Below are 144179 nucleotides of genomic sequence, written 5' to 3'. Positions count from 1 at the left end.
GGTACATGTAGATAGGATGCTTTGTATAGTAGATCTCTTTAAATTGGGGTCAAATGGAAATGTGCTAAATCTTTCAGAATTGGGTTTATTATCACTGGCATGTGAAATTTATTGACACAGCAGCAGTTCAATGCAATACATAATACAAAGGAGAAAAAATGAAAATATAAGTAAATTAATTACAGTATACATTGAATAGATTTTAAAAAGTTGCAAAAACAAATACAGTATATTTAAAAAGTGAGGTGTTTGTGGATTCAATGTCTTTGGGAATCAGATGGCAGAGGGGAAGAAGCTGTTCCTAAATCACTGAGTGTGTGCCTTCAGGCTTCTGTATCTCCTACCTGATGGTAACAGTGAGAAAAGGGCATGGCCTGGGTGCTGGAGGTCCTTAATAATGGACGCTGCCTTTCTGAGACACCGCTCCTTGAAGATGTTCCTGGGTACTTTGTAGGCTAGTGCCCAAGATGGAGCCAACTAAATTTGTAATCCTCCGCAGCTTCTTTCAGTCCTGTGCAGTAGCGCCCCCCCCCCCCATACCAGATAGTGATGCAGCCTGTCAGAATGCTCTCCACAGTACAACTATGGAAGTTTTTGAGTGCATTTGTTTACATGCCAAATGTCTTCAAACTCCTAATGAAGTATAGCTGATGTCTTGCCTTTATAACTGCATCGACATGTTGGAACCAGGTTAGATCCTCAGATCTTGACACCCAGGAACTTGAAACTGCTCACTCTCTCCACTTCTGATCCTCCCTGAGGAAGTAGATGTTGCTGAGCCTCCTTGACTGATGTCAACATAATTGTATCAGATGTTCATTGTAAGGAATTTGCCGTTTTAAACCCTCAAACTCCTCCATTGATAAACAGCTCCTGTTTTGCTGGTAAAGGAAACCTTTGTCACACTGTTACTAGGCTCATCTCCTTCCTGTACACTGTACACCAGCCCACTTGTGGTATCTGCAAAATACCATTCATGTGCCATGTTATTTGATGTAGATGGTGGTAGTCTTTCTATGACCATGATTGTTCTTAGCAATATTTTCTACAGAACTGGTTTTCCATTGCCTTCTGGGCAGTGCCTTTCCAAGATGGGTGACCCCAGCCATTACCAATACTCTTCAGAGATCATCTGCCTGGAGTCAGTGGTCGCATAACCAGGACTTCTGATGTCCATCAGCTGCTCATATAACCATCTACCATTTACTCCCAGGGCTTCATGCAATCCTGATTAGGGGGAGGGGAGGCAAAGTAGGTGCTACTCCTTGCCCAGGGGTGATCTGAAGGCTAGCAGAAGGAAGGAGTGCCTTTGACCTTTGATAGAGACATTTCTACCTCACCACCCAATGTAGCTGGATTGGAGAGTCTGGGCATGCAGTTGAGTGTATAATCAACTTTGTCTCAAAGTTGAAACCTGCACTGCATAATTTAAACCAGGTTTATTTTGTGGGTTGAGGAAATTCAAGCTTGTAGCAGTTTTAATTTTCAAAATGGAAGATGGGTCTAGGTGGATGAGAATATTTGTATTGTTTCAACCCCCCTCTAGTGATTGGAAGTCTCTAAATGTCAATGTTTTGTGCTTGTCCATAGTTGACAACAGCAATTTGAGTAGTTAGTAATGTTGCTGCATAATCAAAATGAATACTTGCTGATTTAGGCTACAAATTGTCTACTAGGTTTATTAGAATACTGGAGAGACTGAATGTAGTGACTGAATATTCCTCTTGTTACATAACTGGCAACAATGAATATCAATTGAGTCTGGTGATATTTAAAAAAAAAACAACCAAACATTTATTAAACAGGGATAAATAATAAAAAGCAAATGAAAACCTTAACTGGAAGTTAACTGCTATGTGGCCATTCAACAAATCGTCACTCGGTACGGGTTCTTAAAGTGATAAATGCGAAAAGAGTTCTTAAAGCGGTAAAGTCAAACAGTTCTTAAAATGGTAAATTTGAAAGTCCAACAGATTTATACATTCAATTGGGAGAGACTTCTCCGGAGAAGGATTTCTTCATAGACGCGACTTTCCTGCTGGTTCTGTCCAAAGGATTCACGATGAAGGAAATAAACGGCTTAAAACAACTGACCTTAATTTCTAGAGCGCAAATCCTGCATGAACTACCTTGCTCTTTCGGCAGGAGTTATCTTCGATGCTGGTTGCTACTTCAACGAAGACTCAATAAGGTCGATTCTTTATTAAACTGCGGAACATTCCCGACTTCTCTTAATCCTTCATATCCTGTACTTTGATGAAGCCTTCATGCTCGAATACTAAAAAGGTACATTAACAAATCTGGCAAAAAGAGTAAACTGCCAATCCAGCACTATTGTACCTTACAATAGAACATAATGCTCCATTTTAAAAATGAATCTGCGTCATGAAGCAAATATGCAACAGAACGGAGACTTTGACTAACGTTCTAGCTGGAAAACTGCGTCACCAGAGGTCTTCTCTTTTATACCCGTGGTGAACGTGTCATCACGTGACCTCACATCGGTGGGAAAACAACATCAAGTGACCTCCAAAAGACCATTACATCATTCTCACGAAGACACAAGGTCTCCTTGAGATATGTAACACTCTGGAAGAAGTTCCAGCCAATCTACAAAGGATCTGGAGGTCCTGGGGAGAGGCTTGAACCTACAGTTGGAATTGAGAATATTGCCAAATGAAGCTGGATGACATCAGAAGTGACATTTAACAAGTATGTTGAAGTGCAAATGTCTGGTGTTGGAAGAGATGGTTTACTGTATCCAATGATGTTTGGATTGAAACAAAATAAGATTAAGATATTGATCTTCAATGTCAGTAAACATGCATGTTGTTCAAATATATTTAAAAACCATACAATACAAACTTGCTTAAATTGACTTGGGTACTTGGTTGCTATTGTCTTTAATAGAAATTGGGTGTGATGAAGTGGATGATTGATCAGATTCATTTTCCTGCTGGACAGGTTTGAATTCAACTTTTTCACAACAGTGAAGCATAGAATACAATTAAAACTTGTCAGGCAGTGCAGGATTCAGCCTAAAGACTGGGTTAATTCAATGGGCTAAATAGTTGTCAACTGGAAAGCTGCAAACATTTGTAGATTTCTCTCTACATGTTAATATATTCTCTTTGCAGAGACTAGCAAAGACTAGCACATTTGTAAAGTGACTAGTAATCAATGTGGTTTAGTGAGTGTTCTGATGTGGGTAAGATTTGGATTAGATTATGTAAAGGTATCCAGTGAAATGGCCAATTAAAATCTGACCCTTCAGCCCCTATTATCTGGGGACTTGGGAATCATTAGATGGACTCAAGATGAAACAAAATGGCTTGGGTGACTGCCACAACAGAGGAGTGGGGTATGGACTATATCTGTGCCAAGCACATCAACACAGAACCTCCAACCTGATGCCCAGGCTCTTGCTTCTAAGAAGCACTGTTTCCACATTAATTTCTTTTAATCTTGTCTAATAATTCCAGCCAATTCTGGTTAAATGTCTAAGTTAGTAACTTTGAGCTTCACCCAGTTCAATTCTATTTTCTGTAAGTAACCTTACCTGCAAGTGCCAATGAGGTATTATTTTTCAGCTGTCTTTGCATAGTTTTGGTTTTCTAATGTTTAACATTAACCTCTTTATCACAAGGCCTAACAAGTGAGTGAAGAAATGTGGTGTGGATTGTCTGAGAATGTAAACTCCACTGAGAAGTGCAGGACTAGTAGCTCAATGTTCAGGATGTAATGCTTCAGGCATGACAGGGATGAAGTAAGAGTGTGTGTTGCCTTGCTGATAACAGCAGTTCAGGAGATATTCTTGGGATTGTCCAGAGGCCATAGGGGTAGAATGTAAAAGGTCACTCCGTAGACCCCCTGCCCCTCCCCAATAGGCTACTGGAAGAAGCATGTGTAGAGAAATTGCACATAATTAAAAGAATAATTTGCATTGGGGGAGGTTTAACTTCCTGAATATTGACTGTACTACCAAAGGCTAAGGGCCTGGAGGGATTGGAATTTGTGAATTACTAAAGTTCCTTGTGTCGTGAATGTGCAAGGATGAAGGAAGGAAAATAACTGAAGTGACAATCAGAAAGCACTTTTGCTGTAGTGACCATGATTCTGTTTGTTTTCAGAATTGGGGTGGGAATGTTGTGAGGAAGATAGGAGAGGTCCATGAATTAATGTCCTGAAGTAGATTCTAATTATGGGAGTTGGACAAGATCTAGCAGAGGTTGATGGGGTGAGTGTTTGAAGAGAACAAAACATTTTTTGAGATGGAGTCCTGGAGCGGAATGTTCCTGTTGGGGTGAAGGGTAAACCTGACAATTCTAAGTCAACTTGGTAGTGAGATCTCAAATCTATGGTCAAGAAAATAAAGATGCATATGTTGTTTAGGACATTAGGACTGGGTAAATCCCTTTCCTACAAAAAATGGGGATATTCTTCCAGAAATCAGAAGGGCAGAGGTGTGAGGGAAATTCCCAAGGGGTTCCACACCCAAATTGAAGTGTAGCTAGGCAGAAAGCCCCCTTGAATAGCTTCTGAAGCTCAAGGTGATGGGTGAGATTTTTGAACATTTGCTTACTGAGGACAGAAGTGTGGGTTCTCTAATAGGAGGGAAAACATGGAGTGTTTATATTGGCAGGGAGGAGGTATCTGCATTAAGATGGGTAAATCCCCAGGGCCTTGGTGGAATACTAGGTGAAGACATTTCAGAAGCCATTGTAGAGATTCTTTAGTTGTCTAATGTTCTTAAAGATGAGGACAAGCCAGGGAACTGCAGGTCAGTCAGCCTGGAGAAGTTGTGTGAAGGGATTCTGAAGGACAGGATCTACCAGCACTTAGTCTGATTAGGAAGGCTGTGCATTGTCATGTCATGCTTGAAGAACCTTTTGATGTTCAGTGATCGATATGGCTGCACAGGTTCATTAGACTTCAAGGCCTTAACAAAATCCTGTTTAATAGGTTGGTCTTGAAGGTTGGGTCCCATGGAATCCAAAGAGAACTAGTTACAGAATTGGCTCCAAACACCAATAGCAAGCGGAGGGTAGTTAAAGGTTCTTTGGAGGAAGGTGGTGAGTGGTGTATGGCAGGTGTCAGGACTCTTGCCATATTTATAAATGATTTGGATGCAAATGCACAAAGCTTTGTTAGTAAGTTGTCCAATGACAGGAAATTGGGTGTTGGTCACGAAGGTTGTGGAAGATTACAAGGGGATTTTCAATTAGAAGTGGACAGAGAAATAGCAAACTCGTGAAGGATGTGTAACTCTGAATGGTAGTGTAACGAAACGGGGACCTCGAGTACAAAAACAGTTTATTGAAAGCAGCATTGCAAGTAGATGGGGTGGTGGAAAAAGCATTTAACAAGTGGCTCTTCAATTAAGGCATTGTGTATAAAAGTTGCAACATTATTTCGCAGTTGTACAAGTCAATGAGCCCTCAAACACTTGGGTACTATGCAGGTTTGGTGCTGTTTAGGAAAGATGTAGTAAAACTAATTCTAAAAGATTAAAGGATGTTGCCTGGAATAGAGGGCCTGAGTTACCAGGCAAGGTAGTCAGGCTAGTCTTAGAAGATGGGAGAATGAAGGTGACTTTACAGAAATGGTTAATCCCAAGGGCATAGAAAAGGTGAATGTTAAGCCTTTCTCCACATGAGGGAGTCTGAAACTAGGAGGCATAAATTTGGGACAGGAGGGTAAAGATTTTAAAGAACCTGAGGGGGACAATTGTTCACGTAGAGCAGGGGTCCCCAACCTTTTTCACACCACAGACCAGTTTAATATTGACGATATTCTTGTGGACCGACCGACTGGGGGGAGGAATTCAAGTTCAACAGTGTGTGACGGGGAATGAGGAGAGGTGCAGCTGACACGTATCGTTTCATATCACCAAATCCTATCGTTTCCTCGCGGCCTGGTAGCACATCTTTGCGGCCCAGTGGTTGGGGACCACTGATGTAGAGGATGCTGAGTATCTGGAATGAGCTCCCAGAGTAAGTATTGAAGAATATAAAATCATTTAAAGCACTTGGATGGGTACATTAAGATAGAGCTGAGGGATACCAGCCAAGCCAATGAAACTTGGACTGTTCAGGTGCGTTCGCTGGTTGGCATGGACTTGTTGAGTAAAGGGGTCTGTATCTGACTCTAATGTATTTGTTATTTTAAATCATTTATTTGGAGTCTCAGCTAGCAAGTTTTTATAATTTCTATAATTGTGATATGATTTAACCTACTACATGGAAACAACATGTCCCTTTGCACCTTTTCCTTTAGCTTGGCAAGGCTGCCTCTGTGGTTGACCACAATTCGCTATCCTAATTAAAATTGGCCTCTGTTTTTGCCTTAATACCACCTATTTTCTGTCTGCTTTATGCTTGACTTGCCATGGGTACTTTACTGAACACATCAACTCTTTGATATAAAACATCAGAGATGGATCTTGTGCCAGTTGAGCAAGGAAGTCTGAATACATACTAGTCTTTCCTCATTTTCCCTTCTGCCCAAAGCACTTTGCTCCAGTTTTATTCCTTTTTGGGATTTTTTGAAGACTTCTACACTCCTTTTGGCTGTTTTTTTTTCTATCTCTTGTATTCCATACACCTATAAATCAGAAGTATTAATTCATCTTATTGGCTGGACTACTAGAATCATGTTTGATAAAACTTCACTCCGAATGTTTTCTATTGGTAGAATCTAAAAATACCTCAAGTAAAGAACATTGCGAACTATTTGTTCTATCCAAGGAAAAGTACTATCTCCAAATATTTACCCCACACATTGCAGTTGAAGACGGGTTTGGTGTTCTTAAATGCAAATTCCTTCATTATAAAATGTGACTTTTAACCTTGTCACTATTAGAATCTCCTGTTTCCAATATTGCAACCATAGTTTTGTTCTTAACACAATTGCTGTTCAGTTTGTTTCTCTTTGCTTGCTATCAATGAGTACCATTGTCAAGTTGCCAGCAGAAAGACCTTCATTAGTTGTCTTGGCTTCATTTCCATAGCTTATTGCTTAAACTGTTCCCACCCCCTCTCTGGCTTAACATTTTACTTCACCCTTGTATCAATTGGACAGAATACAAGAATTTAAAGATGCATTTGCTTTCATCCTTGGCCTTCAAGTTTATCTCAACCTTTCATTTAGACATTCATTCTGATGGTTAATGCTTTGGCTTCATTGCTTCAGCTACGTGTGATGCTATGTGCATCCACTTCATATGTTCCTGATTTTTGCTGTCAGTTGAATATTCTGGCATGGTCTCCTTGCTCATTTGGGCTAAATCTGTCTATTAATTTCAAAATGATTTTAAGGACACTTCTAAAATGACATTGCTATTTAAATTTCATTCACTGACTATTGCATAAACTTCCTACACTAAATTTGCTTCATTTGTATAAGATGACAACAAAGATAATTGTCACAGGGTGGGACTTTCAAATCTAAATATGCAGTGGTAAAACCTACTGAACTTCTCACCTTGGATTGCCACCTAATCTTCCTATAACAGTGGTTACCTGGTCCAGACAGGACAATTCTGGCTCAAAACATCTTGATCTCCTGTGCTATTGTCTTTGGAAAGTCTTCTCATGGGAAATTTCACTTGGAAGTTCTGATTCTTGTTGGGTCCCACTGGCTCAACCAGCTGTGAGAATTGAGCTGATTTTTCTGGCAAAGATTATGAAAAAGGTTCATGCCACTGTGAAAGTATACAATCTAGGGAAAGGCAGCATGATTATCAACCCCCAAGTCCCTCCTTCCACACAAACTAACAAAACCAATCACCACATTAACCCTCCCAACCCCCAAAAAAAAATCCTCCCTCCTGCACAAAAGACAAGACCAGGTGGGGGAAAACACTGAATATAAAGTATAAGATTGAATTAAAAAATAGACCCAAGTCCACATCCAAAAGGGAATTGGCCATACTGGATTGGGTGTTGTGTAATGAACCAAAGGTGATTAGGGAGCAAAAGGTAAAAGAACTCTTTCGAGGCAGTGATCACTATGATTGAGTTCAACCTGAAATATGATGGGGAGAAAGTAAAGTCTGGTGTAGCAGTGTTTCAGTGAAGTAAACTAGTGGTATGATGGGAGTTGGCCAGAGTAAATTGGAGGGAGATGCTGGCAGGGATGACTGCAGAGTTTCTGGGGAAAATAAGGAAGGTACAAGATAAATGTATTCCAAAAACAAATACTTAAATGGCAAAACAGTGGCTGATAAGGGAAGTCAAAGCTAATGTAAAAACCAAGAGGGCACATCAAATCAAAAATTAGTAGAAGGCAGGATTGGGAAGCTTTTTAAAAACCCTATGGAGCAACTAAAATCTTTAGGAGGGGAAAAGATAAAACATGCAAGTGAGCAAAGAGTATCAGTAGGTAGTAAAAGCTTCAAGTATGTTTTTTTTTAAAAAGTGGATATAGGACTGCTAGAAACTGCGGTTAGAGAAATAATAATGGGGGGCCAAGGAGATGGCAGATGAAGTAAGTGAGTATTTTGCATCAGTCTTCACTGGAAGACACTAGCAGTGCACAAGGTGTGGAAGGGTGAGGGAGGAGAAAGTAAGATTGGTAAGAGGCAGTGAGTGGGAATAAAAGGATCCTTTTCTGGTTGGCTGCCAGTGACTAGTGGTGTTCCACAGGGGTCAGTGTAGAGTTTGCTTTTTATGTTCTATCATTGATTTAGATGATGGAATAGGTGGCGTTGTTGCCAAGCTTGCAGATGATATGAAGGTTGGTGGAGAAGCAGATAGTGTTGAGGAAATAGGTAGACTGCAGAAGGACTTGGACAGATTTAGGACAATAGACAAGAAAGGCAGATGAAATGCGATGTTGGAAAATGGTCATGCACTTAGGTAGTGGAAATAAATGTGTAGATTATTTTCTAAACAGGGAGAAAATCAGGAATCTGAGATACGGAAGCACTTGGGAGTCCTCTTGCAAACACCCTGAAGGTTAATGTGCAGGTTGAGTCGGTGGAGAAGAAGGCAAATGCCATGTTAGCATTCATTTCAAGAGGTCCAGAATACAAGAGCAAGGATGTGATGCTGAGGCTTTATAAGGCACTGGTGAGGCCTCACCTCGAGTATTGTGAACAGTTTTGAGATCCTCATCTAAGAAAAGATGTGCTGGCATTGGAGAGGGTTCAGATGAGGTTCACAACAATGATTCTGGGAATCAAACGGTTATCATATGAAGAATGTTTGAGTCTATAATCACTGAAATTTAGAAGGATGGGTGGGGGAATCTCAAACCTTTTTGAATGTTGAAAGTCCTTGACAGGTGTGGAAAGGATATTTCCCATGGTGGGGGAGTCTAGGATAAGAGGCATGGCCTCTGGATAGAAGAGTGTTCATTTAAAATGGGTGCAGAGAAGTTTCTTTAGCCAGGGGTTGGTGAATTTGGGGAATGTGTTACCACAGACGGCCATGATCGACTGGTTGAGCTGACTCAATGGGCTAAGTGGCCTAATTCTGCTTGGGGAAAACCTGGGCAACTCCCTGCAGTGGCATGCTTTATACCTCGTAGCGTAGCAGTGATCAAGACAGGCAGCTGGTGTTCACCTTGAGCACTCGCTTCTATTGCTGTCATTGCTTTAGTTGGTAAACAATGGAAGCTTTAACTGGCAGAATGGAGCTAAACGAATTCTTGCACCCCATCCTCCTGCCTACCTGCAGTGAGGTTCCAACATGCTGTCTCTGCCTCAGGCTGTAGAGCGCTGGAACACCCAAATGATTTTTGAACTTTCACACTTGCCTTGATGTTTCAATTGCCCTCGTTGTTATAATTGGTGAAATGGTGTCAAGATTGGTGTAAAACAATTGCCTGTAAAACACCATGGTTATTAAACTTTGTACGGTCTAATTAATAGGTTCTGATATGTGCTGGTGTTAGGATTGCATTACTGGATCAAGTAAAGTCTGGGATCTATACATTTGTCAGGGCATGTGAGTTCTAGACTTAGAACCAATTAGTCAGGTAAATGTCACCAGTTCATTTAATATAGTAAACGTTGCCCAGTAGGATTTATTTTATCTGAATTTAATCAAGTAATTCAACTTGTTGATGGGCAACTATTGCACAAAATTGTAGTATTAGACTTTTACCTCAAAGCTCAGTATAATGAGGTGATGTGACTGTTCAGTCCGAATAACCTGATTCCAAATTAAAACAATTTCTTTCTATCCATCCTCTGATTGCTTTATGTTTTGACAAGCTTCCTTGAATGAACATCTCCAACAGAAACTGACCAGGTGGGTGGAACCCAATGGCAGTGAATTAAATTTTTAACATCAGTGGAAAGATTGTAGCTCAGTGTGAATTCAAGCCATAAATCACTTCTGATATTTACACTTCAGACTTGTGTTTAGAAATGTGGCCCTTATCATGATGTTTAAAATGTGCCTTTTGTTAGGAATTTCATATCCTTGCGGTCAAACCAAAGGTAATTTGAATGCTATTTAAACAATTTTCGTTAACCAGATTAGAGGTGAGAAGCCAGTGTGGGTAATGGCAACCTCTATTTGCACAGCCACAGCAAGATTCATCAATTGATGGAGTGATGCATATTGCTGCCGTGGACATTACTACCTGTAATCCTCACTTCTGCAATACTGAAGCAGCAAAAAAAAAGCCTTTAATCAAGAATCTTATCTCCACTATTTGCAGACACTAGGAGAGGGTCTGCTAAATCTATAACCAGGTCTCTGGGTACTTATTTGCTCTTACTATCTTGCAAAGAATCCCTCTACTTGGGTTTAGTATACCAGCTAGTAAAGTCAGCTACTTGATAATTTTAGCCATGTGGTGCTCTCCAAATTACAATAATTATTTTTATGGGTTAGGGTAGCAGTACATGGGCTTGTTTGCTGTTTGAGTGCAAAGTCCAATCTGTCAAGCGCATGCAGGAATCCACAACATAAGCACAAGATTCTATAGGTGCTGGAAATACAGAAGTGCAATGCTGGAAAACCCAGCAAAATCAGGTAGTATCTGTGCAACAGTTGGCATTTTTAACCAATTCCTGATGAAAGGTCTTGACCTGAAATGTCAACTGTGCATTCATGTCCAAAGATGCTGTCTGGCCTGTGTTCCTCCAGCATTGTGGTCGGCAATAGACAGACTGCTTTTAGTTGAAGAGCCAAAGCAAATTTCCAAAATAAATATACATTTTTTTTAAAAAAAAATTGCAAATGCTACAAATGCTCAGGTCATTTGTGGAAATACAAACTGAAAAGAATGTTAGAGTGTAAAGCTCATGAAGTAGGATCCCAGCCAGAATCTCCCTTTTTGCCCTAAAGTTGCAAGGAACTGCTCATGCGCTGATGGTCTGGCTTTGAAAGCTCAACATTTAAAGTAATTCTGGAGGTCAATTATTTAAGTTTTTAAAAACTAAATATCAGATTGTAGATAAAAACATCTACAATTAAGGAAAATGATTGACTAAGCTCCAAGTACAATAGGTTACAAATAAGGTGCATTTCATACTCTAGCCAATAGAGCAGTGGCAGGTCAAAGGCACTTGTATCTGACCTTTCAGCTATTCCACATTTCATTGCATAACCATGGAAGTTTGTGCTGACAAGAAAGGATGACTTTGGCCAGAAGCAAGTCATTGACATTTGCTTAATTATCTGAAGCAGAACAAGTTTTTCTAACCTTGGCATCTCCCTAGTTGTGTTTTGGACTCCATGACACTCTTTCCACGTTTCTGGATTCTGCCCTGCCTGAGCTCCAGTGACTCTTCATCACTTCTGTCTCTTAGAATTAATTATTTTAGTATTCTTGGCTGTCCTTGTTTGTTTTGTGCTAAACTTGATTATCTAGTTGCATCACCTATATTCCTGACATGCCTGACCTGTGATTAGATAAAACCATGGACAAATGTTCAATCGAAGGCATTATCACTACTTTTAAGTTCCTTCAGCTCTATCAAAAACATTCTCATTTGTATGTTGCCTAACGAGTACCCTTGAATTTATCACTTTATCTCTGACTTCCTCCAGTTATCAATACCCAAGCGTAGAATTTGTTCCCCTCTTCAGGGTTTTACTTGTTCATTTGGTTAATGAACAAGCTGTGGTTTATGGCTTGGCACTTTCAAGGTGGCTTTGAATTACTTCAGAATCTTAACTTTGAGCATACTATATGAAAGGGAATGTCGTCGGTGATCAGTTATGTCCAAAGCAACTTCCAGCTGCCTGTTGCATTATTGTGATTTACAAACTTCAAGTTCAGAAGTGCAGTGTTGTTTACTTAGTCTAGTTTAATAGCTTGGTATTTGGTTAGCTTATTCCTTGGAAATTTTAACCATCCTGGATAAACTTAGATTTCTTGTCCTGTTTCTTAGTCTTTTGGAGCCTAACCCTAACATCTGTTTTGGGAAACTTTGACTTTAATAGCTCTTAATGATAAATCTCCTTTAATCATTGAAACTTGAGACTGTCCAAGCATTTTCTCCTGATGCCTTTCATTCTGGGATGCTAAATAGAAAAGCAGAAATCAGTTGTGTTAAACTGTGGCAAGTTTTCAAGTAGCTATATTAATCTTCCTATCATTCTGAAACAGAGTTCATGTTGAGGTATAGTAAAATATTCTACATATAGGAATGCACATGACATTTACTTCAGTACTGAACGGTGGGATGACATTTCTTTTGAATTCAGATCCTCAGGCACATAATTGCTTGTTGAGCCTGTAGGTTAACTTTGTGTAAACACTGTATTGCCATGCTTCAGTATTTAAATACTAGAATCCCTGTCGGAGCAGTTGATCGCTGAGTCTTTGCAGGAGTACAGTGATTCTTCCCCTCCACCATCTAACTCCTAAACAGACATGGAACCCTTGGACACCACCTCAGTTTTTAAATATATAGTATTTCTGTTTTTACATTATTTTTAATCAATATGCATACTATAATTGATTTAGTTATTATTTTCTTTATTATATTGCATTCTGCTGCTGCTAAATGAGTAAATTTCACGTCGGATGCCGGTGATGATAAATCTGATTCTGATTAGTTGACTGGACTAACAGCGATTAATCTTGGTTATTAAAGAGCAGTAAAGGTTGGCCTTTAGCAGTGACTGTATCACATTGAGGTCTCGTCTTTCATTTCATCTGTATCTATTGTCTTATTCTTGATCCCTGCTTCCCTTGTATTCCCTTGCTGTTGTCTTCAGTCTCAGTAGTATAGGATAACAATTGTAAATTGGCCATAAGCACAACCAGTCCAAAATTTCAGTCATAGGACATAGAAATTTACGGCACGTTACAGGCCCTTCAGCCAACAATATTGTGCTGGCCATGTAACCTACTCAAGAGACTACCTAGAATTTCCCTCGTGCAGTCCATGGCTTGTGTCAAGATGAGGCCACTGAGATGGAGGAGCAACATCTTTTTATTCCATCTGGCACCCCTCCAAACCATGGCATGAATATAGATTGCTCCTTCCTGTGAACAATTCCCTTTCTCTATTCTCCACTGACTTTTCAATTCTTCTCACCTACCTATTAATTCCCCTGGGTCCCCTTATTCCCTTTCTCCTGTGGTCCCCTCTCCCCTCTTATCACATTCTTTATTCTCCACTCACTGGCGTCGCCTACTGTTTTCCAGCTGGCCTCTCCCTTTCCCCACCTTTTATTCTGGCATCTTCCCCTTCTTGGTCCTGAAGAAGGGTCACAGGGCAAAAAGTCAACTGTTTACTCTCTTCCATAGATGGTGCCTAACCTGAGCATTTTGTGTTGCTTTGGATTTCCAGCATCTGCAGAATCTCATGTTTTCAGTCTACCATAAACATATTAATGAAGCCCAAATCAACCATATTAGAATGTACTGAAAATCAATTTCTCTAAGTCTATTTTTGCCCAAATGTCTATTTTCCATGTTTTCCTCACATTATGTATGTCAACTTTGTATGCAGTCTTTAACCTTTAAAATGGTAAACAATGCATTATATAATTATAGTTGAAATAATAGTTTCTACCAGATTAGTTAAAATTGCTGTTTTCAAAATTTGAAGTTTTGGCTAAATATTGTAGAGCTATCTAAATAGCAAAGTTTTTTAAGCCCATTAAATGTCAAGCATTTTAGCAAGTAGGCTTTGTGGGAAAATAAGACCTTGTGGATAAAAATCAAGATTTAAAATGAAAACAAGCAAATAGTTATTCTTGGATAAAATTATGTTCCTAATTTTATGACACAAAATTAATTCTGAGAAAATGTAAATTGCCTTGGGCTGCACTAGTTTGCAGCAGCTGTTGATCTGTCCTTAACACCAAAACATGAGTATTGGCTCAGAACAAGTACACCCTTCATGTGTGGGTACAAAGATAGACTGGACTGCCTTTCCGCAGCCTGTGATTGAGTGAACTGACCTTGGAATCTAATGGTAAAATCCAAAATTTATTTTAAATGAGATTGGGGAATGTAGGTATTTAAAGAGACCTGATATATTTGTGCACCAGCTGAGAGATAGTAATTGAAAAGAAATAGTGTATTAGTCTCTTATAGTTGCAATTTTAATTCAGAAGTCTTACTCCAATGTTGTAATCATACCTTTACTGACAAAGTAGCATATTCTTGAATGTTCAAAGGCCAGGTGGCCCGATAATTATGACAGCTACCTCATGCTTCAATTCTGGGTTCAATCCTGACTTGTGCTGTATGAAGTTTTCTTGCGGGATAGGTCTTCTGCTTTCCTACAAAATAAAGACATGGGTCAGTAGTTTAATTAGCAACGTTGCAAGTGTTGGTAAGCATGTGAGATGACAGGATGCCCCAAAATAACCTTGAGCTGGAAAGGAAAGTTATTTGATGGCCCAGTCTTGAAACAACTGCCTCACCAGAGAATTGTAAAATTGAATAGGATTTACTGGATTGATTGCTGGATTTTGGTAGAGATCATAAAAGGATTTTTAAAAATTCTTGCAGGCTGGGAACAAGTGATGAGACCAGTATCTATTACCCTCAGGTGATTGAGATGTTGCTTTGTACAGTTGTAATCCTTTAAAGTTCCTCCAAAATGCTCTTGAGGAAAGATCCAGGATTTGTATCTGATAACAATGAAGGAGAAAGTGAAGGCTCCAAGCAGATGTGATGCTGGTTTGAAGAATCTACATGTGGTGGTCTTGGGTTCAGCAGGTATTAGCTGAAACTTGTGTCCATGTTTGATTATTGTTTAAGCTATTCTAGAGCAAGAATCAATTCATAAAGCAATTCAGAAAATTGGGGCTACAAGGACAGTCTCTCAAAATGGACCCCTCCATTCCTGTTCACTGATTTTTCTTTTTTCATTCTGACCAAGGAGCCACATACATCAGTGGAAATTGATACTTGTGGTCCTGGATTATGCACAAATCAAGTGGGCTGCGTTGTCTTAGATATCAACATTCGTGTGTATTGCAGTGAGACCTCTCCAATGTATGGAGAGCATTGCCTGCCTTGATTTGTTCTCGGGTGCTGGGAAGGTTTTGAGGTGTCAAGAGGTGAGTAATGCACTGCAAGATGCCCAGCCTCTGACCTTGTAGCACAGTAGTTCTGGTAGATTAAGTTGAGCTTCTGATCAATGGTGATTTCCTATGGCCTCTTTCCAGGCTTTTGATAAGGGACCTGATGTTGAATGTTAAAGCTGGAAGATGCAATTTTTTTTTCTTTTGTTTGGCCAATGTCAATTGACTCTATGCTGGCTTTTGTTTTGCATGCAGTAGGAACAAGACAGACTTGCACTTAGAGTTGTTGTGAATAGAATTGAACTTTTATTCTTGGTGAGTGTCTCTACTTGTGATTGAAGTCGTAGATGAAACTACTGCAGGTGGTAAGTTGGAGTTCCTGCAGAACGCTGGAGCTTGGGTGGTTGTACTGCAGTAATCACAATCGTGTTTGAGGAGCAGATCAGCAGGCAGATCTCCAGAAAGTGCAAAAATAACAGGAGTGATATTGCTGACTTCGACTTCCCTAATAAATGGCACCTCCTTTATTACAAGGGAGTTGGATGGGAGAATTTGTTTAGTCTGCCCAGGAAGGATTCCTGACATGTGTGAACAGACTAACTGGAGGAAAGGTCATACTGGATCTAGTACTAAGCAATGTGGCTGGCCTCTCTGTGGCTACCTGTACCACAGCTTTGGCTAAGAAAAGGAACCATGATTGACAAGAGGTTGAGCATTTGATCAAGAGCAGGAAGAAAGCATACTTGAGATTTCATAAGGATCAGATGTGGTTTGGTTATGATGCCAGTAGATTTATTTGTGATCAAGACACATTAGCTGTAGTGAACTACCTTGGGAGGAAATCGGTCAGCAATCCTGTAGCTTTAAGATTGATTGTGGTAAGCCATCATATCATTTGTGGGTTTTCTCGGAAGTTAAACTTGTAAGCTGGGAAAGCAGTAGCTCTACAATAAACTTGTGCAATGCGACTTGTCTGTGAGCACCTCAGTTGTTCATCTCACTATCTGTGGACAAGACTAAATCTGACTTGAACTTTTAACTGTGGAAAGCAGTCTACTTTGGGCAGAAGTTGGAGTGCAGACCCTTGTAATGTCATGAACAAATCACTTAAAATAATCATTTCTAATTTTCATAACTCTTGTACTTAAGGACTGCAACCTGTCCATGTTTCTGATTGCTCTCCTGCATGCTTTTCAGGTTTGATAATATGCCTGACATCTCCTGGTAGCCCAAAAGTATTCCATTGAAGCTGACTGTCTAAAACTGTCTCCTTCCAAGAAGCAGAATGACTTGTTTATTCAGTCAAGATTTGTTTTATGGCAATGAAGTATTTGATTTTCCATGATTACCTCATAACCAAAGTAATCCAGTCATTTGGTGGCTGGCAGCTTTTAGGTCGTACAAGAGAATGTTTGCCTTGTTTCTGTGGAAGTGACACTACGGCCATACTTTAAAATTTCCTAATGACTAGGAGACCACTTAATGTATAACCTGTATGAAGATAACTTTGTGATTTCCCTCTTGGGTGACTGACTTGGGAGTGCTTGGCCCCCAGTGGCGCACAGGCCATTAATGACCTCCTGTCTCTATTGTCCTCTGAAGTTGATAGTATGGTTAGAGTACGTCATTTACTTCTGCAATCCATTGCATTCACTGTACAGCATCACCAGAGGCCTGTTGGCCAGCCTGGCTGGTTTCCACCTCAATAGGATCATGGGGTTGTCTATGCCCGCAAGTGAAGACAGACTCCAGCGGATTGAGCAGACGAGACTAATAGAAGGTCCAACAGTCAAGTAGGCGGTCTCTGCAAGTGTCATGGAACGTGTAGAGCAGGACTAGACACAGAAGACATCCTGGTCATCCACTGTGCCTAGTCCCATCTCTAGCCACCTCGAATCTGTCTTGCCACTGGATCCAGATGGGAATTGGGAAGAGAGTGAGGCTGACGCTGTGCACTCTCCCTCACGTAAATCCAAATCACGTGCTAGTCTCGACATCATCATAATGGTGTCGAAGGCCTCATCGACATTGATGGGCGAACATAATGTTTAAGTTGGAACAATTAAAGCATCAGTGACCTGATTTTAAACTTGGTTTCAAAATTTACCTGTATCATTAGGTGTCATATAGGCTAGTTTATTCAGAACACTTAATGATATGCTTAAGCTTTGTGGGTACATAGTTTTCCTTTGAAGAATTTAATGTACAAATAAAGTGCTTGATCACATTTTGTCCATATTTAATATTCCATTGGATCTAAATTGGCCACCTAATTTCTGCCTTAAAGTATACAATATTTCACTTCTCATTGATGGAAAACACTCTTTGCAGATTACTATGCTGAGGAAATGTTTGAGCACAATTCCTTTGTATCTGAGATTTAAAGATGTAATACTTGTATATTTCTCTCCGATAATGGAGGCCGCCATTAGTTGAGGTTGAGCATGTGATATGCAGGCCAGTGTGTGGAGAGCAAGTAGCACGCTCACCCTCTCCATGCAGCTGAATCCCAAAGTATAGCTTAGTTTGATGGTTTGGCACTAGTGGCATCAGAAGAGTCGCCAGTCTTGTTGAACTCAATATGGGGCTGCCTCAAGGACTCGAGCGCCAGTTTCTTTTTTCCCCCCCCCCACTCCTGAAGCCTTCCCTATGAATGGGTATAGCTGCAAGGTGATGGAGTTTTGATATTAGATTTCCTTCCTTTGCCAACCGCAGCTGATGAGACCCATTTGCCTGAAGTGTCCAGTTTTGAGGTACCAGTAACCCACTTTTGCTGAGCCACAAGTGAAGGCCAGGAGCTGGACTTCATCAGAGCCTCTTCGAGGTGTAGCCGTTAGGAGCATTTAATAGATAGAGGGAGATTATCCCTACTGCCCCTCCGCCATTAAAACTAAGACTGCCTTATTCTGGGCAGAACACTTCACTGCCAGGATTTCATCACTTTAAAGCTTGCAGCACGTCCATTGAGATGACTGTACACTTTTCAGTACGTATTATCAGGCAGTGGTCAGGTCAGAGTGGTTTTGACTGGTGACATCTGCAAATCTCTAGTATTAACATAATTTTTCTGTTTTAGGAGAGGCAAGTTGGGTCTTTTGAAGTAGACAAGCTTAAAATGGAAGTTTCTATCTGTATCATATGCTGAATGCATTTATGGTATCTACCAATATGTAGGTGGCATTTTTTTTAAAAAAGCAAACATTTAAATCTTGCTGATTGCATAGTTACTGAAAAGTGAATAGCGGACAGCTTTTTGTGAATTTCCGTATTTGCAAAGTCACTTTTGGAACTGAGTGCTTTGTGGGAGAAATGTATTTAACCGTTTGGCACAATATTAGAGGTAATGTACTGAGGCTTAGTTAATCATAGTGAGGGGTGGGAGTGAAAATTCACCTCGCAACTAAATGGATTGATATTAGTCTGTAAGGCAATGTAGTATCTATCTGAATTTGCTGCTCATGAAAAGTTTTGTGTCCTGAGGGAAGAATTCAAAATGCTTAAAGGGAAGCTAAAGAATGTAGAAAAGTGTGAAATTATTTACCTGAATGGCAAAATTAAAGCAGTACAAACAGTGAATTTGTGTTCTACTTGTATAGAAAGCAACCAGAAGGCACAGTTAGTGGTCACTTTTAGGTACCTCCTGTTTAAGGTGGTCACTGAGATTATGTTCATGGTTCTTGGGTAGTCCATCCACCTGGTAGTTTGAAGAGATGTTGTTCTGGACACAACTATTGTAACATGTTGAGTTGCTGTCAGCTTGAACCAGTCGGGTCATTCTCCTCTGATCGCTCATTAAGAGGGTGTTTTCATCCACAGGATGGCTGCTTTCTGGATGTTTTTCTTTACACTATACTATGTGTAACCCCCCCCCCCCCCCGATTCAGCGGGCTGCGTTAGTCTGAGGGAAGAGTGGCTGCCCCTGTCAAACTAGTGAAATCTCTTTTGGGTGGATGCTGCGTGATATGTTCCCTTGTACAAATCACTACCAAAAAAATAACATAGTACACCATATGAAATTAAACAATTTAGCTTTATAATTAATTTGCCTAGAGAGTTAGTAAAGAAAACAAAAGGGCCATTTTAATGAAACAGTCTAATGTGCGGGTTGGAGCTCATGATTTTCCTGTCTGTTCATTCTCCATTGGTTTCCCCTGGGTGACCCTGACCCCATTCATGTCCACTCAGTCCTGCAGTCTGTGACCTCTCCATTCTCGTATCTTCTCTCTCCATCTTCTGCCGAACAAAAGCCCGCAAATCCCTTGCAGTCAGGCACACGAAAGAAAAACTTGGCCTCATTGGACACCACACATTCCAAAGCCCCCGTTATCCCTAGTCATAACCCGAACACTGCTGCTACAGAGAAACCATTACATTAGCAGTTAAACCTTTCCCAGAGCATTATGTATGTAAAGTCTTGAGACTGTGGGGAAAACCCCAGGAGATCTTCAATTTCTGATGTAATCAAATCGCCCTGTGTGGCACCAACAATCATTTCATGGTCAGTCACTTCGATTATATTTCTTTCCCATTCTGAACAACTGAACCCCTTGACCAAAATTAAATGCTTTGGATGGATTGAGTTGGCTGCCATGTGATTGGTGATGAGCCATTTGATTTAATGAACAGGTGTTCCTAAAGTGGCCATTGAATGTATATTGGCTTTACTGATAGTAGGAGTGACATTGTCCTAAAGTTGTATAGTATTTCTGTATATTAAAATTGTATAGTGGAATAGAATCTGTGATGCTGTGATCAATTTATTTAAACCTTGTGGAGGGAGTGCAACAAACTGACTCTTGCAGTGGTTGTCATGTTGAAGATGTAGTTCACTTAGTTTCTAGAATGTAGGGGAGAAATGGGCAATCGCATTAAAATGTACAAATGTTTTTCTTTCATCTGGAGATGTATTATGAAGCAGGTCCTTCTGGCCCCCTGAGCTACACCACTCAGCAACCAATTTGTGTAACCTAGCCCAGTCACGGGGAAAAATTACAATGACCACCTAACTGGTATGTTTTTGGAATGTGGGTGGAAACTGGCAAACCTAGAGGAAACTCGCAGGAAGGATCTACAAACTTGCAGAGGACACCAGAATTGAACTGAATTTGGATGCTCCTGAGCTGCAATAACATCAACTGCTACACAACTATGACTGTTATGCTGTGCTTCATTCGCCTGTGATGTCCAAATACGGCATTCTGTTTGAAAAGGGCTCATCACTGAGCACATGAGTAAACAAAAACTTTCAGGTTTCAATCTTTCAAATTCTCTACTGGAGGTGATGGTTGTGATGCAGCTGGTGGTATCTAAATAACTCAAAATAAATTTCTAGATAGCCAAAAAATCCATCAATAGTCATAGTACAGAAACAAGCCATTTAGCCTAACTGGTCCATGCTTAACAATACTCCCATTTGAGCCAGTCCCACTTGCCCCATATCCTCTAAACCTTTCCTATTTAGTTCCTGTGTCTTTCAAACATTAATGTACCTCCCTCAACCACCCAAGTTTTCTTATTCCAAAGGACCACCCTGGGTGGGAAATTGTCACCTCAGTTCTGAGTAAACCTGTCCACTTTTGTGTGTGTGTGGTGTTTGTACAGTGCTCTTTGTCAACTACAGCTTGAGACTCTGTGGGTCAGGTAATGTCTTACAAGGAAATTGACATTTAACTTTTCATGTCAGCTGTCCATTCTATTTATTTTGTCATTGAAGGAAATCCTTGGGTTAGTATTAGTGTTTTGTTCAGATCCCACCTTTCCCATCCCTTTTATCCTTTAGCTATCTTTGCCTGTATCTCAGAAGTTTGCATCACATGCTACACTAGTTTACGTGGAACCTTGAGTTCATACGCTGTTTACAGCTATGCCCTATTTGAGTTTCTTTGGAGTAACTTGGAAAACAAAACCAAAATCTGTCTGAAGATGGTATTCTGCAGGAATGTGAATGGCAGGGGCAGCCTCAGTACTTCAATTTGGAGAGTGTACTATTGACAGTTGCTACTAGGAAAGTTGGTTTGACCCTTGCTTTAAAGGGTTTTTAAAAGTGAACTCCTGCTGGGTTGTAATAGCTGGTGAGGATGTGAAACCAGTGATGGTAGACATGAGGACTGGGAGCAGCAAGTCTTTAAACTTCTACTGCAAGCTTTGAAGTGCTTTCTCATCCTTTAATAACTGGAGAGATTTCTTATTTGATTCTTTCTTAACAAATTACTAATGTTCAGTACAAATGCTTTATTGTTGCTACTGTTACCTCAGTCAGCATGTACAACTCAGCCACAGCATGGCCAATACTCCATCCTGGTGAAATATAAAGTATTTGAAGATGGCTAGTCAATTTTTATACAGGAGATTACTGAGTGATAAAATAATATTACACTAATGTGCACCCTGTGAACTTGCCACTGTTTAAATTGAGCAAGTGTTTTTGGGACAATACTTCATCTAATTGTCAGACTGCTTTATAAGAGAAGTGGAATAATCGCATTGCCTAGCCTAATTATGCTATACTGATGGGAGGTGTATTAGCTGCACCAGTACTGATTGCTGCTGCTCAGGCTGCCAGTGTGATGTGTAGATGGTGTTTTTTTAACAAAGAGTGATTTTAATAGTCCAACTGAATTTTAGATAAAATTTGGATTCTCACTTAAATCAGCTTGGTTTGTACATTTAATCAACAATATTCTCAAGTGCTATCAAAGTGTTGAAACTGGTACCAAAGATGACCTTAAATCTTTAAGGTTTCTGGTGCATATAGCAAAACTGGAGATTAAATGATCTAAATCCCTGTGGTTTGCTTTAATTTATTGGGGCTGTGCATGTAATTGAATACAACCATAATGTGTCAATGAATTAAAAAAAATACCATTTCTTGTTAGAGCAAAAGAACATCATTCTGACACTTGCTGTAAACTATCACCAAGGTGACACTGAGGTAATCCTAATGTTGTGGTAGCATTGCACATGCTCTTAAAATTTGAGGTTCCCAACTTGGGGGTCCACAGACCCCGCAGTTCACGGTAGGGGTCCATGGCATAAAGTTGGGAACCCAGTGTTGGGGTTTGGCATAAGGTATGTGGCTTATTTCAATCAGTTGTTTTTTTTTCTCCTTTGGGTTGCATCAATGTAAAACTAGAATAAATCAAATGTCCATTTGGGACCTTGAGGTTTGTCTTGGACAAAATTCTGCAGGTACTGTAAACCTTGAGCAAGGCACAAAAAGCTGAAGGAACAGCAGGTCAGGAGGCATCTATGGAAGAGAAAGAACAGCTTGAAATGTCAACTGAGATCCTTAATCATTTTTTTTTTGCTGAGAAGAGATGTGGACTGATGAATTAACATGCATCTTCTTTAGTACCAAGTCAATTACTTGATATAAATTTGTTACAAGTTCTTGCCATAATTGTGTAAATTGTGAAGATGCTCAAATTTAGAAATTGTGAAGATTCTCCAATTTGGCATATTTTACCATGACATTATCTAACTTTGGTTTGCATAGATTTGCACCATGTATGATGGGAAATCCTGGTCTTTCCTGACCCATGATTGTTGGCAAATGATCTCCAGAAGTAGTTTGCTAATTGCCTTTTGGGCAATGTCTTTACAAGACGTGTGGCAAAGATGTGGATGTGACAAAGTTGTTTCCCATGATGGGGGAGTCTAGTACGAGAGGGCATGACTTAAGGATTGAAGGGTGCCCATTCAGAACAGAAATGTGAAGAAATTTTTTTTAGGGTGGTGAATCTATGGAATTTGTTGCCACGGGCAGCAGTGGAGGCCAAGTCATTGGGTGTACTTAAGGCAGAGATTGATAGGTATCTGAGTAGCCGGGGCATCAAAGGTTATGGTGAGAAGGTGGGGGAGTGGGACTAAATGGGAGAATGGATCAGCTCTTGATAAAAATGGTGGAGCAGACTCGATGAGCTGAATGGCCTACTTCTGCTCCTTTGTCTTGTGGACCCCAGCCATTATTAATACTCTTCAGAGATTTGCTGCATAACCAGGACTTGTGATGTACACCAGCTGCTCGTATGACCATCCACCTCCTGCTCCCATGGCTTCATGTGACCTGATTGCTGGTGTTTTGAGGTGGGGGGGGGGGGAGAGCCTAAGCAGGTGCTACACCTTGCCCAAAAGAGACCTGCAGGCCAGTAGAAATAAGCACCTTAAATCTCCTTTGGTAGAGACATGTCTCTACCCCAGAGTTGGCATGGATATACAAGAATTTTTGATACTAGCTCATACCACAGTAGGAATTTATGGAAGTTCCTTTTAGTCATTCTCTCATGGTTCTTGGTAGATATGTCGAGTCTCATAGGTGCTAATCTGATGAACTACTAAAGTAACCCATCCTGCTGTAGAGTTGATGGTTCCTGTTGGTAGCTAATGTCTCAGATGCTATTTAAGAACTCTTTATAATGTCATTGAACTTTAATCTTGCAGTGAACTATTCCTGTAGATTTCATACTGCAAAATCATTGAAGTGACATTGAATACCTTGAGGTAGTGTATGCATTTGTGTTCCTAGAACTGTGCTGAAAAATACAGTAGTTCTAGGCAGATGTCTATTATTGGGCTGGCTACAATGTTGGGCTCCTCATGGGATTTGGCAATTAACTTGGTACAAGTTATTATCGGACCAATAGTCACAATTGCAAGCGCTTTAGTATTTTAATTTTTCATTGGCTTTGAACGTTCACGATCTGGCCAAGGTTTTTAAACTCGTGTGCCATGTAGTATGACATAGGCAATCATAGTCTTCCATCTGTCTTTGATCTGAAGTTCTGAGCTCTTCAAAACTTGCCTGTACTACCTTGTGCAAATCTCAGTCATTATGTGGTACCAAATTAAGACACTGGATTTTCTGTTCACTTGACTAGAATGAACAAATTTAATAGTGGTGTTTTCTAAGATAAGGTAAAATGCATACTTAGTTTTGTGGCTGTAATGTACAAAAGTATAGAGTTAGTGCATATAATCCAATCAAAACATTGGTTAAGTACTGAGCCTCCTTTACTTTGAAAGGTCTAAAATTCTTGACAGCAGGTGCTGTATGACAAGAGTCTGCAAACCTGAAGCTGATTTCTCTCATCTGTGGGCACAACTCTTGGTGGAACATTTAAGTGCATCTTTATACCAATTCTGGAACTATCTGCATTGTATGAAGTGTTAATTGCTTTTCTGTTCCATTTGACTTTTTGAAAATATTTTTGGATGTGACTTAGCAACTAATTCTGTTTGCATGTCTCCTGCTGGCATCTAGATTTTTGAACTGCCTTTCATGACAGCAATAGGGAGAAAGACTTGTACATTCTATTGAAAACACATTGGTATAGATTTTTGTCCACCATACGCTTGTTTCAGTTTCAGAATCAGCCTTTGGAATCAATTAAGTGCAGAAGTGTATTCTTCAGTCCACCCAACCAATGTTGACATTTGTCCATTTACATAAATCCAATTTGCCTGCATATTGAGTCTATCATTTTGTGCTATGCTGACTTTTGTTTAAGCCTCTTACATATGCAGATTGTCAAGATTCCTCCATTGACTCTGACTGAGTTCCAGATATTGAATCTTAAATGTTGCTGGATAGAAATTAGTTTTCTGCCCCCCCCCCACCCCCATGTCCTCCTGTTTTATACCCCTAGTATGGGAAGAGATTGACAATCTTCATCAAAGCATCTTCTCCAGTCTTCTATATACCATATGTTCATCCATCGTCAATGTCGATGAGGACCTCGACAGCATTTGATGGTGTTAAGACTAGCACGTGATTTGGATTTAAGTGAGGGAGATTTGTACAGCATCTGCCTCACTCTCTTCTCAATTCCCATCTGGATCCAGTGGCAAGACAGTCGAGACAGCTGGAGATGGGACTAGGTGCAGTGGATGATGAGGACATCTTCTGTGTCTTGTCGTGCTCTACACGTTCCACGACGCTTGCAGAGACCGCCTTCTTGACTGTTGGACCTTCCATTGGTCTCGTCCGCTCAATCTGCTGGAGTCTGTCTTCACATGCTGGGATAGACAACTCTCTATCTCACAGGGTTTGAGACCCGTCGGCTACCCTCACCTGGTGTAGCTGGCTTGTTGAAGCCGTTACCCAGGGTGTGGCCACTGTCACATGCAAACAGCTACAGGGAGCCACAGGTGAGGGCTGAGTGCCAGGTGGGGACCAAAGGTGGACAAACTGCCTGAAAAGGACGTGACATGTTCCCCCACCAGAGACGCTAACCCCTCCCTGACACCCTGTACACCCTAGTCTTCTGTACTATAGTCTTCTATACTATTACCTGGAGTGAAAGGAGATGAGGAACGATTTAAAAGAACCCAGTCTATCCAATCTTTCCATAACTCTGGTCTTCCATCCTCTCAAATCCCAGTGAATCTGCTCTCTGGTTCAGTGCTGCCACGTTCTTCCTATAGTGTAGACATGAGCTGCACAATACAAAGCCAGGTATATGGCATTTTTTGTAAAGGTGCAAAGATCTTGAATTTTATGTATACTGATCTAGATGCCATGGTGCATATGCCACTTAATACTGCTTTCAGCAAATTGTGCTTGAGCAAAGGTCCCCATTACAGACATTCACTAGCAACCCACCATTTACTGTGCATGTATAACTAGGTTTGGACTACACATTGTGCAACAGAATCCTAAAGTGTATCACTGGTAATTTGTTGGGATTAAAATTCTAACTGCATTCAATTCTCCATTTCTAATCCCCATTAACAGGTATACCCTTCACAATTCTCCACTTCTAATGTGCTCAGCCAAAATAAAAGTGGGGGGGGGGGGGGTATTGCTGACAGGTCTCGAGCTCCCAAACTAATGTATTGAAATTGTCAGTCAACTGAAGTGCTAATACTGTGTAATGTTCTGATTGACTATAGTCTGCATGGAGTCCTGATGGAAGGTAAGGTGCTGTTCCTAAAGTTTTCACTGGGGCTACCTTCAGCAACAATACCTAGACTGTTCCAGGTGATAAATGATAAACAGTCTGCAGATGCTTGGAATCCAAAGCAGCACAAAATACTGGAGGAACTCGGCATCTATGAACTAATCAGAATGGTTTAGCAAACCAGTCAACCAACTAGTTTTTAGCCTATCCAAAGCAGCTGTCCAATTTCAAAGTTGTGTTGTGATGCAAGAATGTTTTCCATATTGGAAAGAGGTCTAATGATGGTCTTGCCTCCTAATGAAGCATGAAGCAGACCTGTTTGGGAGATTTTAGTAACATTGTGGTTGGGGAATTGGTGGGAAGTAGAAGAGATTTTATCCTCTACCTTTTGTTGCCATCACCAGAGCCTTAATTTCATGCAAATTATGAAACTGCTAGATAACAGTGGACTTCCAGCTTAAAAATTGAAATTGCCACGTTTCCTCGGCTGTCACTTCCAAAACTCAGCATAGAAAGTTACCTTTGCTGCTTGCTCATTGCTGTTCTAATTGAATCACTTGTTATTACCATTACTATCTGTAAAGGCTGAGCAAGACTTGGAAAGGAATATAGATAGCACAATGGTGTAGCTAGTAGAGCTGCTGTTTCATGGCTCTAGTGGTCCAGATGAGATCCATGATACCAAATGTACTTGGATTCTGAGTTTGCTTTGACTAGGTGCACTGATTTTACTGCAAAGGCACAGAAATTGGTGGGTTAGTTGGCCACTAAATTCTGATTATTAATGGCAGTTACGCTAATGAGCTGGCATCCACACTGGACTTTGAGGCAGATGATTTGGAGCTTGAATCCAACCAGGTCCCAAGCTGGACAGCAGTATCAGCGCAGAAGGGCCTGGCAATCTATTTCCATATCTGTCCACGAAAACCCTAAGGACATCTACTCTAATCATAGGGCTGCAGTAACTCGACGGCACTGAACAACAGCAGTAATGTAGGATTAGTTGGTTCACGTGGACTTAGAGCAAATGACCTATCTGTACTCCATGGCAATGGAACTGGGGGTAAGCTTCCCTAATGTACTTCTAACAATTGCTGGTTATCATCACCTTGAGCAGGCTTGTGAAATGTCAGGCTTAATCAGTAGATGGCACCTAGAGATGGGATGTCAACCTGACAAAGGCTCAACGCAAACTAGGTTATTAGACCAAGGTGATTCGACAGCCAGACTATCAGATTTATACAGCAGCACCATTGAGTGTCCTGGCCAGATTCATCACCATCTGGTCCAAGAGTTGCAAGGCATGTGACCGCAAGACCTGACCAAAGTATTGATCCTCTTGGCAATCCTCGTCAGTCCCCCTTCCACCCATTACAGATATTTATCAGGAGTACTGCACATGCAGGTCCGTTAGCATTGTCAGTGACCACTGTCTGTCCAATCTTTAACCACCCTTACAATTGGGCAAGAGGTACAGTAGCATTAGGAGAAGGACCCTTAGGATGGGAGAGGGCTTCTTCCCCACCAGGCTGTGAGACTACTGAACTCCCTGGCACCATCCATGTCTCCATTTGTGGTAAGATTACCTTGTGTGTGAGTTGTGTACTGGAGCATCTTGTGCTGGAGGAACATTGTCACTCATGCATTTACACACATACTGCCAAATAAAATAAACTTGGACTGAGACATTAAACTGCAGATGCTGGAATCTTGAGTAGCAGTTTGTTGGAACCTGGTTCTGATGCAGGGTTTTGGCCTGAATAATCAGTTCCTTTCCTTCCACTACCGTGCTTGGTCGTGAAAGGTGATTGAGAAACTCGCAAGTTGAAGATGTACTGGATATTCTAAGTGGTGAGTACCTCAAATTCACTACTCGGAGTAGTGACTGAGGAAGGTTTGATGGAAGCACTTGTAAGTAAGACTTGGAAAGGAATATAGATAGCAGAATGGCTTCCAAGCACTTGGAAGTACACAAGTGAAGAGAATGGAGGTGTTTGGACCGTGTGTAGTCAGATGAATTGGTTTAATTTGGTCATATTAGGAACAACATTATGGAATAAAGGACTTGTTGTGTCTGTTCCATTTCCATAAACAGTGAACAGAACTTGAGTATATACCTGTGTGTCAGTGAGGCTGAAGAATTCCTGTTGACAGGTGGCGGTTATGCGGAAAGGCATGGGGACTCTATCCCTATCAGCAATACACGAGGAGATGGTAGAGTGCAGCATTGACAAATTGGAAGATAAGAATGATTTTTGTCATGACGAGGGATTTCAGAAGCTTGTGACATTTTCTGACTTTCAGTAATACTGATGCTAATTTCTCCATTTCTCTTTATGGGGATGTCAGTTTAATGTCAGCTCTCAGCTGACATTTTCCTGGCTTGTTACTTGGCATACTTGCGCTCAAATGGAAATGGCACCTATTCCAGGCCAGCTTCTCCTGCCTTATCAAGTTAAATAATTTGCAACTGCGTGTTACCAAATTCCTCTGCCATTTTAAGTTGCTGCTCTGCTATAAACTGTTGCTAGCTGGGTCTATTTTTAAAAAAAAAAAAAAAAAAAAAAAAATTGTTTCATTTTGGCTTGCTATTATAGCAGAAACTTAAGTTTAAATCATGAAACTTGGAAGTTCTATTTTTGCAGCTGGTTGTGGTGTAGGTAATATTTTGGGGAGACTTTTATGAATAGGGACACTTCTATCTATTCTACTGGAAACAAAGTACATTGTTCACTTTAAATTGTATGCAAATATGGATTGTGCTTTAGTTGTAAGTAATGTGCCTATTTTCTGCAGGGAGAGCGTGTTGGAGGAAATTAAATCACTTCATTGTTTCCAGAAAGTGTTTTGGCTCTTTAAGCATGGTGATAGAACCACGTACTCATTGTTAAATGCCAAATTTTGAGTAATGGAAATTTGTAGGCAGCTATAAAATTGAATGTACTTTGCCATTTGAAGATATCTTAAAAACTTCTGCTTTGAAAATTCTCAATTGTTCTGCATCTTTGTTCAATACTTTATGAAATCTAAGAACCTTTGTGCAGAATAATTTCAAACAATTGCCAAAATGACAGGAAGTTCAGATATTAAATGCTCGTGTATTTACTACTGTATTTGAAGGAGCTAAAACTGGAATTTCCTGACAAGCAACTGACTTGTTCTCTTTAGCAGACAGGAAATTTGTGTTCTTGCTTTGAAAGCATAAACAGTTCAAATTTGTTTTCAAGGGCAAAGGAGGATCTTTGTGGTGACTTTGATTGGCTGCTGATTTGTCCAGTCCTATGCTGGTCGAAATTAGAAGATGTATTCACAAGTGGGATGATATTTGATAATCCTTGGTGCTTCGATTACTGCCTCTGCAATGACAGAATATAGTGTTCAGTGTTTTGCAAGCAGCCATGTCAAGAGTTTTCAGATGGGCTTTCTGTGATTAAGATTTGTTTTCCGAAGAGTAGAGATGAGCTTGTATGCACGGCGAGTGACATTGCCTGCAATCACTCCACTTGTCCTGCAAAAACGGGTAAGATATTTTGGTATTTGTTCAATATCCTTGTTCTAATCTACCAGGCTCCAGTGCTTAAATACAGTATTCAGAAGTGTACCCTTGAGCTAACTCCTTAACTATTTGAAGACCGAGAGCTTTGCAATTTGTGGAATTTTAAGTTTAATTCTCAATTTTGTTGCAACTCAAGAACAAAAGTAATATCAGATTTTATGAAGTGTTTAACTTCAGTTTTTAGTGTTCAGTTACAACATCAGAGAAGCTGAGTTCCAGTGCATGAGAAACATTTGTAAGGACTGGGATGAATTTTCTGATCTGACCTAAGTTTGAAGACTTTATGCTTAGTTGTTCTGGAGAATTTGAAGCCTGTGCAAATCAGCAGCACAGATATCAAATCAATGCACAATTGACAATGCTTCATTGAGGGAGACAGTGGGTAAATGTACTTTTGGCTACTGAATGCAGGTAAGAGATTAAGTAAATCAGTTATTGGTAGCCACGCAGTATATGGTCAGGCTGCTTCTATTTTAAGGCACTAATATGACACCACTTTCATTGTTGGCAAGATTGAGCACCCCCTATTGGTCAAAGATAGAAATGCCAGATTCTAATACAAACTTTTCCTGTTATTTATCACTACTTTCATGAAAAATTGACATCTATTTACACTTTTGATCAAAAGCTTTGAATTTTTGGTGCAATGTACCATAGAATGTTCTGCTAGCCTGTCTGTTAATTTTGATGTATTTCAAGATTTCACTTCATGGAAAAGTTGTGTAAATGCTAGAGCAACTGACAGAATTGTAATTTGCTATACTCAAATCTAGTTTTGCTGTGAGATAGCTATTGTATCTGACACCAGACCATGACAAGATCCTAACTATTTGTCAATGTGAACAAATTTACTATGGTTTGTGACTAAGTGAGATTTGTTGTGGTAGATTTGCTACAAAAAGTATTTGCTGTTACTTTTTTGGGTTGAATTGGTTAAATGTTAATTTGTGAACAAGATTTCTAAACTAAAATTGTGCAAGTTATGAAGATGTGGGATTAATAAGGTTAGATTTACTTCCCACAAGTGACCAATGCAGAGTTACAATTTCAGGACAAACACGAGGAAATCTGCAGATGCTGGAATTACAAGCAACACATAAAATTGACGAAGGGTCTTGGCCCAAAACGTCGACTGTACCTCTTCCTATAGATACTGCCTGGCCTGCTGCGTTCACCAGCAATTTTTGTGTTGCTTGTTATTTCAGGACAATGTCCTTTTCATCAGACTTCACAAACTTCCTGCATGTATCCATTGTGTAATATATAGTATTAAGTGCTGCATCAGGCATGTGTTGATCCAAGAACAAGATCTATTGATGCCAATGAAGCTAATTTTAGTAACAATTACTAGAAAATGCTGGAGGGGGAAACTTGATGAACAAATCAGGTTAAGATTCTGCAGATGCTGCGAATTCGAAGCAACACACAATGCTAGAGGAACTCAGCAAGTCAGGCAGCATCTATGGAAATGAATAAACAATCAAAGACATGGCCTGAAATGTTGACTGTTTATTAATTTCCATAATTGTTGAATGACCCCAGTTCCTCTTGCATTTATTACTTTGAATTGAGCAGCCCTGGAGATCAGTGGCTATTAGGAATATTTAAGCCCTAACAAATGATGGAAAAGAGTTGGTAGGCAAAACTGGCCCATCTTGATGCAGATAGTTATCTAAAGTTCTCATTGTTCCAGATGTCTGGTCTGCTTGTTGTTCAAGCCTGTCTTGTATGATTTCAATTGAGAATCCAATCTAAATTTAGCAGCTATTAACAGATGACTTGTGTTTCGGTTGGGTGTGGGCAAGATGAGTAGCAGAATACTTCTATTTTGTTCCCCCTCTCTCTTGTGGTGTGCACTAGTGATGCAAGAATAAAGTTTGTGGAATCCACGAGTTTGAGACTGAGAACAAGTTACTTTTGTTCCTTTTGATTTTTACAGTTGTGCTTTGTCTTGTCATGTAGACATAATAAATGAAAATTAGTGTATAGATGTGTTGAAATAGGTGGATATGCAGTAAAGTTTGGCTCCATATACCTTGAGTCTTTTGCGCTAGTACTCATTGTTTCCACTCCACAATGATTTCCACGTTCAGCTGAGATTTTTCACATTACCAGGGGAAGTCTGCACAGTGAGTCAACTGATTTTGCCTTTTAGGCATTCTGAAACAGCTGCCTGGAGCAGTGATTTCCAATCATTAGTTTCCCAAATGACTGGTTTTGGCTCAAATGGAAATGAGATTTTAAATTGCTGCAGGCCTATTTACTAGTGGGTGAAATTGGAATTGGTTTTGGACGGGTGTAAATGAAAAATCAGGTCTTGTGTGTAAGCATTCTCGCTTCTTTTCCAAAGAATATTTTTGAAATTTCACACTTGACACTGTGACGGGGTCCTGAATTACGTCCATGAACTGTGTTGGATTACCCTTATTAACTGTGCTTTTGAAAACGGAGAGAGAGTTATTCAACACCAACTTGTTTGTAAAAGAGAGACGAAGACTAACTGTTGGGCTGTCACTTTAAAGCACTGGAAGTAACTTTTGGATTTCTGCTGAGTTGGAGACAGCACTGTGCAGTTCATAAGTTGCTATGGTGACCGAGGGCGTTATTTAATGGACAATTGATGTTATGATTTTCGGCAGGTTGTTGATACTTCTCAAGGACTTTTGCCTGCTTGAATTTCTTGCACAGAGGAAGGAGGAGTTATTTGAGAGATAGTTGATGCTCAGCACCGGAAGATAAAATAGGTCAGATGATATAGACCTCAGACACATGTTTTGGACACTGAGCATTGTTGTGCCTGCAGGAAAAAGTGGGTTTTGGAGGATCGATCAGGTGGATCGATCCATCGCTCTTGCAGTGGAAGGAGGAAAAGGGTTGACTGGTGGGGAGTTGTCCATGTGTCCACCCTCGCCTGGGGGATAGCTCCATCACAGAAAACCAGTCCCCTTTGTTAAAGTCACAATCGGTGACTTTTAAAGGATTTTGAAGGACAACGAGAAGATCAGCGTCAGCTCACCTGAAGACTCAAATCTCTCCCTCTCACTGTCTCTCTTCCCATCACTACTCAACTCAATACCACGAACTGAACTTTACTCATCATTGTAAGACTGCATCTTTTTACCCCTAGACTTAAAGAAGCTTGGTTTTTCATACATGTATTTCCACACTTACTGATATACTTGTGTGTGTATATATAAAATCATTGCTAACCTGTTTGATTTAACTACATTTATATTACTGTATTGCATAGTTACTAATAAATATTAGTTTATAGCAATACTGGACTCAAGTGTTTTCTATTTCTGCTGGTTCTTTATTCCTGTCACGGGGTACATAACAACATGCACACATTTACCTGTGATGTACCGGCAAGCATTGGAACTTGGTTTTACTGTTGGCTCCCAAATCAGTTTTTGCACAAGTTGCCCTGCAATGCAGTCCTCTTAAGAAACGATGAAAATGTTCCTATCAACTTTTCTCCAAAGAATGGGAGTTAATTTCATGACATAAGACCATAAGACAAAGGAGCAGAAGTAGGCCATTCGGCCCATCGAGTCTGCTCCACCATTTTATCATAAGCTGATCCATTCTCCTATTTAGTCCCACTCCCCTGCCTTCTCACCATAACCTTTGATGCCCTGGCTACTCAGATACCTATCAATCTCTGCCTTAAATACACCCAATGACTTGGCCTCCACTGCTGCCCGTGGCAACAAATTCCATAGATTCACCACCCTCTGACTAAAAAAATTTCTTCGCATTTCTGTTCTGAAAGGGCGCCCTTCAATCCTTAAGTCATGCCCCCTCGTACTAGACTCCCCCATCATGGGAAACAACTTTGCCACATCCACTCTGTCCATGCCTTTCAACATTTGAAATGTTTCTGAGGTCTCCCCTCATTCTTCTAAACTCCAAGGAATACAGTCCAAGAGCGGACAAATGTTCCTCATATGTTAACCCTCTCATTCCCTGAATTATTCTAGTGAATCTTCTCTGTACCCTCTCCAACATCAGCACATCCTTTCTTAAATAAGGAGACCAAAACTGCCCACAGTACTCCAAGTGAGGTCTCACCAGTGCCTTATAGAGCCTCAACATCACATCCCTGCTCCTATGCTCTATTCCTCTAGAAATGAATGCCAACATTGCATTCGCTGCCTTCACTACTGACTCAACCTGGAGGTTAACTTTAAGGGTATCCTGTACGAGGACTCCCAAGTCCCGTTGCATCTCAGAACTTTGAATTCTTTCCCCATTTAAATAATAGTCTGCCCGTTTATTTTTTTTCTGTCAAAGTGCATAACCATACACTTTCCAACATTGTACTTCATTTGCCGCTTCTCTGTCCATTCTTCCAATCTATCCAAGTCTCTCTGCAGACTCTCTGTTAATAGGTTGTTCAAATGTTAATCCTCTGCAGGATGGTCAAATCCATAATTGCACAATTTAAAAATGAATTACCAGCCAGTTTCACATGTCATACCGAGTCTCCTGTGCAAACAATTGTGATATCTGGATAGTTGTACTATTACTATAGTGAATGCTATACAAGACCATAAATGCATTTTCTGACAGTTCTTGCCTTCAGGAAGTCTCAGCATATAATAATAAAAAAAAAAAAAAATTCAGTTTTCCATTTTGAAGGATTCCCTGAGCCCTTCAACACTATGACATGACTACTTGACTGTTCTGTAAGAGGGTTATTATGTGATGGGTTGAAATTGAGGATGTGCTGGTGTAATATGCTGGATTAAAAATAATGAAATTCAGCATTAAATTGCTATTTTGTCAAGTTTCAAATAACCATATAACATATAACCATATAACAATTACAGCATGGAAACAGGCCATCTCAGCCCTTCTAGTCTGTGCCGACCTCTTACTCTCACCTAGTCCCACCAACCTGCACTCGGCCCATAACCCTCCATTCCATCCCTGTCCATATATCTATCCAATTTAACTTTAAATGGCATCGAACTTGCTTCAACCATTTCTGCTGGAAGCTCATTCCACACAGCTTCCACTCTGAGTAGAGAAGTTACCCCTACATTGTTGTCCTTTAACTCTCAACTCATGTCCTCTTGTTTGAATCTTTCCCCCACTCTCAATGGGAAAAGCCTATCCATGTCAATTCTATCTACCCCCCCCCCCCCCCCCAACCTTCTATGCTTCAAAGAATAATGACCCAACTTGTTCAACCTTTCTCTGTAACTTAGGAGATGAAATTCAGGCAACATTTCTAGTAAATCTCCTCTGTACTCTCTCAATTTTATTGAGATGTTTCCTATAATTTGGTGACCAGAACTGTACACAATACTCCAAATTTGGCCTTATATAATTTCAACATTACATCCCAACTCCTATACTCAATGCTCTGATTTATAAAGGCCAGCAAACCAAAAGCTTTCACCACTCTATCCACATGAGATTCCACCTTCAGGGAACTATGCACCATTATTCCTAGATCCCTCTGCATTCTCCAATTTCCTGCCATTTGCCATGTATGTCCTATTTTGATTAGTCCTACCAAAATGTAACACCTCATTTTTCAGCATTAAACTCCATCTGCCATCTTTCATCCCACTCTTCTAACTGGACTAAATATCTCTGCAAGCTTTGAAAACCTACTTCATTATCCACAACTCCACCTATCTTAGTATCATCTGCATACTTACTCATCCAATTATCATCCATTAATGTATATAACAAACAACATTAGACCCAGTACAGATCCCTGAGGCACACCACTCGACACTGTCCTCCAATCTGGCACACAGTTATCCACCACTACTCTCTGGAGTCTTCCATCCAGCTACTGCTGAATCCATTTTACTACTTCAATATTAATACCTAACGATTGAACCTTCCTAACTAACCTTCCATGTGGAACCTTTTCAAAGGCCTTACTGAAGTCCATATAGACAATATCCACTGCTTTACCCTTGTTAACTTTCCTAGTAACCTCTTCAAAAAAATTCAGTAAGATTTGTCAAAAATAACCTTCCATGCATAAATCCATGTTGATAGTTACTAATCAGACCCTGTCTCTCCAGATAATTATATATACCATCTCTAAGAATACTTTCCATCAATTTACCCACTACTGACGTCAAACTCACAGGCTGATAATTGCTAGGTTTACTGTTAGAACCCTTTTTAAACAATGGAAGAACATGAGCAATACGCTAATCCTCCGGCACCATCCCAGTTTCTAATGACATTTGAAATATTTCTGTCCGAGCCCCTGCTATTTCCACATTTCCACAAATAAGTGACATTTCTGAGGTACCATAGCTAATTTTTTACCCCACTTGACTGAATATCAAAGTGTGCAATTAAAGTGTTAACCTTTCTATGGGTTAATATTTTAACTTGGCATGTTTGACAGGTTTGGTGCATGGAGTTATTGTGGCTCATCTGTAAGTGTTCAATTTAAGATCTAATGATCAGCTTTGCTTATGGATTGATAAACTGAGGCTGCTTTCCCTTTTTCCTCTTGCTTACAATCCTTGCACTTGATATTTCCCAACGTCTCTCCTCAAACATCCAATTGCCTACTGAGAATTGATCCTTCTAGTCTTTGGACTGGGCTCCAGATCAGAAATGCTGCTTCCACCTAATACACAGTTAAAACATGCTACCAAGAGGCCCAAGGTGAAATGTTTTTGGTCTGTTAGTAAGGGGCCACTGGATTACTAATTTACCTTGAACCCCTTATTCACATTAATGCCCACAGCTGAAAGTTGGCACTTTTTTTTTTTTTTTTTGCTGGTATCTAGAAGCTAATGCATGCAGTGCAGAAATATTTCTCTATAAAGAAGTCATTCCAATTACATAGCATTATTTCAAACAGAAGATTTTCAAAAGTTTAGGTGTCACTTATGTTATTTTTGATTCATTCCTGTAAAATTAAGGAATGTAAAACCACTAAATCTATCAGAAGCAACTAGATTGCAAACACCGCGGAACTCGGTTTTGATCTTAAATCTTTGGTTGGGAAATTTAACCTTGACATAATTTAATCCACTGAGCATTAACCCAAATTTGGAATTAAAATCTGACCAGCTAGAAAGAAAACAAATGTCAAATGGTGATTTGACTTCAGGTGGCTCCTTGTGGAAATTATTTTGCTGTTAATATTGCCAATGAGCAACTGCAAATTTAAATTTGGGGCTTCTAGCAGCAAATACACTGGAACACTGAGCAGAAACCTGCAGCGGGTCTCTGTTTGAATCATAAAGATTGTAGCTCCCTTAACATTAAATCAGCCAGGCCATTCTGAATACCTGCCCTTCAGTCTTCAGGCAAGTTTAAGCTTTTGTGGTTGAGTTCTGAAGAAGTCATGACCAGAAATATAGACTCCATAGTCTTGTTTCCCTAGATGCTGCCTGACCTAAGTCCCTGCAGCATCTTGTTAATTTTTGGATTTCTAGCATCCACCAAATTTCTTGGGTTAAGACTCGCCTGTCTAATGTCTTAAGATCTAATTCCAGTGTTTTGCTGCTGTACTTCATCAGTTTTTTTAATGGTGATATTAGAGAAACTGATCCCTGAATTTTAAAGTACAATAGAAACCATAGAAAAACTACAGCACAGAAACAGGCCTTTTGGCCCTTCTTGGCTGTGCCGAACCATTTTCTGCCTAGTCCCACTGACCTGCACACAGACCATATCCCTCCATACACCTCCCATCCATGTATCTGTCCAATTTATTCTTAAATGTTAAAAAAGAACACACATTTACCACCACGTCTGGCAGCTCATTCCACACTCCCACCACTCTGTGTGAAGAAGCTTCCCCTAATGTTCCCTTTACACTTTTCCCCCTTCACCCTTAACCCATGTCCTCTGGGTTTTTTTTTTCTCTCCTAGCCTCATTGGAAAAAGCCTGCTTGCATTCACTCTATATATACCCATCATAATTTTATATACCTCTATCAAATCTCCCCTCATTCTTCTACGCTCCAGGGAATGAAGTCCTAACCTATTCAACCTTTCTCTGCAACTCAGTTTCTCAAGTCCCGGCAACATCCTTGTAAACCTTCTCTGCACTCTTTCAACCTTATTTATATCCTTCCTGTAATTTGGTGATCAAGAACTGAACACAATATTCCAGATTCGGCCTCACCAATGCCTTATACAACCTCATCATAACATTCCAGCTCTTATACTCAATACTTTGATTAATAAAGGCCAAAGTACCAAAAGCTCTCTTTACGACCCTATCTACCTGTGACACCACTTCTAGGGAATTTTGTCTCTGTATTCCCAGATTCCTCTGTTCTACTGCACTCCTCAGTGCCTTACCATTTACCCTGTATGTTCTACCTTGGTTTGTCCTTCCAAAGTGCAATACCTCACACTTGTTATTAAACTCCATCTGCCATTTTTCAGCCCATTTTTCCAGCTGGTCCAAATCCCTCTGCAAGTTTTGAAAACCTTCCTCACTGTCCACTACACCTCCAATCTTTGTATCATCAGCAAATTTGCTGATCCAATTTACCACATTATCATCCAGATCATTGATATAGATGACAAATAACAATGGACCCAGCACTGATCCCTGTGGCACATCACTAGTCACAGGCCTCCACTCTGAGAAGCAATTCTCTACTACCACTCTTTGGCTTCTTCCATTGAGCCAATGTCTAATCCAATTTACCACCTTTCCATGTACACCTAGCGACTGAATTTTCCTAACTAACCTCCCATGCGGGACCTTAGTTTGGGCCTCTGTTTTCCTTATTCATAATTGTATGGCATGAAAATGAGCTCTTATCAGTTCAACTCGTGTATGCTAACCAAGATTACTATCTAAGCTAGTCTCATTTGCTGGTATTCTACCCATATCCCTCTAATTGTTTTTGTAAATAAGAGATTCTGCAGATGCTGGAAATCTAGAGCAGCACACACACATACTGAAAATTCAGTCAGCCATGTGCCTGTCCTGGTGTGGTTTTAACTGTGTAATTGTATCCACATCTACCTCTGGTTCTCTTCAATACTCCTACAGTGTGGGGGGGGCGGAATCTTGCCTTTTACAATCTTACAGGGACCCCATTTGTATGTGAAGTGATATTGAAAAGTGAAATAACCCATACAACTCCAAGTTGCTTCATTCAATTGGTTCATAGTGGATTTGCACCTGTTTATTGACTTAACTAAATATTAGCAGTCTTAACGGCTACCTCCTGGATACGTACTAGGACCCAAAGTGATCATGCTTTTGAAGTTTGTGCAGTGGCTTTCTCTAAATTGTATTGTGGAAATTGGCTTTGCAAAGTTGATTTTATTTTTGTATGCATATTTGCATGACTGCACAGATGCAACAAAGCTCTAGTAGTAGCGTTCACAAGGGGGGAGAAAACAAGAGAATTAAAACGTTAATTTTAGTGGCAACTTTGGTAGGACCAACCAGGGTAGGTCTTGCACAGTGAACGGTAAGGCACTAAGGAGTGCAGTAGAATAAAGGGACCTGGAAATACAGGTCCATAATTTGAAGGTGTTATCACAGGTAGATGGGATTATCAAGTTTTTGGCATATTGGCCTTTGTAAATGTATTGAGTACAGGAGCTGGGATTGAAGCTGCATACGTTGGTGAGGCCTAATTTGGAGTATTGTCTGCGGGTTTGGTCACCTACCTGCTAGAAAGATGTAACAGGTTGTACGAACAGAAAATTGTAAGGAATTTGCCAGGTCTGGGGGACAGTTGTAAGGAAAGACTGGTTAGGTTATGACAGTGTTCTTTAGATTGTAGAGGGGTATAGATAGGGTAAGTGCAGGCTTTTACCAAGGAGGTTGGGTGGGGACTACAACCAGAGATCATGGGTTAAGGGTGAAGATTGAGAAGTTTAAGGGGAACATGAGGGGGAAACTTCACTTGAAACCACGAGTGTGGAATGAGCTGCCAGCACAAGTAGTCCATTTGAGCTAATTTCGGTATTTAAGAGAAGTTTGGATAGGTACGTAGATAGTGGAGGTATAGATGGTCCACCAGTGCCAATGAAGGGTCTTGGCCTGAAATGTCAACTATACACTCTTTCATAGATGCTGTCTTGCTTGCTGAGTTCCAGCATTGTTGGTGCAGTGGTATGGAGGGCTGTGGTCCCAGTGCAGGTATATGGAGAGCTAGAGGATGGGTCATGTGAGAATAGGACCGTTTGGGTGCAATAGTGGAAATGTGCATGGGGCCGGAGGAGGTAGTTGAGGTACTTGATAATACTTTGCTTCAGTATTCACGAGTGAAAAAGCCTTGGCAATTGTGGGGATAACTTGCAGTGGCCTGAAATGCTTGAGAGTATAGACATTAAGAAAGAGGATGTGCTGGAGCTGTTGAAAGGTATTGGGTGAAGTTGCTGGGACCAGACGAGATGTACCCCAGGTTGCTGTGGAAAGTGAGGGGAGAGATTGCTAAGCCTCTGGCAATGGTCTTTGCATCATCAATAGGGACGGGAGAAGCACCCGAGGATTGGCAGGTTGCAAATTTTTCCTTCAAGAAAGGGAGTAGGGATGACCCAGGTGAGTCCGTACTTCAAGTTGTTGAAGATCCTGAGGAAGGATTGCAGATGATGCGTGTTCTTCATGGAGGACTTTGACCAGTGGTGTTCTGCAGTGATCTGTTCTGGGACCCCTCTGCTTTGTGCTTTTTTTTTTTTTAAAATAAATTACCTGGCTGAGGAAGTAGAAGGGCGGATTAGTAAGTTGCTGATGATGCAGAAGTTGGGGGTGTTGTGGATAGTATGGAGGGCTGTCAGAGGTTACAATGGGCTATTGGTTTGATGCAGAACATGAGAAGTGATAGATGGAGTTCAATCCAGATGAGTGAAGTAGTTCATTTTGAAGACCGAATATAAGACTCTTGGTAGTGCGGAGCATCAACAATCTTTGGGTTGTGTCCATAGGACACTCAAAGCTGCTGCACAGGTTGACAGTGAGGTGTATGGTGTGATGGCTTTCATCAACTGTGACTGGAGTTCGAGAGCCATGAGATGATAAAGCTATACAAGACCCTGGTCAGACCCCACTTGGAGTACTAGGTTCATTTCTGGTCACCTCACTACAGGAAGGATGTAGATACTATAGAGTGCAGAGGAGATTTATAAGGATGTTGTCTGGATTGGGGAGCATGCCTTATGAGAATAGGTTGAGTGAACTCGGCCTTTTCTCCTTGGAGTGATGGAGGATGAGAGGTGACCTGATAGAGGTGTATAAGATGAGAGGCATTGATCATGTGGATAGCCAGAGGCTTTTGCCCAGGGCTGAAATGGGTAATGTGAGGGGGCATAGTTTTAAGGTGCTTGGAAGTAAGTATGGGGGGGGATGTCAGATCTAAGTATTTTAGAGTGGTGGGTGTGTGGAATGCCCTGCCAGCAATAGTGGTAGAGGCAGATGCAAAAGGGTCTCTTAAGGGACTCTTAAATAGGTACATGGAGCGTAAATAAGAGGGCTACACAGTACAGTTATTCTAGGCAGTTTCTAGAGTGGGTTACGTGATCAGCACCACATTATGGGCTGAAAGGTAGATTTTTATGAAGGAGTAGGCAGTTTAAATGGTTCTGGCAAGGACTAGATGGGCTGAAGGGCCTGTTTCTGTACTGTGCTTTAGAGCAGAGGTTAGTGTTGCTAAACAGTGATTGGGGTTATGCCACATTGTTAAAGGAAAATCACTATTCTTGAACCTAGTGGTGTGGGATGTCAGGCTAGGCTGGCTTTCCATGGGGCAAACACCTTGCAACTCATAATTTAATATTCATTTACATTATGACTGAATTTTTATTTACATTTTTTGAGTATTTGTGGTCACAGCATCCTAAGTTTTGGGTGGGGGATGATCTGCCAGTAAATGTATGCACTTTGGTTTGGGTGGAGCATATTTGAACCAACTTGCAAAGTAGGCTCCATCGTTTGAGTACCCGAGTCAGGTCGGCACTTCATTGGAAGTGCATCACTTCATTGGAGTACCTTTCATTCTGCCTGAGGTACCTTGTCCTGCGCTTTTTTTTTGCAACCTGATGTTCTAATTTGTAAGTTGTGGGTTGCCTACTTGGCCCAAGAATGAGGGCAAAGTAACAGCTTTAAAGAAGAGATCTTGCAGAAAATTAGTTTTAAATTATTCCCAGTATTTTAAATAAAACTGAAGCTCTTCGCACTAATCAAATGGGTATTTTAAAAAAAGAACATCACTTCCATCAAACAACAGCATTAATTTGGAGCCGGAGTTCTAACCTTTATGCCATGGACCCTTGCTGTTAACTGAGGGGTCCATGGGCAGCAGGTTGGGAACCCCAATTTAGAGCCTGGCCTTTGGCAGATTGCTATGCTGTGAGCTTAACACTGAGCACTCTGGCAAAATTACAGAAGCTCAGGCAGCAAACTGAAATGTCATACTGTGAATGGTCAACAATTCTTGTCAGCCGCTAGTGACTGGGCCATTGAAGGCTTGATCATCACAGGCAAACTTTCTGGGCTAGTCAGGGCACATGTAATAAAATTGTAGCTGCTTTTTGTATTTAACATGACAAAGTGCATTCATTTCAGTTGGTCATTTAAAACTGAATTTAAATTTACCTTTACCTTTTGCCATGGTTTGTGTCCTTCATTCAGAGCAGCACAGTACAGGCCTTTCAGCCACAATTTTGTGCTAGTCTACACTTAACTACATTTAAGATTAATCTTTCTCTACTTCATACAGTAGCCCTCCATTTTTTTTTCTAGCATCCATATGCGTATTGAAGAGTTTCTTAAATGCCCATAATTTATCTCCCTCTCCTGCCACCCCTGGTAGGGTGTTCTATGCACCCAACGCTGTAAAGAACTTGCCTCCGACACTGTCCTAATACTGAATCACCTTAAAATTATGGCTTGGCAGCTTGTATTAGCCATTTCCACCCTGGGAGAATGTCTTTGGTTCTCCACTCTATCTTTGCCTCTTATCTGTTTAAGTAAAGTTAATGCACCCTGACTGGCAAATTTAATATGTAAGCTTTCTAGCCAGAGGGCCAGGGGACCTGTGGAAAACTGTACCATCCTAATGGTTGTGCTGTTACTTCGGATTTCAATGTATCATGAAGTATAAGGACTGGTTTGGGGATCTGTCCCAATAAATTATTCTTTGCAGTGCTGCCGAGCAAGTGTTGGTAAGCCACATCTGATATTGGGATAGTTTTTTTTTTTAGTATAATTTTTATTGAGTTTTCAAAGTGAATACATGAGAAGATGATATCTACCCTCCCCTCCCCCTCCCCCCCCCCCGATATATACTCCTACCTAAAAAGAAAAGAAAGAAGAAGAAAAAAAAGAACCACCTGGATATTGGAAGGTTTCCACATGCTCCATGGGATTCAAAATAAATTAATATATTTATTTGTTACTTTCCCCAAGGGACCAAGATCTTTGTCATCGGAGCAACTAAATACGCCATCCAATCTTTTGTAAATAAGGGCGCCAAATATTCAAAAATGTTTCATATTTATCTCTTAAATTATAAGTAATTTTTTTGAGTGGAATAGAACTAGCCATTTCATTGTTCCAATGACTCATACTTAATTATGAATCAGATTTCCAAGTAACTGCTATAGCCTTCTTAGCTACTGCCAATGCAATTTTTATGAATTCTTTCTGATATTTATTCAAGTTAAGTTTCGGTTTTATCCCTTCAATATCTCCTAATAGAAATAATACAGGGTTATGTGGAAATTGAGTTCCAGTAATTTGTTCCAATAAGACTCTTAAATTTATCCAAAAAGGTTGAATTTTAGAACAAGACCAAGTAGAATGTAAGAAAGTACCAATTTCTTGATTACACCGAAAGCATTTATCAGATAGATTTGAATTTAATCTATTTATTTTTTGTGGTGTAATATATAATTGGTGTAAAAAAAATATATATTTGGATATTGGGATGGTTGATTAAAGATTAAAATGTAGATTCAAAACCATGTCTGAGGAATGAGGTAAAATGTATTGGGGAGGGAGTTCAAGAAGTTTGGGGAGGTTCACTTGAAAGCAGGTAACCAAATGTATTGATGAATGTAATCAAAATGTTGAAAGAGCCTTGGGATGTAATGACAAAATGCTTTACGTTAATTGAGAATGAGGTTTTGGAAGCAAGAATTGTTTAAAGTCTACCAATTTATTAACCGACTTCATTGTGAAGATGCCCATAACCAGGAACACAGCTACAATGTTCCCAAGACTCAATGAGTATATAAGTGCTGCTTGATTATAGAAAATTTCCTGTGTAATTCTGATCAGTGTTTCAGATTGTAAATGGATTCCCTATTCATTGTTCTATATTTTGTAACCAAGAATTTGTTATTGTGAATATTCATTAATTAGCAATAAATCAGTTGAAAAGTAAGAATAACTCGTGGTTGATTTAACATCAGATGAAGACCTGCTCAAAGATTTCTTTTGCAGCTTGGAAAATGATGGAGCTTTTGTCACTAAATTTTTAACCACTCATTTTTGAATTTAAGTGTTCTGCACAACTTCAACCCAGTGCTGTAGCAGTAGTAACGTGCTGTCTGCAATGAATGTGGAGACACTTGTATTTTTTTTTAAAAAAGTACTCTTCCCATTTCAGCAAACATTGCTAAATATATAATTGTCAGTATGTAATTTTGGAACAAGAAATTGGGATTTTGATCTCCTATACTTTGGCTCTTTATTCTGTGTATGTTTAGTCTAGGCCATGTACATAGCTCAGTAGCTAAAAATATTTCTCGTGTCTTGTTAAATCTGGGTAGCTCATTTGAAGTGACCTGAGTGAAGGCCAGTCCTAGTTTGAAGGAAAAATTGCCACAAAAGGTCAATATTTATGTCTGGTCTGATCTTGTTGCAATTAACTCTTCTGCTTTTCAAAGCTAGATAGTGGAAGTTGTAATTAAATGCTGACCTTTTTTTTAACAGCAAACAGGAGAAAATCCGCAGATGCTGGGAATTCAAGCAACACACACAAAGTGCTGGTGGAACGCAGCAGGCCAGGTAGCATCTATAGGAAGAGGTACAGTTGACGTTTTGGGCCAAGACCCTTCGTCAGGACTCACTGAAAGAAGAGATAGTAAGAGATTTGAGAGGGGGAGGAGGAGATCCAGAATGATAGGAAGAGGGGGAGGGAAGAAGCTAAGAGCTGGAAAGTTGATTGGCAAAGGGGATACAGAGTTGGAGAAGGGGGAGGATCATGGGACAGGAGGCCTAGGGAGAAAGAGGGGGAGGGGAGCCCAGAGGAAGTTAATGCCCCTCCTCCCCTTCTTGCCCCATCCCTTATTTTTATTCCCCCCTTTTTCTTCTCTGTCCCTCTCACAATCACTCCTTGCCTGCTCTCCATCTTCCTCTGGGCTCCCCTTTCCCTTTATTTCTCCCTAGGCCTCCTATCCCATGATCCTCTCCCTTCAACTCTGTATCCCTTTTGCCAATCAACTTTCCAGCTCTTAGCTTCTTCCCTCCCTGTCTTCTCCTATCATTTCAGATCTCCCCCTCCCCCATCTCAAATCTCTTACTATCTCTTCTTTCACTTAGTCCTGACGAAGGGTCTCAGCCCGAAACGTTGACTGTACTTCCTATAGATGCTGCCTGGCCTGCTGCGTTCCACCAGAATTGGTTGTTGCCTGACTTTTAAACTTGTTTTCATGGCATCGGTAGTAGCTGTGCTGTTCTACTTACTGATCCTTGTTATTCTGCTACATGCTGTCATTTTCAGTAGATTTTAATGCCCTTTGGTTTAGGCAGGGAACTTTGTCAAAATCTTGAATTGTACATCACAGGCCATTTGGCCCAGTGAGTCTGTATTGCTATTGGTCCTCATTCTGAATTTAACATGCAAGCAGTGCCTCTGGTATTGCTTGGGCTCATCAGTAGCATAGTTTGATCTTCAGGAAGAGTTAAGACTGGAGCTTGTAGGGAATGTGTAAATTAGGGTACAGTATGTGTATATGCCCTCTAAATGTGTACATAGTCTTGTGTATTTAGTGATTTAATGTTGCCCTGTTCCCATTTAGTTTCCTTTCAGCAAATGGGACACAAAGTCTTGGCTCTTGCTGGTACATTTGAGCCTATCTCAAGCTTGCTTTGTCACTCTATCAGGTCGTTATGTGATGTGTCATAGCATGTGGGTGATCATGGTCTTTGATCGTGATTGTTCTTGGCAAATTTTTCTACAGATGTGTTTTGCCATTGCCACTTTCTGGGCAGTGTCCTTACAAGACGGGTGACCCCAGGCATTATAAATACTCTTCAGAGATTGTCAGATAACCAGGACTTGTGATGTGTACCAGCTGCTCATAAGTCCATCCACCACCTGCTCCCATGGTTTCACATCTCCCTGATTGGGGAGGGTGGGGGAGATGAGTGTAGCCATGTAAGAGTTTTGTGTGAATCTGTTTAAGCTTGGTAAGGTTGACTGAGAGGATGGAAAGTAATATTTGCAAAATTGTATTGTTACAAAATTAACATGAAGATGGAGGCACAAGTTATCAACATCCTTGAATCTCGCCCTTGATCCATCGAATTGTTGGGAATCTCATTTGGAATTTGGTGCTCTGGAGTTTTAAAATGATCTTTGACAGTAATATTATGTGAATAGCTATCATTTGCAGGATTAGTTTTAAGGTAATGGTCAACAAATCTAATGTTGACAATTAAGCAAGACTTGTGCCCATATAACAGTACTATCAATAATTCGCATTAATGGCTTTGTGGAGGAAGGGAAATAAAATCAAGAACCTTTTTAACTGAAAGTTTTAGCTATGTAAATTCATTGTACTTTGGGAGCTTGACTTTGGACTGGTGCTAGATGTGTAGTCTGGAAGGTTTAAGGCTTGGAGCAGGGTTTCCCTTTAATGGTATTGGTCCAAGTCATAAAGGCTGGAAACCCCTGGCTTAATTGTCTTTTTTTTTTCCTAAGACAACTAAATACATTAAGCTTTTAATATGAAGCTTAGCCCATATTTGACCTGGTGGATCAGACTAGATGTTTTAATTTGCGTTGAGAGGAAAGGCTGCGGGGGGGTGGGGATTGTAGCAAGCATTTGTACTCTGCACTGCATCCAAGTCCGTTTTCTTGAACAACATGGAGACCCCTACTTGGGAAGGAGTGATTATGGGATATTGGGGAACAAAGATGGTCAAGTCGTTGGAGAAACAGTTGGGAACACCCTAGGTCCAGTGACCACAATTTCTATTAGTTTTAATATCAGTAGGGTTAAAATTTTGGGATGAATTGTAAATATTCATTTCAGGGAGTACTGTCTGAGAGGTTCTAAGGAAAAGGTTTGATCACTTTTAGGCTGCTGGGTATGAATTATTGTTACAAGAGTTACCCCTTGTATTCACTGAGGCACAGAATCTGTATTTACTGAGAAGTAACTTTTATTGTCTCAACTAAAAGCACGTGGTTTCACGAACGAACTATCTGTGTGTACCTTGCGAGAGTCCCTGAAAAGAATGTATTACCCAGGAAAGGAGACTCTGCTGGCCAGGTGTTCCTCACAGCCCTGATCTCCATGTGTTTGTGGTTGGTCTCTGGTTGCTGGAGACTTAGCATCCCTGCATAGTTAGAATTCCTTACTCTTGTGTTCCTCGACAGTTGACCTGGTGCATCTCCGTCCCATTGGCTCAAGTTCACCTGATCAACCTGGGTCACCTTAGTGGGTCATGTACAGGGCTGCAATCAACAGTGTTTTATGGCTCTCCACACCCCAGCCTTATGTACGTCTTTCAACTCTGGTCCAAACCAGTTAAATGAAGTGACCCAGACAGAGTATAAACGAGATACAGATTGCTCCTTTGGTAGGTCTGGCATTTTACATAAGTAGCTACTCACTTGAGAATGGTCTTGGGTTATTACCTGAATTGAATTGACTTTATTTCTTGCATCCTTCACATAGATGAGTAAACATTCTTACATTACATCTGTCTAAATGTGCAATCATAGCAATTTATAATAGAACAGTCAATATAACATAGAAATACACTCAAATCAGCACGAGTTAATCAGTCTGATGGTCTGGTAGAATAAGCTGTCCTGGAGTCTGTTGGCCCACCATTCAATTGCTTTGATCAGATTATTCCAGAGTAGGAATCGGTTCAGAGTCCACAAAAGATGAGGGAAACCGACAATTGCTTTCGCTGTCCCCAATTCATCAAATCCAAGTGTAAACTGCAGTTTCTTCTGGCCATCAGAATGAATCCTTTCAATGTGAAAAGTTTAAGAACAGGTTAAGGAAAACGGGAGGACTAAAAGGCATGAGATTGATGGGCATGGTTAAAGATGATCCTAAGAGGTGGTTCAGTTATTAACAGTAAAAGGATGGCTAGGGAGAGACTAGGTCCTCTTGAGACCATCAGGGCAGCCTATGCATAAAGCTGCAGGAGATGGCTAAGATTCACTGTCTTGGTGTTTACAAAGGAGAATATCCAATGAAATGAGGATAATAGTGAGGTCTGAATATTTTGCCAGGAAAGATTCGCAGCTGTGCAATCCCAGTGTCTGACCAAATATATTCCTGGACTTTATGGGAGGCCATAGAAGAAACCAGACCTTTCCAGAGACGGTGCTTCATTGATCTTTGCCAGTTGCTAACAAAACTAGAGTGTACATAATGAACCGCTGTTTGAGAGTAGTGAGGATAGTCTGTAAGCCTGCTCCCTTTGTAGGAATGCTACTAGATGGAACTGGGGGAACAAGATCTACCATTGCTTTGGTATTCGGTCTAATCAAGAATGGTTTTGTAAGCTAGGATGTCATGTCTGTTGAATTGATTTTTTTGTGGGGGGGAAGAGTTTCAGAGCTAACTAAAGAAATGAAGGAAGGGTAGGGGTTATTGCCTGTGAGAGTTCTAAGGTAGGCTGATCTGAAGGGTTGGGTTGTATGGGATTTGGAAATAGACTTCCATTCAGAGAACTCTACCTTTGCTTCCCATCAAATCTTGGACTAATGGTGTATCCCAAGGCTTCATGTAGGACCTCTATTCATTATTTGCATAAATTATTTGGATATGGATGTACATGGCATGATTAGAAAGTCTGAGACTATAATGATTGCAAAATCTTGATTTCTTAGGAAGATGGGTGGAGGAACAGCAAATGAATTTTGACTTCAAGTATAATGTGGTGCATTCTGTACATTCAGACAAGGGTAGGATCTACACGTGGCAAGTGTTTTGGAACAGAGGGACTTGGGAGTACAGGTGCACATCTTGCTGAAAGTGGCCACATGCAGGGTGGTGAAGGTGTTCAGCGTACTGGCCTTCAGTCAGCGTATCAAGTTTAAGGATAGGAATATAATATTGCACTTGTATAAGTTGTGGTGAGCCCACGCTTGGTGTATTGTGTACACTTTTGGTCACCCTGCTATAGGAAGAATTTGTTAAGCTGGGTGGGGTGCAGAAGAGATTTGAAGTTGCTGCCTGGACGAGAAGCCTGAGTGAAGGGAGGGATTGGCCATCCTGTGTCTTTATTCCGTGATATGCAGGAGAATGAAGAGTGACCTCAGTTTATAAAGCGATGAGCGGTATGGATCATCTGGTTGGTCATTCGAAATCTGGATGGCACCGCCTCACACGGAGGGAGAAATGTGAGATGTGAGCCAACTTTACACAGCAAATCCTGGAGCGAGCTGCTGAAGTGGTTGAGCCAGGTAAAATTGAATATTTAGATGGGTACATGAAAGGCACTGAACATGACCTGTCAGGAAGGAAGCTGTGTAGTTGCACTGAAAGTTGAGCTGAAGGACCTGTTCCATTCTGTATCTCTGACTCCAATTTTTAAAGTTTTATTTTAACTGGGTGTTCTTGTCAACATGTAGCAGTCTAATTTGCTGAAGGCTGGTAAAATGAGATTAAAAATACTGACGGAAAGTTAATTTCAACAAATGAAAACTAGTTGACTTGTGGTCCTTGAAGACCATTTGCATAGCTAAATTTGTCCTGTAATCTTTCCAATTCTGACAATGCAATATGCATGCTTTGCCTTGTACAAGTTATTAAAATTTCAAGTGTGGAGCAGCTGGAAATGTATCAACAGGTGAAGTTCCTTGCTTCGTCTAGTTGTACACCTATCAGAATTGAAGTAATTAATGCCAGTATTGATAAAGGATAGATTGTGTATTGAGTCGTTTACATTTGGTAATTCTCCACTTTTCCAAAAACAGTAACAACTTTGTGTTAATGCTTAAATTGGAGAGTTGTAATATCAACTTTATTGCTATAAAAATGTAGCCCATACAAAATGTGATACTGCTTTGAAATGGATTTTAGACTAAAATGATTACATTATCTTAATGGTTTGGCAAACACCTGTACTGATATCCCTGACATTAGTGCAATTAATATTTTTAATTAAACATTGGCATTTGATGGCAACACCAGCATCATTCCTCAAGTTGATCTTTGGGTTATCAGAACCATTTATCGGGACACAATTAGTTGTATGACTGAATTTCCAATATACTTTTGCTTTAAAAGTGGCTATAACAGTTGATTTTTCTCCCATCTGAATTGAGTAGGAGTATCCTTAAGAGCTGTGTACTTGAGATTTGATGCTTTGTGTTCTACTTTGTTAATGGTGGATAATTTCATTTGGAAAGATGTGCAAAAACCTAATTATGCAGCCACAAAATAACACAGCAGCAATTTAGAAGTAAAATTAAGAACTTGGTAGAAGACAAAGCATCAGACCTAAAAAGTATAAGATGGTTTTGATGGCAGTCCATTTTAACAAAAAAGTACAAGCTTGATTTTTTTTCTTGCACTCTACATGGGCTCCCTGGTTTTAAGTGTCAAAACATGTGGCAATCCAACTTCATGCAAATTCTCTTTTAAAATTAGTAATATTTCAAATATAGCATGTTCTGTTGGCTGAATTATAGTGATTATTGAATGAAACAAGTCTTATTGCAAGTATAAACAAGATTTTATTGTAGAAACCAGTTCTGATGATGATTGTGATTTGGTGAGAGTGGCTTGCAGAGAAAGGGAAGCTAATGTAATCTGGGTCTGCCTATATCTGCAGTAAGGGCCAGTATCAAGTTATTAGGTAAAATTCACAAGATCTCATTAAAGTCAAACTGATATTAATTGTCAATACTAAGTTAAAGCAGCACTAGATCTGTTGAGGCTGAACGTGCACATCCTAATTCTGAATTATCTGCACAATGACTTTAACCCGATGTCCACAACAAATGACAGTAGGTCAAAATATCATTTGTCTCTCATCTCCAAGTAGGGAACAGGATTGAGAGTAAACTGGGAAAATTTAGAGGTTGCTAAAGAGCCTATCTTGCTAATTTCTGAAATGGCTTTACAAAATTTAAAACTATAATAAGCCTAATAGTTGATGTGATGGTCCAGGTGCAGCCAAGTTTGTTTGCTCTTCAAAGATTGATTTGTAAATCAAACGTGAAGGAGTTTTAATAGATTAAGCAGAATGTTGAAGGATTTGTCCTTTACAACTGTCAATGAGGTGAATATAGGTAAGTAGCAAAATATGACCAACAATTTCACTTTAGTGGGTTATCTTTTTGTGTCCAGGTAATTAAGGTATTTAATGAAGATGGCAGCAGTCACCCTATGGAAGTACCAAGTGACATTGCAGCTCGAGATTTGTGTCAGCTGCTAATAACGAAAAATCAATGTGTTCATGATGGTTCCTGGACTATCATTGAGCAATTGACTCATATGGCCATAGGTAAGTATACTGAATATTTAATATACAAATTAGTACTACATCTTTTCTGTAATACTCAATAGATATCTGTAAATTATCTAGTGTTGTCCATGCAATATAATGCAACTGTAGAGCATGGAAATGGCTTCTGTGGTTGGTCAAAGAAAAGTACAATACAGAAACAGGCCTTTGGCCCATCGAGTCTGTGCTGAGCCATTTAAACTACCCGCTCCTATTGACCTGGACCATAAACCCTCCATACCCCTCCCATCCATATACCTATCAAAACGTTTTTGTAAATAGTGAAATCGAACTTGCATACACCACTTGCACTGGCAGCTCATTCCACACTCTCATGACCCTCTGAGTGAAGTTTCCCCTTGGGTTCCCCTTAAACTTTTCACCTTTCACCCTTAACCTGTGGTTGTAGTCCAACCCAAACCTTCATGCAAATAACAAGCAGACTTTTTCCACTACAGCATTTTCACCCTTCAATCTTCTACATTCTAGGGAATAAAGTCCGGGTCTATACAACTTGTAATTTGGGCCCCAACTCCAACAGCATCCTGGTAAATATTCTCTGCACTTTCTAGAAACATAGAAAACCAACAGCACAATACAGGCCCTTTGGCCCACAAAGCTGTGCCGAACATGTCCTTTCTTAGAACTAGGCTTACCCATAGCCCTCTATCTTTCTAAGCTCCATGTACTGATCCAGGAGTCTCTTAAAAGACCCTATTGTTTCTGCCTCCACCGCCGCTGGCAGCCCATTCCACGCACTCACCGCTCTTTGTGTGGTGTTTTCTTTTTTAAAACTTGCCCCTGACATCTCCTCTGTACCTACTTCCAAGTACCTTTAAAACTATGCCTTCTTGAGCTAGCCATTTCAGCCCTGGGAAAGTCTTTGACTATCCACATGATCAATGCCTCTCATTATCTTGTACACATCTATCAGGTCACCTCTCATCCTCCATCATTCCAAGGAGATAAGACAAAGTTCACTCAACCTATTCTCATAAGGCATGCTCCCCAATCCAGGCAACATCCTTGTAAATCTCCTCTGCACCCTTTCTATGGTTTCCATGTCCTTCCTGCAGTAAGGTGACCAGAACTGAGCACAGTACTCCAAGTGGGGTCTGACCAGGGTCCTATATAGCTGCAACATTGCCTCTCGGCTTTTAAACTCAGTCCCACGACTGATGAAGGCCAATGTACTGTATGCTTTCTTAACCACAGAGTCAACCTGCACAGCTGCTTTGAGCGTCCTATGGACTTAGACCCAAAAATCCCTCTGATCCTCTGCCAAGAGTCTTACCATTAATGCTATATTCTGCCATCATATTTAACCTACCAAAATGAACCACCTCACGTTTATCTGGGTTGAACTCCATCTGCCACTTCTCAGCCCAGTTTTGCATCCTATCAATGTCCTGCTCCAACCTCTGACAGCCATCCGCACTATTCACAACACCTCTAACCTTTGTAAACACAAAATACTCTGCAAATGCTGGGGTCAAAGCAACACTCCAGTGTGTTGTGAATGCTTCCCCTCCCCCACCCCTTTATCTTTCCCCTTACAGGTTTTTCACCTGGAACCTACCAGCCTTCTCCTTCCCACCCTCCCCCCACCTTCTTTATAGGGCCTCTGCCCCTTCCCTCTTCTGTCCTGATGAAGGGTTCCGGCCCGAAACATTGACTGATCATTTCCACAGATGCTGCCCGACCTGCTGAGTTCCTCCAGCGTGTTGTGAGTGTTCCTCTCACCTTTGTGTCATCAGCAAATTTACTAACCCATCCCTCCACTTCCTCATCCAGGTCATTTATAAAAATCAGAGTAAGGGTCCCAGAACAGATCCCTGAGGCAGACCACTGGTCACTGACCTCCATGCAGAATATGACCTGTCTACAACCACTCTTTGCCTCCTGTGAGCAAGCCAGTTCTGGATCCACAAAGCAATGTCCCCTTGGATCCCATGATGCCTCACTTTCTCAATAAGCCTTGCATGGGGTATCTTGTCAAATGCCTTATCTAGTTAAATGTCCTTCCAATAACTAATCAAAATGGAGCGTTGTGTACAAAGTATAATCACACCACTATCAAATAATTGCATCGTATCTTTCCAATTCCTAAATGCTATGCTTGGAAGTGCAGTTTGCCAACCCTACTGTCTGCCCGTGGTGCTGTTTTCAGTGAGCTATGCCCCTGTGCTTCTCGGTCCTGCTGCTACAATGCTCACCAGGGCCCTACTAGTCACTGTACAAGTCCTGCCTTGTTTAATCTCTTAAAGCACAATATCAGACACTTTGCAATTCCTTAGCTCACACCTAGTTGATCAAGATCCGCCTCATAACTTCACAATGTAATGCACCTATTTTTGTATCATCCACAAGCTTACTAATCACATCCTGTAAATTCATATCCAAATTACAAATGGAAGGTCCCAGCACAGACCTATGGCACACTACTAGATGCAGGGCTCCAGATTGAGAAACTCCCCAAAACCATCACTGCTTCCTATATTAAGCCATCTATGAAACCATTCCACCATCTCTGCTGGATCCAATGCATTCTCAACTTCCTGATTAGCCTGCCACAAGGAGCCTTGCTGAAGTTTGGACAAATCCACTACCTTACTCATTTACCTTACTCACTTACTCATTAAGGTTTCAGATACCACTTCTCTCAGAAAACTGGCTATCCCAAATCAAACCCTCTCTAAAGGCTGGTACTACAGAATCCCCTTCAAGCCTGCTGCTTGGCAAATGTTCATTTTCCTGCAAGCAATCTCCTTTCCTTTTTAAATCTTTTTATTAATTTTTCAAAATTACAAACTCAATAATAAAGTTGGTACAAAGAGATTGGAAAAATGTTCATCAACATATATAAAATGAATTTTAAGTAACATAGATATAAAAGACTTCCAAACTCATAATGAGATTAAACATTAAAAAAGAAATAAAAAGAAAAAAAATATATAAACAAAAAAAAAACCCAAAAGAGGAAAAAAAAACCCAAGAAAAAAAAACACAAAACAAGGCTAGACCAACAGCTTATATCGGACATGTTCAATAATGTCGTTAACTCCGCTCCTCTCCTCATATAATTTAAATTTAGAAAAAAGATTCAGGAAGGTCAGATTACATCATATGAAAATGTTGCGTAAAAGGTTTCCAAGTTTCGTCAAATTTAACCCAAGGGTCAAAAATATCACTTCTAATTTTTTCTAAATTTAAACTTAATATAGTTTGAGAACACCATTGGAATGTAGTTGGGAGATTAGTTTCCTTCCACTTCAACAAAATAGATCTTCTCGCCATTAAAGTAACAAAAGCTATCATTCAACAGGCTGAGGAAGACAAAGATCTATGTTCTACCATTGGCAATCCAAAGATTGCCGTAATAGGATGGGGTTTTAAATTGAAACATAGAACTGTTGAAATAATATCAAAAATGTCTTTCCAATATTTTTCCAAAAGAGGACAGGACCAAAACATACGAGTTAAAGAAGCCACTTCAGAGTGACATCTATCACAAGTAGAGTTTATATGGGAATAAAAATGAGCTAGTTTATCTTTGGACATATGAGCTCTGTGTACTACTTTAAATTGTATTAAAGTATGTTTAGCACATATAGAAGAAGTACTAACTAATTGAAAAATTTTATCCCATTTCTCTGTAGGTAGGGAAAGTTGAAGTTCCCTTTCCCATTCATTTTTAATTTTCACTCTTTCATGCAATCTCACTCAATCAACCATGTTGAGATTCCATCCAATCTCTTGATGGCTCAGATTTGTTCTACTGCAATTCAGGACCTTCAGCTGTGAACTCTTTTTTTTCTGTACTACTGTATGTCAAAACAAAAAAAAAAAAAAAAAAAAAAAAAAAATAGTCACTGAACCCAAAGTGTTTGCTGACAGGTACTTCTGCCACTTCTACCTCATTCCCCAGGAGGAGTTCCAGTGTTGAACTTTCCAGTGCATTTCCTCTATATTGATCAAGGAAGCATTTCACAAATTCTGCTTGGAACATGTCTCTTGCACTATGGTTGGCCCACTCAATATTAGGGAAGCTAACATCTTCTCTTCCCCCGCCCCTCTCCCCCAAATTCAGGTGTTCCCAACCATTTTTATGTCATGGACCTCTACATTAAACAAGGGAGTTTGTGAATGCCAGGTTGGGATCTACTGCCCTACACTCCCCTATTATGTTTAAAACCAGCTGTGATCCCCACATCTGACTACTGGGTTTGGGTGGGGGGGGGGGTTGGCCACAACGCAAACCCATTTGTGATCTCCCTTGATCTTCTTGAGGACTTATCACCCACTGAGGCCATCCCGGTAGAATTTAAAAACCTCTAATGGCTTGTCCTCTTTCATGAAGGCATCTGACCTTCTCTTAGCAGCACCTCTGTATCCCAGAACATTTTAGCTGCTAATCTTGTCCTTAGTCATGTTTTGTTATGGCTATGATATCCCAGTTCTCAGACCCAATCCACAATTCGTCTGCCTTCCCAGTCAACCCTCTTGTATAGAAAGAAATTTAGTTTAAACTTTCCTCTCATTGTACTCCAGTCTTTATGACCAAGTTTGCTCTCATTGGCTGCAATATTATCCTTATTTTGTCATCAGCTCTGTGCCCCACCCTTCTCACCCTAGTTTAAACCCTCAAGTGTTATTTAGATGGGAACAGCAACTTTTTGTTTAACTTTAAAACGTATAGTTTGTAGTGCTTGGAATTTAATACAAATTTGTACAAGCTATGATTGAAGATCTTTTGAAAGTGAAGCCATTTTTAATCGGTGGTCATTGTTGTCCAACTAAGTCAAAAGTACGAAACCATATTCTGGATTCTGAACATCTTTATCCTTTTGCTGGTGGCAACTGCTCTGACATGGTTTTCATGTAGTTGGTCATTAGTGATATTTCATCAAATTGAGGTTTATTAATACTATCAGTCATTTTACAACCTCTCTGGATTTTGTCAACAATCAGGTGGGGTATATAGCTGGCAATCTGTCTTTATGCGAGAAATGATTAGATTTGTGTATATGTTTAAACTTCCTCATTTTTAAACACTTTGATAACAACACCAATAATTAAGGACTCGTAACTGAGTATTTCTCCAGTAAATGACCCATGCTGCTGAATTGTAGGTTTTCAGTGATAAGTAACTCTACATTTTTGTGTAGATACTCTTATCTGAAGACTGGTTCCTGAAGTTAATCTGCTAATGTTTTTTAACCCTTTGGTCAGTTGACCAAGTTTAAACGTGAGCAAATGAATGTAAGCAATTTATTAAAATCTAAGGCCATCACCAGCTGACATGTAACAACACGTGTCCCGTTGAGTGTACCTGAACAGAGCTGCTTTAAAATAGAATAAGGTTTCCTCCTCTTCTTCCCCCACCCCCAAAAAAATATGGCAATTTGCTATTCTCTTTTCATAGTAGTAAAAGGGAGCATCTGAATCGAATAAAACAGTCAAATATATGGAATAACTTCAAAAACTGCCTTCAAACCAGTGGAAAGGGTGACATCTGTAGGGATAAAATCTCATTTCTGTTAAGAATTTGTGTAGATGAAGGCTTCTTATATTTTCCTTTAACTCTTTAAGATGCTTCCTGTACTGGACAATCCTGAAAAACTTCCTTCATTTGTTCACTTGAACATCTCTAGATCTCTAAGTCGGAAACTTAGCATCTCTATTCAACTGCCTGGTAACTTGACCCTTGGTCATGTTGGTGCTCACCTTGCATTGCTGCAGATGTTGCTGTGCTGAACATCTGGCACCATCTAGCAAGAATCTGATGCACCTTTGATCACTTAAGTTACTGCATTAATTTGACTTTGCAGTGAAGGAAATTGTATTGAACAAACAACTGTACATTTCCTTTTTCATTTGTAATGTGCTGTCATGTATTGTGGGTGATCATGGTCTTTCCATGACCATTATTGTTCTTGGCAAATTTTTCTACAGGTGCTCACCTCGCCCAGGTGGGACCTGGAGGCTAGAGGACAGAAGGAGTGCTTTTCACCACTTTCAATAGAGACTTGTCTCCGCCTTGCCACCCAACCTTAACCAATATAATTAAAGTTAATCACTAGGATTTAAGTGTAAATTGGAAGAGGATTAAATTTGGTAACAAGACTGAACAGTAGTTGTGGGGAGGGGGAAATGGACAAATGTAATTTGGTAAAATTGGATTTAATCTTTAGTGTCTGACAAAATCTGACATTTGATATACCATATTGCCAGTGAGGGCTTGATCATACTGTTAAAGAATATTTATTTGTGTATAGGATGTGGGTGTTGTTCACTATCCCTGATCGCCTTCAAATGTGGTGGTGAGCCTTTTCTGATTCACTGTGGTATATGGTCCTCCCATTGCACTATTAGTTAGAATATTCCGGGATTAAAGGAATATCAGTGTCAACTTGTCAGCCTTGTATGACACACAGAAAGGGATTTTGCTTTGAGAAACAGGGACAGTGGGTGCATGGAGATGCCAGGGGCCATAGGCATTGGATATGATGCCACAGAAGCTTTGCCAATTTACAGCAATGCATCTTGTGGCTGGTGCTTTTTGCAGAATGATGACATTGTCATGCGCTGTCATGATGTAGGCGATCACAGTGAGCATGATTGTTCTTGGCCAACTTTTCGGCAAATGATTTGCCATTGCCTTCTGGGCAGGCTTTACAAGACCCCAACCATTATCAATACTCTTCAAGGTTTATGAACATGAGAGTCCAAACTGTACTGGAACTCCAAAGCAATACATATGCTGGAGGAATTCAGGTCAGGCAGCGTCAATGGAAAGGAATTAAAGGTGATATTTAGGCTGAGACTCTTCTCCGAGGTCGTCTGCCTGATGTCAGTGGTTTCATAACCAGGATTTGCGGGATGCACCAGCTGCTCGTAAACCACTCACTGCCTGCTGCCATGGCTTCATGTGACCCTGATCGGTTGGGGGCGGTGGGGTGGGTGCTAAGCAGATGGTGCACCTTGCCCAAGGGCGATGTGCAGACTAGCGGGGGAAGGAGTACCTTCTACCTCCTTTGCTAGACATATCTTCAACCATGCAGTATGATATACCAGGGACAAGGAATAAATGCTTTTATAGTGACCCCTCCTATTCCCCGCTCCGGCCCCCTGCTACCTCTTTCTTACCTATCACCTCCCCCGAATCCCCCTTCCTTCCCTTTCTCCTATGGTCCACTCCCCCTTCCTATCAGATTTCTTCCTTTCTAGCCCTTGCCTTTTCTACCCACCTGGTTTCACCTATCACCTTTTAGACTATCCTCCTTCCTCTTGCCCCCCCCAACCCTTTTTCTGGTGTCTTCCCCCTTTTTCAGCCCAGAGGGGTCTCGGCCTGAAACGTCAACTGCTCATTCATTTCCATAGGTGCTGTCTGACCTGTGTTTCTCCAGCATTTTGTGTTGCTTTGGGTTTCCAGCACCTGCAGAACCTTGAGTCCTGAATTGAATGGATAGTGAAGTGAAATTTACTTAAATTTTGTATATTTAAATTAGGTACGATAGGCAAGTCCAAGGTGTTTCAGTTGTAAGGTAGACAATGTGGTGTTTATACTGACAGTGAAATGAAGCCTAAACTGCTGGAGGTGCTGTTAAATGGTGAAAGCAAATTGTTTAAATGGACAGACTTGTCTTTGTACACACATCACTGAAAGCCAATATGCCAGGATACAGGCCACTGGGGGAGGGTAAAAGAGCTGCTATTTTTTCAGTGAGGCAGCTCACTCAGTTTGGATTGGGTGCATCCCAAAAGGATGAATGCTGCTGGGCTAGTGGGAGAGGCAGGTACATCGACATTTAATAGACTTGGTACTAAAATAATAGAAAAATGGAAGGCCATATAGGAAGGAAGGAAGGGTTGGATTGACCTTGAGAGTATGTTAAATAGTTAACACATGGGCTAAAAGGCCTACATTGTGCTGTAATGTTCCCTTCTAGTTCTAACTGAATTTTTTAATTCCAGTTTAACCACCATGTTCCTTTTGCTCTCATCAGTTCATACAGCTTTTAGGCTTTCACCTTTTCCCTTATCTTCACTGTTCCACCCCCAGTGTAAACCTTCTCTCCACCCTCCCCCCCCCCCCCGAAATCTGGTTCAGTCTATCCATTTGTCATCGTGTCTACTCTTCCAGTTGCCGGTTTGACTCTCCCGACCCCATATAAAAGCCTATTTTCTGCTGCATAACTAAATTGCAGTGGTGTGTATATATATCTATATATTAAAGGGTTAAATTAAGTAGTGCAAAAAAGGGGAGGGGGGGAGAGAAGAGAAGTAGTGTTCATGAGTCCAATGTCCATTTAGAAACCAGGTGGCGGAGGAAAAGCTATTGTTGAATCGGTGTGCCTTCAGGCTCCAGTACATCCCTGTTGGTAGCAATGAGAAGAGGGCATGTCCTGGGTGATGGGGGTCTTTTTGACGGATGCTGTCTTTGAGGCATCAGTCCCGGAGACGACAGAGGCCAGTGCCCATGACAGAATTGATTAACTACAACTCTGAGTTTATTTCGATCCTGTGCAGAACCCCCCTCCCCTCCCACCCCATAACAGACTGTGATGCAACCAGTTAGGATACTCTCTATGGTACACCTATAGGAATTTGTGAGAGTCTTTGGTGACAAACCAAATCTTGAACTAATGAAAGACGGCCACTGCTGTGTCTTTGTAACTCCATTGATATGTTGGGCCCAGGATAGATCACCAGTAAACTTTGAAATATTTATGAAAATCTTTGCTATGTGAACGTGTGTGCCAAAATAATAAATGAAAGGTCCAGCAAATCGGCTTATTCAAAATGCATTTAAGACTGTAAGGGAACTGAAGATGTGGAAAAAGAATTGGGTATTTACAAAGGGCATGTTCAGCTTTATTTCAATCTGTTTAATTATCTGGGAATAGGAAAAGGAGAATTTAGTTCAAAATATTGGAAGAACTTGATTAAGATGTTGCCCCTCGTGCTGTTGCACAAATGGAAGCATGAATGATGGCACTTTAAGATCTAATGAACTACTGGAGAGTGGAAGTACAGATCCAAATTTTATTTAATGAAAATGACAAGCCTGAATGGCTTTTCAGGCAAAAGAGCAGGAAAATGAAATGGTCCCTTCTGAAGAGTTGGAATGGGCAATTCCTGTACTAGCTCACTACTTCCCCTCTTTTCAAATAGCTGCTATTATACTTTAGGCTTTTTAAGATTTGCTGTCTAACCTAAATGATCATTTATTGTAGAGCATTATCAGTTCACTGCTCTGTGGAGAAGCTAATTATTAATTGATCCTACAAGGATTAGTTTTCAGGCCATTCTTCTTTAGAATGATCTGACTTCCTGGCATTTACACAGATGGGATAAATGGAAAATGGAGATGATAAAGGCCAAGCATGTGAATTGCATCCAAGGTCAAATCTAGGTTGAGTGATCAAGAATAATCTGGTTGGTTTAACACACTTCAAGGTTTGCATGTACTGTACTGTTGAATGAGATTGTTAAAAGTATTCAGACATTGTGAAAACAAATTTTTCCTTGCATAAGAATTTGTTCATGCCTCACTTTAAAAACTGCCTCTTGCTCTGTTCATCCAATGTATGGCACTAGAGCCTCTATAGATGGTTCAGACGAGGGCCACTTACTGGCAGACCATTTCGCTGAACACCTACGCTCTGTCCGCCAGAAAAAGCAGAATCTCCCAGTGGCCACGTATTTTAATGCCACGTCCCATTCCCATTCTGATGTGTCTATCCATGGCCTCCTCTACTGTAAAGATGAAGCCATACTCAGGTTGGAGGAACAACACCTTGTATTCCGCCTGGGTAGCCTCCAACCTGATGGCATGAACATTGACTTCTCTAACTTCCATTAATGCCCTTCCTCCTGTTCTTATACCATCCCTTTATTTATTATTTTTTTCTTTTTTCTTTTTTCCCTCTATCTGTCCCTCAATAACTCCTTGCCTACTCTCCATCTTCCTCTGGCAGTCCCCTCCCTTTCTTTCTCCCTGGGCCTCCTGTCCCATGATCCTCTCCCTTCAGCCTTGTATCCCTTTTGCCAATCAACTTTCCAGCTCTTAGTTCTATCTCCCCCCCCCCATCTTCTATCATTTCATATCTCCCCCTCCCACTTTCAAATCTCTTACTATCTCTTCTTTGTTAATCCTGACGAAGGGTCACAGCCCGAAACGCCGACTGCACCTCTTCCTATGGATGCTGTCTGGCCTGCTGCATTTCACCAGCATTTTGTGTGTGCCACTTACTGAGTAGCTTGTTGGAAAGTTTGGTTTTTGTGGTTATCTAGGGGAGGGGGAAGACTAGCTTTTGGTTTTGATAAAGATAATGTCATTTATGTATCTAAATTTATTGTCTCTTTAAAAGTTTGTAACAGAGCAAATTTGCAATTATTTAAGGAGGTAAAATAAATTCCAAACTTGTTCCAACATGGTAACCAAGTGAAGCTAATTTTGAGGTATGAAGTGTTGGAGGATATCTTCCAGTCATTCTTTCAAATTAACTGAGCAAGGTTTTAGCTAAAACCAATGAGCTTTGAGGCTGCTGGCAACCAATTTAAAATAATCTGGGAAACTTTCTAGTATTTTTTTTTTTTTGTAACTTCAAAACATTAAATTTATCCAAGGGAGTCTGAAATGCAGATCTAACCTGGTGTTTACTGAGGTGTACATGTATCACATAGTAGCATGTTGACATATGGAATTTGTGTATTTGTACACAACTCAATTAAGCAATGCTTAAATTAATATATACACAAGATTATTCAAATACTACTGAAAAACTAGATACACAACAGGTGATCTTGATAGTTGAACCAGAATTATTTTCACAGCAATGCCACCACTTGTGGCTAATCCGTTCTGCTCATAATCCCTGACTTCACTTCCCCTTTTTTTTCTGCCCCTTGTTTATTGCGAGATGCTACTTCCACAGCTTCTAAACTCCTGATTTCTAGTGGGGCTCTGAATTCAGTTTCAATTGCCATGTGCTTTCAATATTAAAGGTTTGGCATCTCTACCCTGAGTTTTCCAATGTCTAATTTCATTACAAAACCAACCTCAATATGACCCATTAACTTATTTATATCAACTTTTTGCATCTGATAGCAACTTTTGCACAGAATTCAATGTCACAGATCTTGTACAGAAGCCTTCTTGCTATTTTTCCTACCCCTGTATCTTGCCAAATGTAGCGAATTTTGCTTTAGTAAGATTTTAAAATCAAAACTGGAGATGTGAAGCAAATAGCAGGTATGAAATTTTGTTCTGAGGAAAGTGGATGCAAGGAATAGTTCTACTGGAAAACATGTTTACTAATGTGTGCAGAGGTACAGTGAAAACTGTTGTGATGCTATCAATATGGATCATTTCATTACAATAGTGCATTGAAGTAGAGGTAAAACAATAACAGAATACAAAGTGTTGGTTACAGAATGCATTACAGGCAGTCAATAAGATACAAGGCCATAATGTAGATTGAGGTCAATTCCATCTTGGCATACTAAAGTTGTTCAATAGGATAGAAGCTGTTCTTAAGCTTTACAGTATGTTTTCAGACTTTTGTATCTTCTGCCTAAGGGGGGTGGGGAGGAGAAGAGAGGTGAATGTCCAGGATGTGCAGGAACTTTGATTACGCTGGCTGTTTTACTGAGGTAGTGAGAAGTGTGGCCTGTTTTCTGTGATGTGCTTCAGTTCCCTTGAGTCATGGGCAGAGCAGTTGCTGAACATCTGGATAGGGTGTTTTCTATGGTTTATCAATTTACAAATTGAGGATCAGAGGACATGTCTTTTATTTTTAAGCTTGAGGAAATCTAGGTGTTTTTTCTGGCCATGGTTTCTGTGGCCCAAAAGGATATTGGTGGTGATCTGTCTGAGGAACTTTCAACACGCTTGGTATCAGCACCACTGATGTAAGTGGAAGAGTATGCACTGTCAATGACCAATTGATCTGATTTGTTGACATTGAGGGAAAGGTGGTTGCCATGACACCATGCCATTTGGCACTTTATCTCCTTCCGGTACTGTCTTGCTATTTGAAATTTGGTGTACTACATCTCTACAAATTGCAGAGAAAGTTTGAGAATCTGTCCAGTCGTAAATGTATTGGGAGTGGAGTAAGAGGCTGAGGATGCAGCTTTGTGGGAACAATTGAGAATTGTTGCTACTTAGCCTTGTGGTCTGCAAGACCTGCAGCAGCATCAAGGCACATTAAATTAGATGAGCAGCTTAAGAAAATCATGAATAATTTCTACCTTTTTCTAGTTGTGAAGAATGCAATTGGAGCTACATCCTTTTGGTGCAAGTTGACCATGGTGTTGATGTACTGAGGTAGCGATTAGGGTTGTGCAGGTTTGAGAATCAGTAAAAGGGAAGTAACTCTTGATATTAGTAGCGTGGGATTTTTTTTTTTTACCTTGTTCCTCCTGCCCATTGTTAACAGCAAGAAGATAGCTTGGCCTGTGTCTTGAGAAAGCACCTCGTAGAATACTTTTGCTGGTCTGCAAGGGTGTGCCTACAATGTATTGGGCAGAGTTGACTACCCTCTGCAGCTTGCACCTACTAAACATTCAAATTGCCATACCAGACCATGATGCAACTGTTCAGTACATCTGTAGGTGTTTTAGTTTTGGGTGACATGTCATGTCTCCCTAACCTTCATGTTCTGTGAAGAATTTTGCATCAAAGTGCAAATACTTTGGAACTGCTATATTAAAAATAAGGCTAGGCAAAGGTAATCCTATTTGTGTGCTAGGGCCTGTTGGTATCTTATCAAAAAATGCGAAAGAAACTTAAATGCAATGATATACTTTAAAAGACTCATAAACTTGAAAGAGTGGAAAGTGAAGCTTGTAGAATCTCCACTTGCACATTCTTAATAGTAAAATAAATTGAGTAACCATTGTAGTTGGAATCAAATTGATCACCCCTTTAAATCATAATTATAAGATTTGCAATAACCACTAACTTCTAGTGCAACATTCAATCTTGTGAGATGCTAGTAAAATCAACCTCGTTCCATTAGCTGTGTGACCACTCATCTAATGGACTATTCTTAAAAGAAAGACTAAGGGTTTAATTCTCTGGAATTCTATTTTTTATCCTCTGTATAGAAAGAATTGTAGAAGATCATGAATCAGTGATTCAGGTACAATCAAGTTGGGCGATGGATGCAGACTGTAAATTATACTTCAAAAAATGTAATGCCAAATATGAATACTTTAGAAATCCAACGGTAAGTGAGATCAGCTATTTGAATCTATAATAGTTCAATTGTTTTATATTATCAATATTGATTTAGGAGATAAAATGAGAGAATAATAACACTGAGGGAAATGTATTACTTTATCTGAGTGTTTAATTTTATAAACGTTCTTTATTTTTGTGCACACTTAAAGTGCATTGTAAAGGTTATTTACCTTTAATGGAATATTGGCAAATAAGCTTTTGTTTTTTTTAGGGGTTGAGATTTTATGGTAAATGGCAGGAAATTATCCATGCAGATTATATACCTGGAAAACTGGTGCACTTAGTATTTTAACTAAAAGTGGGGAAGTGCACATGCACTTAAGTAATTGTGTATACAACAACTTAGCTTTTCCATTTTCGTTCAAGTCAAAGTTCTAAAGATTGAATCTAAGTTTAAACCAAGTTTTGCTGACCAGAAGGAATTGGTTTTCGTACATTCAGCTAGACTTTTGAAGTTGGTAACTATTTTGAAATGCCAGAGGTTTCATATGTTAAATTTTTCAACAAGTTCAGAAAATGGGATTTTAGTACAAATTTCAAATAAATGCAAGAGGTCCTGAACTCTAGCTGGACTAAGGTATGTTGAATAAGAATGATGTGATCAAAATGCTGTGTTGCAAAGTACAGAACTCCATGCAAGAATTTGTTCAATTGTGTTTTATTTTCTCTCCTAGTTTTTCCCAGAAAGCATGGTGTCTAGCTGCAATGAAACAAAAGAAACTTTAAGTTATTCACAGTTGACACAGGTGAGGAATTGCAAACAATGATACTAAACTGGGAATAGCAATAGTTTTTAAAACTATTTGTCTGAGTTGCTGGGGTGAGCTGATTTGAATGAAAACTAGGTCAAAAAGTAGTTTAGCAGTTTCAAAGAATCTTGGGCAAGTGTAGACGAAAGTGAACTTAATTTGAGCCGGTGGTAAGAATATAGAAATATTGGCAATCATTCAAAAGAAGAATGAGTAATTACGCACTTCGGAAAATTTGAGGTGACTGGATATGGAATGGTTAGGGGAGGCAGAGGCACTGGATGGCAAGCAGCAGATTTTTTTGTATAGTTGAACATTGGTGAAATTTATTTGTGAAGGTCGCTTCACAAAATAGCACTTTATCAGATTTTGGGCCTTTTGATACATAACAACCTTACAGGCATGCACAATAATCTCTCTCAATATAGTTCACAATCTGATGTATCTTACGTAGTTGACTGGTCTGAATAAGGCCCTCAAATGGCAGTTCTTGCATACAGAAGCAAGTCTTAATGGATGGGTTCTGTTTGGTTTTAAGGGTACCTGACTGCCACCTCAGTGTAAAGTATTCCTGAGCTGAGTCAAAGTCCCCATCTCCATGTTACAATTTCTATCACAAACATTTCCACAACTTGCTGTCCAAATTGACTGTTTTACATGAGCAAGAAAACTTGATTAAAAGCTGATCCTTTGATTTGTACTTACTTTTACAAATTGTTTGCTTAGGAGTTCCTGAGTTCAAGAATGTGTCCTGAAATTCATGGGTATCTCCAAAGTAGAGAGCAAGGAAAGAAGAGCTGGAAAAAATACTATTTCATCTTGCGAAGATCTGGATTGTATTTTTCTACCAAAGGAACATCAAAGGTAAGAAAATGATGCAAATTTAATTACATTCTGAAATTGTCCTGCTCAATTTTAACACTGCAAAAATTTCAGTCTCCAGTTTAAGTGTTTTAACTCAGAATAACAAGAAATTTGAGTCTCTTGGCTGCTGATTACATGATCAATGTTTGTAGTGGCCATTATACTTGTGGAAAAATAGTGACATGCTGAAATATCTAAGAGCATGAAATTCAAAGTGGCTCCACAGATTCCTGAAGAATTTGGATAAGTTTTTAAATGCACAAGAAGGCTCAGTGGCAAGTCAGCCTTTGTCATGTTTAGTGAAGATGAGTATTAGGTTATGGTAGGATGATTCTGGTCAATGCAGTACTGGAAGAAATTGGCTCCAAAAAGTGCATGGGATATTGCTCAGCATAGAATTGAGAGTGGCAGGGTATTGGTGGATGTGTAAAGCACTCCTTCCCACTGCTCGCCTGTAGGTCACCCTTGGATAAGGTTTAGCACCTGCTTAGCCCCCTGATCAGGGTCAAGTGAAGCCATGGGAGCAGGGGGTGGATGGTCATATGAACGGCTGGTGCATGTCAAGTCCTGATTATGTGACCACTGATGCCATCGTCATAGACTGTGATCACCTACATCACATGACACAGCACTTGACGAACAAGAATTATTTGAGTTGAAAGTGACCTGTTTGGTTAGCATATCTTTGGAACAATGGAGATTGGAGGAAGATGTTACAGGCTAATGGAAAGATCAGTGTAGGCAGGAGGAATGAGTCAGACTTGTTTTCTTAGTTTTATAACTATGTGATCTGAATTTGGACGTTGGAGAATCAAGGGGACAGCTTGGAATTTCCCTTGATTCTCCAAAGGGTATTTTGGTCTTGAATTTATTACATGCAAGATACCTGGATGGATAAGTCTGGGGGGAGTAAACTCAATAACAGATTTTTAACATGTACACAGTGGGTTTAAAATTAACCTGTTTACCACTTTTCCTCAGTCAATTTCTCCAATACGTCATCAATTTCAGTCTTAAAATTTCATTCCTATTTGCTATTTCCACATGAATTTAATCTGTCTGCATCTCTCCGAGTTTGGGTGCTCATTTGAGAATCAACAGAATCTTGATCATGTGGCCATCTTACTACAAAACTTAACCATAGGGTATCTTTTCCTGTGTACCTGGTAATGAAAGTATGACTTGCTGTGTTGAAACCCTAAATAGGGTCTTGCTTTAATAAAAATAGAATTCCTAATTCTGTGGTACTTGAGGTTGTGTGACTTTGCAGAGAAGTCCCCTCTGCTGTCTGCCCCTCTGTGCTGTGAGCTGAAGTCTGTTTGTAACAGTCAGTCAATCTGTAGTGAGTCTGAAGCGGTACAACTTCTGGTAGCCAACTATGTCACCGTCCTCTAATGGCACTCGATGGCTTAGTGGGATACCTTGGGATGGACTGGCTCGCTCTGACACCACCCCTTAGAAACTCTGCTTAACATGTACAATTGTAATTGTTGCTTTTCCCTTTGAGTTTGTTTTGCACTCTCCTCCCTTTCCCTTTCCCCTGCCCAACTCGCTGTACACCAGGAATCGCAGCTTGATGTAGGCACAAGTATGGAAGCTGACTGCACCTTTGTATTCTATAGAAATTGAGTTAATTCAAAGCTCAAATATAACTGGTTGGTTTAAAAACAGGAATACTTGGTATATTTCTACTGTCACTGGTCAAAGTGACTTGAAACACTAAATCTGGAAAGCCTTAATATTAATATTCATCTTTTGCTTTTCTTGTCTCTCTTAATCTCATTTTGCTTCCATATGTTTCTGATAACAAATTCCATAGCTAAGATATTAAAGCTTCTCCCCCTTGGGTAACCTTTTGCAGAGGTGACTAGTGTGTATGTCTGTGATATAATTTCTTCAAGTGAACTGATCTGTCCAAACAATTAAGCTTTCCTATCACCTTCTTGCTACTTCATGTCAATTGTTGACGCCCATTGTTTGTCCTCCACTTTCCACCTTTTGGAAGGATGGGTTGTGGAAGTTTGCAGGTTAAATGAGGACCAACTAAAAGACTAGGCAATATTGGGAGAGCTGCTTTGTCTGCACTGGAACTGACTATTTGCCATTATTATTCACAAATGATACAAAGCATTAACTTAGGATCTGGATATCACTTGTATAGCTAATTTATTTACCACCTTTTAAAATACTGCTTGCTAAGCCATTTCAAAGTAAATTTGTCAAAGTATATAATGTTCCCTAAGATGCATTTCCCAAGAGGGGGAGAAAAACAGGACTAGCTACCACTCAAAGATGAGGAAATCTTCAGATGCTGGAAATTCAAGCAGCACACAAAAAACGATGGTGAACGCAGCAGGCCAGGCAGCATCTCTAGGAAGAGGTACAGTCGACGTTTCGGGCCGAGACCCTTCGTCAGCACTAACTGAAAGAAGAGATAGTAAGAGATTTGAAAGGGGGAGATCCGAAATGATAGACGGGAGGGGGAGGGATGGAGCTAAGAGCTGGCAAGTTGATTGGCAAAAGGGATACAAGGCTGAAGAATCTACTACTCCATGTGCTTTTACAGTTGTGAATCAACCTGGCCCACCTCATTTTAAAAAAAATTGTGGCTTTATTAGTTTCCCAAGATGTGATCTCATAATCAAATCAAACTTCTCCCAAATGAAATTAATCTTAAATGGGTTGATCACTGCACTATGCTAACAAGCTGTATTAAACTTGTAATTAACCAATTATAAGATAATGTTTCTTTTTTGAAAGATTTCAGAATTTTACAATAAGATTAGAGAATTGCAAAAGCCATTTACACTCTAATTGACCTGTAAACAGAAACTAATGGAGCTGATATTTGCAGAGTTATTAATATTGTGTTGTGCTATACTAATTTGCACAAGCTCAATGAAACTCATTGTTTTGAGTTTAGAAGCTGCTTTGAAATTGATGAAAAATTTAAAATTTGAATTTATTAATGTTTTATTGTAGAGTTTAATATCCTTTATCTTCTAAAGTTTTGGGGATTTGAAACTGGAGATGCCTCTAACCCACATCACAGCCCCTAATTTACAAAATAAGAAACTGGTACAAAATTAAATTAATTTTGAATATTTTTGCGCAGACCTGTAATTGGCCATCACTAACCTTTGCCAGGGTATTCGAGCTTCAGCAAGACTAATTGCTTTTGAAGTGAATGTTGTATGGGGTATGTAGATTTTTGTCTGCAGCTGGAATTTTCTTAACATTTAAATATTTAGAATGAGGGCAGTTTTCAAAACAAAATCCTGCTCCGAGCAATGGTTGGTCCACACGACTGTTATTAAAAATAGGAGCTTTGAAGTAGAAACACCCTAGTTTGTCAAATCAAGGATTGTGTTCAGAAACCTTGGATGACGAGAGATGTAAATTTAGTCGAGAGAAGCAAGTTGTATTTAGGAAGCTGAAATCGGGCTGGGCATTAAGGAATATGAAGCAGCAAAGAACTCAAAGGCCAGAAGAGTCCCTGGCAAGTTGAAACGCCAAGCCATTTTATACAAGAGGATAGTGAGGATGGACCTGAAGGATAAGAAAATTAGGGTTGAACTGGAGGAGCAGTTTGAGGGTACTAAATTGGTACGTTGTAATTGACTAGACTAAACCAAACCATTCAAGCTGTAACTGGGAGTCTTTATTTACTTGATCTGCAGATCATCTAAATCTCCCCCTCGTGACAAATGTTTTGAAGTTTTTTAAACAGTTAAATAACATATAAAACATATCATATGCAACATGTATGTTAAATGATAAATGTTAAATAAGACCATAAGACACAGGAGCAGAAGTCGGCCATTCGGCCCATCGAGTCTGCTCCGCCATTTTATCATGAGCTGATCCATTCTCCCATTTAGTCCCACTCCCCCGCCTTCTCACCATGATTAACTGATTAAATGATTAACTAGTTTCAATGGCTATAAACGGTTTAACTGTTTGAGTCAGGGAACTGCAGGATGCCTTTTACAAAGACTCATCCCAACTAGCGGAACCCCTTTGAATATTAAATATTAATAAAATATTGAATCTGAGTATTAAATCTGTTCAAAGCTCAAACAACTCCAGATGTCTTAATTATAATTTAGCATTGTGAGATGGCTCAAAGATGCAACTAGCCAGATTAAGTGATGAAACAGATCTGTCCTGAGCTGGACATTAAGTGGCAGGGATGTAAAAGATTCTACAGATGCTGGGATTTTTGAGTATCAATGTTGGAGGAACGCAGCAGTTCAGGCAGCATCTGTAGAGGGAAACCAGTGTTTTGGCTGGGAACCTTCAAGTTGCAGTGAAGTACCTTTAACATCAGAATTGGATTATGTATAATATAGCCATCTGCCATTTTGATGTGAAGTTTTCAGTGACCACCAATAATGTGAATATTCATGTTGTCTTCTCTTGTGTAGTTTTTTTTCAGTAGGATAAAATCAATGTCTCACACCATGGTTTTGCTAACATTAAATTATCATTTGAAGTTGTATTGTAAACAGGTTTTATCTGGAAGACAGGTTCTCATTTGAATTAGCTATATTCACAATTCTGTACCTCCCTACAATGACTGACTAAATCTCTGACAAATGGCTTGCATTAGAATCACAAGGGAGGACATGAATGATACTGAGGTTAGTGAAGAGAATGCTAATATTTTCCGGGCATTTTGGTACCGTAAAGGAGAAGGTGTTTGGACTCTTGAACATAAGATAATGCAAAGTCTGGTGGATCTATCCCAGAATGAGAGGAGTGTGTCCTTGATAGATCCTTGTATTCTCCCTTGTCTCAAGACTGGGATAAGACAATAATCCCATGTGATGTAGGAGCAGAATTGAGCCATCTGGCCCATTAAGCCTCCTCTGCCATTTTATCATGGCTGATCCAAATTTTCCTCTCAGCCCCAATCTCCTGCTGCTTCCCGTATCCCTTTATGCCCTGACCAATCAAGAATGAAGTGGGGAATGGGGAAAAACCCAGCAAATAATAGGTGACTCTTAAATCAATAATGGGGAAATGATTAGAGGAGGTTCTGGCATAGGATTTGAAAAAGCATAGGAACATTAGGGACAGTCAGCATAGCTTTATGGTGGGGGGAGAACAGTATGTTATGAACAATTTAAATTTTCTGTAGAAGCTGGAGTGGAGTAAGGTGCTTGACAAAGCTGTGGGTTGATCCAGAAGATTGTCAGATGGGATCCATGGTGACTTTGTATATAGCAATCAAATTTGGTTGAACTTCGACAGGGTAATGGCGACATGTTTCTCTGACTGGAGGCCAATGATCAGTGGGGTTCTGGGGGAATTGGTGCTGGAACCTATTTTGTGATACATGATTCAGATGAAATTATGCTTGTGTTTGACAACATCCCTTTCTTTCTAAAAACTCCATTTTTTGTCTGTAAGGGATATAGCAGGATTTAAGACCATTTGGCTGATGGCATTTAATATAGTCACCAATTGAATTTAATAAGCTTGAGGCTCTGCACTCTGGTAGGTCAAATATAAGGAATGATTTAAAAATGTGAAGAGTGAAGCACAAAGCAGGAGGAGCTCTGCAGGACAGGCAGCGCCCATTGGAGAGAACGGACGAATCACATTTTGGGTCAATGGCAGAATCTTTGAGAGCGTTGACATAGAGGAATCTTGGGACAAGTCCACAACTCCCCTTAAGAGTGGCAACACAAGTTGATGGTGTGCTTTAAAAAGGTATATGACATGGTTGCCGTCATTGGTCAGGATGTGGCGTGTAAAATTGCGAACTTGTGTGTTACAGCTGTATAAAGCTCAAGTTGGGCCATATTTGAGGTACAGTATTGCATGTAGTTCTGTTAGCTGCATTGTAGGACAGATGTGGAAGTTTGGAGAATGCCAGCACAAGGAATTTGTAGGTCCTACCAAAGGAGGTGGCTGAATATACTCCTTGCCCATCCCTCTGGGCTTCCCCCCTTCTTTCTCCCTGGGCCTCCTGTCCCATGATCCTCTCATATCCCTTTTGCCAATCAACTGTCCAGCTCTTGGCTCCATCCCTCCCCCTCCTGTCTTCTCCTATCATTTTGGATCTCCCCCTCCTCCTCCCACTTTCAAATCTTACTAACTCTTCCTTCAGTTAGACCTGACGAAGAGTCTTGGCCAGAAATGTCGACTGTACCTCTTCCCAGAGATGCTGCCTGGCCTGCTGCGTTCACCAGCAACTGTTATGTGTTGCCAGAGATGAAGCATATGGGCACACAACGATTATAAGGCTGTGGTTCACTGCGGCAGCTAGGATAAGTTTAATTTGGCATAGCGCAGAAGATCCTATTCTGGTACTGACTGCTACAAAAATGCTTTTGTTTTCAAGGATTAAGTTAGTAATATTTGGCAATTGTTTGTCATTTATTTGTGTAGCAGTCAAATTGAAATTTGCCTGTGATTATTGATCAGTAATTTTTCAGTATTCCCGGTGAGGAGGAATCTGTAATACAAGGCATTACATAGAATGTACTTGTATTTTTCCTGACTAGTCTGTCTGAACTTTACTCTTCCTCTAATCCAATCTGAGCAGCATTCTCTTTTCCTCAAATGCTTATCAACTTGTCTGTGCAAGTGACTTTTTGAGTATGTGTTGATCTGGTGCATTGAACCTGTCTCAGGGTCATGGAATGAAGGGTGCATCTGTGAGAATTCATGGAAGATCCAATTGTATTTTTTAAGTTTTTTTTTTTATTAAGACAGTTTCAGAATCCAGTTTAATTTTGCTGGTATGCTGTGAAATTTGTTATGCAGTAGCAGTACACTGCAATGCATAATAAAAACTGAATTAGATAGGAGTGTATTTAAAAACTGAAGTATTACGTAGAGGAAGAAAGTGAGGCAGTCCAGTCACAAAAGGGATTTTCAGCATCTGCAGATTTTCCAAGTGACACAATGCTGGAGGAACTCTGTCCTAGTAGCATCTATGGAAGAGAGTACAGTCGATGCTGATGCATCTCAGCCCAAAACAGTGGAGAGAATAAAGATGAGTTAGTTAGGTGAAGGGGAGGGAGAAATGCAAGGTGATGGGTGAAACTAGGAGGGGGAGAGGTGAAGTAAAGAACTGGGAAGTAGACTAGTGAAAGAGATACAGCACTGGAGAAGGAATTAATGACAGAAGGCCATGAAAGAAAAGAGTAGGTGCAGCAGAGGGAGATGATGGGTTGTCAAGAAGAAGAGGTGCGAGAGGAAAAGAGGGATGGGGAATGGAGAAGTGGGGGGTCCATTACTAGAAGTTCAAAACCTATGTTCATGCCATCTGATTGGAGGCTACCCAGAGAGAATACAAGTTGTGGCTCCTCCAGATTGTGTGGCCGCCTCACTACGGTAGAGGAGGCCAAGGATGAATATGTCAGAATGGGAAATGGAATTAAAATGGGCGGCCAATAGGAGATCATGCTTTTTCTGGCTGTGCTTGGCGAAGCACTCTCACGATTTACATCAGGTCTCACTGATGTACAGGAGGCTACACCGGGAGTAACAGATGCAATGGATGACCTCAAAAGTTAATGGTAGTGTTCAATGTTCGTTCAGAAATCTGGCAGAGGAAAACTGTTCCTGAATTACATTCAGAACCATATTGCACTTTTCTTTCTGCTTCAGATGTGTGAATTGGTCATTTACTGGGGTAAGTAAAATAAAATTTAACTGTGGTAGGTTTATTCAAAGATTAATGATTTAATAAATGTTGTACAAAATGGTTGAACAGTATTCTAGAAAGTGAACTTCAGAATTTATTTACAGTTTGAAACTTGTGTTCTTGGAAAATGTAGCAGTGCTGGTGTCATTAATTAGTGTATCCTTTACTGAAACCACTTTCTCAAATGAGAAATAACTGGTGTCCTAAATTTAAGTTATTATCTGAATAAAGGGTTTCATGAATAACTTGTGATTTAAAATTTGTGCTGTTCTCACTTTTTTCTAGGTGATCTTTGTACATGTTAACAAGTATGAACATTAACTGAAGTTGCTAAGAATTAATAGTAGAGCATTTTACCTTGATGCTTGTTCTCAAAGCAAGTGGGTTATTTTTAAACTTCAGGCTTTTGACTTCACCGAAAGTACATTTAAAAACTTAATTTTAATGTCTCGTGCTGTTTAGGGATTTACCAGAACGACACATTTGATGGTGGCCAGACTGACTGTTTTAAGATGCCACTAGCTTTTGAAATTTTCTAATTCCAAGTTAATTAAACCTGGTGTTGGGGCTTGAGTGAGATCTTCCACTCCATTTTGAGTTACCTGTTTCTAGGTAACTTGGCAAAAGGAAAGATGGACCTTAACAGCCAATAGCAGCTGCACTCAAACGAAATTACTTTGTCATACAAATGTGTCACTTGTCATGACATTTCTGTCACTGCTGAAAATGAAGTATAAATTCCATTAATAGAGCAAATGTAGAGGCAGATAACAGTATGCATTTGCTTCCGAGACTGGCTGAGAGTCTATGGGTGTCTGTTGTACCTTCTCAATGAAATGTGAATGAAATTGTTTTCACTGACAAAGCTTTCACAGAGAAAAATCTTTTAAATAGTGGGTACTACATGAAACTGTGGGTTAGTTTGTTTCCTCCAGATGCTGAATTGTTTGATGGAGTGGTGAATCAAGTTTATTATCACTGTACATAATTTGTAATAAGATATAAGTAGTGCAGACAGAGCAATGTGGGAGGTAGTGTTTGATTTCGTGGAGTGATAGATCTGATGGCAGAAGGGAAGAAGCTGTTTCTGAAACTGCTTTTCTAGACTCTGGTGCCTGCTCCCTGATGGTAGTAATGAGAAGAGGGGATGTCCTTAATGAGGGGTCTTAATGATACTGCCTTACAAAGACGCTCTTGATGGTGGGGAGGCTACTGCCCACTGTGGGACTGGCCAATTCTATGTCCCTCTAGTTTTTATTGATCCTATGCAGTGAGCCTCTGTACTAGGCAGTGAGGCAGCCAGTCAGAATGACCTCCACAGTATAACAGTAGAAATTTGTCCAAAACTCAATCTCCTAATGAAGTGTAGTTACTGGCATTCCTCCTTCGTGATTGCGTCGGTTTGTTGGGCCCAGAATAGAACCTCAGATGTTGACACCCAGTCTGTTTTGAAGCTGCTCTAACACCTCTGAAGACTGGAGTGTGTTCTCTGAATTTGCCCTTTCTGCAGTCTATAGTCAGTCCCTTTTCCTTACCGATGTTGAGTGCAAGATTGAGACACCACTTAACAAAGTATTCCCTTACTCCTGTCCATCGTGTCACCATATGAAATTCTGCCAACAGTTGTCATTGGCAAACTTGTATGGTGTTCGAGCTGTGCCTGGCCCCCCTCGAGTGCACAGAGAATACAGCAGTCGGCAAAGCACACATCCTGGAGGTGGGCCTGTGACTCTCGGTGACTCCAATCTGCACTGACTGTGATCTCATCCAGTGAGGAAGCTGAGGGTCCAATTGCAAAGGCCTAAGTTTTAAAACTTATTGGTTAGTACTGAGGGGATGTTAAATGCTGAGCTGTAATCAGTAAACAGCAGCCTGATGTAGAAATTGCCGTTGTCCTGGTAGTACAAGGTTGAGTGGAAAGCAGTTCTGGTTGCTTCAGACTTAAATCCCAACAGAAATGCATTAGGGTAGCCTCTAAGCATGTATCTAATTTACTGTACTTTTGATCTGTTTTTAAACATCGATCAAGGGAATTGATTCTATTAATTTGGTGCAGTAGGATTTTGGTATAAAAATATTCTCAGTCTACCTGTGCTTAGTAACTGATTTGTTATTGGCTGGCCAGCAACCAAGTACTGAACGCTTCACTTGCAGCAACGAAATACTGAATGCCACAGTTGTAGCACCAACAGTTGGGTCAATGCCAGTTGAACGAAAGCTCAGGATTGTATCATTCTCTTATCTTGTTCTTGTGGAGATCCTCCCTTGTAACAAACATAAATGGACCTAGTCTCTATTCCAGCCTTTGGTTGTCTGAAGAGGCTGTTACTTAGTTTCTATAAATTATACAAATACTTCTGGTGAAAATTGGCTTTATCCTTGACCTTGTGTTTTCCTATTATGAAGAACGTGGGTCTGACTGCTATGAAGCCAAACTGAAGTTTTAGCCTTGGCAATACTTCTGTATCTAATTATAGCTGTACCCCTATCTTCAGAGCTGCATTGTTGTTTAGAACAATACTTCGCCACTCTTTTAAAGATGTGTGTAGTCCTCAGGTTTTTTGCAGTGGATTGATATTGAAATTGCCCTTTGTAATCGTGTGCATCTTTCCCCATAGTATTTCTGAAATTTGACCTCCAGCAGTTATTACTGTTTCAGTGTCAGCAAACTTTTTAATAAACCATGTATTAGTTCCATCTTGGTTGTCAGTGCAAAAACATTTGTTCATTTCAGGTATCAGCTTTTCCCACAATTGCACCTAAGCAGCAACATTTTTGAGCTAATATTAACCACGAGAAAGTCTGCAGATGCTGGAAATCCAAAGCAACGCATACAAAATTCTGGAGGAACTCAGTAGGTCAGGCAGCATCAATGGAAATGATAAGTAGTCAATGTTTTGGGCATGGATGCTGCCTGACCTGAATTTTGTGTTACCTCTGATGCTAATACTAATGTTTTGATAAAAACAATATAAACGACTTGATGGAAAACAAAGATTAGTGTAATGAACTCGTTGATTTGAGACGAATAAATGTTGGTATACAGGCAAAATAGGCCATTCTTGGTCGTCACAAAAATTAAGATTTCACTAGTTCTAGATCTTTCCTGTAAGGCAAAGCCTGACTGTTAGGCCATCGACAGGCCCACAAATTGTCAATTATCCAGACTTTTCATCTTTGAAGACATTGTTTATTGTTCTTCCCTACAATTCTTCAATAGCTATGAAAGTGTGATTACAGAATTTAGACGTATTGAAAAGTGTCTTTATCATTAGACACAGACGGAGGCATTTGGCCAGACTTTCATGATTGTTAGAGTGTACAAGGAACATGAATTACTGAGCATAGTCTCAATCTAAAGGATTGGCCATTGTGCTGAGGTGAGATTTTTCTTTGTCTAATCTAGGAATTTCTCCTACCTAAAGCACTCTCTTCAGTTCTACTGTGCATTTTAAATTGCTTAGCTAGAGAATGAAACTGTGGGGGGTGGGGTGAAGGAGGAGGTGGGAATGAAATGAAGCTCTTATTCTCTCCTGGCAAAGCTGTGCAGGCAGGAGATTTGAAGAGGGTATGGCTGTTTGCCGAACAGTGCAATCAACTGAAACATGACAGAACAACAGCATCCCTTGGAATCTGCCTGTTCTAAACGGTCAATGTTTCAACATGCCCACAAAAACCAAAACGTGCTTCACTTTCATAGACTTTTGAGCTCTAGCAAAATAAATGCACGGAAGTTTTAAGTCGTACTTCAAAGGTTATGATCGGTTAATTATTAGTTCACATCTGTTCTCTGGTAGACTTGATCACTGTTTAATCACTTTTCATTCTCAATTGATGAAACCATCCCAAAAGGTCCAAGCTCTGGAAGTTGCACATTTCATCCATATCCACGTAGAAGGAACTAATTTAATTTCTACTGCAGTCTAACAATAACCAGAGTTAACTGTTACTCTAATAGATCATGGAATTTAATTTCATTAACTTTCTGTGCTTTACTTTGAGCTTTAAGTACGGTATCAGCCTATTCTGCAATTTTCCAATAATCCCAGAAATTTGAATTTGTGAATATTTTAATTCCGAGGACAATAGTTTCGAAGTAGAGTTATGTGCCAGCAAAACTTCACCAGTCTGCAGTAACTCCATCAGAAGTTTGCGTTGTCCTCAATACAATAATCAGTGCCATGTAAATTTCAAATGACATGAAGGGAGCATTTTGAGATGAAATTATGTTTATAAACAGTATTCTTGTATTCACTTAAATGTAAATTTCAGTCAGTATATGATCTGTCTTTTATAGTGAACAGCGCTCTAGGTAATTTATCATTTTCAGATTAAATTACCAAAATGCAATTGTATATTCAGTGGAGAAGATAGACTGGAACTTGACTGGTGAGGCTTTATGGCCAGGAACGGCTATAAGAAGGGTATGGCTACATTATAGACCACGCAACAGTCTGTAGGATTTTCACATTGACTGGGGCCCCCATACTATAAAAGGACTAGGTGGGCTGGAGTTTGTTAAATATGTTCAGGAAAGATTCCTTCATCAATATGTAGAGGCCCGAACAAGAGTGAGATTCTTGATCTGTTAGTGAATGAGATGGGGCAGGTGACTAAAGTTTGTGTAGGGGAACACTTTCCAAATGCCATTAGTTTCAAAGGAAATATGCAAAAAGATGTCTGGTCCCTGGGTAGAGATTCTAAATCAGAGCGAAGCCAATTTTGATGGTGTCAAAGGATTTGGCAAGGTTAGATTGGGACAGACTGTTTTCTGGCAAAGGTGTACTAAGTGGGCAGCCTTAAAGTGGAATTTTGAGAGTATAAATCTGTACGTGCCTATCAGAGTAAAATGTAAAGATAAATGTAGATAGCCTTGGTTTTCAAGAAAGAGGCCCTGATTAAGAAAAGTAAACAGCAGGTATAGGCAATTAGGGAGAAAATGAAGTACTTGTGGAGTATAAGAAATGCAAACGAACACTTAAACAAATCAGGAGGGCTAAAAAGGCATCAGGTTGCCTGGGCAGACAAGGGGGAGGAGAATCCTAAGGATTCTACAAATGTGAAGAGCCAAAAGATAGCAAGGGACAAAATTGGCCCTCTGGAAGATCGGATAGTAACCTGTTTTTTTTTGGGGGTGTGGGGGAGATGGAGACCTTAAATGTTTTTCTTCTTTACATCTGTTTTTACTCAGGAGATACAGTCTAGAGGTGAGGCAAAGCAGCAGTGAGGTCATGAACCCTATACAGATTAGTAGAAGCAGTGTTTGGTGTCTTGAGGCAAATTAGCGTGGACAAATTTCCAGGACCTGGCAAAGATGCTTCCTCAGACCTTGCAAAAGGCAAGTGCAGAAATTGCTAGCACCCTAGTAAAGAGATTTAATCATCTTTGGCAACAGGCAAGGTACCAAGGATTGGAGATTAGCCAATGTTGCTCCACTGTCTAAGAAAGGCTCTAAATGTAAACCAAGAAACTGTAAGCTGTTGAGCATGGCATCTGTAGTGAGAAAGTTATTGGAAGGTATTCTAAGACACCTGATAGGAGTATTTGGATAGATTTGGACTGATTGGGGATGGTCAATGTGGACTTGTATGTGATAGGTCATGTTTAATCTTTGTTGTTGTTGTTGTTTTTTTTTAGAAAGTTACCAGGAAAGTTGAAGGCAAAGCAATGGATGTTGTCAAATATCTTGCTGAAGTCCATGTGGACAAGGTCCCATATGTGAGGTTGGACAGGGAAGTCCCATCACTTGGTATTCAAGATGAGGTAGTAAATTGGATTAGACACTAGCTTTGTGGGAGAATCCAGAGTATTAGTAGGTGGTTGCATCTGTGACGAGGTGTGCTGCAGGGATCGTGCTGGGTTCTTTATCGTCTGTATCAATGATCTGGATGATGTGGTCAACTGAATCAGTGAATTTGTGGATGACACCAAGATTGGGGGTGTAGTGGACAGTGCGGAATGTTATCGTGTCTTGCAGAAGGATCTGCATCAGCTGGAAAAATGGGCTGAAAAAGGCAGATGAAACTTGATACAGACAATTGTGAGGTGTTGCACTTTGTTAGGGCCAACCTGGGTGGGTCTTGCACAGTGAATGGTAGGGTACTGAATTCAGTAGGACAATGGGATCTGGGAATATATGTCCTGAGTTGTAAGTAAAGATTGAATAAGCTAAGATTTGTGCCTTGGACTGTGGGAGATTTGGAGGTGTACAGATTTGAGGGGTATAGATAGGATAAATGCAAGTAGGTGTTTTCCAGAGGTTGGGTGGGTCTTCAACCAGGGGTCATAGGTTAAAGGTGAAAGCTGAAAAGTTTAAAGGGAACATGAAGCGAAACTTCAGTCAGAGGGCTGAGAATGGAATGAGCTGCCAGCGCAAGTGGTGGATGCGATTTCTTTCAAAGTTTCATAAGTTTGGATAGGTACATGGATGGGAGGAGTATGATCTGGTGCAGTTTAAACTGTTCGGAGTGGACTAGATCGAGCAAAAGGGCCTGTTTTGTGCTGTACTTCTCTATGACACTGGGCTACTTGCACTCTTGGTTACTTGTCCTGATTCTTCCCTGGGGGGGGGGGCAAAAGGGAAAAGGTAGACAGGTTTGTATAATTTTGAAGTTTGAATACATTCATCTTTTCCCTACTGTGATAACAGGAACCGAGACATCTGCAGTTTTTTGCTGAGTTTAGTGAATGCAACGTGTACACATTGTTGTCAGCGAAGAAGACCTATGGAGCGCCAACAAAGTTTGGATTCTGTATCAAGGTATGAATTGCCAAATATGATTAGCTTGCCTTACTGCCTGTTACACTAATGGCATTTAGGGCAGCAATGGAAGTCCCTCATTTCTGGTGGTGTTCAGGGTGTCCTTCATGTCAGTACATTCCTCCCAGTTTTCACTACAGTCATTCATGCAAGTCCCAGGTGGAAACTCAGAAACACCATCACACTCGTATGTAGAAGGATTCCTCTTTGCTTCCATAACAATTTTTATTTTACCAGCTGGGGTTGTTGGCTCCAAACTGAAATTCTGAACCTGAAGGACAGGTGGACTGCTTAGTCCGGCCTCTATCCTTTGACCTGTTTGGCATGGGTGACCCTACCAGGAGCCAAAGCATAAAGCCCTGACTCCAGCCAACTTGGCTGTCTGGGTCATTGAGGCAAGCAAGCCTTCAATCCACGACAAGGTTGTGGTCCTCTTGGGAGGATATACGAATAGCTATCCCATGAATAACATTGTTATTCCTCAGCTGCATTGGACTATGCCTCAGGATTGGCATTTTGAAAATCTCAGCTTTTAAAGAGCACAGGGTATTATTTATAAAAGGATGGCCCTGTTTAAACCAAAAATGAATGAGGAGATCAAAAGTTTTCTAAGCTTTAATTTGAGAAATTTCATCCAATTTTAAATCCAGCAGGTGTTAAGTTGTGCATTAATATTAAACAATCTTCTGATCTTCCAGTATAACAACTTGGGAGATGCCAAAGACCTGAAGTTGTTTTGTGCCGACGATGAACAAACTAGGGCACGCTGGGTGACAGCAATTCGACTTTTTAAGGTACAGTTAGAAGAACTGATCAATTTTGCATTTGTAATTGTTCTTGGATATTTTCTGCTAAATGACTTGAATGAATTAACTGTTTTTAATGAGATAGCAGAGTAGGTCCTTCTGGCCCTTTGAGCTGAGCTGCCCAGCAACCCCTGATTTAATCTTAGCCGAATCATGGGACAATTTACAACGAGCAACCAACCTACCAGCTGGTATGTCGTTGAACTGTAGAAGCAAACCCGAGCACCCGGAGGAAACCCACATCAGAGAATGTATGGGTAATGGTGGGAATTGAACACAGGGTCGCCTGTATTGTAAAGCATTGTGATAACCACTATGCTACCATGTTGTTCCACACAATAAGTTGGCTTTGATCATTTTCCTATTTAACAAGATAAATAGAAAGAGTTCCAAAGCCAGTGAAGTTAGTAACGGCAAATTCCTTGCTTTCACAAACAAAAGATTAAAGTGGTTTGGTACCAAGCCTCCTGAGAAAATTTGACCTAAACTGTAAAATTTTGTATTGGTGTACTTATTGTAAAGATTGGTCTTGTTGTCACATATACTGACGTGCAGGGGAAATCTCGTTTCCCATTGCAGGGTGGCACAGTGGCTTTGTGCTTGGCATAAAACTTTGTGTTCAATTCCAGCTGCTGCCTGTAAGTTCCCCCAGTGGCCATGCTGAGTGATCTGGTTTCTTCCCACAGTCCAAAGATATACTGGTTGGTAGGTTAACTGGTCATTGTAAATTGTCCTGTGATTAGGCTAGGGTTAAATTAAGGGGTTGCTTGGCAGCATGGCTCAAAGGGTCTATTCTTCACTTAACTCAAACAAAAATCCATACAGGTAATTTAATCAAATCAGTACATTGGTACTAAAAGCAATAAGGCAGAGTAGTATACGTGCAGGCAGTCAATGTACATAGCCATAACGAGGTAGGTTGAGGTCAAATGCATCAAACCGTACCAGGGGAAGTTCAGTAGTCTTATAACAGCATGATAAAAGCTGTCCTTTAGCCCAGCATGTGCTTTCAGGCTTGATGATCTGCCTGATTTTTGGGGGAGGGGTGTAGAAAGTGTTCGGGGAGCGTGGAGTCTTTTGATTATTGCTTTACTGAGGCAGTAACAAGTTCTTGGAGGGAAGGCTGATTCCAGTGACAGCAGGATGGCATGCAAAGAAAATCCACAATAAATGATGGCCATTTAATCTATATATTTGATCATTGTCAGGATGTTCCAAGAAAACAAACTACTCCCGAGAATGCTGCTGGATTCATAATATTCATGTGAACTAGTTTAAAATAAAAATTGTGAAGATTAGTTGCAGGAAATTGTTAAATATTGATACTGAATCAAATGCTTTCTTTTAGAGTTGAAGATAATTTGTAAGATAAACAAAGAGCAGTCAAAACAAATTTAAACAGCAAGGGCTTTGAATAACCTTGACTGTTTTAAGGAAATCTTGTGTCGGGGAGTGGAGGGAGAGAGGAAATCCTGTGATTTGTACTCAATTTCCAAAAAATCCTGAAATTTCTCAATTAAAGATTGCTAATTTCTGAATTGAGTTTTTTAAATAGCAATGTTTCTCTCATGCAGTCTATCCTTAATGCTGAACTAGGTATAAAATTAGGTTTTAAAATCGATCAAAATTGCATTGTTTGAGATCAGTATGTAACATTGAAATTTGAGAAAAGCAATCAATATGGTTGAATCACTCAAGTACCAGAGGAGGTTAATGTCTAGAAACTGGATCAATGTCCATAAGATATAGGAGCAGAATTGGACCATTTAGCCCAGCGAGTCTGCGCTGCCACTTCATTGTTGCTGATCTACTTCCCTTTCAGCCCCAATTTCAGAATCAGATTTATTATCACTGGCCTGTGACGTGAAATTTGTGAACTTAGCAGCAGCAGTTCAATACGATATGTAATCGAGCAGAGAGAAAAATAATAAATAAAATAATAAATAAGTAAATCAATTACATATACTGAATCGATCATTAAAAAAATGTGCAAAAACAGAAGTACTGTATATTTTTTTAAAAAAGTGCGGTAGTGTCCAAAGATTAAGTCTATTTAGGAATTGGATGGCAGAGGGGAAGAAGCTGTTCCTGAATCACTGAGTGTGTGTCGTCAGGCTTCTGTATCTCTGACCTGATGGTAACAGTGAGAAAAGTGCATGCCTTGGGTGCTGGCGGTCTTTAATAATGGACGCTGCCTTTCTGAGACACCACTCCCTAAAGATGTCCTGGGTACTTTGTAGGCTAGTGTCCAAAATGGAGCTGACTAGATTTACAACCTTCTGCAGCTTCTTTCGGTCCTGTGCAGTAGCCTCTCCTGCCTTCTCCCTGTATCCCTTCATGCTTGACTCATCAAGAATCTATCAACCTCAGCCTCAAATGTACCCAATGACTTAGTTTTCACAGCTGGCTGTGGCAATAAATGTCAAATAATTAAAAAACAATATAACCTCAATGTTCCATGACCATTGGACATTTCCTGTTGCAAGTTCCTTGTGATCTTGATGCAACATATCCCCCCCAGCCTTGTCATCATGAAATAGTCTTGCTGATTTTTTTTCCCCGTTCATTTACTCTGCTTCCTCTTCTCCCTGGAAAACTGGCTATTGGCCCAATTAGGCCAACTTCCCCAAGCAAGCATGGGCTTGATGTTTTGAAGATTCTCTCTGGTATTTGGTAATTATATGATTAGTTTAAAACAAACAGAAACTACTCAGACTAAGAATGGGGGTGGGGGTTGACACTGACATGCTCAACAATAACGAAGTTAAGTTGAAATGCATTTGATCCTTTCAGAAACCAATCTTGAAACAATTTTTTTTTCAAAACTAATGACATAATGAAATGAGCCGTCTAAGCATATTCAGATGTATTTGAGCATTAGTGTTAAACATATTTGAACATTAGCGGTCAAGAAAAATCAGTGCGTGGCCTACCCCCTGCTCTAACCAGACCAAAACTGAACTGAGGTCCATGTGATAAACTATGCAACACAAAGTTCAATGCAGACACAGAAAATAGGTACATGGCCCCTACAGCAATTGATGTAATACAAATGGGCACTGAACAAAACTGTTGCAATGAATAAAACTATTTCTATGGTGCTGTATGTTGAGCAACAGACATTCACTGATATTTTAACTCTCCTTTCTTCCTCACCTTGGGCCTCTGCCATCATGAGTATGGTGTCTTGTGGTTCTAATAAGTAGAGGTTTTGAACAAAATATGCTTGCTAGAGTCAAATGCTAGAAACACATTATTTTGAAGAAAGGAGTTTTTCCTTGCATGAGGTAGTGAACGGTAGGGCACTGAGGAGAGGTAGAATAAAGTGATCTGGGAATACAGGTCCATAATTTGTTAAAAGTGGCATCACAGATAGGTGGGGTCCCAAAGAGAATTTTTGGCACATTGGCCTTCATAAATCAACGTCATGAGTACAGGAGTTGGGACGTTATGTTGAAGTTGTACATGGCACTGAGGCCCAATTCAGAGTACTGTGTGCAGTTTTGGTCACCTACCTCCAGGAAAGATGTAAACAAGGTTGAAAGAGTGGAGAATTCACAAGGGTGTTGCCAGGTCTGGGGGACCTGAGTTATAAAGAAAGATTGACTAGGTTAGGACTTTATTCCTTGGAATGTAGAAGATTGAAAGGAGTTTATAGAGGTGTACAAAATTGAAGAAAGAGATTGGGATAAACACAAACTACTTCCACTGAGGTTGGGTGGGATTACAACTAGAGGTGGTGGGTTTAGAGTGAAGGGTGAAAGGTGAAAAATTTAAAGGGAACGTGAGGGGAAATGTCACTCAGGGTTGTGAGTGTGGAAGCAACTGCCTGTTCAAATAGTACATGTGAGCTTGATTTCACATTGATGTGAAGTTTGGATAGGTATGTGGATGGTAGGGGTATGGAGGGCTATGGTGCCGGTGCAGGTCAAAGGTAGTAGGCTGTTCAGGTGGTTTCAGCATGGACGAGATGGGCCGAAGAGCCTGTCTGTACTGTTCCTTTCTATTACTCCATACATTAGATATGTAAAAACTGAGGAAGGCGAACAGGAAATGTTGTAAATGATGTCAACACCATCTATTTTGTTGGGGCAGTGAAAGATTCAGACAAAAAGTTAACAATGGACTGCTTTGCCTTATAAACTTAACATTATTGTTCTGGCTTTGTTTAAGTAGATGGGTACCTACAAGTATGAAAGATGCTAGATGCAGTTAAAGTGGTTCAGGAAATGTGAAAGCCATGTCATTTAATAAATCACCCATCTGGGCTGTGATTTTTGGGAGTCTTCATTACTTGGTTTTTAAAGCTGCAGGAGATCTGAAAAATGATAATTAGTTCAGTGTGATAAGTAACTTGCTAATCTGGTTAAAAAGCTCATCAACTCTTCTAGCATTAAATGCAGTCCTGAGCTTTATCTTTGTTACAATATTTAAGCACAAGTGAGTTGCTCCTTTCCAGGACACATCCAAATGTTGATTGGGGCAGATAGATGAAGTACTACCTGCAGATTAATATGCTGTTTCATTTGTGCTTGAAAACTTTGTCAAGGACATAAATGCAAGAAGAACTTGGACAAGTATAAGCAGAGCTCGCACCCTGATTGGTGATTCGCAGTGCATTTGACATCTTGCCACACAAAGCACCCTAGACGATTTATAACTGCACATCTATATACAAGCCAAACTAATTTTGACCTTGTCATTCAAGTGTAGGGAAAAAAATCAGCCACTTAACCCCAGAGTATTTTCAGTATGTCTTTATTTCTCTGATACACTTTTAGACACATAGAAAACCTACTGCACAAATCAGGCCCTTCAGCCCTCAATGCTGTGCTGACCATGTATGTACTTTAGAAATTACCTAGGGTTACCCATAGCCCTCTATTTTTCTAAGCTCCATGTACCTTTCCAGGAGTCTCTTAAAAGACCCTATTGTATCCACCTCCACCACCATTGCTGGTAGCCCATTCCATGCAATTACCACTCTGTTTAATAAAAAACCCTGACATCTCCTCTGTACCTACTTCCAAGCACCTTAAAACTGTGCCCTCTCATGTTGGCCATTTAGGCCCTGGGGGAAAAAGCCTCTGACTGCCCAAATGATCAATGCCTCTCATCTTGTCCACCTCTATCAGGACTCTTCTCATCCTCCGTTGCTCCAAGAAGAAAAGGCCAAGTTCAACCAACCTATTCTCATAAGGTCTGCCCTCCAATCCAGGCAACATCCTTGTAAATCTCCTCTGCACCCTTTCAATGGTTTCCACGCCCTTCCTGTAGTGAGGTGACCAGAACTGAGCACACTACTCCAAGCGGGGTCTGACCAGGGTCCTATATAGCGGTAACATTACCTCTTGGCTCTTAAACTCAATCCCATGGTTGATGAAGGCCAATGAACTGTATGCCTTCTCAACCACAGTCAACCTGTGCAGCAGCTTTGAGTGTCCTATGGACTCAGACCTCAAGGCCCCTCTGATCCTCCACACTGCCAAGATCCTAACCATTAATACTATATTCTGCCATCATATTCGACCTACCAAAATGAATCACCTCACACTTATCTGGGTTGAACTCCACTGCCACTTCTCAGCCCAGTTTTGCATCCTATCAATGTCCCACTGTAACCTCTGACAGCCCTCCACACTATCCACAACATCCCCAACATTTGTGTCATTAGCAAATTTACTAACCCATCTCTCCACTTCCTCATCCAGGTAATTTGTAAAAATCATGAAGAGAAGGAATCCCAGAACAGATTCCTGAGGCACACCACAGGTTACCAATCTGCATGCAGAATATGATCTGTCTACAGCCCTCTGTGGGCAAGCCAGTTCTGGATCCACAAAGCGAGATCCTATGCCTGCTTACTTTCTCACTAAGCCTTATCAAATGCCTTGCTGAAATCCATATACACTACATCCACTGCTCTACCTTCATCAATGTGTTTAGTCACATCCTCAAAATTGAATCAGGCTTCTCAGGCCTCTCAATGTTCTCAAGATCTTCTCCATCAACTTACCAACCACTGAAGTAAGACTCACGGGTCTATAATTTCCTGGGGTATCTCTACATCCACAAAATTGAATCAGGCTTCTCAGGCCTCTCAATGTTCTCAAGATCTTCTCCATCAACTTACCAACCACTGAAGTAAGACTCACGGGTCTATAATTTCCTGGGGTATCTCTACTCCCTTTCTTGAATAAGGGAACAACATCTGCAACCCTCCAATCCTCTGGAACCTCTGCCAGAGGATCCCGATTGATGTAGAGATCATTGCCTGAGGCTCAGCAATCATCCCCCCTCACCTCCCACAATAGCCTGGGGTATATTTTGACTTGTCCAAGTGACTTATCCAACTTGAAGCTTTCCAAAAGCTCCAGCACATCTTCCTTCTTAATGTCTATATGCTCAAGCTTTTCAGTCAGCTGTAAGTCATCCCTACAGTCGCCAATGTCTCTTTCTGTGGTGAATACTGAAGCAAAGTATTCATTTAGTACCTCCGCTACCTTCTCCGGTTCCATACACACTTTTCCACTGTCACACTTGTCCTATTATCTTGCGTCTTATCCTCTTGCTCTTCACATACTTGTAGAATGCCTTGGGGTTTTCCATAATCCTGCTCACTAAGGTCTTATGGCCCCTTCTGGCTTTCTAATTTCATTCTTAAACTTCCTGCTAGCCTTATAATTTTCTAGATTCCTATAATTACCTAGTTTTTTTTTTTTTTTTTTTTTTGAAGCTTTCATAAGTTTTTCTTGATTAGATTTACAACAGCTTTTGTACACCATGGTTCCTATACCCTTCTATCCTTTCCCTGTCTCATTGGAATGTACCTATGCAGAATGCCACGCAAATATCCCCGAACATTTGCCACATTTCTGCCATACATTTCCCTGAGAACAACTGTTCCCAATTTGTAATTCCAAGTTCCTGCTTGATGGCTTCATATTTCCCCTTACTCCAATTAAATGCTTTCCTAACTTGTCTATTCCTATCCCTCTCCAATGCTATGGTAAAGGAGATAGAATCGTGATCACTGTCTCCTAAATGCTTTTCCACTGAGAGACCTGACACCTGACCAGGTTCATTTCCCAATACCAGATCAAGTACAGCCTCTCCTCTTGTAGGCTTATTGTGTCAAGAAACCTTCCTGAACGCACCTAACAACTCCATCCCATCTAAACCCCTTGCTCTAGAGAGATGCGAATCAATATTGGGGAAATTAAAATCTCCCATCATAACAACCCTGTTATTGCACTGTTCCAGAATCTGTCTCCCTTTCTGCTGCTCAATATCCCTGTTATTATTGGGTTTCTATATATTTAAAAAATACCCAGTGGAGCTATTGACCCGTTCCTGTTCCTAACTTCCACCCACAGAGACTATGTCGACAATGCCTCCATGACCTCTTCCTTTTCTGTAGCCATGACACTATCTCTGATCAGCCGTGCCACGCCCCCACCTCTTCTGCCTCCCTCTCTGTCCTTTCTGGAACGTCTAAAGCCTGGCGATCTAAGTAGCCATTCCTATTTCTGAGCCAGCCAAGTCTCTGTAATGGCCACAACAACTAAGCTGCAAGTACTGATCCACACTCTAAGCTCATCCGCTTTTTTTGGTTTGGATTCGTACTAAAGTTTGACTCTGCACCTTGAATCTACATTTCAACTTCTGCTCAACTTAATTTAAAAGTAACCAAACTTGTATTCAATGCCCAGTAGTCATAGAATTATTAAAAAGAGAAAAAAGGTCCCTTGGCCTACTGATTATATTGATCCCTAATTATAAAATGTACCCTAATCACATTTTTATTTCCTTTTCCCCTTGCTTCCAATTCTCATTACCACATCCGAGATTAGTTGACTAACAGAGTACAGCAGAGAAACTGGCCCTTCAGCCCACAATGTTGTGCTAAACCAGCTTTAAAAAGTGAATCAAACCCCCCCCCCCAAACTCATCCCTCCTACCTACACACTGTCCATATCCCTCATCTTCCTGACACGTGTGAGTATCTAAATGTCTCTTAAAAGACTCATAGAACTTAGAACATAGAACAGCACAGTACAGGCCCTTTGGCCCACAAAGTTGTGCTGATCCTCACGCCCTGCCTCCCATATAAGCCCCCACCTTAAATTCTTCCATATACCTGTCTAGTAGTCTCTTAAACTTCGAGTGTAGCTGCCTCCACCACTGACTCAGGCAGTGCATTCCACGCACCAACCACTCTTTGAGTAAAAAAAAACCTTCCTCTAATATCCCCCTTGAACTTCCCACCCCTTACCTTAAAGCCATGTCCTCTTGTATTGAGCAGTGGTGCCCTGGGGAAGAGGTGCTGGCTATCCACTCTATCTATTCCTCTTATTATCTTGTACACCTTTATCATGTCTCCTCTCATCCTCCTCCTCTCCAAAGAGTCGGAGAATGAGAGGAGACTCCTCTGTATTTGCCTCTACCAATATACCAGGCAGCACATCCCAGGCATCCACCACTGAGTTTAATTTAAAAAAAAAACAACTTGCCCCTCTCATTCCTGTTGAACTTCACTCCTCTCTACCCCCCCCCCCACCCCCAATCTTCAACATATGTCCTCTGGTATTAGATATTTCTACCCTGTGGAGAAACAAAATCCTTGGTCAGATGACCATGACTGTCTCAATTCAATATCAGACCAAAGGGATGTGGCAACATCTTAGTTTTGAAGCCTTGGCAATGCTTATGTAGGGAGAACCAGAGCCCAGTTTCCTTAGCTAGTCTACCCAACTTGCAATGAAATTTTGCTTTGCGTTGTTTAATTACTTTTATTTTACGGTGATGTAAAGTTCTTGTGTAGGAGATGCATGGCTGCCTTCTTGCCTGTTCCAGAATTTATGAACAGTATAGTTGGGCAATATATGTGAAGGGGAATGACAAGTATTTGTGGTGTATTCTATTACTCTATAATTCTAAATCTGTTTCCTGCTACTCGGTATTTTGAAGTAACTATTGGCTGCCTCTGCCCACAAGTCCCAAAGTTAGCAATACTATTAACATCAAGCAATAACAAGGATGCACTTTGGGGTACTGATATGGTTGGGGGTGGGGGAGATGGAGGTGGCTGCATGCCGATAGCTGCAGTGGCTAGATGTCTGGTTTTGTGGCTCGGAAGTGAAGGGGGGAGAGTGGTAATGATAGGGGCTTCAATAGTTAAGAGAACAGATGGCCCATCTAGTCCATGCCAAGCCATTTAAACTGCCTACTCCTATTGGCCATAGCCCTCATTCCCACATCATCCATGTATCTACCCAAACTTCTCAAATGTTGAAACTGAGCTCACATGTACCACTTGCACTGGCAGCTTTCTACACATGACCCTTGTTCCCCTGAACTTTTCATCTTTCATCATTAACCCATGACCTCTGGTTGTAGTCCCATCCAACCTCAGTGGAAAACTTGCATTTACCCTATATGTACCCTCATAATTTTGTATACTTTTACCAAATCTCCTCCTCAATCTCGATGCTCTGTGGATAAAGTGCTAACCTATTTTATCTTGTAACTCAGGTCCTCCAGACCCACTAACATCCTTGTAAATTTCCTCGTAATTTCCTCACAACTCTAAGATAGGTTAGACATGACCCACCACACATGAAGCCATGTTGACTATCATTAATTAGTCCCTATCTATCCAAATATTAAAAGGTATCTGGTCCCTTTGAATACCTTCTAATACCTTTCCCACTACTGGTGTCAGGCTCACTGGCCTATAATTTCCCGGTTTATTTTAGAGCCCTTAAATGGCTGAACAACATGGGCTATCCCTTGCCTGTTGCTGAGGATGATTTGAATATCTCTGCTAGGCCTCTGGCAATTTCTGCACTTGTGTCCCCTTGGACCCTGTGGGAAACCTTTGTCAGGCCCTGGGGATTTATCCACCCTAACTTGTCTCGCGGCCAGCAAACACTGCCTAATCTCTATAGGGCCCATGAAATTGATGCTGCTTTATCTTGTGTCTATAGACTGTCTGCCTCCTGAATAAATGGAGAATGAAATACATGCATTCAAAATCTCCCCCGTATCTTTTGGTTCCACACATGGATTATCATTCTGATCTTCCAGAGGACCAAATGTCCCCTGTTATTCTTTTGTTCTTAACAAATCTATAGAAGCTCTTGGGAATCCCCTTCAACTTGTCTGCTGAGGCAATCTCATGCTGCCTTTTAGCTCTCCTGATTTATTTCCTGTGTTGTCTCTTGCATTTCTCATACTCCATAAGCACCTCACTTGCTCCTCACTGCCTATGCCTTCTGTGTCTCTTTTTACTTAACCAGGGCCTCGGCATCTCTTGAACTGTGGTTCCCTACACCTGTTATCGAGGTACATTCAAACTTCATTCTTAAAATTTCACTTTTGAACACTTCCTACTTGCCAAGTATACTTTTGACAGAAAACAGCCTGTCCCAATCTACACTTGCCAGATCCTTTCTGATGCCATCAAAATTGTCCTTTCTCTAGTTTAGCACCTCAACTCATGGTCTGGACTTGTCTTTTTGCACACTTACTTTAAAACTAATGGCATTGTGGTCACTGGATGCAGAATAACCCCCCTACTCAAACCTGTCACCTGCCCTGTCTCATTCCCTAATGGCAGATCCAGTATCATAGGTTCTCTCGTTGGGACTTTGGTGTACAGATGAAAAACTTTCATGAACAGTGTCAGATTCCTGTCAGTATGTGGAAAGTTAAAATCACCTACTGTAATAACTTTCTTGCAACAGTCTGTTATCTCTATACAATTGTCCCTCAAAATCCCTACGACTGTTGGGTGATCAATAATTTGCCCCATTAATCTGGTCTTGCCTTTCTTATTACTCAGTTTCACCTAAACGCCTCACTAAATGATTCCAACAGTCTGTCTTGACTGAGCTCTGCCATCACAATTCCCTGACTTTGAGGGAGTAATGTCATCCATCCCTTAATCCCTCACGCTCTGTCATGGCTGAAACAATGGAACCCCAGAGCTGGGGAATACTGAGGTTGTCCCATAATCTGCAGAGCATTTGAAATAGTATTATCAGTAGATGTAACCTTGTATTAAAGTTTGAATTTACTGAATTCCGACTCTTTAATGTCTTTAGGGCTCTAATTGTCAAATTTATTGATTTGTGTATTTCTTTATTTTTCAGTTTGGATTACAACTCTTTCAAAACTTTATGTCACCACATCCAAAGAGTGGATCAGTGAGTTCACCAATGGTATGCAGTCCAGTCTGTATAATTCTAGAAAATTGGGTTATGCCTTTAATTCTGGGCAGTGTGATTTAGATTAATCTTGAACAACATTGTATTGTATGCCAGCCAGTGGTGTAGTGCTATCCGCACTGGCCTTTGAGGTGGGTGGCCCTGGATTCTAATCCGGCTGGCTCCTTGTTTTCTTTTCATCCATGCTGAAAGCTAGCAACTTGGCCTTTTTTAAAAAAAGAAATAAAAGCAGACAAACGCTAAAGAAATGGCAAGGTTGCCTCCTGATGTGCCACAAAGTGTGGAATGCAATATCGTATTACGATCTTGCAAAAATTTCTACTTTAAGCCTGAAATGTCTTGCCTAAAAGCAGATGAAGAACCTGTGGCTTTTTTTTCCACTAAACTAAATTGTTCTCCATCTGGTTTAAGTAAATATTTGGTGCTGAATAGTTCCTGCGTAAGTAAAATAGTGGGATGTAAAATGGTTTAATTAAATTACCATATGCTGAGGTAGCATAGAAAGTTTCTAATTCCCTGTGACAATGATCCAGTGTTTATAAGTGATGCAAATGAGTAGCATTTTACTCTAAATTTGCATTCTCAATCTTATTGGCCACTTTTATTACAGTAATTAAACTTAACTCGCTTTTGCATAATCATTTGCTGGATGTAATAATGATCAGGCTCTCCTTCATTCTTTTCCTAACACTTAAGTTTCTAGTTTGTATTGGCATTGGTCCAAATGGTTTTAGCATTCGGTCACCATGTGTACAGCATTTGGATGGTGGGATGGAGATGTGTCTTCACCAAAGTGGGTGTAAAGCACTCCTTTCCTCTGCTGGCCTGCAGGGAACCTTTGCGTAAGGGGTAGCACCTGCTCCGTGCCTTCTCCACCCAGTTCGGGGGCTGTATAAACTATGGGAGCGGGTGGTTGTATGAGCAGTAGATGCTCTTGGGTAGGCAACTAATGCCAGGCAGGAAGTCTTTGAAGTGTATTGACAATGGCTGGGGTCACCTGTCTTGTGACACTGGCAAACTACTTGAATAGAATAAAAATTGCCAAGAACAATCATGGTTAAGACCATAATCACTATATTTAGACACTGCACATAATATGCTATATGAAGATTGGAATTGTATAAAAATGTTCTTGGAGATTACATTTGAAAATCAAACTGCATGTTACAATGGCTACAGAATCAATTTCTATGGAACATGAAGTTGGGGGGGGGGGTCATGATTAAAATGTTATTTTGGGTCCACAGTGCAGCTGACATGCTAAAATATGCAGGATCCTGGGCAAGGGGTCAGCAGCATCCAGTGACCTGCAGTGAACATGTGCATGCCACCATCGTAATTTTAGATCTTGCATGCATATCTCACAGCTCTACTTGTCAACTTGGACGACAACGTGCAGGCAATCTCCGTGAACCTGATACTAAACTTAACATTGAGTAATTTATTTACCCAGCTGTCCTCGGAAGTTTTGCTACTCATCTGCATGCCGTCCTCTGCTTGAAATGTCTTGCACTGTTCACTGCTCTACCATCCGATCGAACACTGCCCTCTGCTCCTCCCTCCAAATCAGTGACCCTACTTACTGGGTCATGAGGCAGGCACGATTTCTTCATCTAATTGCACTGTCTTAATTCTATCTTGATGGGGAAAACTGGCACATATCAGGTATAAAACCTGCTGGAAATACTCTACTTGGGCAGTGTATGTGGTGCAAATTGATGTATCAGGCCAATAACCCCAATTCCAGTGGAAGGTGATCAATTGAAAAAATAACTGCTGCTTTCTGCATAGATACTTTGAGTACTAATAATTTGTATATTAAGTCTGCAGAGATGCTTATTTTCAAGACTTGCTCTTTTTTTTTCTTATAGAGAAGTAGCTCAGAAAGTTCTCTAGTAGCAATGGACTTCTCTGGAAGCCAAGGAAGAATAATTGATAACCCTGCAGAGGCACTTTCAGCTGCTGCAGAAGAGGCACTGACATGGCGGGTAAAGTCTTGGTTTGATTGTTGGTCATGGAAAGCTGTAGTGATCATTTTGTCCATTCCCCTCCAATTAATTGCAGCTGTTTAGTCTTTGAGCCATTGACTAATAGCCAAATGAAATCTATTATACAATATAATTTGGAGTACAACAGAGGTTTCCTGATAAGTGTTGTAGTGGTTGGTCAAATAGTACATATGCAATTTCAACAGCAACTTAAATAAATCACCTATTTGAAGAATGCTAGCTCTTATTGGTTCATCAGATGTAGTGATTCAATGTTTTTTCGGTTCAGTGATGGCAAAATCAACGTTGGGCAGTAAAAGAATTTCCAAGTATGATCAGCTGTCACCAAACTAGTGAACAATTAAGTTGTTCTAAGGCATTTCTTCGAGGTGTTCAGTTGTATTTAGTTTCTATTTTCAGATTTCAAGCTATCTTGAGTGTAAAAATGCAAGTAATAAAGTCATAGGTCCACACCTTTTTCTGTTGAGCAGTTTAAAATTGGGGGGGGCCGGGGGGGGTGCTTTTTCCATTTGGTTGAATACACTGAAGTCAACAGGCAACAACATGCACATTATGGATGTGTTTGTTTAAGATCTAAATTGTCAGTAATGCCAATTTAATTTCCAATGCATTAGATTGGGAATCAAGAATGCTGAAAACATCCAGTTTTGAATGAAGTTCAGCTAAAAATGGGAATTGAACTTCATTCAGTGATGCAACTGAGTGAACCAAAGGCCCTTTGCAGTTACCCGGTTAGGGCCACTAATATTTAGCAGCATATTTATATTGCTTTCTACTGCCTAATGAATTGAGTTTAACGTTTGGCTTGTTAAAGGAGTATTCATTCAACAGTAGCAAAGCACCACTGATAGAAATCATTACTGACTGCTGTTTATGCAATGTTTATATTATAAGCAAATGAAATAAACTTCATGTTGCTACAAAAGATAAATTTAAAGTTTCCACTTGGTGGAAAAGTACTTAAATTTTAACAGCTTTAATCGAGTGGTGGGGTGGAGATGTGTCCATACCGAAGAAGGTGTGAGGTACTCCTTCCCTATGCTAGCCTGTAGATCATCCTTTGGCAAGGTGTAGCATCTGCTTAGCTCTCCAGTCAGGGTCATGTGAAGCTGTGGGAGCAGGTGGAGGATGGTTGTATGGCCATATCACAAGTCCCGGTTATATGACAACTAATGTTAGGCAGACAATCTTAATGGCTGGGGTCAAAAAAGAAGGCAATGGCAAATTGCTTCTGCTGAAATACTTGATAGATAATCATGGTCTTTCCATGATCGTTCTATGTCATATGATGTGGCACGTGATGATTTAATTTTTTTAATTTTGAAACAGAGGAGGAGCCACCATCGTATCAACCCCTTTGGAAGTCCAGCCTTGGCACAGAGCTATTCTTCACGTCAAGGTAGTTTTAATGTGTGGTGTACCCTGATGTTAGTTTGAATTATTAGCCAACTAAATTTAAGTATTTGCTTTGTGAAACAAGTACAACGGTTCATTTTATTGTCAAAGTAGACATGTACCGGAGAACTTTGTCATCTCCTCCAGATAGCCATTGAGTACACTAAAACAATGGGATTTGTTGAAAGAAAAGACATCAATTCCTCCCCTGCATGAAAAAGAAAACTTGCATTCCGAAAATTCCCCTCCCTTCAGCATCAAATCCCCGATACCTCCCCACAGGAAAACAGCGACAATAAAAATCTCCGATTTCCCCCCCCCCCAAATGAAAACAGCGACAATAACATCAAAATCCTCAACCCCTCCCCCCAGACAAAAACGAACAGATCACCCGCCTGCCAATTGGTCACATGAAAGAAAATGCTGAAAACTGGAGGAGACCAATTTAAAGTACAGTCAAATGATCACAAAATCCATGAATATGGAAAACATCTTTCCATCAGCATACGAGGAGTGCAGCCACACAAACTCTAGCCTCAGTCCTGACTGTGCTGGGTCCAAATGCCACTGACCATTATCACTCTGGTGGTCTCCATCGGGAATGATCGTTGACCAGGTCTGAATGCCGTTGACCCTGGCTGCTGATTATTGTCAGCCTGGTGGCCTCTGTCAGGAGCGATTGCTGACTGCCTCCACATTCACCTCAATGCTTCAATCTTCCTCGCTGATCGGAGATGGAGTAGTTCCTAATTCAAGAGATTGGCTCTCTGGAAGATGTTGCCTAAGGAATTGTTTGAAGGTGCTATTTTGATCGTCAAGCCATTTAACAATATTCAGTGCTCTGCATGAAGTGTCTGGTTCTTGACATCTTGGATGGATGTTTTTTGTTTTTCTTTTTCCAGACTTCTGCAATTTTCAATTTTGATGATATTTTACTACTTGCATTGATAGAATATTCTTTTTCTTAGCATAAGTGGACCACTTGTATTAGCTTTATTGTACTTTTAATGGATTTCTTTGTGACCACATGGATTGATGGAGTTTCGAGAAGGCCTCTGGCATGTTTTGGTCAAAGGACTGAGTTTGAGTCAGGAAGTTCTGTTGCAACTTCATAAAACTCTAGTTTGACCACATCTGTAGTATTGCATTGAATTCTGCTCACTTGTGAAAAGATGAGATCGTTTTGAAGAGTGGTGTTTACCAGGACATTCTGTGAATAAGACGGGTCCTATAAGGAGAGGTTGGTCAAACTTGAGTTGTTTTCTCTGGGGAGACCTGATAGAGCAGGAGTTCCCAAACTTTTTTTTTTTTTTTTAAAAAAGGACCCTACCATTAACCAAAGGGTCTGTGGACTCTAGTTTGGAAATCTCTGATAGAGGTTTATACGGTCGAGGGGCACAGATGAAGTAATCTGGTACCTTTCTTCCAGGGATGATATCTCTTTACACCAGAAGTCATCCATTTAAAGTGGGGGGGGGGGCAAGTTTGCAGGAAGTGTGGGTTTTTAGTGCTAGGTGCTTAAAATGTGCAGACGGGTGGTAATTAAAGCAAATTCAATAGACGTTTAAAAAAAAATCTTGGGCGCATGAATGTGCAGGGAATGGAGGAGTTATGGGCATTGTATCAGGAAAATGGTCTAGGTTATCTAGTCATTTAATTACTAGATTACTTTGACATGGGCTAAAGTGGTCCATTGCTTTACTGTTTATCTAATTTGATAAATGCTGAGTACACTATGGTAAAGAGCTTTCAGTTCTGTTTTGTCACCATGTTTCTCTGCTTTGGTATGTCATGAGTTTGTATGTTCATTCCCTTTCCGACAAACTCTGGTGATCATGATCCATTCCTCTATGAAGTGTTAGCATTTTTGTTCTACTTAATGTTCTGTATTTCCTCTTGCCAGCACCCCTTCAGTCCATTGATAAGTTTGAGACCTATGATATGGCAGGTCACTTTTGAAGTAAGAAATTGATGAAGATAACAATTCATGCATGCTACTTTTTAGTTGTCCCCTTTATTTATACAGGTCTTCCCAAGGCACAGATTTGGTTTCATCCTGGTCTCTCCAGAGATGACGCTCAAAAAACGCTGGAACGTCAAGGGTTTGTGGATGGGTATGCATTTTTAGTACATTTTCAGATGGGTAAAAGTTCAAAATAAATTTAATAAATGTACATCCATCACCATATAAAACTCTGCGATTCATTTTCTTGCAGACATAATCAATAAAGCCATAATAGAATAATAACCATAATAATAGAATTGATGAAGCAATGCACCATTTTGGGTGATCAACCAGTGTGTAAAAGACAAACTGTGCAAATACAAACTAATAATAAATGACAAATCAATGAGATTGCCACAATTCAATTGACAATACGTATAAAGGTATATAATAGCAAGGGTTTTCAACTACTTTTAATTGTGAATTTTTTTTCACTTCAGTAACTTGATGTTAAAGGTCATGGGTAGTTTGAGTCCTTTAATTCTCTGAATTATGCAATATAAATGCAATATTCAACTTTATTGAAGTACATTAAACAACTTTATCAAAATACATTAAACATGACATTCACTATTGAATTTAGATATTTTCTATTGCCATTTTAAATTACAATATTGTCACAGAATAGCCAGAGCATGCATTAAAATTTCAGCTTGTGTTGAGCATAAGTTGTATTATTTCAATATTGTACTTCAGTAGAAACTCTACAATTTTGGATGGCAATTTGAAAATGTTTTATTGTTGGAATCTGGAAAATGGCACAGCTTAGTGCAAACTTGCATCCTTATGTTGAACATCCTTTCAGTCCATTTGCCTTGAATCCTTTCTTGCCATTCCCCTTATCCTCTTAACCAGCCATATTGCCTCTTTTGCCTGTCCTGATGCAGGGTTTCAACCTGAAATATTGATTTATTTCCTTTTTAATGCTGCTTGACCCGCAGTGCATCCAGAAGACTGTGTACGACTCTAAACTTGGGTTTTGTATGTCTTTAGTCCATTAGTTGTCATTTAGATTGGTCTTGTGCCAATCAAATAACACTGAAGGCATTTGCGTGCCTGTCTTTCTCTCAAAAAGCAATTCAGTTATATGGTAGAGACTCCTATTTGAAAGTAGATAAATGACATCTCATTTCCCAAATAGAACTTGACTTTGAATTGAGGTGAGTGCCTCAGTTGGTCAGAGTTGACAATGGACATTGCATACCTGTCTAGGTGCTCAAGCCTGGGCAGTACAATATCGAGAGCAAGTGGTTGCCTGTGTAGCAAGCTCCCACTCTCCACACATCTGATGAACCCAAAGGAATGGCAGACACTGATACACGTTGGTACCAGAAGCATCACAGGAGTTGCCACTCAGCATTGAACTCAATGCAGGATTCCAGCTTTGGATTTTTCCCTGGGAGGGGGGCATAGTTTACTCCTGAAGCTTTCCCCATGAGTAGGTATAGCCACAAGGCACCGGAGGTTTGAGATCAGAGTTTTACTTCGAGATGAGCTGTCAACTACGGCTGATGAAGCAACTGGTTGTAAGGTGCCAGTAACTCACCTTCGCCCCTTCTGTCAGTAGAAGCTGTTCCACTGGACTTAGAAGCTAAGCCACTCATGAAGGCCAGGAGCTGGACTTGGTTGTCAGAGGCTATTTGAGGTGCTTGCCATTAGGAGCATTTAATAGTGGAAGCTTATCCACATTACCACCCCTAGCCATAACAACCTTAAGGAAACACTTTGAATTAGAGGAATTGATTGAGACTACTATACAGAGAAGGAACGTTTGATCATCCTTGCTATGAAGGGGGTTTTACTTGACCTTTTGGAGTCCTAGAAAAGTGCAGCTCAGGACAGTCCCTTGGGCCAATCCGGTCTGTGCTGAGCCATTAAATTGCTTATTCCCACTGACCTGCAGCAGCACCATAGCCTCCCTACACCTTCCATCCATGTACTTATCCAAACGTTTAACCTTCTCTGAAACGGCATTCTCCTCTGACATTCAACATTCTGTGAGCTACATTCTAATTGAGGGCTTCCCAATCTTTTTAAATGCCATGGACCTCTCTCATTAATTGAAGGGTCCATGGAGCCCAGGTTGAGAACCACAGTAAGTCAATATGGGTTTTTATCATTTTTCATGGTAGTCATTATGAGCTGGGTGTGATCCACGGGAAAGATCTAAGCTTTGATTCAATTCGAGTTTAATTGTCATTCAACCATGCACAAATACTCATGAATTCAGCCAAATGACAGCTTTCTTTAGAGGCCAAGGTGTAAAACAGTTACACAACACAAAGCATAAATAGCACATACCAGAAAGCAAGCGCATAAGGGAATCAGTAAGATACAGCCAGTAAGAGTCCAAACTAGCCATCAATGGTGCAGAAATTGCCCAGTGAAAATGGGGACGGGGAAGGGGTGTGTGGAAGGAGACAGCATGGACTCCAGCCTGGATGTTGAGCCACACTCCCTCTGGTGAAGTGCTCTAGCTTTGACACCTCCCTTCTGGCAGCTGTAAACAGGCAACACCGTGCCTTGAGGCCTTGAACCTACGACATAGTAAGGGCATAAAATACAACCACCCAAATTATTATACAGAAATCTGGCAGCCAAGTAGATGGTGTTCATCCCTCTTGGATACAGAAGGGCCAAAACTGTTCCCAGAAGAACATGAAACCTATTCTGTTCTCAGCAATTTTTTTTTTCCATGTTAAATCATGTCTGGAAATGTAATTTTGCCTGTGCATTTCTCCTAAAGAGTAGTATTTAGCCTTGTAGCAAAAAATTGCCGATATTTAGCAAGCAGCACATGGTGGAGAGTAAAATAAGTTTTCTCTGGGATTGAGAAATAGAAAGTTGGTTTTAAGCACCACACATCAAAGTTGCTGGTGAACGCAGCAGGCCAGGCAGCATCTCTAGGAAGAGGTACAGTCGACGTTTCAGGCCGAGACCCTTCGTCAGGACTAACTGAAGGAAGAGTGAGTAAGAGATTTGAAAGTTGGTTTTAATGTTTATTGGAACCATAGTGCTGAACAACAGGCAGACAATATCTGAAGAGTATTGATAAAGACTGGAGCCACCTGTCTTGTAAAAGTACTGGTCAGAAGAAAGCAAACGACTTCTGTAGAAAAATTGCAGTCATGATGATGGAAAAACCATGATAACCCACATCATTTAGTCATGTCACATAATGAGTGCTGGAGAGCAAAAATGTTTGGGAGAATCAAAAATGGCTGAACCAGTGACACTGTCGTAAATGGAGTAGGAATAGACAGTTGGGGCAACTCTCTGAGAGCATAGCACTGAATAGAACCGGAGACAAAGGAGATGGGAAGAATAATTAAAAGACAGGTGGGAAACTGATCTTTATGATGTATATTGCTGCAAACAATTAAGAATTTTGAATAGCTTGTAGTTTATGAATCATGAAAGCAAGAGGCTGCTGACCTGGGAGAAATATTGTTAGAAATAAGATGGACAAGGCTCATTTATTTGCATAACACTTTTCAAAAAGACAGTTCAAATGCTTTACATAAACCACAAAAATCAAGCCTCAAATTTTAGACAATAGAGAATAAAATCACTCAAATTAAAGAAACAAAAGTTTGTGCAAGAGATTCTAATTAAAAGGTACAGCAAAAAAAGTTTTAAGCCTCGATTTAAATGATCTTAAAGTTGCTTCACCATGTTTAGTTCTCACTCTGGGGATGGTAAACAGACCCACCCCAGATGACCTGGGAGCTTGGGAAGGTTCATAATGCAGCAAGAGATCGGAGATGTATTTTGGCCCTAGACCACTCAGTGCTTAATAAACAGTAATATTTTGAAGTCAATGCTCTGGAGAGGAAGCCAGTGTAACAATCTGAGAAGTGAAGGGGTGAGTTGTACTTTCTTGGTCTGAGGACTCTAGCATCAGCATTCTGAATAAGCTGCAGCTGTCTGTGGGATTTTTTAACGCAGACCTGTGTAAATGCCATTACAGTGATCAAGCCTACTAAAATAAATAGAATACCAGTTATTGGTTGTGCATTTTTGTATTTGATTTGAATGAGCCAAAAGTGCAGCTTACAGATGTTGCTGTGGGATGATGCTCATGGGCATTTACCACGAGCAATGGAAGACTAATTTATCTCCTGATCTAATGTCCCTGGAATAGTTGGGTCAAAGAATTGGGCAAAGTTTACCTGGGCAAACAGTGTGTTGTATTTGTTTTAAGTTTGATAATACTGAATTAGACTTCACTAAATTGAAGAGCCAAGTCTGCTTGTTCCAGCAGAGTAGGAGAAAGACTAATGACGACACCTCCCTCAGAGCCCCAAACATTTCCTTCCAAGTGAGGCAACTTTTCACCTGCAAATCTGCTGAGGTTGTCCTTTGTATTCTGTGCTCCCGATGTGGCCGCCTTTACATTGGTGAGACCTGTCGTAAATTGGGGGCTTGGGACAGCTTCAAGCATCTCCATCCACCAAAAGCAAAACTTCCCCATGGCCAAACATTTTAATTCCTGTGTCGGGCCATGGCGTCTGTGCCAAGATGAGGCTACCCTCAGTGTGGAGGAGCAACAGCTTGTATTTTATCTCATATCCCTACTCTGGCCTCCTGTCTCTTCTCACCTCCCCTGGTTCCCGCTCATTCCTTTTCTCCTATGGTCCACTCTCCTGTCAAGTTCCTCAGTATCCAGTTATTTCTTTCCCACTCACTTGGCTTCACCTATTACCTAGATATCCTTTTTCCCTCTCCCCACCTTTTTTGTTCTGTCATCTTCCTTTCCAGTCTTGAAGGGTCTTGGCCTCAAATGTCAATTGTTTATTTATTTCTTTAGGTGCTCCCAGATCTGTTGAGTTCCTCCAGCATTTTGTTGCCAATGACATCTGAGCAGTGCTTGGTGAATATTGTGTATTGTATTTAATTGTAGATAATTTGTATTTGTGCAGCCTAATTTTGAGCACCATTACACTAAGCTTTCAAAGGATACAGCTAGTACCTCATGTATAGAAGCTATATGGATCACACCAAGGTTAGTATGCAAATAAGAGGGACTGAGGATGTATTTCGGAACAACTATAGTGGGTGACTGGGTAGAAATGGTATTGCAAGAGATGCCGGTGGACAATGTGGGAATGAAAAAGGTCTGATTACTTCACTAAATTAGCAATGCAGCCATGAGCCTAGTTGAGAATCAGTACAAATTAAAGGCCTTGTATTCTGGTTGGGTTGAGTTTGTGGCAACTTGCAAATGTTTTGTCACCATGTGAGGAGACATTGTCAGAGCACCGATTGTAGTGCGTCTTCCCAATGCTTGGCCCTTATATACTTTTCAATCAACCGATTGGATGTCATTCCAGAAACTAAATTGTGATGTGGGGAGGAAATCTTGTTGCTAGTTGGCTGTGTGGTGAATTTTGTGCATTGTCTGCAATTTCACCCTCATCGTTTCATAAATAGGATCAAGGTCTTCGTGTGTGTTTCCAGAATTGTTTATGGAAAACCGCACTTCTAGGAATCATCTTGCATTCTGCGTATTCACTTGCACCATGACTTTCACTGATGCCTAGTCAAATTTGTGCTCCTTACGGTCTTAATCGGTAGAGACCAGGGAGAATTGGTCATGCTGCTTTACAATCAGGTGATGTTCATGGATTGTTGTGGATAGTTTTCTTCCAGTCTGGCCAACATAATATTTGCTGCAGTCCTCATTGGATTTTTGTAGATTACATTGGTGTTGTATTCTGCCTAGTTGGTCTACAATCTAGTGGCATGAATATTGAATTCCCCACCTTCCATTAAGTGTCCCCTTTCCCTCCTTTCCCTCTTTTGATTGACCCTGCTTTCATCAGTGTCTTTCCTATTCTGCATCCTCTCCATCTGCCCATATCCCACAGTCCTACTGTATTCCACTCCCCAACTCCCAGCTTTTATTCCATGCTCCATCACCTTCTATTGATGTCCATTGTCATCCTCATCACTTCCACCTCTCAGCTCTGCCATTCCCACTCTTTCTGCTCCTATCTGCCTCTCAACGCCTACCTAGATCTGCCTATCACCTGCCATTCCTTCCCCTCTACATTGGCTATCTCCTCCCTCCTGAAGGGTCTTGGCCCACTAGATCAAAGGTCCATTTCCTTCTGTAGATGCTGCCTGACCTGGGTTCCTCTAGTGTTTTGTGTAATGAACAATGAAACAATTTGTTGCAGTCAAAGGTATTTAATTGGTCTTGGAGTGAGGAAGGATGAAAGACTTTCAGTAAGATGCGTGGGTATTTGCATAGTTGTAAAACAGTACGGCATTGAAGAGCCTTGATAAAGTGAACTTGTCCATAGTTCTGATTAGTGAATGGGTGATGGGATTGTTTTTTCCACTTAAACATTTGTTGTCATTGTATTCTGACACTTCATCTCACCATTTCCGCTCGATGGCAGAGCAATCAGCTACATCAACCTTTTTTTTTGGCAGTAGCTCCTCAACCATCTTCACCTTTCTACCCTCGTTTGTATCTATACATTTTCAGTAAAACCTTCAATTACTTTTGCTTGCCCATCTGCTAAGGCTTAAACCATAGCACTCTTTTACTCAATCTTGGAGTTTTTTCCAACAGTAAAGTTGCTGGTTGCTTACCAGGTGTTAATAATTCCCTAATATTGAGCTAAACAAGGAAAGTTAAACACCAGAAAATATGCAGAAGCTGGAAATCCAAAGCAACAGACACAATTCTGGAAGAACTCAGCAGGTCAAGTAGTGTCTATAGAAATGTATAAGCAGTTGATGTTAGGACTGAGAACCTTGCAGGAATGAGATGGGGAAGATACCAGAATAAAAAGGTGGGGGAGGGGAAAGAAGCTAGCTGGAAGGTGCTGGGTGAAGCCAGGTGTGTGGGGTAAGTCAAGGGCTGGAGAAATCTGATAGAGTAAACTATGGATGACAGCCAAGTTCCAGAACTTTGTAAGTGTCAGGGGGCAAACATGAGTGTAGTTGCTATTTTAAGGAGCTTGAGAATCTGAAAGGTCTGAAGGTAGGTGAGCCACCTGGACTGAATGGAGTCTACAGAAGGACTTGGACAGATTAAGAGAATGGGCACAGAGATTGCAGGTGAAATTCAATGCAGGCAAGTGTATGCCATGTTCTTTGATAGTAGGAATAAAGGCATAGGCAATTTTTAGAGTGAATTTGGAGGTGCAGAGGGACTTGAGTCCTAATAGGATAGTGTAGAGGGTAGTTTGCTTGGGAGAACACGCACAGAGTCGCCAGTTACCGGTGCCATCTTAACATAAGATGCCCTAAAACCTGAAGGTTATGTCTGTAGTAAGGAACGCAAATACAATGTTAACATTCATTTTGTGAGGACTAGAATAAAGCAAAGATGTAATGAGGCTTTAAGGTTTTGGTCAGACCATGTTTGAAATACTGAACAATCTTGAGCCCCTTATCCAAGAAAAGATGTGTTGCATTGGATAGAGTCAAAAGGTTTGAGGATTATCCTAGGAATGAAAGGATGGTTCTGGGCCTGCACTTGACTTTGGAGACATGGGGCATCTTGTTAAAACCCACTAAATGTTGATAGGCCTAGATAAGCGTGAACACAACCTCAAAGCACATCCCTTAGAAGAGGAATTTCTTTAGTCAGTGGTGAATCCACAGAATTAATTACCACATGGCTGTGGAAAAGGTGTCATTGGGTATTTTTAAGCTGGAGTTTGGTCCTTGATTAGTAAGGGCATCAAATGTTATGGGGTTGAGGGGAAAAACTGACAATGATTGAATGGCAGAGCAAGCTCAATGGGCAAATAGCCCTACTTCTGCCCGTATCCTGTTTTTTAAGTGCTTCAATTACTACCATTCTCTTTGTGTTGTACAGTTTTGTTCATGCCTATCAAGACTGGAATTTTCAACAACCTGGAATAGGCTATTAATGCAAGTTTCAGTTAAAAAATAGTATGCAAACAACTGTTTATATTTTTACTCATCTAGGATGTACTTGGTGAGAGACAGTCAAAGCAATTTGAAGAGTTTTGTTTTGTCATTATGCTATGGTCGGAAGATAAGGCACTTTCAGATTCTTCAGGTAAGTTGTATCTGCTAGCAACTCTTAATGTACAGATTTGCCTAATGATATTTTAAAATCATAATTTTGGATTAAGTGGAGGCTTTGGAAGAAAATAGTTTCGACCAAATGATTCACAGATGCTTGTTAAAAAAACTGCACCTTGCTTCATTGAATGTTTCATGTCCCAAGGATCTTATCTCAGTATTTGCAGGAGCTTCTGAGTGGTTGCTATTTTCTTAGAGTTTCTGGTACTGTTGGATTTGGAAATGTAATAAGACTAGATTCAGCGTTTGTTAAAGCAAAATTGTTCCTGCTACCATCTGTACTTCTACAACTAATATATGCACTTCCACGACAGCTTTAAACTTAGTGCAGCTGAGAGCAATAGGGGGACCAAACTTACTACTGAAATAGAATAGAAGAATGCATGTGAACAAATCTTGGTGTCAGGAGAGGGTTAAGGGTGTGGAAAATACTTGTAACTGCTCATTATACTCAAATATCCACAAAGTCAACTATCCATTCTTGTATCTTGTCTGAATCTTAACTCTCAAAAGGGAAATTTCCCTTTATCTCCCCTTCTGGATCAGTTGTTTAACTTGGATCTTAATGTTGTTATCTTTCTCTTATGGCTCCAGTGCTGCGTGCCTGTTTCATTACTCTGTCTAGTACTGGAAATATAGCCAAATTCTGCAACTCAAGCCTCTGGATATGCATGCTGTTAGTTATTGAATTATTGTACTTGAGAGGCACTTAATTTGTATTGTTCAAATCATTACTTTACATTTGTTCGTAATTCCATTTGACCTTCCTTATCATAACCAAATTGATTCTGCATTTGGTTTGACCATTTTTTGATTTCATCTTTTACGTACGTACGTGCGTGTGTGTGTGTGTGTGTGTGTGTGTGTGTGTGTGTGTGTGTGTGTGTAGATGCCTGCTCACTTGTGCACTTTGCAAAAGCGCTTTCACCAGTATTGATTAATATTCCATTTCATGTGACCTCTTGTCCTGTAAATTTTCTTGTTATGGCTGCAGGTATGGTAGCTAAAAAGGAAACATCTTAACAGGAAAATCAAAAGTGGGGTACAAAATGTCCATTTCTTCCCCCCCCCACCCCCCAGTGCTAGCAAAATTAAATGAACTAGTAAGTTTTGATAGCTCTTTTGTATAACCAGTTTTAAACTACCTTCAGTGTTGTGGTTCCTCCAGATTACTGAACTGAGCCTCTAGTACAGGCGTTCCCAATCTGTTTTTATGCCATGGACCCTTAACATTACCTGAGGGGTCTATAGACCCCAGATTGAGAACCCCTGCTCATACTTCCAAGCTGGCTCTTCATTGAGAAGAAAGTTAATGCTGATCTGTGTCAGCAATAAATGAGCAGTAGAATTTCTAGTTACTTAGTTAAATTTTGATGCCTCTGGAGGAAGTTGGACATTGTACTCAAATTTCAATTTTTCTTCTGTTGGGATGTTTCCTTTTTAGCTACCATAGCTGCAACCAACTTTAATCGTTAAACAGCACTTTTGTGGTTTCGATAAAATGCTGATAAGTATGCAAACTATTTCTTCATAGATCCTTGCAAATCTATTTAAGGTGCTTTGACTGCTTTCTCAATCCACTAGTTTTTCTAGTCCAGGGGTTCTCAAACAATTTACTTTATTGTCGCCAAACATTTGATACTAGAGCGTACAATCATCACAGCGATATTTGATTCTACGCTTCGCGCTCTCTGGAGTACAAATCGATAGTAAATATTAAAAATTTAAATTATAAACTATAAATACAAAATAGAAAAGGGAAAGTAAGGTAGTGCAAAAAAACCGAGAGGCAGGTCCGGATATTTGGAGGGTACGGCCCAGATCCGGGTCAGGATCCGTTCAGCAGTCTTATCACAGTTGGAAAAAAGCTGTTCCCAAATCTGGCCGTATGAGTCTTCAAGCTCCTGAGCCTTCTCCCGGAGGGAAGAGGGATGAAAAGTGTGTTGGCAGCACTGCTCCGACAGCGTGCAGTGTAAAATGAGTCCAAGGACAGAAGATTGGTTTGTGTGATGTGCTGCGCCGTGTTTACGATCTTCTGCAGCTTCTTCTGGTCTTGGACAGGACAACTTCCATACCAAGTTGTGATGCACTCCAGAAGAATCCTTTCTACGGTGCATCTATAAAAATTAGTGAGGGTTTTAGGGGACAGGCCAAATTTCTTTCTCTTTTTCAGGAAGTAAAGGCACTGGTGGGCCGCCTTGGCAGTGGACTCTGCTTGGTTGGACCAAGTCAGGTCATTATGCCGTGGACCAATACCATTAAGCAAGGAGTCCATGGACCCCAGGTTGGGAATCCATGTTCTAGTCATTTCTGTTTTTTTTTTTAAAAAACAGTATTATTTTCAGGATGTTGTCTCATGTAGGGCTGTGACTACCATCATACTTGGTTCTTTTTGTTTATCCATTTTGTTTGCTCAGAATCTTTTCATTGCAAGTTATTTTATTGTCAGTTTACCATGTCACTGGGCTTTCATACTTCAAGGAAATCCCTCTTAATATGACCCTATTTCTCCATACTTTAATTGATCCAGTGTAACTTTCTTGTCTATTTCATCTTGTGAAGTAGATTGGTTCTATCAATGCAAATAGAATGTACTTTCTCAAATTCTCCCATAACGTTCGTTCTTATTTTGCTAAGATCTACCTTATGGGAGAGCTGAATATTTCTACTGTACTTGGGTGTATTTTCACATGAGCACATTACGTAGAGAGATTTATAATGGCATACTGCCTTGGATGATGCGGAATGTCAGTGTGAAGCAGCACCAAGCAGTCCAGAAAAGATGCTCTTTGCCATCTGCAGCTAAAAATTTATCAGCATAAGGAATGGCTTTAAAGTTATCTGGATATATATAGCTGCTTAGAAGGTGTATGGTGAGTTTCCCCCAACCCCAAGTGCAAACAAAATCTGGGAAGTGGCAATTTCAGCAACTTTAAGACTGAATGCCCTTGGAGGCATTTTTTGGTGGGATATCCTGAAACGGAAGAGCTTTTGCTGATTTAAGAATCTGTAATCTGCCAAAGATGGGGGGGGAGAAAAAAACAGGTGGGTTTATAAAGTAGCCTAAGAAAGGGGTTTGGTTCTAGCTAAGATATTTTGTTTCACTGTGGAGTTAAGGGAATAAAGCCAATAATCTGTGCACCACAACTTCTAGTTGTGCTGGGGCCTTCTTCTGAGGCCTCAAACTGTACTATAAATTTGTATTGTAAAAATTCTGTTCAGACAAGAAATGTATTTGGATTACTGTAAATGAATAACACTTAGAACACTACTAAAATATAAACTTGCGTTCCTATTGGCATGAGAGATTATAGTCATACTTAGCTGTGACAATTAAATAGTCACAGCACAGATGCAGGCCCTTCTAGTCCATGCTGAAACCATTTAAACTGCCTACTCCCATCGATGAGCACCGGGATCCATACACACCTTGCACCCATGTACCTCTCCAAACTTCAACATTGAAATCGGGCTTGCGTGTACTACTTGTGCTGGCAGCTCGTTCCACACTCAGGACCCACCTGAAGAAATTTCTCCTTGTGTACCCCTTAAACTTTACATCTATCACCTTTAATCCATTACCTCTAAGTTGTAGTCTAACCCAAACTCTAGAAAAAGCCTGCATGCACTTAGTCTACCTATACCCCTCACAATTCTGTATAGCTCTGTCTTCTACTTTCCAAGTAAAGTCTGAACCTATTCAATTTTCCTGATAACTTGGGTCCTGAAGACTCGGCAACATCCTTGTAAATCCATTCTGTACTCTTCTTCAACCTTGTTTACATCTTTCTTGTCCAAATTGGGCCTTGTCAATATCTTGTACAACTTCAACATAACATCCCATCTCCGTACTCGGTACTTTGATTTAGTCTAACTGTAAATCATGCAATTGAGGGATTTCAGTCTTGTTGCACATGATGTTGTTGAGCAGCTGATTTGCTTGGGGTGGGGGGGTGGGGAGAGAATGAAAAGGTCTAACTTGGCCTAAATTAGAGCCTTAAGTTAAAGTAAATTGCACGTTGCAATCATTGAGCTTAAACTGTCTGAAGCAGAAATTTTTTGACCATTATTGTACTGATAATGGTCAGCTTGAGATTTACCAATTTAAGGGATTTGTCTCAAGCTGAAATGGCGACATAATCCAATGTACCTGGATCTCTGGGATGTCAGCCCCTCAGGAATGAGTCATGAAGTGGACTTGAGACTAGTAGGCCGGTAGTTTGTGAAGATACTTGTGCCTTCTGACCAAAGAATGACAACCCATTGAATTGTGGTTGGATATTTACTACTATAAGACTGTATTTTAATACCAATCCCATTACAAATGCCCTAATTGACATTAAAAAATGTTACTGCTTGAGGAAAGTCAAAATAGTTTAGCATTTGCAGCAGTATAACAAATGGCCTTTTTAAGGCTTTGCCAAGGTTATCAATGATAAACTTGGGTTGCTTCCTCTAGAGCACTGGAGGATGAGGGGTGATCTAATAGAGGTTGACAGGATTGAGGGGGGCATAGAGTGGACAGACTATGTTCCCCGGGGTTGAAGTGCCTAAAACCAGAAGGCATGTGTTGAGGATGAGGGCAGTTGGGTTTGGGGGGGCGGGGGGGATGGAAATGTGAGGAGTATCTTGGTCATGAATGCTTGGAATGTGCTGCCTAGTATAGTGGTAGAGGCAAGTCCATTGGGGGGTTTTGAAGAGATGTTTGTATAGGCAATGGATGTAAGGAAGGTGGACTGTGTAGGTATTACAAATTAGTGCTTCTTATTTGCTTTTTAGCTGGTTTGGCACAACATTGGGGGCTGAGTAGCCTGATTCTGTGCTGTAGTGTCCAGGTTCTCTTTAACCAGTGGTTCAGAGATTTACAAGAAGGATGCAAAGTAAGAAGTTAACTTATAAGAATTTTAATGTATTGGAAATGTTTCATAACTGCCATGTAATCAATGCAGCTGGAAGACGATGGAAGAGTATGTTATACAATGGATGAGGGGCGCACCAAGTTTTCAGACCTTATTCAGCTTGTGGAGTTCCACCATCTTAACAAGGGAGTGCTGCCCTGCAAATTGAAACACGCCTGTGCCCGAGTTGCACTTTAATCTGAAGCCATTCGTTCACCAGAGTTGTCTCGAGTGCGTGCTTCGAACAAACACCGCAACTGTGAGAAGATAATTGTGATAGTGTACACTGTGCCTCAGACCAAAGGAAGACTACCTGTGGAATTGGATTGTTAGATTGATGCTACTCAATACTTGATCTTTGACTTTTGAACCTCATTGTGCCTAAGAAATCAGTGTTTTATTGTGCTGCTTGTAATGGGAGGACAATACAAAAAATCTGTTGTGGCATTACTGAAATCTGTGCTGCTTGAGATTGGTCTCTGCCTGCCTGACATGTTTTTTTTTATTGTGGTAACACTGTTTACTGTTTGATATTTGTGTGCCATCCTTATTGGAACATGATGTCTTGCCAAGAGAGCAATGTGTTCAATTATAAAAATAAGCAACAGAAACAGAAGATCCCATTTTCTTAATACTTGAACAGAATGCAAAAAAACAATAGATTCAGTTTAGTATACTAATTTTCGTACAGAATTTTGCATTGAATTATCTGGATATTGTGTGTGAAGATGAGTGAAATTCATCCAGCATTATTTTGCACTGAAATTTAAATAGCAAGCATTTTCAGAAAATTCCAAAATTGCTTGCCTATTTTATCACTGTACCTCAAGTACTGAAAGTGAGTTTTGTGGTCCGTTGTTTAGACATTTTGTTCTAATAATTGAACTAGTAATTTGGTATTGTGTTTATTTTTTTTTACTGCAATAACTGATTGTACCCTTTATGAATATGGTTTTGTAGTTTTCATTGCCAAATTGGGCCTAACTTGAATTTATTATTTGGTCATGATGTGTAGACTCATGTCCAATATGATTTGCCAATCCATTCCATTAAAGGGTCTGGCTGAGATCTGTTCTAACAAGTTTTTAAAATTGACAAGGAACCAGCCTCTATAAACTTACTGGTTTCATCAAATTAAAAGCCTGTTAATGAAAGTACTGTAACTTTAACAATTTTGCATTAAATATTGTCTGCTCCCTTTCCTGACAGACTTTTTGATACCAGTAAGTTCTACTGAAATTATTTCCCAAGCATAAATTTGAAGATGCACTTTGTCTGTATAAAGGCAAATTGTCCTGCTGCTTCCTGTAAACTTGTAAATCTGACTTTTTTAGTCTTTGAAACCTCAGGAAATGGAGAAATCTTGCAGTATTTCGTGTATATACTATTTCCACAGAAGTCTTCAATTATGGTTGTTCTTCTGAGAATATCTGTTTAGGGAAATATTTTTAATGACATTGTGAAAACTTGTGTTCTGATTTATCTGTGGGGTAAGTGAGAGATCAAGCTGCAAATGACCTATTTTCTACTAAATGCAAATTGATGTGTCTTTGACATTTTCTACATGAATAAAGTTTGCTTGAATTTTCCTTCCCTTGGTTTTTAAATTCTGTCCAGATTTGGGAATTGTATTCCAGTTCAGACATGTCATTTGTGATACCTGCATGAGGAATTTTTCCGTGCGTTTGAACAAAACCATTTTATCCCATGGGAGAATGTGTTTCTACTGTGTCCAGAAGTCAAGAGAACAAATCTTGCTATTTGAGTTCATTCAGCTTGTCTTATTCTGACATGTTTTCCTTTACTAATCATTATTAAGGGCAGTAAGTGTCTTTTCTGATGGGCTCTTAATAGTAAAGGTATTTGTTACAAATATTGATAGAATGTTGACAAACAGATCTTTATATGCTCCCTGCATTCGAGGGAATGTGAAATACAAAAAATTGGACAAACTTGGATTTTTTCCGGAGTAGCAAAGATTGGGAAGAGATCTGGTGGAGATTTATAAGAATATGTGAAATAGCCATTCAGCATCTTTGTAGCATTTAATCATTTAAATTCTCAATTGCATCTGACGCAAATATAGTAAAAAGTCTGGTCACAGTAGGAGTCCCTGAATTCTGCATCAAATTTGACTAGAATTGCAGGGCCATACATGCAAGATGGACTTCTGAGTGACAAAAGGGACAACTTCCAGAGAATATGTGGATTGGGGCCTATGATGCTGTAAACTAGCAACACACACAAAATGCTGGTGGAACGCAGCAGGCCGGGCAGCGTCTATAGGAAGAAGTACAGTCGACGTTTCGGCCCGGGACCCTTCGTCAGGATTAACTGAAAGAAGAGATAGTAAGAGATTTGAGAGGGGGAGGGGGACATATGAAATGATAGGAGAAGACAGGAGGGGGAGGGATGAAGCCAAGAGCTGGACAGTTGATTGGCAAAAGGGATACCAGGGTGGAGAAGGGAGAGGATCATGGGATGGGAGGCCTAGGGAGAAAGAAAGGGGGAGGTGAGCACCAGAGGAAGATGGAGAGAAAGCAATAAGTTATTGTGAGGGACAGAGGAAAAAAAAGAAAAAATAATAAATAATGGATGGGGTAAGAAGGGGAGGTGGGGCGTTAACAGAAGTTAGAGAAATCCATGTTCATGCAATCAGGTTGGAGGCTACCCAGACGGAATATAAGGTGTTGTTCCTCCAACCTGAGTGTGGCTTCATCTTTACAGTAGAGGAGGCCGTGGATAGACATGTCAGAATGGGAATGGGATGTGGAATTAAAATGTGTGGCCACTGGGAGATCCTGCTTTCTCTGGCGGACAGAGCGTAAGTGTTCAGTGTTCATGTGGGTGTTCAGCGAAACAGTCTTCCAGTCTGCGTCGGGTCTCACCAATATATAGAAGGCCGCACTGGAGGCACCGGACGCAGTATATCACACCAGCTGACTCACAGGTGAAGTGTCGCCTCACCTGGGAGGACTGACTGGGGCCCTGAATGGTGGTGAGGGAGGAAGCGTAAGGGCATGTGTAGCACTTGTTCCGCTTACAAGGATAAGTGCTAGGAGGGGTATCGGTGGGGAGGGGTGGGACGAATGGACAAGGGAGTCGTGTAGGGAGCGATCCCTGCGGAAAGCAGAGAGAGGTGGGGAGGGAAAGATGTGCTTAGTGGTGGGATCCCGTTGGAGATGGCGGAAGTTATGGAGAATAATATGTTGGACCCGGAGGCTGGTGGGGTGGGTAAGATGAAGCCACACTCAGGTTGGAGGAATAACACCTAGTATTCTGCCTGGGTGGTCTCCAACCTGATGGCATGAACATTGATTTCTCTAACTACTGTTTATACCCTCCTCCCCTTCTTGTCCCATCCCTTATATGTATTTATTATATTTTCCCTTTTTTTTCTCTCTGTGTCCCTCTCACAATAACTCCTTGCCTGCTCTCCATCTTCCTCTGGTGCTCTCCTCCCCCTTTCTTTCTCCCTAGGCCTCCCGTCCCATAATCCTCTCCCTTCTCCAGCCTGGTATCCCTTTTGCCAATCAACTTTCCAGCTCTTGGCTCCATCCCTCCCCCTCCTGTCTTCTCCTATCAATTCGGATCTCCCCCTCCCCCTCCCACTTTCAAGTCTCTTAATATCTTTTCTTTCAGTTAGTCTTGACGAAGGGTCTCAGCCCGAAACATCAACTGTATTTCTTCCTATAGATGCTGTCTGGCCTGCTGCGTTCCACCAGCATTTTGTGTGTGTTGCTTGAAGTTCCAGCATCTGCAGATTTCCTCGTGGATGCAGTAAACTAAATTGGTAATTATGTCTAACTAAACTTATTCCTCCTTGCACAACATCAATATCTACCCCACCCCCCTCAAATTTTCTGCATGTTGATGTACCTATCTAAGTGCATCTCAAATGAATCAGTCTCATCTGCCTCCACTACCACCTCTGACAGTGAGTTCTATCTGGGAGCGGGGGAGAGACGTGTCTTGCATGTACTTGGAACTTGTATCCTCTTGCCATTTAAACATATACCCTCTGTATTGGAAAGTTCAACCCCAGGAAAAAGATGCTGGCAGTCTACTATCTGTTTCTTTATTATAAATCTATGTCAAATCTCATTGACTTTGCCACTCTGGGGTTTGGGGGTGGGAAAGACACAGCCCAGGTATGCTAACCTCTGTATTGCACATGTCCTCTAATCCAGGCACCATTCTGCACCCTCTCCAACTAGGCATGCTTTAATAATGGGATTGTGGGAACTGAGTTTTATACTCCGGATACAGGCCAATCAGCTTTATAGAGCTACAAGATAACTTCCCAACTTTTGAACTTTGTGCCTGGACCAATTGAAAACAAGCATTCAATAAGATTTCTTTACAATCCTATCAACATGTGCAGCCACATTCAGGGAGCTTTGGACTTGAACCTCAAGGTCCTCCTCATTATTGTTAATCGTCTTTTTATTGACTGTATTCTATACCTTCTGATCACCAAGGAATACCTCACATTTTGTTTTTCCACGTTTACCCACAACTGATCTGTATCCTTCTGCATTGTGGGTAATGTGGAGGTATGTCATGACTATTGTGTGCAAACTTGGCAGCCCATTGATGTCCATTTTAATGAGTCCCATAGAGCTACTACACTGTCTTCAATTCTGAATCCAGATGGTCAAGTCACTGTGGATGCCACGCAGTTTGTTCTTCTGGATGAGCTTCTTGTGAGGTGCCTTGCCAAATGATTGACTAAAATCAATACAGACAACTTCAACGGTTAAGTCCATAAGATAAAGGAGCAGAAGTAGGCCATTTGGCCCATTGAGTCTGCTCTGCCATTCAATCATGGGCTGATCCAATTCTTCCAGTCATCTCCACTCCCCTGCCTTCAGCCCATACCCCTTGATGCCCTGGCTGATCAAGAACCTATCTATCTCTGCCTTAAATACACCCAGTGACTTGACCTCCACAGCCACTCATGGCAACAAATTCCACAGATTTACCACCCTTTAGATAAAGTAATTTCTCCACATCTCAGTTCTAAATGGATGTCCTTCAATCCTGAAGTTGTGCCCTCTTGTCCTAGAATCCCGTACTATATGGGAAATAACTTTGCCATATCTAATCTGTTCAGACCTTTTAACATTCAGAATGTTTCTATGAGATTCTCCCCCCCCCCCCATTCCCCCATTCTCTGAAACTCCAAGGAATACAACCCAAGAGCTGCCAGTTGTACCTCATATGGCAACCCTTTCACTCCTGGAATCATTCTAGTGAATCTTCTCTGAACCCTCTCCAATGTCAGTACATCCTTTCTAAAATAAGGAGCCCAAAACTGCACACAATACTCCTAGTGTGGTCTCACAAGTGCCTTAGAGAGCCTTAACATCACATCCCTGCTCTTGTATTCTCTACCTCCTAGAAATGAATGCCAAAATTGCATTTGCGGCCTTCACCACCAACTCAACCTGGAGGTTAACCTTTTGGGTATCCTGCACAAGGACTCCCAAGTCCCTTTGCATCTCTGCATTTTGAATTCTCTCCCCATCTGAATAACTGTATGCCCGTTTGTTTCTTCCACCAAAATGCATGACCATACACTTTCCAATATTGTATTTCATTTGCCACTTCTTTGCCCATTCCCCTAAACCATCTAAGTCTCTCTGCAGGCTCCGTTTCCACAACACTACCCGCTCCTTCAGCTATCTTTGTATTATCGGCAAATTTATCCACAAATCCATTAATCCTGTAGTCTAAATCATTGACATACATTGTAAAAAAGCAGCAGTCCCAACACCGACCCCAGTGAACCTCCGCTGGTAACCGACAGCCAGCCAGAATAGCATCCCTTTACTCCCACTGTTTTCTGCTGATCAACCAAAGCTCCACCCATGCTAGTAACTCCCCTGTAATTCCATGGGCTCTTATCTTGCTAAGCAGCCTCGTGTGTGGCACCTTGTCAAAGGCATTCTGAAAATCCAAGTACACCACATCTACTGCATCTCCTCATCTACCCTGCTTGTAATTTCCTCAAAGAATTGTAGTAGGTTTGTCTGACAAGATCTTCCTTTCAAGAAACCATGTTAGCTTTAGCCGATCTTGTCATGTGCCTCCAGGTACTCTGTAATCTCATCCCTAACAATTGATTCCAACAACTTCCCAACTGCTGACAGGTCTATAGTTTCCTTTCTGTTACCTCTCACCCTGCTTAAATAGCAGAGTGACGTTTGCAATTTTCCAGTCATCCGGTACAATACCAGAATCTATCAGTTCTTGAAAGATCATATTTAATGCCTCCAATCTCTCATACTGCCTCCAATCTCTCATACTTCCTTCAGAACCCAAGGGTGCATTCCATCAGGTCCAGGAGATCTATGCTCCCTCAGACCATTAAGCTTCCTGAGCATCTTCTCAGTCGTAATTTTCACTGCACAAATCTCACTTCTCTGACACTCTTGAATGTCCGGTATACTGCCAATGTCTTCCACTGTGAAGACTGATATAAAATACGCATTCAGTTCCTCTGCCATCTCTGCATCTCTCATTACAATATCTCCAGTGTCATTTTGTATTGGTCCTGTACCTACCCTCGACTCTCTTTTCACCCTCTCAGATACTTAAAAAAAAGACTTTAGTATCTGCCTTAATAGTGGATCTTCCTATCACTACCACTGGACAGTAGCACATGACATGGTTCCATTAAAGGTGACTGTCCATAAAAATCTGGGGAAAATATAGCAGTGGGAGCATATGGGATTAAATGAAGAATTGACTAAAAAATAACTGGATGACCAAAGTGACTTCTCCCTATCCAAAAAATGGTGCAATTTGCAATAATTTAATTTGATCAAGTTCAGGATACTTTTTAAAAAAAAACAAGCAGTTGTGATGCCCAGTCATATAGAAAACTTTATCCAGTGAACTTCTGGCATCAGAGTTGAATAATATGGGCTGCATTTCTAGCAACTAAAACTTCCTGTAGGCCAAAACCTTCAAAGCTTAGAACTCCAGCTTCTAGATTTTATTAGTGACTGGTGCTGTTTACCCTGTGGCACCATCTAGTGGTTTTGAAGCTGTCTAAAAGAATTTAATGAATTTCATACTTGAAGTATTAGTTGCTCTAGATATTTACCTCCAATCTTCTGGAAAAAGATTCAAAATTTTAGACCATAAGGCCATATTTTATCAGTTTTATTTTATCATTGAGGTTAAATTAATGTGCATAAATTATAGGAGTATATTAGATACATATAATTCTGGTCCTGAGCCTGCCATTCTGGGTACTGAATTATTATATCAAAATTGGGTTTATTATCACGATTGTATGGCATGAAATGGTTTGCAGCACCAATGCAGTGCAAAGACAAATTGCTATGAATTACAAAACAAATAGTGAAAAAGAGGTGGTGGTCACATTCATGGACAATTCAGAAGTCTCTTTGAGAGGAAGGAACCACCTGAATTGCTGAGTGTAGTTGTTCGGGGTCCTGAGAAGCGTGTGTTTCTAATGGTGCATATCCTCACTAATGAATGCTGCTGCCTTGAGGCACCATCTCTTGATGCCCTCGGTGGGGAGGATTGTCTCCATGATGGAGCTGGCCGTGTCTGCAGCCTCCTGGGATCCTGTGCACTAAAGGCTGTGACAGGTTGTGATGCAACCAGTCAGAATGCTCTCTGTTACGCATTTGTCCGTGTCTTTGGGTTCTCTGCAGTGCTGACATTCAGCAACTTGAAACTGCTCACACCCACCCCCCATGACCCTGCAAGTAGTAGTCTTCGACTTTCGGTTTTAGATGAAGAAAATGCATGGGTTTTGTGTTTTTTTTTGTTTTTTTTCCTTCCACTTATCTACCTTTTGAATTGTTAATTATCATCTACAGTAGTTCTGCAATTAACCCTTGGGTCTATACTTTAGCCAAAGGCAGCAGTAACTATCTGGCAATATAATTTAAAGAATTACTAATGCTGTGTGGAAAGGCCAACAATCCAAAAATCCCTTTCTACCATGAAAGCACCACCTACCCCAATGTCATTGAAACTTATTCCACTTGATCTACATGCAGCAAAGCTCATACTTCTGTTTTTAATCTTCAGATGTGACAAACTAGTTCACAATACCTGCCACAGACAAGACCCAGCTGAGCAATTGCATGCATGTTTTTAAAATGGTGAGTCTGTTGAACTCCGAGCTGTGAAGGGATCTGGGTTGCCTGGTTCATAAATTGCAAAATATTGCAGCTATGAAAGGAAGCGAGAAAATCTGCAGATGCTGGAAATCCAAGCAACACACAAGAATCTGCAGGAAATCAACAGGCCAGACAGCATCTATGGAAAAGGGTAATCAGTTGGCATTTGGGGCTGAGACCCTTCAGCGGGACTGGAGACAAAAACTGAGGAGTTAAAAGGTACGGGGAGGAGAGGGAGAAAGTGATAGGTGAAAGCAGGAGGGGGAGGGCTGAAGTAAAGAGCTGGAAAGTTAACTGGTGAAAGTGATGCAGGGTTGGAAAAGGGGAATATGATAGAGGGTGTAAGACCATGGAATAAAGAAAAGGGGGAGGAGCACCAGAGGGAGGTGAGGGGGAACGGGATGGGGGTGGAGGCCATTACAGGAAGTTTGGACAGCTTAAATGTCTTGCTAGGTAAATTGAATAAAGTGGCAGATTTGTCCTAATAGGCATTGATAAGATCATATTTTGGAATATTGGATGGAGTATTGAGCTCAGATTACAGCACTGAAACAGGCCCTTTGGCCCAGCAAATTCATGATGAAACCATTTAAACTGCCTACTCACACTGACCTGCACTGAGACCATAGGCCTCCACACCCCTACCATCCATGCACCTATCCAAACTTGGCTTAAATGTTGATATCAAACTCGTGTGGACCATGCGGTTTCATGACCTTCTGAGTGAAGAAGTTTCCCCTTGTATTCCCCTTAAGCTTCTCATCTTTAACCCATGACCTCTGGTTGTAGTCCCTCCCAATCTCAGTGGACAAAGCGTGCTTGCATTTACCCTATTTGTACCCCTCATAATTTTGTATGTCAATCTCCTCTCAATCTTCTATGCTCTAAAGAATACAATCCAAACCTAATCAATCTTTCCTTGTAGCTCTGGTCCTCCAGACCCAGCAAAATCCTTGCAAATTTTCTCCACACTTTTTTCCAACATTATTTATGTAAGGGGGTTTCGACTTTTATGTTGCTGCGGAGGCTAATTAAAATGGCGTCTTTGTTATATTAATCTGGGGAATGTGGCTTTGTTCTGTTAAACGCTGAGAAAGTTTGCGCTAGCAGCTTGTTTTTCCTTTAGAGTGTGATAAGAGAATGCTATTAACCAATTGGGATAGTTGTTATGGTTTTGGTGCGTTTGAAGATACTGTATGCGCGGGGTTTTGGGGCAGAAGGCGGGAGAGCGGGACAGAGGATGGACGAGGTACTGTGAGTCCGCTAACGGGGTCGGACCCCGAGCAGGATGTTCGGCGAGGAGACGAAGACGGACTCATGTGGAGCGTCTGGTTGACCACCGTTGTTGGTCCCAGGCGGCGGGTCGAGGTGGTCTGAGGGGGTCGCAGGGTGAAGAGAAGGTCCTTGAGCTCCAACGGTTTTTGTGCATGAAGAGATTGAACTTTGATGAGTGTGGCACCTTTTATTTTCCTTTTATATTTTATTCTCTTTTAATTATATAGTTCCAGTAATATCTATAAACTGTTAATCATTTAATTGCATCTGGTGTACTGTCTGTTATTTGGGCGGGTTGGGGTACCTCACACAGCATCCACACAAACGAATTACCCAGTTTGCCAGGGCCGAGGGCTGCTTCCCTAGACGACAGCAAGCTGAGCGACCCTGAGGGTGGCCGGGGGCGGGGGGGGGGGGGGTCTACATTGTGGGGGCATTGTCCGGGATTGACTCTGCTAGTATGCTGTGTGGGTGCCCTGTTTAAATCTGTAATGTGTGTCTCTGTGGGTTATTTGCTGGCTATTGCTGTATGTGTTGTGGGTGCGGTCTTTGTTCGAGTTCAGGCTGGCATTGACGAGTTGGAGGGGGCACTCGGGGCTGTCCATGCCGTTGGGAGAGAGAGGAAAGAGTGGTCTGATTTGGAGGTAGAGTCTGCGAATAAATGTTCTAGCTCTGGCAGGCTCTGCCTGGAGTTTGGGATAGTGTCCACCCCAAGAGGGGCGGTGGCGTGTGAGACGTGGGTGGAGCGGATCTCTCAGTTGTTAGATGAGTGGCAGTGCTCAGTTGAGGGACAGCGACAGGGATTGGTTGAAAGTTTAAGTAGGCGGGCTGGTGACTGTGTTAGAGCTGTCAGCTTCACTTACACCATAGTGACAGCTGTCAGTTATCTGAAAGAGGGGGGAAAGTTTTCACTTGCTTGCAGTGCCAGGGGGATCACTTCAGGGGATCAGCCCCTCCTTCAGTTGTTCAGCTGATCAGAGAGGTGTCGGGAAACTTAGTGGGGGCCCAGTGGGGGAATGGCTTGGGGTCTCTGGGGAAGCACGTTCCCAGCAATGTACCAATGTACTTCCGAAAGGAGAAGGCCCTATTCCTGAAGGCTTAGAGGGGCTATGCCCCAGATAGAGGGAAGTGATACTAAAGCCATCCTTGGCCCAGGGGTGCAGGTCAAGTTGTTTTACAGTTCGTTTTACAACCGGTGTCTGAAGCATTTATCCTTGACAACCGCAAGGGCACCGGAGACTTTGGGGACTAGTGGCAGTAGTTATCCAGAAGACGATGATTGGTTAATGACCCTGGAAGTCTTGGAGGCATTTTCTGGGCACCCAGTGTGTCAAGTTGCTTCTGAGGACGTGTGTAGCAGCCTTGAGCCAGTACCGAATTTAAACGAGACCCAGCGGTGGTACGGCTTGGGGAAAATAGCCGAGGGTGAGACCCTCTTAGTAGATGCTCCGAACTACCATGAGGGAGGGGAGTTGACCGCTGAAGACACCTCAGTGAGAGAGAGGTCGCGACAACTGGACCCTAGCAGCGTGGAAGATGGAGGCAGCGTGTGTGTGGATGATGCGACGTGGTTTAATGTGCTGCATCTGAGGGGTGGATGTTGCCAGATCCTGAGGAGTGCGGCTGTTGAGCTGCCTTTACTAATTCCCTAGGATTCTTACGATCCAAAAAGATGCCGAAGGGCATATCCGGAGCCCCTGCATCCTTCCCGCGGGGCATGAGGAAGACCATGGGGGAAGTGAAGGTGTGTGGAGTTTTGACGTATGTGGATGACCGCCTAGAGCTTGGATTCGCCTGGGGGGACTATGAGGCGAGTGGCTGAGCCCGGGCGACCGAAGTGAAGTGTCAAATGTGGAGGAGTTTTTGGCCGGAGGAGTTTGGTGCAATGTGAGGAAAATGACCTGACATACCAGTTGAACTTCCTGGTGTTGGGACAGACGGTGGTGGACCAGGGGATGGAAACCCATGTCGTCAACCTGAATGAGACACAGGGAAGAGAGGGGATTTGCATTGCACTGCGGTCATGTAATGATGAATTAATCCAGCGAGAAGAAACAATGACCCACCTTCGAAGGGATCAGCAGAAACTCAAGACGTCGATTCAGAACAGATTGGAAGACTTGCAAGTTGGAGAAGATCAAGGAGGTGTTCTGACTAAGGTCAACAGAAAACCGAGAGCCCAGGGAGGGGAGTTTGACTACACTCCCGAGGAGGTAAAGAAATGGAGGACAGATCTCGGAAAAGGGAGGCAGACGCTTGAAAGGAACCTGAAGGTAACTATCGCGAGTTTAAATGAAGTGGAAAAACTGAAAGTTGACCTGGAAGACATCCTCAGGAAGACACAACCAGAGGCTGAACATTCTTTAACTGCTGCTTTTCAGGTCAGTGTGGAAGAAACTGGTGGGTAACTGCTTCCCAGATTGAGATGACGAAGAACCCTGAGTCAGAACTGCTGAGGCTGTGGCGAGAGTTGAAGGAGTCCCCGAAGAAGCTGACGTCTCGACTGCAGGAGGCTGAAGGGGTAGCCCCGGCTAAATGTTTCAGTTTGGAGAAACTTAACCAGCAGCTATCGATCGAGGGGATGAGGAAGGATACGGATTCGAAGGATGATGTGCTGGACATGTGGTACATGCTGCCTTTCGCTAACTTCCCCGTGATTGAGGAAGAGACCTTTGGCCCTTCTCCCACTGAGTCAGGTGTAGTGGGGAGGGCTAGCTGCGGGCAGTCTGAGTTATGGCAGGATCAGGAAAGAGGAGAGGCGGGGCCCCAGGCACGGGACAGGGGGCTCCGAGCTGTAGTGGTGGCCTGAGTGAGAAAGGAGTTGGCAAGCAGGCCCGAGGTATCCCTAGTAGTGTCTGAGCCTTTTGGGTTTAAGTGAGGGGGTACGGAGGTTTCGGAGGGTTAAGAAGCTCCCAGATAGGTTGGCCTATATAGCACCCGTGGGATGGGAGTAAGGTCCACTGTTTGGGGAGCACTGTCACTGTGTGTGTATATCTGTGTATGTGTGTGTTGTGTGTCTGCAGGACTGGTTGGCGAGTTATTTAGAAGTCATGAGGACATGACTTTATTTGGTGGGGGGAGAGTGTAAGGGGGTTTCGACTTTTATGTTACTGCGGAGGCTAATTAAAATGGCATCTTTGTTATGTTAATCTGGGGAATGTGGCTTTGTTGTGTTAAACGCTGAGAAAGTTTGCGCTAGCAGTTTGTTTTTCCTTTAGAGTGTGATAAGAGAATGCTATTAACCAATTGGGATAGTTGTTATGGTTTTGGTGTGTTTGAAGATACTGTATGCGCGGGGTTTTGGGGCAAAGGCGGGAGAGCGAGACAGAGGATAGACGAGGTGCTGTGAGTTCGCTAATGGGGTCGGACCCCGAGCGGGACGTTCGGCAAGGAGACGGAGACGGACTCGTGTGGAGCGTCTGGTCAACCACCATTGTTGGTCCCAGGCGGCCGGTCGAGGTGGTCCGAGGGGGTCGCAGGGTGAAGAAGAAGGTCCTTGAGCTCCAACAATTTTTGTGCACAAAGAGATTGAACTTTGATAAGTGTGGTGCCTTTTATTTTCCTTTTATATTTCATTCTCTTTTAATTATATAGTTCCAGTAATATCTATAAACTGTATATCATTTAATTGCATCTGGTGTATTGTCTGTTATTTGGGGGGGGGGGACCTCACACAGCATCCACACAAACGAATTACCCAGTTTGCCAGGGCCGAGGCTGTTTCCCTAGACGACAGCGAGCCAAGCGACCCTGAGGGTGGCCGGCAGGGGCTACATTTATATCCTTCCTGTAGATGGGTGACCAAAACTGCACACAATGTTCCAAATTAGGCCACAGCCATGTCTTATACAACTTCAAAATAACATCCCATTTTCTGTACTTAGTACATTGATTGCTGAAGGCCAATATGCCAAAAGCTTTCTTTATGACCCAATCTACCAGTGAGGTGACGCAACTTTCAAGGAATTATGCTGGGGGGAGAAGATGGCGGCGCAATGCAGCGCGCGTAGCCTGTCAGGTGAAATGATATATTTGTTAAATAGGGGCCGTGCACAATTCTGATTTGATGGAGACAGTCGAGAGAAGCACAGAGGAACATCTGGAGAAGTTTCTGAAATGCCCGGTTCGCTGCCGCTGCTGCTGTGCGATCAAGAATCTCCGGAGGGAAGGCCCCAAATCCTCGGCTTTGCCTGCTGCTGGTGGCCGGGGCTGGAGTTGAAGCGTTCAGCAGAGATGGTGCTCAGTGTCGGAGGACTGGTCGGAGGCTCGAAGGTTTCAGACGACTCAGAGTCGGACTGTGGTCGGGCATGGCAGGGAGAGTTTTCTTCCTTCTCCCGTCTGCGTGAGGTGTGGGACTTTCAAGAGACTTTGAACTTTTTTTTTACCGTGCCTATGGCCTGTTGTTCTTCAAGTTATGGTATTGCTTGCACTGTTGTAACTATATGTTATAATTACGTGGTTTTTGTCAGTTTTTCAGTCTTGGTCTGCCTTGTGTTTCTGTGATATCACACCGGAGGAATATTGTATCATTATGCATGCATTACTAAATGACAATAAAAGAGGACTGCGTGTCCTCATAATCTAATCTAATCTACCTATATTCCAAGATGCCTGTGTTCTACCACACTCCTCAGCGCCCTGTCACCTACCCTGGTTGGTCCTACCAAAGTACAACATCTTGCACCTGTCTGCATTAAGTTCCGTCTGCCATTTTTCAGCCTATTTTGCCAGCCGATGAAGATCCTTCCACAAGCCACAATGGCTTTCCTCACTGTCCATTACATCCCTAATCTTGGTGTCATCCATAAATTTGATAATCCAGTTAGTCACATCATCATCCAGATCATTGATAAATAGATGACAAACAACGACGGACCTAGCACCATTTCCTGCAGTACACAACCTAGTCACAGGCCTCCAGTCAGAGAAGCAACCCTCTACTTTGATTGCTAATGATGGCTTACTTGGGTTCTGATCTCAGATTCTAGTGAGCATGCAGAAGAAAAGTGCTCGGCAAGCACAGTAACAAACTTTTGGCTTACTATTTGTACTGAGCATGATTCCAATCCAATCTAATCCCCCTTCTATTTCTTGCCTGTTCATTTAATTTATTGCTGGTTGTCCATCGTGTCTAAGATGACAGAAAACCTGTGTGGGAGTGTTTTTAAAGGGGAAAGCCATTGTACTGGAGCTGTTCCACTCTCTCGATCTGAAGTCTGGGTCCAATGTTACCAGCAAGCGTCAGAAACTGGGGTCTTCCTTGGCTGCAGTGGATAGCCATGATGTCTCCTGTGTCTGTCATGCCCTTTGTTCTTGTCTTTCTAAATGCTTCTTACATGTCACTTTTATATCTGCTTCTGCTGTTTTCTCTGGCACTCTATTCCAGGCTCCTATCCTAAAAAAAAATCCTGCTTTGTAAATTTTGATTTACACACCCTGAAGATTGTAGAGAGGCATACGGAGTCAAGATCAAATGAGACCTTTCCCATATAATTGCCATCTTGTTTGACTAGCCACATTTATGTGGCTCCTTCTACCAACAGAAGACATGAGACATTTGATGGGGGATTTGTCAGTAGTCCTTGTCATTTGGTATCCACAGAAAACATTTTAAATTATTAGTTGGACTATTTCTGTGGTGGATATGGTACACACCATTTCTGAGACTGTTTTAACTCTCGTGCCTATGACCTGTGTTGGAGCTGTACCTGTCAAATACATGCTGAAGCACACTACCAGACATCCCACCTTTCCCAGATGTTCCGGGAGTCTCCCACATATTGATAGTGGCTCCCTGACGCCTGCAATTTATACACAATATCCTGGAAATCAATGTCTCTGTGTGTGTGTGTGTGTGTGTGTGTGTGTGTGTGTGAGAGAGAGAGAGAGAGAGATAGAGATATATATATATTCCGATTCTGATTCCTGATCGGTCTACTTAGCACAAAGAGAGAAAGAGAGACCAATCAGTTTTCTCTGTGGGTGGGTTTTACAGTTGACCTCTCTCTCTCTTTCATTGTCTATCAGTTCAGTTTAGTGTCCTACAGCGCCATGGCAGAGTATTCTGAAAAAAGAAAATATTAAATGTACTTCACCCCAGACTACACTAAAGTTTACCCCTGCCTAATAGGGGTCAAAAATAATGACAGTATTGCTCGCTGCACTGTTTGCAACGGTGACTTTTCTATTGTCCATGGTGGGTTAAGACTGTAAAAGACATGTATAGGTGGGTCCTGGATTATGTCTCAACTAACCTTGAAGGACTGGTGCCAAACTACAAAAGATTGCCAGTTGATGAGTTCTGGGGGAAGCTGTCCAAAGTAAAATCTGTGAGCACAGGGCAGTTGAGATTCAAAGAGCTCTGCCAGTTGATGAAGCTGCTTTTGGTGCTGCCAAATTCTAATTGTGATGTAGAAAAGGCATTCAGCATGGTGCGTCACAATAAGACAGAATTCAGAAGTCAGCTGTCTCACAAAACACTTGTGAATCTGATGTCTTGCAAAATTAAAAAATTCATTGACACAGACGCTATGAGGTTGAGACTTCTGGTTGAGACCTCCCTGAAATGAGTTTTGGCAGGGTGGGCTGTCTGCACTACTGACATTGCAAGTTATTCAGAAGCTTCAAGTACCTGGGTGAGTCACTCGTAAAATGCACTGCCTCTCCGCAAGCTGTTACTTCAGGAGATCTCAATAGTAATATCGTTGTTCTAATGCAATACACTAAGGCAAGAAAGTCTGCAGATGCTGGAAATCCAAAGCAACACACAAAACGCTGGAGGAACTCAATAGGTCAGGTAACATTCCTGGAGAAGAGTAAACAGTCGACATTTTGGACCCAGACTCTTCCTCAGGACTGAGAAAGAAAGGGGAAGATGCCAGAATAAAAAGTTGAGGGAGGGAAAATGGCTAACTAGAAGGTGATGTGAAGCAAGGCAGGTGGGAAAGGGCAAGGGCTTGGCAAGAAAGAACCTGATAGGATAAGAGAATGGACAATAGAAGAAAGAAAAGGAGGAGGGTCCCAGGTGGTCGTGGAGGGGGTGGGGGGCAGGAAGTAAGATATTCTGTCTTGTTAGAGAGGGTCGGAGCTTGACTACTACATGTGCCCTTGTCAGTCTGACACTGACCATGATTCAAGGCCTGCCGTAAACTATCATTTTCAGGCATTTTGGGAAATAATAGTAATTAGCTTTCTTTTGAACTGTAAAGGTGGACAATAAAAATGTGAATGGATAGCAATTGTGTTCAGCTTGGAGCATTTACCCTGCAACAACAACAAACTTTATTGGAGGTAATAATTAGTGGCAGCTGATTGGATAGTAAGTAATTAGATTGTTTGTCCTGCCTTTTCTGGCTAAGACACTTGGGTAATTTTCTGGGTGTTATGAATGTTATTAATACAGCAAAGCATCTTGATTATAGTTTCTAGCATGCCAGCCATCAGCAGAGATTGGTTTTGGGTGCCTGATTCTTGCTGTCTTGTGAGCTTGAATGTTGCCCATTGTCAGATGTGAGGGCTATTATACTATCGGTTGTCTTATTTTGTGTAGCAATTGTGCAAGTGAGGTGAACCAGGACAGATCCATTCAGGTAATGAAGTGAAGTCTTTTTGTATGTACACACCTGTAAACACTCAAGAGCTCAACTTTGTGGTTAATTATCTATGATAAATATAGATGATAATATGATAAATAGGATTAATCAAATCAGAAGCACTCTGACCTTTTATCTTTTAATATAATTGGTAGCTATAACTTATTTCTGTAAACCGTTATTTAGTGTTTCAATTATCAATAAACTTTAATTTATTATTCAGTAATCCATAAAGCACAATGTAGCTAATAGAATGTAATACACTTGAGAATAATCTATAAACTGTCTTTTAAATTAGTGTGTTTGTGAGATGAATTATATATTTCGTTGTTTAAAATTTTCAGTACAGCTTTTATTCAAACCATATTGATGTATGCTTAAATGAAAGTGATTTTAAGTGAAAACAGAATGCTTTTCTGCTATAAATGTAGGTTCTGAATATCACTTTGAAGGAAATAGTCTTTAACCTTTAAGACAATACTGATTAATTTATAATTTAATGCCCCAGAAATTGGGGTGGCACTATAGCGCCATAGCTGGCAGAACGCTTTACAGTGCCAGCGACCCTGGTTCAATTTCTGCCGCTGCCGGCCGTCACCGTGTTGGTTTCCTCTGGGTGCCCCAGTAAGCTGTCCCGTGGTTAGGCTAGGGTTAAAATAGAGGAATTGCTGGGTTTCATAGCTCAAAGGACTGATTCTGTGCTGTATCTCAATAACAAATAAATAAAAACTAATCAAAAATATTATTGTCACGCACATTTGAATAGTTTAAATATGTCCACAATTTTTGTATGGTTATGTGATATTCTAAGATACAGAGACCAGATCTATGTTTGTAAACTATTAATTTTTAATAAGCTATTTTATAAAGTATTTCAACAAAATAACTATTTATTAACTCATTTCTAAGTTGAAGTATTTCAGTCTGCTCTAAATATTCCACAATATGCTTCATTGACAGCTTCTTATTCAGATATTTGGTGTGTATTGAATAACCTGTTTTTATATTAATGATGTAGACTGACAGTTAACCTCAAACTTAAGCTGATTGATCAGTTATAAAATTGTAGCAATTTCATTAAGATATGTAATGAAAAAAGGCAAAAGACAAATCAAATAATTGCGATACACATGTTCATAAAACATTTGCTTATTGGCCGTTCTCCAATGGCTGGAGCTGAATAGGCTTGAGGTGCCCAAATGTGACTTGGCATATTTCTGGAATATTCTGTATGTAGAATGTGATGAACATCCATAATTTGAAGAAGTTCACCTGTAGTTTTTGGTGGATATTGTATGGTAACCTAAACTTATATATAATGTGTAACTAACTATAGTTAATCATCCCAGCGTTTTCAAAGTTCAAAATAAATTTAGTATTAAAGCACATTGTCACCATATACAACCTGAGATTCATCTTCTTGCAGGCCTACTCAATAAATCCATAATGAAATACTAACCATAATAAGATCAATGAAAGACTGCACTGACTTGGGCGTTCAACCAGTCTGCAAAAGGCAGCAAACCATGAAAATACAAACTGAAAGAAGTAATAATAATCATAAATAATCAATAAATATGGAGAACATGAGATGAAGAGTCTTTGAAAGTGAGTCCATAGGTTGCACGAAGAGTTTCAGTATTGGAGTCAGTCAAGCTGTCCCCTTTGGTTCAAGGGCCCGATGTCTGAGGAGTAGTAGCTCTTCTCGTACCTGGTGGCATGAGTTCGGAGGCTCTTGTGCTTTCTTCCTGATGGCAGCAGTGGCAAGAGAGCTTGTGAGTGTCCCAGATGATGGATGCTACTTTTGAAAAGCTTTCCTTTGTACTTTTATAACTTCATTTCTAGGATGTGGATGCCATTGACAGAACAAACAATTGTTTTCCATCCTGATAAGACCGGAAGTTGTTAAATCTCTGCAATGTGTGGAATGATGGTACTCCCCTAGTTTGATAGGGAGGAAACTTTGGAGAATAGATCCAGCAATGATGAAAGAACTGCATATATTTATAATTCCAGATGATGCAAATAGAATGGGAACTGGCAGGTAGTGGCACCGCTGTGTACCTGCTGTTCGTGTCCTTTTAGACATAAGACCATAGACACAGGAGCAGAATTAGCCCATCTAGCCCATTGACTTTGCTTCACCAATCATGGTTAATCCTTCTTTCCCCTCCTCAGCCCCACTCCCCGACCTTCTCCCAAAAAGCTTTCATGCCATGTCCAGTCAAGAACCTATCAAGCTCTGCCTTATATATACCCAATGACCTGGCTCACAGCTGCCTGAGGTAATAAATTTCACAAAATTACCACCCTATGGATAAAGAGATTTCTCCGCATCCATTTTAAATGAACACCCCTCTATCCTAAGGTTGTGCCCCCTTATCCCAGACTCCCCATTCATGGGAAACACCCTTTACATATCTACTCTGTTTAGGCCTTTCAACGTTCGAGAAGTTTCAATGAGATCACCCCCTCATCCTTCTAAATTCCAGTGAGTACTTTTATACCTTATAATTTATACTTTATTGTCGCCAAACAATTGATACTAGAATGTACAATCATCACAGTGATATTTGATTCTGCGCTTCCCGCTCCCTAGAGTACAAATCGATAGTAAATATTAAAAATTTAAATTATAAAGCATAAATAGAAAATAGAAAAGGGAAGGTAAGATAGTGCAAAAAAAATCGAGAGGCAGGTCCGGATATTTGGAAGGTACGGCCCAGATCTGGGTCAGGATCCGTTCAGCAGTCTTATCACAGTTGGAAAGAAGCTGTTCCCAAATCTGGCCATACGAGTCTTCAAGCTGCTGAGCCTTCTCCCAGAGGGAAGAGGGATGAAAAGTGTGTTGGCTGGGTGGGTCGTGTCCTTGATTATCCTGGCAGCACTGCTCCGACAGCGTGTGGTGTAAAGTGAGTACAAGGATGGAAGATTGGTTTGTGTGATATGCTGGGCTGTGTTCACGATCTTCTGCAGCTTCTTCCGGTCTTGGACAGGACAACTTCCATACCAGGTTGTGATGCACCCTAGAAGAATGCTTTCTACGGTGCATCTGTAAAAATTAGTGAGTGTTTTAGGGGACAGGCCAAATTCCTTTAGCTTTCTCAGGAATTAAAGCCGCTGGTGGTCCTTCTTGGCAGTGGACTCTGCTTGTTTGGACCAAGCCAGGTCATTTGTGATTTTGACCCCGAGGAACTTAAAGCTTTTTACCTGTTCCACTTCCGCACCATCGGTGTAACTAGGGTCATGCGGTCCACTACTCCTTCTGAAGTCAACAACCAATTCCTTCATCTTGCTGATGAGGGATGGGTTATTATCTTCGCACCATGCCACCAGGTTCTTAATTTCCTCTCTGTACTCAAACTCATCGTAGACCCAGAGCTATCAAATGTTCCTCATATGACAACCCTTTCATTCCTGGAATCATCCTTGTGAAACTCCTCTGAACCCTTCCAATGCCAGCACATCTTTTTTACAATGTTGAGCCCACAACTGTTCGCAAGGTGAGGCCTCACCAGTGCCTTATAAAGCCTCAGCATCACATCCCTGCTCTTGTATTCTGGACCTATTGAAATGAATGCTAACATTGTATTTGCCTTCCTCACCACAGACTCAACCTGCAAATTAGTCTTTTAGGGTGTTCTGCACAAGGACTCCCAAGTCCCTTTTCATTTCAGATTTTTGGATTTTCCCCTGCTTAGAAAAGAGTCTGCATGTTTATTTCTACTACAGAAGTGCATGAACATGCATTTTCAAGCATTGTATTCCATTTGCCACTCTCTTGCCCATTTTCCTAATCTGTCTAGGTCCTTCTGTAGCTCACCTGTTTCCTCAATGCTACTTACTCCTCCATCAGTTTCGTATCATCTGCAAACTTGGCAGCAAAGACATCTAGTCCATCATCCAAATCATTTATATACAGCATAAAAAGAGGTGCCAACGCTGACCCCAACAGAACACCAATAGTCACTGACAGCCAACCAGAAAAGGATCCTTTTATTCCCACTTGCTGCCTCAGCCAATAATCTAAGCATACCACTAACTTTCCTGTAATACCATGGGCTCTGAACTTGATAAGCAGCCTCATGTGTGGCACTTTGTCAAAGGCCTTCTGGAAGTTCAATTATACAACATCCACTGCATTGTCTTTATCTATCATACTTGTAATCTCAAAAAATTCAAACAGGTTCATCAGGCAAGTTTTACGCTTAAGGAAGCCATGCTGACTTTGTCCTATTTTGTCCTGTATCACCAAGTACTCTACAATCTCAATCCTTAACAATTGACTCCAACATCTTCCCTACCACAGAGGTCAGACTAACTGGTCTATAATTTCCTCCCTGCTAGCAACTCCTTCCAATTTATTCCTCTCTCATTCCACTGTAATTTCTTTTACTCTAGTGAAATACTACTACATCAGACTTTACCTTATCCCCATCAAATTTCAAGTTGGACTCAGTCATATTGTGATCACTGTCTCCTGAGGGCTCTTTTACCTTAAGCTCCCTTATAACCTCCAGTTCATTAAATATCGCCCAATCCAGAATAGCTGATCCCCTAGTAAACTCAACGACAAACTGCTCCAAAAAGCCATTTTGTAGGCAGTCAACAAACTCACCCTCTTGAGATCCATTACCAACCTGATTTTCCCAATCGACCTGCAGGTTAAAATCTCCAATGATTATCCTAACATTGCCCTTCTGACATGCCTTTTCTATTTCCTGTTGTAATCTGTGTTCCAATCCCAGCTACTGTTGGGAGGCCTGTATATAACTGCCATCCGGGTTCTTTTACTCTTGCAGTTTCTTAACTCAACCCACAAGGATTCAAAATCTTCTGATCCTATGTCACATCTTTCTACTGATTCTTTACAAGCAGAGACACGCCACCCCCTCTGCCTATCTTCCTATCCTTCCGATACAATGTGTAACCTTGGACATTCAGCTCCCAACTAAAACCATCCTCCAGCCACGATTCAGTGATGGCCACAACAACATACCTGAGAATCTGTAATAGTGCAACAAGATCATTCACCTTAGTTCTTGTACTTCATGCATTGAGATATAACACTTTGAGAGTTGTATTTGCTACCCTTTTTGATTCTGCATCCCGAATGCACTGATACTCACACTTTTGGCTGCAATTTTGTCCTATCATCTGGCTGCCCTTCCTGACAGTCTGACGGCACACTTTCTTTGCTTTCCATCTGATCCTGAGTCCCTTCTCTTCGGTTCCCGCCCCCCCTACCATTAGTTTAAACCCTTGCCAACTGCTCTAACAAACCTGCCTGCAAGGCTATTGGCCTCCCTCTGGTTCAGGTGCAACCCTTCATTTTTGTACATGTCATGCTTCCCCTAGAAAAGATCCCAATGATTCAAGGACCTGAAGCCTGCCCTCTGCACCAGCTTCAACGAGATCTAGGTGTCCTTGTTCATCAGTCACTGAAAGTAAGCATGCAGGTACAGCAGGCAGTGAAGAAAGCTAATGGCATGCTGGCCTTCATAACAAGGGGAGCTGAGTATAGGAGCAAAGAGGTCCTTCTGCAGTTGTACAGGGCCCTGGTGAGACCACACCTGGAGTATTGTGTACAGTTTTGGTCTCCAAATTTGAGGAAGGACGTTCTTGCTATTGAGGGAGCGCAGTGGAGGTTCACGTGGTTAATTCCCAGGATGGCGGGACTGTCATATGTTGAAAGATTGGAGCGACTGGGCTTGTATACACTGGAATTTAGAAGGATGAGAGGGGATCTGATTGAAACATATAAGATTATTAAGGGATTGGACACGCTAGAGGCAGGAAACATGTTCCCGATATTGGGGGAGTCCAGAACCAGAGGCCACAGTTTAAGAATAAGGGGTAGACCATTTAGAATGGAGTTGAGGAAAAACTTTTTCACACAGGGGGTTGTGGATCTGTGGAATGCTCTGCCTCAGAAGGCAGTGGAGGCCAGTTCTCTGGATTCTTTCAAGAAAGAGTTAGATAGAGCTCTTAAAGATAGCGGAGTGAAGGGATATGGGGCGAAGGCAGGAAAAGGGTACTGATTGTGGATGATCAGCCATGATCACAGTGAATGGTGGTGCTGACTCGAAGGGCTGAATGGCCTACTCCTGCACCTATTGTCTATTGACATCTGGCTGCTCTTCCTCTCCCTCCAAAATGCTGTGGAGGCGATCTGAGACATCCTTAACCTTGGCACCTGGGAGCCAGTATACCACCTGGGTGTATTGTTCATGCCCACAGAATCCCTTGTCTGTTCCTCTGACTATTAAGTCCCTATCACTACCACTCCCTACTTGTCCATCTTTTCCTTCTGCACCATGGACCCATCCTCACTGCCAGTAACCTGGTCTCCATAGTGTTTCCCAGTATCCATAGTATCCAAAATGGTATATTTATTATAGAGAGGAATGGCCACGGGAATGCTCTGCACTAACTGTCTATTCACATTTCCATTTCTCCTGACAGTCACCCAGCTACTTGCTCTTATGTCTTAGGCGTGACTACTTCCCTGTAACTCTGATCCATCGGCCCTTTGGCCTTTGATTTATGAAGTGTTAAGTAAATAACAGATATCCCATGATGTCTTACATTAGTTTGAGGTTCATTTTAGGATCTCTTGAAAACTTAGTGGAGATAATCTTACTGATATATTGTTGACTTTAGCTTTCTAAACTTTGACAAAGTTCCACATGGGAAGCTGGTCAAGAGGTTCAGTCGCTTGGCATTCTCATTTTGTTTTCAATGAATGAGTCACCACAATTTGCTTCCTAAAGCATGAACCGCCTTTTCAGGCAACACTGAGTTGTTATTAAGGCCTCTTTTCAACAATATAAAATTGAATCAATGCTCGTGCTTTTGCTTCACTTGAGCTGCTTCTAGATCTCTCGTCTAATTCTATTCATTACACCTCACAGGCCACCTAATTTCTCCTTAAATACAGTTATTCTACACAGCTCCATAGGCTGTCCACACTGGGGAACAAAAGCGCCTTCAAAATTCCCTTGGCCGTCTTGTATTAGTATTCTCTTTTGGGTCCATCTTCCTGATATCTGTCCTGTTGAAACCTTTCATGTTAAATGTGTTTGGTGGAGTGGTGAAGGCGCTCCTTCCCTCTGCTAGCCTGCAGGTCACTCTTGGGCAAGGTGTAGCATCTGCTTAGCCCCCTTATCAGGGTCATGTGAAGCCATGGAAGCAGGTGGTGGGTGGTCGTATGAGCAGCTGGTGCATATCACAAGTCCTGCTTATGCGACCACTGATGCCAGGCAGACAATCTCTGGTAATGGCTGGAGTCACCCATCTTGTAAAGACACTGCCTAGAAGGCGGCAATTGCAAAACACTATCTGGCCAAGAACAATCACACTTATGATTGTTTCTATCATATGACATAGCACATAATGATGATATATTAAAGGAACTTGTCATTATTTGTCACTATTTATTATCTCTTCTAGAGAGAAAAATCCTAATCTACACAATCTTCACTCAATGTTAGCATTTATAAAATCCCCAGACGTACTGCATACCTGAGGGAAGTTCTTTAGTTATTCCACACTTATTTTGTGTGATTTGGTCATTATTTTTGCCGTATTATGCAATTCGATCTTCTGGAAAATCTTAAGTGCATTTAGTTTTCAGATGTTCTTAGCCTGCAAGATTGAATTCATCTACGGTACTGTGCTAAAGTCTGAGGCACGTATATAGCGAGGGTGCCTAAGACTTTCGCATGGTATTGTATTTGTCTCCATGGAGCAACAGCGAGTTAGTAAATCTGGCGAGAGCGAAGGATGTTGGGAATAGTGAGGGTGGAGTGCCGCAGGAGGGGCATGGGACAAGTGGCAGAGGAGTGCCGGGGTGGGGAGTGATGTGGGTGCAGACACACCCAGCCCTGAGACACCAGGCAGGGTTATTTGCTTCCAAACAATTTTTTATTGATCATTACAGAATGTCTCTCTGGTGCTTCCTGCTCCCTCCCCTCTCCCTTCCCCCCGTTTCCCAACCATGATTCCCCTCTCTCTGCCCCCTTCCCACTCTCAGTCCACAATATAGATCCATATCAGAATCAGGTTTATCCCCACTTACATACGTCATGACATTTGTTTTTTTTTTCTGGAGCAGTACATTGCAATACATAAAATCACTACAGTACTGTGCAAAAGTCTTAAGCACCCTAGCTATATATATGTGCCTAAAACTTTAGCATAGTACTGTATAAAAAATGAAATGAAAAAATATTTTAACATATTTCTAACTGAACTTACTTAATCAACATAATATAATTCATTTGTTTTTTTTTGCATTTCTAGTCAGTAAAAATGTTTAGTAGCATTTGTTGAGCTCTAGGTAGCAGTATTGTTTCATACATATCATACAGATGCATCAGTATAAGCCCATCATATCAAATGACACACACTGTCTCCTTTTAGACCTGCTCACAGTGACAAGTGGAAGGTGGAGGAGATGTGAAATGCCTTTACTGACTCTTTGTAACGCACTTGTCATTACAGGAAAACTTAATTTTAGTGTTTAGTCATAGAGTCATAAAAACAGGCCCTTTAGCCCATCTAGTCCCTGCCAAACCATTTAAACTGCCTACTCCCATCGACCTGCACCTGGACCATAGCCGTCCATACCCCTACCATCCACGTACTTATCTAAAGAGATGTGGGGTTGAGATTGCAAGGGAGCTAGTGAAGGCATGTAATAAGGGTAATGACACAATTGTAACGGGGGACTACAATATGCAAGGGGATTGGGAAAATTAGGTTGGTGTTGGATTGGAAGAGAGGGAATTTGTTGAAGGCCTATGAGATGGCCTGTTGCAGCAGCTTGTGCTTGAGCCTAATCGGGAAAAGGCTATCTTAGATTGAGTGTTGTGTAGTAACCCAGATCTTAATAGGGAGCTTAGCGTAAAGGAATCTTTAGGAGGCATAGTGTAATTTGAGAGGGAGAAGCATAGCTCACATGTATCAGTATTGCAATGGAATAAAGGGAATTATGGAGACACGAGAGGGGAGATTGCCCAGGCGGATTGGAGGAGGATAATAGCAGGGATGACAGCAGAGCAGAGAGCAGAGATGGCTGAAATTTCTGGGAATAATTCACAAGGTGCAGGACAGTGTTTTCCACAGAAGTTCTCAAATGGCAGGGATAGGCAACCATGGCTGACGAAGGAAGTTAAAGACTGCATAAAACCCAAAGAAAGGGCATATAAGGTAGTGAAAGTAAGTGGAAAGTTGCATGATTGAGAGGCTTTTAAAATCCAACTAAAAAAGCTATAAGAAGGGAAAAAATGAAATATCAGGGCAGGCTAGCCAATATTATAAAGCAGGATACCAGAAGTTTTTCCAGTTATTTAAAGAGTAAAAGGGAGGTGAGAGTTGATATTGGACCCTGGAAAATGATGCTGGTGAGGTAAAAATGGGGGACAAAGAAATGGCAGTTGAGCTTAATGGGTACTTTACGTCTGTCTTCACTGTGGAAGACACTAGCAGTGTGCCAGAGGTCAGTGAGTGTCAGGGAACAGGAGTGAGTGCCATTGCTATTACAAAGGAAAAAAGTGCTAGGAAAAATCAAAGGTTTTAAGGTGGACAATTCACCTGGGCCAGATGGACTACATCCCAGGATCCTGAGAGAGGTTGCTCAAGAGATGATGGATGCATTGGTCATGATCTTCAAGAATCACTTGATCCTGGCATGGTCCCAGAGGACTGGAAGATTGGAAATGTCACTGCACTCTTTAAGAAAGGAGGAAAGCACAAGAAGATTATAGGCCGCTAACCTAACCTCAGTGGCTGGGAAAGTGTTGGAGTCTATTATTAAGGATGAGGTTTTGAGGTACTTGGGGACTACGATAAAATAAGTTGAAGTCAGCATGGTTTCTGTAATGTCTTATACAACTTCAGCATAACATCCTATTTCCTGTATTCAGTACTTTGATTTATGAAGACCAATGAGTCAAAAGCTTTCTTTATGACTCTGTTTACCTGTGACGTCACTTTCAACGAATTAAGGACCCGTATTCCCAGATCCCTTTGTTCTACTGCACTAATGCTCCATTTTCCAATGTTTGTGAATGCAGGACGTTATTACGTTCTTGGCAGACGTCATTCATGGTTGGTTGGAACTGGAGAATAGATCTGCTTTTATGTGACAAGAGAAACCTTGCATTCAGATGTCTAGTGTGTTAGTTTGCTGTACAACCTCCTGAGATGTCAAGTTCGGAGATAGTGTCTTTTGTCATGTATCATATTAAGCGGGATATTGTGACGTGTTCTCTGGTTTGGTGCTTATGGTCACAGTTGACCTTTGTGTCATCTGCTGGGCTCCATTTTCCAAGCCGGTGGCCATGTCATCTGTAGTCTTTCCAGTTGTTTTGAAGAATATATACGATCTTCCAGAGAGATGGAAATCAGAAATCTCCAATGTGTTTGTAGTGTGGGGGTTTGGCTTATTTGCCAGTCAAAAGCCGCTTCTGCTGAGTCAATTGTGATTGGTGCATTTGAAATCTGTAGCAGCTCATCCCATTGGTTGCTTTGTGTGCCACAAGTCTGATGTTAACTAAGTATATGTTTATTGAATATTTTGGTTTGTAGTTTGTGTAATGTTTGGTCAAATGTTTTACTGTTTGTAAATAAATGATTGATATGCTTATTCAGAGTCAGTGTTTTCTGTCGCACTGACCAATCCCATGAACCTGCTTCCACAGTGCAGTGTTCTTGCAGTGGTGGTAAACAACTGTTGCTTTCATTCCGGTAATGAGCTAATGCCCGTGGCATAGACGTTAGCCGCTGTTTCCCAGAAATGTTGCTGTGATTTTAAACACTTTGGGTGTACACACTGTGGATAATTGAAGATTGTGAGAGGCATAGATAGAGTGGACAGAGATTATCTGTTTCTCAGGATGGAAATGTCTATAACCGGGGGGCACGCATTGAAGGTGAGAGGGGGTCGGTTCAAAGGAGATGTGAGGGGTGAAGGTTTTACTCAGAGTGGTGGATGTCTGGTATGGTGGCAGAGGCAAGTACACTAGAGGCTCTTAAGAGACATTTGGATAGGTACATGAATGTGAGGAAGATGGACGGATATGGATATAGTGTAGGTAGAAAAGATTAATATTTGGTGTTTTTGATTTGCTTCTTAGCTGGTTCAGCACAACGTTGTGGGTCAAGTAGCCTGTTCCTGGGCTGTACTCTTCTATGTTCTACGTAAACTTCCATTAAAGTTGCTGTGCTTTCATCTTCATTACTCTTATTCCTCCACCTGTAGATGAGCAGCAAGTGCCCTTACTGTGGTGCATGGTGTGTGCGAGGAATGCCCCCCATCTCAACAGGACGACGGAGCAGCAGGTTCGATGGCATAAATCCTTGGCATACCTCACCACTGTCCAAGGTACTGGGTGTGTGAAGTTAATCTTCATATCTAATGGGAAACTGTTCAATCCTCTGGAATCAAGGTCACCTGAATTTTGATAGTACGTAGATAATGCTTTCCTTTATGTGCATTTGGTGCTAAGTTCCAACACTCTGTTGTGTTGTTCGCTTCAGCAAATGAGTGAATGGACTTTCATTCAATAACAGTCTTCTACTACTCTTCCTCTGTGTGCCATGCTGCAGACTGATAATAAAAGTCACACTGAGGCCCAGGAAACCATGGTTCACTTACCATTTCATGGAAGCCACCTCGCCAAAGGCAGACATTGACGACAAAATTCATCATCATCTTCAATGTGCTAGCATAGCATTGTGTTGATTGAGATTCAGGAAGAGAAGGTACTTGAAGATCAGTCCCACAGATCTGGCATGATTCTCATGGTCTATTGGGCAGAACTCATCTTTGCCCATCTACACACTGAGACCTGAACTACCTGCAATGGGTGCGTTGAGGCACTGGAACAATACCAGCAATGCTCTATAATATCTTCCAACTTCACTGGAAGGGAACCAATATCACTGTACTCTCCCAGGCCAAAATCTCTAGGCTGAGTCCCTAGTTACACTCACTCAACTACATTTGACAGGCTATGTCACTAGCTGTCCTGAAAGAGACACTGTTTCAGCAGTCCTTTCATGGAAAGAGAAGAGAATTATTCGGAGAAAATGGTTCAAGAATGTGATTACTCCTTTCTAAATTGTTTTAGTTTAATTTTCTTTTGTTTTTAATTAACTATTTTTAAAAGCTTCACAGACAGCTATCAATGGTATTTCAGGAAAGTAGCCTTATGCTTTGCCACCTAACTGCCCAGTCACCATGCTGCTAGATTCCAGAGCTTGTGGGCTAAAGAGGTGCTCTCTGTTCCTTGACAAGGCGCAAAGGCCCAGGTCCCACTGATTCCTGCTTCATTTCAAGCTCCAAAGAGTACTTTTTGCTGCACCTTTGTGATTTTTTTTTGCCACTTCTCTCACCTATCAAGCAATTAAACCACCCGTTCAGATATTAACACAGTAGATTTGGAATATGTGTTTAGTTAATTATCTGGTAAGATGGCAGCATGTGCAAATGCAGTGGTCTCTCGGAGGCCAACCAAAGATGCATTTTTTTTGTAAAATTTGTTTTTTATTATCCAAAGACAATTGTACTCCAAGAACTTCGGGTACTTCAGGGCTGCTCCATCAGTGAACTGATTGTTGATCGGAGTAGCTGGAATGCTGTTGGCAGTGGAGCCGGCTGAGGTGTTGAAGAGGCCAGCCGGGATGTCAGAGAAGGACCTGGCAGAGGTGTCATAGGAGCCGGCCGAGGTATGGAAGGGGCTGGCCGAGATGTTGGAATATCCTGTGGGATATTGGGAAAGGAGATCGTTGGGATATCGGAGGAGCCAGTTTGGTTACAGAAGAGCAGACCTGGCTGCAGAAGATGGTGCTGCCTGCTACTTTGAAGCATTGAAGATGGTGCAGAATAACTCAGACACTTCACCCGCAAGAATCTGTTGGACAGTGATAATGTAAGTTGGCGTAGGCCTGTTACCCTTGTCTGGTGGAGCAACAGATATAGATTTTGTTGTGTATGCCCACAAGAAACTGAATCTTAGGGTTGTATATGATGATATATATGCATCTAAATATTACTTAGATAATAGAATTTACTTTGAACATTGACAAGTATCTTTTATTTTTAAAATGCCAGTCATCAGTAATGGTGAGCACAAAATCTTTAATTCTTATCTGATTCACTATGCTCCTTCGGGAGAAAAAATGTCATCTTTGCATTGTCTTGTTGATGTGTGATTCCACATAGGTGAAATTCTGACATTAACTATCGAGCCAATAGGTCCAAGAGCAATTAAGGATGAGCAAAAAATGCTGGCTTTGCTAGTGATGTCCAGATCCTGAAAAAATGAATAACTAAAGAGCTTTTATTTCTGTCATAATTCATGCTGAATAATAATAACAGTGCTGTGGGAGAAAAACTGTTAGCAATTCAATTATTCAAAGGAAGTGTGTATATAAAATATAACCTGATGTTGCTGTCCAATTGAATAAAGTTATCATCAAACTTCCTTGATTGCATTCCAGGATATCTCAAAGCTATCCATGTAAGCTGATTTATATAAATTTTATTTCCCAGTATGCTCCTGTCAAATTAATTTCTTGCAGAATTAATAATTCATTCTAATTAGGACTTCTAAGAGCAAAGGGACTCTAATATTCTCCCTGCTTTGCGTGAGCTGTCTCCTGCCTCAGCCAGAGTTGACTGCTCACTATCTTAAAACCTCCTTAGTGGGAGTTTGGCTAAAAATAATTAGGAGCAAATTCAGAAATGCTAATACAACATGTTAAAGTACTGTGCAAAAGTCCTACGCTCATATATATAGCGAGGGTGCCCAAGACCTTTGCACAGTACTGTACTTATCAACGTCGAGCAGAGAGAGAGTTTGTATACCTGGCGGGAGCAGAGGATGTTGGGAATGGTGAGAGTGGAGCGCTGCGGTAGGGGTGTGGGACAGGTGGCAGAGGAGGAGTGCCGGGGCGGTGGGTGGTGGGGGGGGGGAGGGTTGGCACAGGTATACACATATCCTGCCCTGAGACACCAGGCAAGGTCATTTGATTTCAAACAATTGATTTACTAATCTTTACAGAATTTCTCTCCGGAGCTTCCTGCACTCTCCCCTCTCCCTTCCCCTTTTCCCCAATCATGATTTCCCTCTCCCTGCCCCTGCCCACTCTCAGTCCACAATGAAGACCCATATCAGAGTCAAGTTTATGACCACTTACCTATGTCATGACATTTGCTTATATTGTGCGGCAGCAATACGGTGCAATGCATAAAATTACTAAAGTACTGTGCAAAAGTCTTAGGCACCCTAGGTATATATATGTGCTGAAGACTTTTGCATAGTACCGTAAATGTAAAGTTATTCCAATATCTCTTAGTTTGTTAAAATCTCAAATTTCATTCCTTTAAAATGCCTTTTTTTAAATACTCTGCTGGTATAACATACTACTGAAGTGATGAGAGTTGGATAAAGCTCATGTAAAAGGCTGCTCAATTTAATAAACCTCTAGGCAAGAAATATTGTTGTTTTTGCAGGCATTAAATGTGCCTACAGACAAATAACGCAGTCTTGTTTCAGCACACAACTATTTTGTTCTATGCTGGGTGTGTCATGATGATAAGCTGAAGATGTCTTGGCTAGATTGCCAAGTACCCAGTGATTAGTGAAGGGCTGCTGGCTTTCTGTTCTGTATAAGGGAATGGTATTTCTCATAGCTACCAGTGGCTGGAGAGCTGCCCAAAAAGGCCCAATAGTTGTCACTAAAAGTGGGACGTCTGATTATTCTTTTTTTTGAGAGCAGGGTGAGGGTCAGAATCAGCTTTAATATCATTGACATGTCATGAAATCTGTAAAGTTTGCAGCATCAGAACCATGCAATATATGATAAATATAGAAAAAATGAATTACAGTATAAATATATATGTATATTAAATAGTTAAAGTAAATACTGCAAATACTGGAATTAAAAAAGTAGTGAGGTAGTGTTCATGGGTTCAATGTCCATTTAGAAATTGATGGCAGAAGGGAAGAATCTGTTTCTGAATCATTGAGAGTTGCCTTCAGGCTTCTGTACCTCCTTCCTGATAAGAAGAAGGCATGTCCTAGGTGGGGGTGGGGGGGGGGTGTTCCTTGATAATGGAAACCACACTTCTGAGGCACTGTTCCTTGAAGACGTCTTGGATACTATGGAAGCTAGTAGCCATGATGGAGCTGACTACTTTTATAACTTTCTGCAGCTTACTTTGATCCTGTGCAGTTCCCCCCCACCCCCACATACCAGATGGTGATGCAGCGAGTCATAATGCTCTCCACAGTATATCTGTAGAAGGTTTCAAGTGCTTTAGGTGACAAACAAAGTCTCCTCAAACTCCTGCTGAAATATAGCCACTGTTTTGCCGTCTTTATAGCTGCATTGGTATGTTGGCCCCAGGTTAGCTCCTCAGAGGTATTGACACCCAGAAACCAGAAATTGCTTACTCTCTCCACTTCTGATCCCTCTATGAGAGCCTGCCAATGTGCGAATGGTGATTTTATATATTTCTCTTGCCATGTAATTATCCTTTTTTTTATCAAAATGGATTGATCACTGTGTGGGAAGCAAATCACTAAGATGTTATCCAATAAGAATTTGTTGAATTAGAGTTTGTGATATGGTTAAGATCATACCTTTGATACAACTAAATGCAGTGTAATATCAATTACCACCAACCTCCACAACCTTATTTAAAATTATTTGCCTTTCCAAGTGATAATTTAGTCTTGTACAGCAAGTAGCCTTGCTAATTTACTGAAAGCCCCACTTGCTACCATTTGTGTTAATTTGAATACTTGAAACCCTGAGAAAATATAGATCAT

General features: G+C 41.0%; 1 protein-coding gene across 2 annotated transcripts; it reads left to right on the top strand.

Annotated features, from left to right (window-relative positions):
• Positions 1–29677: 29677 nt before the first annotated feature.
• Positions 29678–139645, top strand: grb14 (growth factor receptor-bound protein 14). Of its 2 annotated transcripts, XM_072262032.1 has the most exons (13): positions 29678–29870; positions 51435–51591; positions 64711–64832; positions 65521–65592; positions 66322–66459; positions 80772–80882; positions 81581–81676; positions 92845–92913; positions 94791–94907; positions 96258–96327; positions 98350–98437; positions 106282–106375; positions 111351–112839. In XM_072262032.1, the coding sequence occupies exons 1-13, from the start codon at positions 29808–29810 to the stop codon at positions 111495–111497; spliced, it is 1344 nt and encodes a 447-aa protein (XP_072118133.1). In that variant the 5' UTR covers positions 29678–29807; the 3' UTR covers positions 111498–112839. The 2 variants fall into 2 exon arrangements, with proteins under 2 accessions (XP_072118133.1, XP_072118134.1); XM_072262033.1 differs by lacking the exons at positions 106282–106375; positions 111351–112839 and adding an exon at positions 139601–139645.
• The last annotated feature ends 4534 nt before the right edge of the window (positions 139646–144179 follow it).

Source organism: Mobula birostris, chromosome 6 (genome assembly GCF_030028105.1).
Source record: "Mobula birostris isolate sMobBir1 chromosome 6, sMobBir1.hap1, whole genome shotgun sequence".
Lineage (NCBI taxonomy): Eukaryota > Metazoa > Chordata > Chondrichthyes > Myliobatiformes > Myliobatidae > Mobula > Mobula birostris.
The sequence above is the reverse complement of the archived record's forward strand: the minus strand, read 5'-3'. Positions and strand labels throughout refer to the sequence as shown.

Excerpts from the sequence above, each read along its gene's own strand:
- grb14 (XM_072262032.1), top strand. The coding sequence starts at position 29,808 with ATGAGCTTGTATGCACGGCGAGTGACATTGCCTGCAATCACTCCACTT. Across the intron at positions 81,677-92,844 it reads CAGCAATTCGACTTTTTAAG|TTTGGATTACAACTCTTTCA; the intron begins GTACAGTTAGAA and ends TTTATTTTTCAG. Across the intron at positions 98,438-106,281 it reads CGTCAAGGGTTTGTGGATGG|GATGTACTTGGTGAGAGACA; the intron begins GTATGCATTTTT and ends TTACTCATCTAG.